Source organism: Lepisosteus platostomus, chromosome 11 (assembly GCF_059453375.1).
Source record: "Lepisosteus platostomus isolate fLepPlt1 chromosome 11, fLepPlt1.hap1, whole genome shotgun sequence".
Classification (NCBI taxonomy): Eukaryota; Metazoa; Chordata; class Actinopteri; order Semionotiformes; family Lepisosteidae; genus Lepisosteus; species Lepisosteus platostomus.
Genome location: NC_142621.1, coordinates 23,150,422 through 23,255,922, shown reverse-complemented (window position 1 = coordinate 23,255,922; position 105,501 = coordinate 23,150,422). Strand labels below are relative to the sequence as shown.

Sequence of the window (105,501 nt, the reverse complement as noted above, 5' to 3'; positions counted from 1 at the left end):
TACAAATGAAAATTCCTTGAATGTCAACATTGGAAAACACTGGTGATGAACAATGTAGGTGGTTGTCATTACTGCCCCTGAGTCCAATTCAAGAGGGTCAGTACACCACAATGACTATACACTGCCATAACTGAATATTAAAGTATGGCATTATCCATAAGACTGGTCTTGTCCAAAGTATTGAGAAAGGATCAGCACATGCTAACACTTGTGATTCCTGAGGAGTATATATTTGTATATCAGCCCTTTACTTCAGTTTGCTGTTCTATATGTAAGAAGGCTGAAATAAATTGTGTTTTTCCTGTTTTGCTAATATCAATGACAGGGCACTTTCTGCAATATATGCAATAATTAAGATTGATAGATATACATGATACATTCCTGGTCATCTTGAAATGGCCAGAGGGGCTATATACTGTAATTGCTTGCTATTGGACATACATTTTCAGGTGATACAGATTCTTGCTTCTTTTAAAAAGAAAAAGATGCCTGAGTAAATGGTGGCCATACAGTAGGTTGTTAAAGGAACTGTGGACAAAAAGGCTGGAGACATTAGAAAAAGATGGTTGGTAAAATGATATGACACACATCCAGCACCCACCTGCATCTGTTTCACATGGCAAGGCTCTCTGTCTCCAAATTCTGTTAACCCAATATCAGAGACTGGACAATGGCTCACCTGCAAAGGATACTGAGAGAACAGAAAGTCACGGAAGCAGCTTTTTGTTCTCATATTTGTCCCTTCCCCTACTCTTGTATTTAGGCCACACAACAATTTAAGAAGTAATAGCTTCCCTAAGATGTGATCTTAGATCAGTGGTATGGATTCAGGACTTGAATTTGGGAGACATGAAGAGGTCAAAGAAGGAAGGCTAAAAGATAGTACAAAGACAGATTTGCCAAGCTAATTAAATCCGCACAGCTGATGACAAACTTTAATATAGGCACTGCTCTTATATTTATCAATACTATACTGGCACCACTTATTGAAATCTGTGGCCCTTCTCAAGCATCTAGCTTAGACTGAGAAAAACAACTACTACTAAGGAATACACTTTTAAATAAATACCCTTAAATGCCTAAAATTTTAAACAATGTCTTTAAAAATGGCTTCTCAAGGAATTTACAGTAAGAACAAGAGCATAAAAGGAGGGGAGATAACAGAACCAACACAATTACAAGAAGGGTTTGGAATGCAGTAGAGATGTAAAGTGGAAGACACAGAATCAAATAAATAAAAGCTGTTCTAAAGAAAAAGTTTTGAAAGTGCCCAGCAAAGGTGACACTCTGATTTTCTTAGGGATAGAATTCCAGAACTAAGGGGCAAGAGAAGCACCTACTGTAGCAAGAGAAGGCCCTGTCTCCCATGGAATGTACAGTAGGTGGGCTTAGGAGACAGAAGATCAAAACTGGATGAACAAAGATTGTGAGGTGGGGAGTAAGAAATTAATAAACCAGAGAGCTACTGAGGTACCAAGTCATGTAGAGCCTTATAGGTCAGCATGGAGATATTGAAGCCAGCACAAAACATGATAGGAAACCACTGAAACAACTGGGTCAGGATTCTGGCTGCACTATTTTGGACATACTAAAATTTGTTCAATGTGGATCTAGACACCCTAGTGAATAGGTCATTACAGTAACCAATTCCAGAGAATAAAAAAGGTGATGACCAACTTTTTAGCTACATTCTGTGACAACATAGGATGCCTTCTGGCTGAGGTGGAAGAATTATGTTTTTACAATATTTTGTACACTTGGGTCGAATGTCAAGCCTGGATGAAATATCACCCCAAGTCAAATCAAGTTTTTCAATTTAGATTGAAATTTAAGTACACTGCAACCCACAGATAACATTACTGCAATGGCTTTACATAGTTGATGGGAGGTGCCTAGAAGTATGACTTCAGTCATTATTTAAATTAAGACGGGCATGTAAAAAACAGACAGCAGAGCAACAGTCTGCCTCTAACACTGAACAGAGACAGCCACTTCAAGATTTCAGATTTAGTAAAGACATAGATTTGAATATTAAAAGCATATAAATGATAGTTTTGACCATGTAATCTTAAAAGCTAGCGAAGTGGGAACATGTAAATGCTGAATAGTAGGGGCCCTTTATCGAGCACTGAGGAACTCTAGATTTAACAAACTCAACTTCAGAACTTAAACCTCCAGGAGAAACAAAGTGTTGGCTATCACTAAGGTAAGACTTGAATCATTTAAGAGCAATGTCAGAAACTCCAAAACAGACTCAGGAATAGAACGTAAGATGTCATGGTTAAAAGTGTCATAAGCATCAATGAGGTCTAGGAGAATAAGGATAGAAACATATCCAGAATCAGAAGCAATAAGAAAAATCTTTAGTGACTTTAAACAGAGCAGTTTTTCTCCTGTATGTCTGAAACCAGATTGGAAGAGTCTGAAGATGTTATTTGCTATGAGATAGTTATTTAACTGAATTATAACAGAACATTCCAAAATTTGCATGAAAAGACAGGTTAGATATGGGGCACATATTGTTTAGGTTGTCCAGAGCCAAATCCGATTTTTTTGGCACCAGGGTAACTGCAACTGCAACTGTTTTAAAGGCCATTGGTACCACTCCAGTGCTCAATGTTTGTTCATTGTGTAAAGGACAACAGGGCAGAGGGCAGAAAATCAGAACTGAAATAAAGCAGTGGGAATGAGATCTAATAAACAAGTGGTGGATTACATAAGTAATACCAATTATTAAGACACACATTGTCAAGTTGAGAGAAACTAGAAGGAAGGAAGGAAAATTAGACATGTAAAAGTAGAAGGAAGTAAAACTAGACATGCAGGGAGAAGGTATAGTAGTACTGTAGGCACAGTAACACTGCTCATAGAGGTAGGAAGAAAATAGTGTCCAGAATTGCAGTGGATGTATCTCTTAAGACGTATTGTCCCAATATCCCGGAAATAGTCATAGGTAGATTTTACAAGGAAATAATTCCATTTAAGATGCAGTAAGTTGTAATGAGGAATACCTTATAAACATTTCGGTGAAAGCTGGAATGACACAACAAAAGCTGGGAGAGAAATCCTAGATCAGGGGACAGTGGGTGGTTTTGAAGAGCCCTCAGTCTTCAAACCTGAGGGCAGTCAGCAATAGAATCCAAGTCAAGGTGGTAGTCCACTTGTAGAGAAATAGCAATAATAATACGACTGTAGTTGGCAGTGAATTTAAAGATATTATGGCAGCAAAACGAAGTGAAAAAAATATTAAGTATAACAAGTAAATCAAAATATCCCATATTGGTGCTGACCTCAAGGTGAGAGGAGTCTGAGCTAGATGCACATGTTCTCCCTCAACCAGAAACCAAAAGGGGGTAATGAAGTAATCAACTGAACTGAGATCAAACACTTGGATCAGGTCATGAAGATAAAGTCCAATCAAGAATTAGGTGAAGCAATGAATTTGGAAAGTCTATAAGCAATTGAAAAATGATAGGGACAGACAGGAAAAGCTACTGTACACTACTGATTATCATGCTAACAATTATTATTTTGTAAAATAAGTGCCAAAGGATAGGATCCAAACTAATAACTTCTATTATAAATCCATTTTCATAGTAAAGATAGATTCTCATAAATAGTACAGAGCGACACTGTCAGGGAACTGGCAGATAGTTTTCAGAGGATCCTGTGGGTAGCCATGAATTCTACAGGATGCAGAGGCAAACAATCTAAAATTGTAATCCAGAAGCAAGGTCGATAGGAGAGGCTAGAGATCAGTTAACCAGAAGGGGCCGAGACAAACTGAGAAGACAATCCAAAAGGGGAAATCCAAGAGAAAGATCAAAAAGGGAAAAGTTAAGTCCAAAAACCGGGAAATCCAACAAGACAAAAACGTGCACTAAAAAAACTCTAAAAGAGGCTTTTCAATAGTGAGTATGGTTTGCTGCATGAGGGAAATGTAAATACTAAAGGGAGAGGGATTTGGTTGAATAATTGATTCAGGAGTTAGAATCTATGGAATCTGGTGCCTGTGAGAATGTTATGGGTTCAGTTACAGATGCAGCCATTCAAAATGCGTGGGGTAATTATATTCATATACTGCAACACAGTAATACACGCTGTACATTGTCTGTTGATTCTGTATGTGTAGGGCTGTTTCACCTCTGCTCATGTGACCTTGCCGGTGGTGTGTTCAAATCCAGCCGGTGCCACAACTTTTTTTTAACAAACATTTCTTTGAAAAAATAGAATAACAATATTATGGACAATTAATTGACAATAAATATAGAAAAGCACATATTAAATTTGGGAAATAGTTTTAATATGTAAATAGTTCCCTGGTTCTGCACCCCTGGGTGTTTCTCTCTCTCTCGCTCATTCGCTCGTTCGACCCCCCCCCCCTCAATTCAATTCAAGGTGCTTTATTAGCATGACCGATGGGTACAATCAGTGTTGCCAAAGCAAATAAAATAATGACATTCACATGAAACAAAACAAAAAATAACGAATATAAAATCTACAGACATATTACAGACATTTACAACAATGACATATTATAGAATATTTACATATAATGTAGACAGAAGGAGCATTATTGGGAGATAGGCTCACTGTTCCTCTGCTGTGACAGGAGATCACATACTGGGATGCCAGTTCAACTGAGTTCCCTCCTCCCTCTCCCAGTAGGATTGGGACCCGTTGTGATTCTGGCAGGTGTGGGAACTCTGGTACTAGATTTCTGAGTTTAGGGAAGAATGTTTCTCTAATCCCATAGTATCTGTCACAGTGCAGTAGGAAGTGCACCTCTGTCTCAATTTCTCCCCTCTGGCAGTGTGAGCACAGTCTCTCTCTCTCTCTCGCCCTCCCCCACTCTCTCTCTCAATTCAATTCAATTCAAGGTGCTTTATTAGCAGGGCTCATCGTGTGTCTCTCTCTGGTCGAGGCACGGGAGAGCTCGCTGGCAGGTGGTGACGGAGAAGAAAATAAAGGCAGCTTTTAACTCCGCAAGTCACACACCAATACACACCAGTATTTCATTTCTCCCTAAACATTTTAAGCACCAAAGTCTTTCGTGTGGTTTTCATCACTCTCTGTGGGAGTGCTGGCTGTGACGAATTAAAAATTCACAGGTATTTTCAAGTGGTCGAGTCTTCACCGGGAGGGGGGAACAAGCTGCCCAGCCGTGTGGAATGCCACAGAACCCCAAACAGACAATACACACTAGCTAAATATTTGACCAAGATATCCAGACACAACTGTATGAGCTCCACCTATTTGCAACCGTCATTTTAAATGAAAAGACTTTATTTTTTCATCGACAAAAAGTAACACCCACCATAGCATTTCGTTGATCTAACTAACAAGGATGGGACATGAGCTAGCCAATATGATAAAGGAATAATTTACTTTTTTGTTTATTTCTACAGCACATGTATTTGAACATTTCCATTGATTGTACAAGCACTGAAAAACTGTTCAATCCCTAGTTCATTGGGCATTTTCTTTTACTATAACAGATATAAAAACTCCCTTGCTTTTAACAGAGCATTTCATAATTTCTAACAACGAGACGACGGCACCGGAATATTTTGGCATGCATAAAAAACAGCAATTCTGTCAGTTAGCCCTAAATGAATTAATAGCACACATGGTTTACATAAAATACATTTTTCCAAGAAACTTTAGCCTTTGTCACTAATGAAACCACTAAATAAAGACATAAATATAGAAATCATAAGATTTTTAAAATAAACTTTCAGCATAGCTTTCTCCCCTTTTAGATTTATTTTTCTTGGGATTTTGGGATCAAATGTGGAAAGATTAGATTGTAATCTTTTTTATTTTTTAAATACATTTTAGAAAAGTGTAATCTATACTAAAAAGCTGTATTTATTTAATACCATTCGATACTTATATTGATGGAGGAATCTAAGGAATAAGGAACCAGATATTGTTATGTCCATATCTTCACAAGGGAATCAGTGCAAATTGTAATACTAATTAAATGACCGCGGGCACTTTCCACCCCCTCTGACAGCAGGAACTCCTTATTCTTAGGAACTCCTATTCTTAGCTCAGCAGCTCATTACAATAGAGGGTGTTCAAACAGGGTTTTTTTACACAGTGACACAGCGTCGCGTTGTGAATCTGTTTTTCCGTGTTTACAAAGAAAGTGGAATACAGCTGCCTGGAGCGCTTAATGGCACCAATCGCGTCTGCATTTATAACTTAGTTTTTAAAATTAATCAAGCAATATGAAGCATCTCTTTTTACTTTTAAGTCCCTTAATTATCATTAAGCACAGCTTTCTCACCACTTAGACTACTTTTTGATACCATCCTTAGACAAAGCAGAAACTTGTTGTACTTTCTAATGACATTACAAACGGAAAGATTACAGATTTTAAAAATCTTTTTTTTGTTACGTTATACATTGTACAGCGTGTATTACTGTTTTGCAGTATATTAATATAATTATATCATTATTAATTTCTTTAGATACGCAATTCCATATTATATTTGCAGAAAAGCTTAAAACTACCACTTTTTATACACACTATTTCACATGTTAGTTAAAGACTTCGATGCTTAAAATGTTTAGGGAGAAATGGAATACTGGTGTGTATTTTTTCTTTAAAGTACCAAGACCAGCCATATACTGTAATACTGTATGTTTATGTTCCAAAATTAATATCGTCTATGGCCTTCACACGCGTTATGCTCCTATTCTTTTTATGCTCAGCTACTAAGATTTCCCTTCAGTGGTAAAATTCCATATAAATATTGAATACTAAAACGGGCACATTAAAGACATTTAAATCTTTCTACGACCGACCAACGCACCACGAGTGCCCCCGTCGGTCAACCAATCACGTACCGTGGTATTGTGCATCATCAGGACGTAGCCAATTACCAGCAGTACGTGTCTGTGCCGCGCACTTTGAGCGGCTGCATCTGTAGGAATGAGATCGTGAAACAGTGGGTTTGGGAATGTAATGGCATTTGCGAGGGATAGTGCGGGACGTGACAGTAATCACATTTAGGTTATTTGGCATAACTTGCCTAGCTGAGACAAATCCAGCCTGATGAGTGACTGACTCATCTCCAAAAATAGCTCCAAAACACAAATGCAGATTTATTAATGAGAGAGTTCATTATGCATGTGCTTTAGGTGAAAGTGTCAAAAGACTAGACAAACAGGCTGTATAAAATGCTGCACTGATTATGGAAGAGTAGTCAGAGAAGTGAGCAGCACTGAAACCAGCTTTAAGTAGCACACTGTGTGTGTGTGTGGGGGGGGGAATGTAAGAACCAATGCAGAATATCTACAAATGACATGGCTGAATGAACAAAGGGAATAGTAGTAATAGGAACCTGTTGGGACTGATAATGGAATTGAGCTTAAAATAGTATGAACAACTTAGCCTGATTTATCAGTCCATAAAAGATGTCTTAAAATCAACACTTTAATATATAAGTTTCTAAAGCATCATGGGAGATCTAACAGATTTTGAAAATGGACAAACAGTTGGTGCCAAAAATTCAAGTGCATCAGTCGCAGAAAAAATAACAAAATTATGTAATGTGTCAGTTGGAACAGTGTCAGAAATCATAAGGGAAAACACTGTCAAACAGGGAAAATAGCATCAGGAAAGAGGAACAGTGATTGCAAATTGAAGCTCAACTAAAGAGACAGATGTACAGTCAACAGGATAGTTGCTAAAAACCACAAAACAAAGAATTTAATCTACACCTCCATGACCCACTCTGAAGAAAAACTGTAGGTTGTGAGCTTCACAAATCTAAACTTTATGGACAGGTTGCCATTCAGAAACTGCTTGTAACCTGAGAAACTGTGCAGTGATGCTAAAGTATTGTAATGAGCAGAAAACAATGTCTTCTGTAGAGTGGAAGAAGGTAGTATAGTCTGGTGAATCATCTTTTACTATTTTTCCTTCATCTGGATTGGTATATGATCAGGGAAAGCCTTAGGAACCCTTGAACCCACACACTGCCTGTTCCCTAGTGTTTAACAAGGTGGTGGATCTTTTTTATGGTATGGGCAGCCAATTGTGTGAGTCAATTGTTCTTGTTATTACTTTGCCTAGTAGAATTACACCCAAGGAATACAAAGCCATTTTGTGTGACTATTTAAGTGCACTAAGCACAAATACTTTTTCCTGAGATGTTCTCATATTCCAAGACAATAGCACCCCCATAAACACTGCTAAATTCAACAGTGCTTTCATGAATACTAGGAGATTAGGAAGTTAAATGTCTTTTTTGCCCTCCCCAATCACCAGATCTAAACATCATGGAGCTTTATTGGAATGTTCTGTAATTAGAGTGTGGAGTAGATTTTCACCACATTCATTTCTGTAAGAATTGTAGGGTTCCTTAATGAATGGTCCAGTCCAACATCTCACTAGAAGTTTGAAACTTCTATAACAGTATTCCAAGAATGACTGAAGGCAAAACCTGGCACAACTCCTCATTAGTTAATAAACATTAACATATTGCTTGTTTTTTTCCATTATTTTGTCCATCCCATGTAGAGATAAAACGACAATCCAGTAGAATGATGCTCATAATGTAACTAAAATAGCCTACAAGAGAGAAAACTTACACCTATTCAAGGGGGAGAGCAGAAAGGCTGAGAGGATTTTAATTATGTGACCAAGGCTGGGCTTTGGTACTGTAAGCAACAAATCCTGTCCTCTCCACTTGTACTAGTCTGCCTAGAAATTTTACTAAAGCTTCCATCAGACCTTTAATTCCCTTTCCTTAATGCAAGTTATTATACATATCTGTGTTCAAATTCTTCTTTCACGAAAACAAAACATAAATCTTCTCAATCAAGGTATAAACATCTGTTCCCCAGTTCTACTACAAGCTCTTATTGGGGAATGTTGTTAGTGCATTTACAAATCAGTTTGCTCCTCAAAGCATCTGCAATCTATATCTATTATTATCTATTATATCTACTCACTGTGAAATGGCTAAATCTTGTCTTTTACAGTAAATGAGCCATTAAAACAGTTCTTATTGTGTCCAAATGGAGTCAAAAAGGGCATTTTTCTCTTGCTGACTGTTTCATTACCAAACATTTTTTAAGTGTGACTGCAGATTTTATTTCTAGGTTTATTTCTTTATTTCTTCACACATGCTGGATGTGTGAAAATAACAACAAGGAAATAGTTAAATAGTTTTAGTTAAGTATACCATAACCTTTAAAGTCATATGTCATTACATCAGATACTGTTTAGATAACCACCATTATATCTATTTATCTCATTGAGCGGTCATAATGTAATGTCATTCTGATCTCAGAGGGCAAGCAGTCTGTTTGTTGCCAGTTTTTGCTAATGTGTGATTTTCTGCTCAAGATTTTTTTATTGTGAAATATAAAATTTATAAATCCCTCTTGAAATGTTTCAAAACAGCACATTGTGTTTATGAACATCTAATACAGATTGCACAAATTATATGAATAAGTATGGAATTATCTTAACAAATGAAAAAGAGATAGAATTACCATTAAAATGCTCAACCTTTCCTTAATTTACAAGAAAGAGAACAACTGAAGAAATGATTTAGAACCATACACTGACACCTTCTGGTAGTTCTGAATTCACATCAGTAAAGTTTTAAGTTTCATTTAAATCCATACCGTAGTTGTGACCCTGGATCAGATAAAGCAGTTAAAATGAATGGATGGATGAGTAAAACTGCATGGAGGAATTCACAGTGTAAATATATAAAATATTTTCTTGCAGCAAGTATGCACTAACATACTAGCATATTAGCAGTATTTTCTTTCAGGCAGCATTTGTGTCATTTTTCCAACTTGCATTTTTAGAACTTTAAAAGTTATCAATGCCAATTATAGTTTATAAGATAGATATCAGGACAGTGGAATATAGAAAATCTTCAAATTTAATTACTGCATTCTAGTAGAGACAACTTAACTGATTTTCATCAGCCAAGCTTCACTTGGAACAATTAATACTCAGCAAACTGCCTCTAAACCAGCAACATAGCAGCTACAAAATGTACGTTTTCTGCTGCTTATATACAGTACTGCATATTTCATTTTTACCTGAATCCCTGAAATCCCTAAAAGCTGTATTTCCTTACATGGTTAAGGGAATAAGACCCATGTTTTGTAATCTTCCACCTGTTTTTGGAGTCTGTGTCTCACAATAGCCCCTCATTCTTTGTTGGCAAGTTATAGGTTTGTACCCCATAGCCCATTTTAACCCTCAACATCCAGCATCACGTCACCATCAACTTTTTTTTCTGTAGTTTATATTGAATAGGAATGCTTCAAATGGATGTTTGCCATTTAGCACTTGCTGAGTAACTTAAAGGTGGTTTTGTGGAAAGGTACTTTTAAAATGAAACACATTACAATTAAAAGTATATTGTGCAAGGGATAACATTTAAAAAATAAACACAGTAGCTTGTATATATTTACTAAATAAAGTGATAAAATGTTTTCCCACTACTTCTTATTTAGTTAAAAGAGTAATCCTTCAAGACGGTAATTGTAAAGGATTGCCAGGGCCAGTCTTACCTTTCTGTGGGCCCATGGCAAGATCCTGGAAAGGGGCCCCTTCAGATCATAATCTGCGCAGACACTACTATCATGAGCTCCCACCCCAGGCTTATTTTGCTATATAGGACAATTCTAAGGAAATGAATTATATTAATAGAAACCTTTTATTAACCAGTTTTGAAAAACACATAAATAATTTACAAACAAGAACAAGAAGCAGTATTTTAACATTGAAAGTTATAACATGAACCGTGAATCTGTTATCTTGTTCATGTGCTTCCTTTTTCCAGCACCCATAGGTACGTCCTTTTGGAGGAGGATATGTGTTTACCAGTTGCAGCTACATGATTTTTAATTTTAAACCATTACAATTGTCACTTGTAATGTTTCATTACATTAGATGGAATGAAAGATTGATAAAACCGATCTTCACAACATTTACTACTTTCCAAAATCAAGTGAACAGCATTTGAATCAGCTGCACTGATTTTGTCATTTTATGGTGCAGATGAGAATAAGTGAAATAAACGACTACACTTACTAATAATAAGTAATAAAAATAAAAAATAATAATTTCTAACATATATCATAACATATACTGTAATATGTATCATATATAATATCATATAACATATATCATAACAAATAATATAATTTATAACTAACAAATTTTATAAGACTAGATTAGCACTGCAGCAACTGACTCACTGTAGTACTGTAGTTTTTGTTTCAGAATTTGTGAACTTGTCTAGGGCCCACTGGTGGCCTCAGGGCCCTAGACAGACTCCTAGGTCACCTAAGCCAACTTCAAGCCCTGATGATTGCTTTTTGAAAGTGACTTTCTGCAACATTGCTTATAACAAAAAAATGAACATCTTTTTTTGTATAATAAATGTATAAAATCACAACTTTATGCCACATGTACTTTAATCAGTGTCCAAAATATTTCTGCAGAGATCAAGTGAAAACTTTGGTTTGAATGTATCAGCATTCATGGTAAAAGTAGAATTAAAAAGAATGGAAAAGAAAATACTCGATAGCTGACAGAAAGAAACTCCACATCTGCACTTCCAGAAAAACAAGTATTGGCAAATTGTTCTGAAGTACTTAGTGAGTAGTGAGGCCAATTGTTATATATATTTTTTCAAGGTCGTGAAAATGTCCAGATAGGAGTGTCTATAGTCTCACAACAATTACATTTCATATAAATAACAAAAATGAAGTATATTTCTGCCCGAATTATTGTTGCAGACAACATTATTAAATTCTGGTTGCATAACATGATTATTAAATAAATTCATATAATCCAAGTGTAGCAATATGTTTAACCTGCGAAATTTAAAAATTATTTTTACATTTTTAACACAGGAAGAAATATAATAAAAATAGCTTTTGTGTAAATAATTAAGAGTTAGGGAAGAAAAAAGTTAAGTTCTAAGTCAACATAACATTTTTTGGCTGGGTCAGTTTTAAACCGTGTTTATATGGAAGATTACCTGTTAACCATAGACCTTTGAATCTATTTGGAATACTGACAGAAATGTTACTCTTGAGTGGCTTGTTTTATGTACTACTCAAAAATAATTAATACTAATGTCACTGACCTACTAACCCCTCCCTCTCTATCCAAGGTTATCAGGTCTTATTTGTCACATCTTCATTGATATTTCTATATAAAGAAAACTATTCAGGGACTATTCAGTATTTTCTTCCACTTCAGCATGAGGGGGCTTGTATTGTTACTTTCTTTGGTCACAGTTGGTAAGTAACATTATATCTTGTAAAGGGCTCATGTTATATATGTGTTATGAATAAACGTTTATTTTTACAATTTTTTTAATTGTTGTTTCCTTTATATTTTAGGTTGTGACAAAAATACATATGGTAAGTTTTATTGCAATTATTATTATCACAACAATTTGTGTCTAGCTATTATATTATGATCATAATTATGCTGCTTAGCAGATACTGAGAAAATATGAATGTTTTGTGGCAGTGTTTCAATTTTGTCTTGTGGGCTTGCACCAGAAAACTAACCTTCTCCAAGAACAATGTCCATTTCTAAAAACTTTCTAGTCTGGAATTCTCAATTATACTTTGCAATTCAATGATTGTAAAAGTATATAAATAACAATTATTAAAGTTATGTCTCGACATTAAGTCATAGTTGAAATCCTTTGATTTATTGTTGATTCAGCTCTGTAGTTTACGTTTTAAATACCTTTTTAAAAATGCTTGCATTGAGTTAATGTGAACACTCATGTTATAATACACACAATAACAGATAAAGCAAAGAATACTGTATTTAATATTGTTACAAATGGAGGTTGAGAAAATGGAGAGTAAGCAGGAATTGACCAAGCAGATTAGTAAATAATAAAATAAATAATCATAACCACCTAACTTGTGATTTCTCCAAGAACATACCCTGGTGCTTGCTATAGTTAGTGGCACATGAATTCCTAGTTCCCTGGCACAGCTTTGGTGAAAAGAGTAAAAATTCAGACACACTTCATTAAACGAATATTTATTAACAATGACAATACTAACACTACTTCACAAATCACACAAACACACAAGTTACTATATTTACAAATTTACAAATAAGGGCATTCCATCCTAACATCCTAATCACCCAGAAAACCCCAGACTGCTACTAAGTATTGAACTCTTAAACAATGCCTACAGAGGCTAAAATAAGAGATAAACTCCTTTCTTAATAAATGCAAAACAATCTGCAGTTTGTCTACAAACACAGACACCACCAAATGAATGGGAACCTATTTTCGTATTTTACAAATGCACCACTAAGCAGGAAAGGTTGTCTTTAACTGAAGTATTATTTACTCAGGAAATAAAAGTTCCCTAAAAAGTTCCCTAAAAACACAGGAAGCCAGCTCTCCCTAGCAAGGTTCTAATACTTAGCTCTACTTGGGTTTTGTCTGGATGATCATGAAGTAAGGCTCTTGCCTGGTGCAAGCTTCAAGCTTCAACCTTCCAGTGCATTTGTGTTATTTTTCTCGGTTTCTAAAGTACAAGATGGAAAAAAACAACATTTGAACAAATTACTCCAAAATACTCTCTACACATTTAGTCACATTTGTTAGGATCTTATCAAACTACTGAAATTTATGTTTCCATCATATTTGTCAACGGTCAATTAAAACAGGAAAAGAATGTTTTTATGTTAATAATGCTTTTTAGATGTAAGTCTGAAAATTGTATTAAAGAAGTGAAAAATGCATGTAAATATTTGAAATCTTTCTGCATATTTGTGAACTATTTCTAAGATCTTTGATATATAAATATTCTTGAATGAGACTCTGACCAGTCTCTTGAATGGTTTAGTGTCAAATAAAAAAAAAACAGTTCCAATTTGGATGAAGTACAGAAATTACTTACACATCTAGCGAAAGACATGTTTCTTTTACCATATTGTTTAAACCCAGATTTTTCACCACAGATTTCATAGATTTCATATAATCTATACTGCCATCTTGTGTATTAGAATCGTCAGTGAAGCAGGTCTTCTATGTTATAGAAAAGGCTACATACTTTACAAGATAATTTTCTTGATTATTTTCCATATGTAGCCCAATTAGTAGGCTCTGTAGTTGCACTATATAGTGTTTCTCTAATAACACAATAATATTTTTTAACAGTTACAGTTCCATCACATTTAGTGGTCTGTATTATCACTATACTTAATTTCACTCCCATTTATCTTAATCTGCATTTAGTGACTTGCTATATTTTTACTTGTGCCTCTAGGTCTAGAATCTGAAATTCATGTCACAGTCCAGAGGTTTCACTGATACCATTAAAATTAATAAAGTATGTAATTAAGAATTACAATTAAGAAACTAATTCAATTAATTTTTAGGGACAGGAACAGAACAGCACAGTCCTGCTGAAATATTTTTATTTCTAACTATATTTTCCCATTGCTGAAGCACTGATCCCAGTTTTTTTTCTCAATAATTATGAAAATTAAAATTTATTTTAGACATTTTTTATTTTACCTGACATAGGCAAAAAGTAAGAAACAAATTTGGAAAGAGTGGTAGCCAACACAAAATGTCTGTACATATCCAAAATTTCTGAAAGCAATGAATCAGACAGGAAACTTATCTTCTTTCTAGTAAGACATTATAGCACACTATATGTTGCTTTACTTCCTTTACTAACTACAGATGCAGCCACTCAGAATGGGTAAGGTATAATGTGCTGTGTGCAAAGTTCATATACTGTAGCATCCCAATGCAATGTAACACCAAACACCTCTTATTTTTTCAAAAAAATACTTTGTAAAACCACCAAGTGGTGCAGTGAATGCTTAATCTGGCATGTCTAACATAATTTACAGTAAATATTACTTGAACAGTAAAAATTAAATGTGTATTAACCCATTTGTGCTTTCCAAAGCTAGTCATACTATACAATAACACTCCAAATTCATTTTTTTATGTTACAGTATACAGAATTATTAGTAAATGTATTTAAATTAAATTAAGTCATTAGTAAACAATTTTATTTTAGGTTTTGATTTTAAAATATATTATATATAATGTATTTTAAAACATTGTATTTAACAGCAAATATGTTAAAAAAGATGTCAGTAGTTCTAAATGACTCTAAGAATGTCTTGTGGCCACGTACTGTAAACTCATCAGTATTGGGCATTGGTGAATCAGTGGAAGAATTCTTGCCTGTCATGCAAAATGTCTGGGTTCGAATCCAGGCCAGTTCCAGTCCCATGGGTTTGTCCCATAATAACATTTAATTTATATACTATGTTAACATTTTTATAGATCACAGTAAGTTAAATATTTAATTAATATTAACAATAAACGTAGGGCTGTTACACAAAGCAAGATTACTCAGACAGATATAAAAAATAGTTTACTGTTATATGCCATTGAGAGTGCAACATTTTTTCATAATTATCCACATTAAAATAATCTATATTTGTCTTAATACTAATTTAAGGAAAAAGTAATTTTATTTTAGATTTCCATTATAAAATTATTTGCACATACTGTGCTGTTACAGTATGTATAGTACAGTATATTTATATACTAATTATATCACACTGCACTTGATTGCTACACAGTATGATATAATGTACAGTACTGTTCGGTCCAAAGACATAATGGGAACACTTCATTCTTTTCCTGACATTTATTTCATTATTTCATTTATTTCATTTCATTAATGACAGTTCTTTGGAACACTGTCTCTTCTCTGGAGCTGTGATCCAATAATAATGTTGTTAAAACAGCCAGAGCGTGCTGAATGTCTTAAAGATGGAACAGGCAGCTTATCCATGTCGATAGCAAGATTGTTCAGGACTGCCACAGCGACGGTGCTGATTCTTACTGGACTGGTACACAGCCCAAATGAAAACAAAAAGCTGTTCTAAAATTCTGAAGGCTCATAAGATTTGAAGATCAATGATAAACTGAAATCACTTGAAAATCTGTAAGAGAAGTATTTTATATACAAATATTTTTTTTTTTACTTTTACCAGCACCTTATATTAAAACTATTGCTGTTTAAAAATAAAATTGCTGATGCTATTGGACATTATCTGGTACTTTTTGTAAGGAATTACTGTAAGAATATGCAGTACATTCCTTTGTCAGTCAAGAATATGACTGCACCAATAAGAAAATATACTGCACTTATTCCACACCTCTCATGTCTCTTCACAGTGCTAGACTATATATATATTATGAACTATTCAATTTTATATTGAAATTCAATAAATCACCAGCTGTGCAATTATTATTAAAAAATGATATAATTTAAGAAAAAATAGCAAATACTACAAACATTAAAAAGCCTACTTTTTCAGAAATGTCATTTGTTACACATTAGAGTGAAACTATTGCTATGGTTATGATTTTTATTCAGAATAATTATTCCTGTGTCCTAATTATGATAAGAAAAGTGGTATTTTTTTCAAATTATTATTATTAATTAGAATTATGAATTATTTTTTAATTATGAAAATATTGTAAACATAGTGGCCTTAATAATTTTGTATTTTAAAAGTAAATTTACAGAAAAGAACAGATTAAAACAAAACATTTGAGTAGTCATTTGAATGTATTTGTTGTGTTCTGTAAACTGCCTTCCTTTAAGGTGAGCTAGTACCCAGAAGATGTACACACTTTCAGGAAGTTGCCCTGTGGTTTTTATGGGAATTAGAGTTCCTAAACTAAAGAGGCATCAGTGACTATTGTGAATGTGTATTGAAAATGGAGGGTGTAAATTAAAGCTTACTTCCAGTTTCCCTCCCCCGTACAGTGAGGGAAAAAGTGCATCACCAAGGCATGAAACACTCCCTTCAGTGCTACATCAGTAAAGTTAAACTGAAATACCTGTAGGTGCTACACATCACAAGTGCAACTGTGTTGTTCTCACGTATTTTTAACAACTATTTCTAACAAGTTTGATTAAGCAAAATTATTATAAAATCCAGAATTATGTGAACTCCCAAGAAGAAAAATGGTCCTGGTTTTGTGTAAAAACTAAAATGTCTAAAACATTAAAATTATTTTTAAAGTTTTCTTTTTAAAAATATACATTGTAAACATAAAATTTGTATTGAAAACTAAATGCTGTATATATGTAAAAAACTCTGTTTAAGGGCATCTTTAAACTTCCTTTCTCTTTCTGAGCCTCCAGGTGATTGTTGGTCTGGAGTTGTATTCAATTTATTGCCTTATTATTGACATATATGACACACTGTGATATATAAAATTAACAGAAATGTGAATATATATTATTTTATTATTAGAGGAAGTCTTTATTATGAGACAATTTGTTAAAAAGATAACTTGGTTATCTTTGGTAACACACTTGGTTTTTGATAGTGATAGTGGGATAGTGCAGATTTATACCACTGAGCTATCACTCTAATTCACATTTCATTTTCCATTACAACAAATGTAGTTAAAGGAGCATTTCATCACTTTTCTAAATATAACCACAAGTTACAGAGTGAAAGATATTGATATAGGAAATGTTACAATACTTTTGTGTACCTTATGTGTTGCTACCACTACCTCCTACACAGTATGTGTATTTTATTTTTCAATATTTACGATTAATAAAATAATATAATTAATGACATTCAGAGACATTATTATACTTTGATTTATTTTTATCTACTAAAATTCCCTTTAGTTATATGATTCTTTATTAATTTTCCATTAAGTGGATGTAAAAAAGTATGTTTTGAACAATAGCAATGACAGCAAGTATTCATAGAAAAGGTGAAAACCTTATAGCATTTTTTTAAAAGTATATAGACCTCATATAGTTAGAATAAGCACATCAAAACATTTTCATAATAACCATAGTAAGTGACTGAGTTAAAGATTTTGGTGTAGAAAATGTTCATGAAGAAGGTGGAATATTGATGTGTACTTTATTTTTTTTATTTTTAACTATCACTACCAGCTTTATTACATTCATAAATTAATGTAGTTTATAATGTCCAGAGATTTTATACTTCTGTTAGTTTTATTTTCAGCTACCAAGATTTCCCTTTAGTTACATAATTCCATATTAATATTCTATATTAAGTTGATTTAAAAAAGTACAGTAAGGAAACAGATTAAATGAAGCAATAATTTCACTAACATCTAACACATCACAAGTGCAACCTATTGATCATCTTTGGCCAGTAAACCACACAGTCTAAGTACACCGCACTGTGCTGCAGAGCCTGTACGTGTTCTGAGTGGCTGCATCTGTATGCCATTGCACTACCAAAAAAGTAAATAGGGCTTAGTCATTAGTTAATGGCAAGGAAGGGAAATTTAATTTTCTAATAATGAACTGTACAATCCTATATATCCTAAATACATTCATTCCAGCCACTGTCCAATGAGGGTGAGGGACATCATACTGCCCCTTCTCATGGGTTTGCTGTTAGCAATGCTGTCTTCCTGATGATGATGATGTTTAGAGGGAAGAAGTACCTCACATAACAGGATGTGATTGTCAATGATATATGTGACTAATCTAGTAAACTCTTATCTATACATTTTCTTCTAAATAAATCAGGTACTAATATATGTTTATCCTCTTTTTTATTTCAGAACCTGGATTCAGCTCCACAAAAACGTATGTGTACAATTATGAAGGCAGTCTCATGATAGGTCATCAAGAAAAGAACCTGTATGAATCTGGATTAAAAATCTCCAGCTCTGTTGAAATCAGCGGAGTGTCACAGCAAACATTTCTCCTAAAGGTATAAATTAATCAGAGGGTTTTGCAGACCCTGATTATCATTAATTCTGAACTACAGTGCCTCATTAGCAGTTAGGAACTACATAATTAACGTAGGAACAAGTAGCCATTAATTCCATGCAACTTGGAATTAAAAAGTAATTCCACTAATTCCACAGTTTCTACTAAAAAGTAGAAATAACAAAATAAATAAAAATCTGTACATTTTTCCTTTGCACCTCATACACTGAAAAATCTCCCCCACTCAACCTTTTAACATTAACTTAGATAAACAAGTCTTGGACTGTTAGTAATCAGTTTACAGGCCTAGCCTTTTAAGTTGAAATTGCTAAACTTGTATTTTCATCCCCTTTCATAGAATATAGAAAAGTCATGTTAAGGGATCAGAATAAATTATTGGGACATTTTTCAAAATAGCATACTAATAGCATGGGGTGGTACTGTACTTCTCCTACACAATTTGTATGACAGGTGTTACTACATACATGCACAATTAATACTATAATAACACCCAAAAACAATGATAAAATATGAATTTTCTTAAAAGTGTATTCATTACTGTAGTTGTAGAATATAATACTTAGTAATTAAAGAAACATGCTAGTCCATATTTAAGTTCCTTTATTTTTCAAATTTTGGTTTAAAATTATATTACATTTAAGTCATTTTAAATCCAGTATGTCATGCCTGCAATTCCACTGGTGTTTGCGATCGTAATACCTCCATCTCCAAGCACCCACCCACTCAGCCTGTTAATCCATCAGTTACCATAGTAACAAGATCGGAAGGGAGATAAATACCACTGGAACATAATAATTATTTATTTACTTTGTCCACCTGTGAATATTGTAGCCTCATGAAGATGGTACTCCTTCCTCTGCCATAGAGTTCCACTTTAGTCTTCGCATGTGGTACAGTCTCTCCTAGTTTGTTACTCCCTGAGTTTTGACTTCTTGCTTCATTCTTTAAATCTTAATTCACAGATAGTCACTTAGTTGCCAATTGCGTCTCTCTGTTAGACCCTGTTTGCTTGACTACTTTGAACTGTCTTGTCATGTTCTGAACCTGGCTTGCTACTCAGACAACTCTTGGAATTTCGTTGTGTTTTGTTCTCATGTACTTCACCAGCTCTACCCATGCCTGTTTACTTTTCTCCCAGACTATGTTTATGTTCCAGTTTGTCTGCTTGCCAACTGTTTGATTCAGCCCCTTGACTCTAGGCTGTTGCTTCTCTATTGAATACAATAGCATTAGATGGTGCTTTTAAAGATTTGTCTTGGTAAACTATTAAAATTTTAAATACATGAATAAATGCAATATTTGATTTTTTTGTCATCATGTAATGCCTTCTTAGAAACTGGCACTAGGGGGATATTTTTACATTTATAGATTTGTTTAAATCTTAACATTGAAAGAGAATGCTACATTTTGTCCATTTGCAATCTCTTACTGACACAAACTTCAGTAGATGACAGAGGTCTTTTGATGTAATTCTGAGGGGATTGAGTAAATATCCTGAATGGTGGGTCACATCCCTGTGACATTCCAGCAAAAGGAATATTATATCCACTTATATTATCATAGTAGTCAGTATCTTTAGCATCTCAGCTGACGAATCCCCTACCACACAATGTCACCATACTGGGGAATTATTACTTTTTCATATGGCCCAGCAGGAAGAATACTTAACGACACCACTTGCATGCTGGTTTTATCTTAAAGGTTTCCAAGGTAAAGGTATAGATACTGTCCTACACAGTGCTGACCAGGTCCAGCCCCGTCTAACTCCTGAGATCTCAAAATAAGTTATGAGGTGATTATGTTGCTGCTTACAACAACATTTTGTGGTCATAAATAATATTAACACATTGATTCAGATATATTTTAATCTTCAATCATTTATTTCAAGATTAATTCATTTCTCCTAGGTTATCAACCCACTGATTGAAGAGTTCCATGGTATCCCAGAAAAAGACAGATTAACATCATCACCAAAGCTGACGCAGAGAATAGCTGCACAGCTTAAACAGCCTATCAAGTTTGAGTACATTAAGGGCCGTATTGGGACCATATATGCACCAGACGAAGTCTCTAATACTGTTCTCAACATCCTGAAAGGTATTTTGAATTTTCTACAAATGACAATCAAGAACACGAAAAATGTTTACAATCTTCAAGAGGTGAGTATTATTCCTACTTACTTATTTTTTGTTTTCAAAACTGAAAAGTGTATTTGACTTTAGCAAAGACTACAGAACTAACGGCAAGGAATAAACATGACAGATTTATCATTAATACAAATAGCTTCATATCTTGATGCCAGAAAACCTACTTTCCCTAAGTTTAAATTATTAAACAAAATACAATATGTAAACAAACTGTGCCACAGACAAGAAGGAAAGATAGGAGGTTTTATAATCTGTGATCAGGAGGGTATTAAAATTACTGTAGCTGGGTTAGTAATTATTTTTACACTCATTTTACATTTTTACATTTACAAGATTTTCAGTTACAAACTCTACCCTGACGCACTGATGAATAACCACATCAACATGTTATTTTACATTGGAAGTACAATTTGCGCCTTGGATTCCAAGTCATAAATATCCAACCATTTTTTTTCTAACTCCTTCTTTGGATACAGGGTTGCAAGGGACCTGAAACCTATCCTGGCAAGAAACATGTGGAAGGCAGGATACACCCTGGACCAGTCCATCACAGAGCACACCCTGACACAAACACACACTCACACCAAGGCCAGTTTTCCCAGAAGCCAATTAACCTACCAGTACAGTATGTCTTTTGGACCAGAGCACCCAGAGTAAACAAATGCAAACACAGGAGGAACATACAAACACCATTCAAATATCACCCCAGGCCCCAACACTGTAAGGCAGCAATGTTAACCACCATGTCAATGCACCACCCAAGTCACAAATATCTAAATGAATATTGTCATTCATTTTAGCCTGGCATTCATGGCATCTGCTACACCAGCTATGTTCTTGAGGAAGACAAAAAAGCCAGTGAGATCTATGTTACTCGCTCTATAGACCTGCAAAATTGCCAGGAAAAGGCAATGAAAATTTTTGGCATGGCTTATGCACCAGCATGTGAGAACTGCAAAAAGGTAGGTTTTAATTTGAATTGTTGTAAATGTTAAAAAGATGTACTCTATAATCTTTAAAGAAGATTAATTATGTTCTGCGTGACAAATTATAATTAATTTCTTTCATATTGTTAAAGCTATTGGTGACTATGGAAGTGTCTCTAAGATGCTGGAGGTCCAGAATCAGTGATCAATTGTAAAGTTTACCTTGGTTTACCTTAGATAATTAAGTTCAGGATAAATTATTTTGTCTATCAACAGTCCAGGAAGACAGTATATAACTTTATATACATATATAACAGTATATAACAAACAGGCAGGTACAGGAGTGGACAAAAAGGGTGGAAAAGAAGATATTGAAGATGAGAGCTCTTTGTTCCAGATCCCCTGGAAAGACTAGACTTGAGCTAAGTATCTGAACCATATTAAGAGAGCTAGCAAGTCTGTAGTTTCTAGTGTACTCTGATTTCCTGGCTAAAGAATCCATCATGAAAGAAACTATCCTTGTAAGTGGGTGCATTTTTATAATAGGGTGATAGGTTCCCATTCATTTGGTGGGTTGTATTCTGGTTAGTTTAGAAAGCAGCTTATCTCTTATTTTTGGCCTTTGTACGCAATATATAGGCAATATATAGCTTGAATACAAGGCGTGGTTAGGACGTTAGGCCTCTGGGGTGCCTTATTTGTAAATTTGTACATGGTGTGATTTGTGTGTTGTGTGTTTATGTTGTGTGTATTGTCATTATTAATAAATATTTATTAAACTAACTGTGCCTAAATTATTAATAATTTTCACTAATCCTCTGTCAGAGAAAAAATAATTCATGTGTGTCTAACTATATCAGCCTCTTGAGTATATTCTTGGAAAAATAATTTACAATTTGGGGTTATGATTACGTATTTTACTTGATTCATCTGCTTGGTCAGTTCTTGATATTCACCACTTTCGTCACCTCCTATTAATTAATTATATCCATATCCAGTTAATTGGTTCATATGTGGAATACTGTATATGAAATGTAATTTTAAATATCTTTACTTAATTTTCAGAACTTCCAAATTACTTCATATGTTTTAATAATTTCCAAACACAATTCTGAAGGGCATATTTAAACAATTTAGGATGCGACCATACACCTGTCAGTTTGGTGGTCGCTGTTAGTTACTCTTTCTAAAAGGAACAAATCGCATCATAGAATATGACTTTGATCTGAAAATCCATTATAAAAAGATTATTATTAATTTAAAAAATATATTATTAATGGATTATTGAATATCCATTAGAGAAAGAAAAAAACGTATTTAAAACCAATCGTATTATCTCTATACAGTATATTGATATTCTGTTGTTGTTACTCATAAGATCATTTCCTTTGACGGGGGTCTCCAATCCTAGTCCTGGAGAGCCAGTTGGTTAGGTGATTTATGACAGCAGGTCATTCCCCAAAGCATCTGGGGAATGTGGTTAAGAGAAAAATTAATTGGATTATCAATTAATTGTTTGTGGCTTTGTTTTGATTGAGTCATTCATTTTGAGCATTCATTACTGAACAGGGTACAGGTGTGTGACTTGTGTGATTTTTGGATAAACATTAAATCACTTATTAGATTTGATTATGATGAAATTATTTACACTTTTGCATGTCAAACTTGGAAAATCAAGAAAAAAAACTGAAAAGATAAGTTCCACTTATCAAAAGAACAACAACTTCATGGCTTCGATAGGTTGAAGGATGAAGTACAGCATGTTGCCTCAGGTGAACTCACCTGTTCATGGACTACTAAAATACCAAGAAAAAGATTGTGAAGACCCTGGCGTGTTCTGTGTTTTCTTGTTTCTTGAATATGTTAGACCTAAAATATAATTATATCTAGATCTCCATGAAAGTCTTAATAAAATATGAAGATAATCTGATCAAACATATACCAGTGTAACATATACAGTACCATTTATTGTATACCTTAAAAAATGCAGTGTGTGCTTTTTGTCACACAAAACATTATTCATTGTGGCAAGTTCAATGTTCGGCTTGTTTGTCCACAGAACATTTCTGTGATCATATGAATCATCCAGGGCCTCTTTGACAGCTTTAAAATGGATAGCAATGTTCTTTTTAAGTTTTTCCTGGGCAATTTTCATGGGCTATCCTCCCATGAAAACCATTCATTTTAGTGATTTTCCTGATGGTTGAGGGAGGAACATTAACATTAGTCACAGTGAGAAAGGCCTTCAGATCCTTAAATGTTACTCTTGGGTTCTTTATGACTTCCTTAATGATTCTCTGGGTAGTCACTGTGGTCTTTCCATTTGTAGATTATCTGTCTCACAGTGGATGGATGTATCCCCAAATGTTTAGATATTGATTTGTAATATTCTTTATCTGAGGTACTCTCAAATCTCTTCAGTGTGCAGAATCATGTAATTTCACTAACCTGGACTTCTGACCAATAAATTGGACAGAGTTGTCCAAATTCAGTCCTTGTTTACTTGATACCCAATTATTTCACCACCTGATGCAATTTACGTCCATAATTATGTATGTAAACAACGTGTTTACTTATTGTTCACCTTTTCAATTATTCATTTTTTATTTCACATACCATTGCATACTTAAAATAATTGAAGTGGTAAGTATAATCCCTTCTAATTATTTAAGAATAGAACAGTTTAAACTAAACAAGGATAGGAAACAGTTATTACTATAAATATTTCATGGGTTTAAAAATGTGGCACTTGTTTTTAGACTTGTTAAACAACATTGATAAATAAGTATTAATCAGGGTAATTAATTATGATACATCTATTCAACAAAATGTCTATACACCTGCTACACAAATTATTGATCTTATTTCCCTGATAATAATTTTACTGTATACAAATAATAAATATATAAATAAAAATGTTGCATACTTCTAATGTCTTCATAAGAACATTTGTATCTGTACACAATATTTAAAAAAATACCTGATGGTTAATTTTTCAAATATTGAGAACAGATACAAGTTATTTTATGTTACTTTTAGGTGTGTGGCTGTACCATGTGTATTATTTATTTTCCATAGCTCTCAGTTTCTGCCTTGACAGTATTACAATTATTTACTTTATCTTGTTTTCTTCTCATAGAAGATTTTTTATACTTTAGAAATACATCTCAAGATCATTTAGATTAAACTGGGTAACTTTGTTTTTCCCCTTCCTAATTTTAGACAGGAAAAAATGCTGAGGGAATTGTCACCTACTCCTATATCATTAAACCTACAGAAGATGGATCTCTAATAACGAAAGCATATGCTCGGGAATTGCAACAGTTTGCGCCTGTCAATATTAAGGGTGGAACTTCTATGATAAAAATCAGGTAAAGTATATATATATGTTTATACAAAAGGAAAACATGTTTTTTTTAATTAGAAGGTCAAGAAACTAAACAGTTAAATATTAATTGGAGGTTAATTCCATTATGAAAGTGAAAGAGAAAGCCCAACATGCCTGGAAAATGTCAGTGTGAAATTGACCTCTTCTTGTTCTTTGCAGCTTTCCACTCTATTCATTTAAGGATTTATTCGCTAAATCCAAAAAGGTTTTTTCACAGAACATTGCAATACATGTACTGTATAACATCTCTGTCAGGCCTATTAAATGTCTTAATTGTCACTATAAAAAGAAATTATATATAAATTATAGAGATGCCTATATTTCTAGTAAATCTTTCTAGGTTATTTCTGGGATGGGCAATACCAGTACTTGTGTAAGTAAGTTTTGATGTCAGGCGGCATGCTGCAACAAGTGCCACAGTCCAGAGTCATGTTTGGCTTTTTTGGCACGGGGTAATAGCAGCAGTTTTGAGTACCGTTGGTACAATACCAGTGCTCAAGGATTCATTTATTATATTAAGGACAATGGGACAGAGTAGTGAAACAGGATGGAGGTAAAGTGTTGGGAATAGGATTTAATACGCAGGTGGTGGATTTCTGTCAAAACCAATTTATTGATGGATGCATAGTCAAGAAGAGAGAAGTTGGAGAGAAGGGAACCAGTAAAGTTGGGCAAGCAGGGAGGAGGTGTGGAAGTGACAAGCAAGAGAATGTGATGCTGGATGTTGTTGATCTTGGAGATAAAGAAATCTAAAAACATGTTGCAAAGTTGCAATGAGGCAGGTAATGTGGTGGGGCAGTTTGGCTTTAGCAGTCTGTTGATAGTAGCTCTACACTTGTAGTTTTACACTATGCAGGAACCATGTTATTGCTTAAACTTTTACATACCATAATATATAAAATTAATAAATATGTAAGTATTTATATATTATAACAAATCATATGCATACACACCACATCTATATGTTTTATAATAATATGTATTTTATATTGACATATTACTTATATATAATTTTAGGAAAAAAAAGTATTATCCCCAAGGGGCAATTTGGGGAGAAGTTGATCTTTTACTGGGAATAGAACCCATTCCTCCCATGTAGCAGGCAAGAATTCAACCACTGAATCTCTAATGCAGTGTACTGAATGGACTGATTGGACGAGCTAAATTAAATCCATTACATTGCAAAGACACATTATAAAATATATAAATGTCATTACCAACAATTAAAATTACTGATGTTATCATTGCTTGAAGATGAAGTGAAACCAACTTAACCCTGAAATGTTTTAAAATAAAACAATATGGATAAAAAAAGTTGAACGAAAGCTTACATGAAATGACCAAGGAACACACTAATAAACAGCATATTATACAGTATATCTAAAATATTTATAAATTATGATTACTTATATAACTCATGTTTGTTCAAATATATGTTGTTTATTGTTTATAATTTGAACCTTGCAAATGGCCATGGGAAATAAAATTAAAATAAGCATGTCAATTGTTTTTCCAAAATGACTACAGAAAGTGAAATACTTAAAGAATTTGTTTGGCACAAAATGTTTATCTAGAAGATGGAATAACGATAAAGAGTGGATTAAAAATGTTCTAAATATACTGTTTAATACAATGTATTTATAAATGATGAGAAACATTAAAATGTATATTGGTTCAAATACTCATTTGGGCTAATTGTGGCTAATTTCTGTCACTAACAATATATTGTATATTTATTGTCAATTCTCCATCAACAAACTGTACGGTAATAGTGCATTATCCATTGTTCGCTAAGACAGCTGTAAAATATTGACTTGTGGAAAGAAAACTGTAAAGCACACAGCCATATTAATCTTTTCCCATTTTTTAGCAAAAAACTAACTTTAGCTGCAGTGAGAGCAACTCCAATCAACCCACCCTCAGTTACTTTGCAGAGCAGAGGGACTCTGAAGTACAAATTTGGCAGTGAAATAAACCAAATTCCTGTGCTACTAATGAGAACCAAAAACACAGAAATACAGGTAATTTGTAAAATTTCAAAAGGCTTTTTATCATATCTCTTTGCAAGTGTACTTAGAGAACTATTTATTTGAAACATAAAATATGCTATATACTAATAAACCATACATTATAATAAGTTATAACTTTTCATGACAGAAAAAAACAAGGTTGAATTAAGCAACTATATTGTTATATAACATTTAAACTTACAATTTAATGTGTATTTTTTTAATAATGGACATAATGGACCAGTTGATGTTTTATTTTTAAATATTTTTTTTGCTTTATGTGAGATATATATAAATACTATACTTTGTTTTAAAATATACAAAACATAAATTAAATTCAAAATTAACTGTTCATTGGAAAGGAATACACATTTGAAATACACAAAAAAACACTTGACAAACTTTTTACATTTGAACTTTTTATAACTGAGAATAATATACATTACCCTTCAGTCAAAAGACTGAAAACAGCTGACAGCACTAATATGTACTGTACAAGAAAAATGAAAATACAGTAACAAATATGTAACAGACGGACATCTGTTAGGTTGGGCAATTAACTATTTGTTATTTTTAACAAGAAATTTTAAACAAATTAGAAGTGCTTTCTGTGCCTGAATTATCATGGCTAATGGCGATAGATAAAATATCATGGTTATACATGAGTAATTTGGAGGAGGAATTTCACGGGAAGCCAATGATTTGCATTATGCAGACCACAAACTAAGAGAAGACTATTTAGTCTCATGCCAATATTCCTGCATATTGGCAACCAAATTGCTGATGGTTTCAATTTCACCTCATGTTTCATAATATGAGAGGAAACAGTAAATAAATAAAGTAATATTTTGGCAGGAGTATGACTCAGAAAGTGTAACAATTGCCTGAAACAATTATTAAACTATAAGATTTTGTTAACATAAAAATATATGAGAGTGTTATATAATGGAGAAAGAATGTTTGAAGTTTCAGTATTCTAGGCAAAGGGTGTTATGTGGCACTAAAAGTACAATGCAGTGTAGTTTATGTAGTAGGTATTAACATAACGATTTATAAATGGTAAAGTTGTTTTATCAAAGCATGAAAAGTGCATTACACTGTATGTTTGTAAAGGAACAATATCACTTCATTCATCAGATATGTACAATAATGTCAGGAAAGGGATTGGCTTGTAAAGAATCTGTTTTCATCATGTCTATAACCAAACACAGAGCACTAGTGAATGAAGACGTATGAATATGTGCTAGGTCAATGTATACTTAATAGGGAAAGATATTTGAAAATAGATTATATAAGCAGTCTGAATAGAGCATGAGTAGCTATGTTTTAAAGAAAAGCTGGATATTTTAAAGATATTATATATATATAGTAAAATGCCAACACACTCTTAGTTGCATTTACTGTTCTAAAATGTTATGATTCTTTTACATTTTAGATTTCTGAGGTACTTCAACGCTTGGTACAGAATAATCAGCCACAGGTTGATACCCATTCCCCCACAGATTTTCTTCAGCTTGTTCAACTACTCCGTTTCACAACATTAGAAAATTTGGAGGCTCTTTGGAAGCAATTCTCTGGGAGGAATGACTACAGGTAAGTTAAAAGCACTGTTTTAGTTTAAATGGCATTATAGTGACAACTGCTATATGCCACATACATATACAGGTGTATATAACCATTACTTCAGAAAAGAAGACAGGCATAGCAGACAGGAATATACTGCATATACGTAAAGTACATGCCTCTCTGGTTTTGTAGGGTTTGGGAATATAGCTGATCTTTGGACAGAATAAATAAAACTAAAGAGCTATTTTATTGAGAAATAAAAGACAGTGTTATGTCCCAGTGTGTGGTCCATGTGTGTTTTTGTTGCTATGTTCCACACTTCCTGACTTTGATTGTTCTCCTACCCTCATTGGTCCATCATTACACCATTGTTTTCGTATTACATCATCTTCAATCAACTCTCGGCCAATCAGAATTCAGCTTATTCAGTATACAACTTGGAGGTTTACAGAACAAGGGGGCCTTTTGCTTGACTTCGGTTCTGCTTGGCTTAACTTCATTTTGCTTTCATTTTGCTTCGGCTTCGCTTCTCCATTTTTGTTTGTTTCTCTTCGTGTGTGTATTTTTATAAAGTTTCGGCTTTGTTGGTTTGTGTTTTTCTCCTTGTACTTTAGTTTATTTGTTTATCCTGTATATCGCCATTACCTTGCCCAAACTTGTTATATGTTATATGTTCAACCTCTGTGCTCTTTTGCTCTTTTGTACCCTATTCCTTGTGTCTACTCTCGTTTTCGCTTATTTGTATTTGTAGTTCACTTGTGTACTTGTGTGAACTTCTGTGAATAGGGTTAGTTTGCATAATTAGGACGCAATAACACACAAGGAAAGGGAACTAGAGCAGTGCCAAAGAAAAGAAAATAAACTTAATGGAGCTGGCTCATAAAGTGAGGGAAAGCTGACCTAACTACCAAAACAAAACCCAAAACACTCGGTCTTCGGCGTCTTCTAACGCCTTAGCTTACCTTCACTAACTACCCCAAAAACCATACAAGACAATAGGCACTCACCCGTCCTAAACTAGAGTTACTAATACAAAGATCAACAACCTGTGCAGAATGTACCCGACAACATAAACTCATCCTATACACAAAATTTCTCACAAATACACAAGTGAACTACGAATACAAATAAGGGAAAACGAGAGTAGACACACTATATACATACTGTATAAACCTAAAGAAAATGCCTCTCTGGTTTTGTAGTTTGGAAATTTAGCTGATCTTTGGACAGAATAATTAAAACAAAAAATATGTTTTATTGAGAAATGGAAGAACGTCTACATTGACAAAACAGATAAAAAAATGAAGCTAGGCAAATATAATAAAAGCCCCAAGCTTTGAAAGCTTTGAATAATAAATTGAAGCAGCTTAGATTTTTTAGATCCATTTTGTTTTTTCACTCATTTGCTCAGTTATTCCATCTTTACATGCATGTGTTTTGTTTTTTTGGATTTGGAAAGAAAAGGTATTTGCACAGACCAGTGGCACTTGTGGCTGATGAATGGACAATTTCTGTGTTTCCAAATTCAAATTATTTCTTTTTTTATATATTTGCATGGATGTGTTGAAACATTAAAACTTTCACTTCTCTGTGGTATCAAACATCAGTTCAATAATGGTGTAATGTTCGAGCAGGAAACAGGAAACACCAGGAAAGGTGAGGTTTAAATTTAATGAATTAATGTAGATGAAAAAACACTAAATACTTTTTATGCATTGTGTTTATGTATACATGCATATGAAATATCTAAGCAGCAAATTGGTCAGAAAGTACTTCTGCTATCCATGTAATGCAAAGGAAAACATTTTGAAGTAAGTTATAATACACAATACTTACTTTATCTCACATTACTCTACCCATTTAATCTGTTTGACATATGTTATTTTGTGCTGGACACTTATGTATTATAACTGAACAAAGATGAGAACTTTATACTATGCAAATGAACTCTTTATTGCCTCATTGCAAAATAATACTTGGAAGAAACTATTCTTTTCATGACTGTGGTGCTTTTTCGTTGACAGGAGATGGATACTAGATTCAGTTGTTACGATTCCAGGCACCAGTGTTATCAAATTCCTGAAAAATAGAATTGAGAATGAAGATATTACAGAAAAGGAAGCTGTTCAAGCAATTTTATTTGCATTCCATTTAATGACATCTGATTCTGAAGCAATTCAGCTGTCTGAGGTAAACTATATTTTTATAGATGTATAATGTTATCTTAATTTCTTTTTTATATGAATAAGAAAAAGAAAAGACGTAAGCCTAAAACACAACCATATGTAATAAAAAATTATTCTCAGCCTAATTAGAACTTCGTTCTAGTTTATTTTCCTGTTTTTCATATTGTCAATTCATGTATTTGCATACTGTACCTCACTTTGTATTCTTAAAAATCTTTCAAATACAAATAATTCCTACTTATTTACAGTACCATTTGTACGAGAGCTTACTTCATAACAAGACCCTTCGAGAAAGCAGCTTACTTGTTAGAGTGTGTGGCAACCCGGCACCTATTCAAGAAGCAGAGGTTCAGAGCACATGCCTGCTTTCATCCTGAATAGGATGCCAGACTATTATAGGGATATGGAGAAAGAAAACATTTAAAATAGCTAATCAGACATAAACTGTGCTTTGAGAGGTAGGAAGATGCTTTGACAAGTGTGAAGAATCCAGAGCATCTGAAGAAACTCTACATGAACAAAAAGAGAACATGAAGACTCCACACAAAACATATCCTAGACAGGAACAAAACCCAGGCCCCACGAACTAGCACTAACCACGATGTCACTGCACCACCCTCCACATAGTCAGATACAATAATTGTACTACTGTATATACAGTACTGTAAGAATAAATGTTTCATATCCAAAACTTTACACATAAAGTAAGAATGACTGTTCTGTACATCCTTTGTTCAGTTTAATCCCTTTTAGCTAATCTCTTTTCCAGTTACGTTTATGTAAAATCCCAGCTTGCAAATTACTTGTTGTTTTTTACATTAGCTTTCCCACAAGAATCATGTCCACCTGTTGGACTCTTTTGGTATTTTATACACTTTCAGCTACATTGTGCCTTACAGAAAGGTCTACTAGGGAGGAGGAGCACGTAGATTTGTTTTGGTCCATGAAAGTGTGACAGATCTTGACAATTTGAAAATCCTGGATAATAACGCAGTCTATTGACATCTGGGGCTATTTTGTACTTTAGTGTTTAAGTACCATTACTAACAAGTAAAAAGTTACTTAGGGTTCTACTGTACATCTTATTTCAAACTCCCTTTCAGCTTTTCAATGTCTTTATTCACTTATGTTTGCAGCTCTTGCATTTTAGGGTTTGTCCCTTTTAAATGTTCTATAGAGTGCTTTATTTTTGTAGACATTTTCAAGTGGTTTATAAACTACATTCTGGATACTTTTGAGTAAATTATTCATTTTAAACATTAACTTCAGTTCAAAATTTCCAGTATCAGAATTAATACATAACTCCACTCAGTAATTAACATACTTTTTGCAACTGCAAGGCAAAGTGACAATTAACACCAGCAAGTAGTTATTTTTTGTAAATAAATTGTGATCTTATAACAAATAGAAAAACATTACTGACCTGTAAACTGTCCATGTTGTAGCTATATAAACAGTATGTGTTAAAAATACTCATACTTTAATATAGGCCACAATATTATAAAACCTGTGATTAATTGAGTTCTGATACAAAATGAATGATATATAATGAAAACTGCTATTCATTAAGTAGTTAAAATGCATATAAATGCATAATATTTATGATACTGTTTATTAATTAATCATTGACTCCCAGCTATCTCTATTAAACCTTTTCTCAGGAATTTCTGAAATTCCCATTCATCCAGAAATCTACAATATTGTTGAGAACCATGACTCTAGTTTATGGCTCAATGGTTTATAGATACTGTGTTGACCGTGAGGAGTGTCCTCAAGAAGCTCTACAGGTATTACCTTACATTTTTATATGTACTTACCAAATTAATCACTCCCTAATTTTTTAAAATTATTTTTATAAAGTACGAAAAGGATAACAACAACCATGTTCCATCCTGTCAGTAATTCACAATCACTCATGACGTCATTTCCTCTCCTAAGACCCAATAAATACTGTATGTGATTCCATTTTCTCCCTCACATGTCTTTTTGAATGGACTGTACTGACTCCAGTGTTTCACTACATTTTTTCTCTACTTTTCTATGGTTATTCTATGGTTATTCCAGTTCGCTACTCCAGTGAATATTTTTTTTCATCTAGTTGAGTAAACACTCCATAATCCATTAAGTACATTTAATTATTGGGTGTGGTTATTTCTAGTTAATTTTCATGTATTTAGGTAAATCATTTGGCAGTTCATGATAAATGCTCACCTCAGGAAACTAGGTTGAAGGAACACCAGTTATTTCACTATCTAAAATGTAGTTTTGCACTCTTCTGACTTTCTGATAAATAATTAAGTGACAGATGATAAAATTTAAAGACAAATAAATGTTAGCATTCTTGGGAATCTATCCTGTTCTGATCTCCACAGCCGCTACGTGATCTTGCTGCAGAGGCCTCTAGCAAAGCTGACGAAGTGAAGATCATTCTGGCCCTGAAGGCTATTGGGAACGCAGGACAGCCTGAGTACATCAAGTCTATCATGAAATTCCTGCCAGGATTTGCATCGAGTGTTTCAGAGATTCCTCTTAGAGTGCAAAATGCAGCTGTTCTGGCTCTCAGGAACATTGCCATCAAAGATCCCAGGAGTGTGAGAGAATTCTTCTGGATTTCACTAACCCAGCTTTTTTTATGTTGAAATATATTTACTCATTCACTATTGTAACATCACTTTATTTAATAAAGCGATGCCAGTTACAGCACTAATCAAACTTACAGTTTTAATAATAATTATAGAGTATTTAATTTTTTTCAGAATCTAACCATAATGTTTTTTTAGTCTGTCCTGTTCTACTGTTTTAATAATATAGAAAGTTTCCTACACTACCCACCACTTACTTTATACAGGGATTTATGAAATGACCAAATAATTTCTTAAACATAATTATTAAACATGTGTGGCACATTTATTTGAATTTTACTAAGCAAGCAAAATCAATTAATACTTACTGATTTCCTACTACTACTTGAATATGTAACAAACCTTCAAAGTATTGAACTGTCTCTAAATACTTGACCATCAAACCAACCTGCAAAATTTGGAATCCTTTGGTACAATTAGTAAACCTGAAATATGGCATGCAGTAAACAAATGTGTGGAACATAAAATATATTATATAGTTTGCATTATTATCTATAGTGCAGTCTCTTCGATTTCAAATAGTCACCCTGATTCATTTGTTTAAAAACATAGTAAATTCTTCTAGTAATCAGTTTCTCACTTATAATTTGCCAAATTCCAGGTACAAGACATTGTACAGAAGATCCTCAAGGACCGTAGCTTGCATTCTGAAGTCCGAATGCATGCTTGTTTGGTTGTATTTGAAACAAGACCACCTTTGGCTCTTGTGTCAATGATAGCTGAATCTATGCTGACAGAAACCAACTTACAAGTGGCTAGTTTCTGCTACTCCCAGATGAAAACACTGACCAGATCCACCACTCCTGACAACAGAGAATTGTGAGTAGTCAGGAAATATTTCTGTTTTTATTAAAGTTGCCATTGATCGTTTCAGTTACAGTACCTGATAAAATCCACTATGTCTTTTTATTCAGGGCAGCTGCTTGCAATGTAGCTTTGAAGATACTCGGTCCAAAATTTGGCAAGTTGAGTTTTCGGTACAGCAAAGCATTTCATAATGATTACTTTACCGGTAAGTCTATAGTTTATTTCAGATGATGTATTCTAAGTTTCTAATCCTCTCAAATTAATTATATTAAAAATTGCCTACCAAAGTACTTTTTCTAAAAGATCAATCAAATTGGCTTCAAGAACATTTCCATTTTCCCCCTGAAACTTTTTTGTAAGATTGCTGCCTTCTGTTCAGAAATGGTCAACAATTTTGCTTAAGATGTTTAAGTCTTTTTTAAGTTGGGCTGTGACATCAAATGATGAAGAAACTTGCTATCCTTATAATAAACATATTCAAATATTTAAAGATTTTTTTCAAATTTACATTGAATTTATAGGGATTTGTACTAGGTGTTGATGCATAGGAAAATGATCTGATTAGAAGGGGAAATTCAGTGCCTGAGCTACCATTTTAGGTTCAAGCCTTCAGTCTATATTTTTTTACTTAGCTAAATAACCAAGGTTAAATTCTCCCATTTTGATTACAGTTGTCCCTTTCTGTATTTGTTTTTTTTATGTAATGATATCAATCTAACAATAATAACACAGGTACTACAGTTTTGCTGTAAATTAATTAGCCTCTACGACTGCAAATACTTCTTGGACATATGATATTTATGTGAAAAACAGTAGTCATATCAAATTTATTTAAAGTAAGTTTTTAAAAAACTGTTTTTCCTCCTTGTGTAGATGGCTTCCTCTCTGGTGTGGCTGCAGATTTCTATCTGATGAACAGTGCAGCGCGTTGCATGCCAACAACTGTAATGCACAGACTCAAGACCTACTTTATTGGAACTGTATCTGATCCTTGGGAGGTACATTAATAAAATATTACTTACATGCTTCATAATGTTCATTTCCTGCACAAATAATTTTTCAAGTATGCATACGTAAGAAATAAAGCGTGTTTTTTTTATACTTCAACATTGTATACTGTGTTTTGCAAACATCTCTACAGTTAGGTGTCCGGGTTGAAGGAATGGATGAGATTTTTAAGAAGAGTTCCTTTACAGAAAAGATTAAAGCAGCTATTGCAAAAGTCTTGAAAATGGTAAGTAGAATTAGACTGAACATTTTGTGTCTCTATTAAAATTTTAATAAAAAACCTCCACTGAGATACAGTAAATAGGTGTTTATTCTGTTTCAAAGATACAAAACAGATGGAGAGAATTTTTTTAACATAATCCAAAAATATTTTTTCAATTTAGGAGTGTTGTGTTTATTTTTTCGTTATTTAAAAAACAAAAGTATTCTTTTAAATAACTAGTTCACAGTTTCACATTTATTTTTTTTAAATTACATTTAAAATTAGCTAGTCTTAGTAATAATACAATTATTAAACAAGGTATTTGTTTATTTACATGAACAAAGAATATGTATTAATGAACATATTGTAATAGCATAGTTAGTATACTTACAGTAGTTACAATAATAAAGTATCTGTCTATCATCTATCTATATAACAATATATAACAAATCAATTTCTTATCTTGATTATTTAAGCTGTAAAACTGTGTATTGTATTTTGCCTATTTGCAGTTGAAATATACACCTGACAGACATGCTTTTGAAACTGTGTTATTACTGCCAGCATTTTCTACTTGCTATGAAAAGGGGGAGTATGAATGTTAAGTTCAGACAAATATGAATGTATATGTATATATTCCTTTATCTATGTTGTCAGCTCTCTAATAGTTTATCAGGATGGAAATCAACTCCAACAGAAAATGCCTTACTGTCTACTTATCTGAAGTTTTTTGGTCAAGAAGTGTTTTTTGCAGACATCAACAGAAATACTTTTCATAAAGCAATGGAGGTAAGATCATTGGAAACAAAAATGGACCTACTCAATACTGATATGTACAATATACTGTGGATCATCCCATTGTCATCTTCTCAAAAGAGAAATATTTGGAAAGTATTCTGGTTTTCACAGGATACTTCTGAGATGTAGCTTATCTGTTTGGGTTATCTTCAGAATAACTTGATAATTAATAGTTATTAATCCTGGAGGTGTCATTAAATTGTAATCCAGAACATTTAAATATTTTTACATTTGTTCATCTTTTGGTTTTGAGTAGTTAAATGTATTTCCTGCAAGGGTAACACTTCATTTGAAAGTTTCTGCATAATGAATTTATTGATTATTGAATATGATGGATCCTATAAAAAAGGCAAACTAAACCCAGTAACTGTTTTACATTGCTACACTTTTTAATGACATGCTTTCTTTACAGATGCTAAGCACAGTGGCAGGTGAACACACTTATCCATGGAAAATAATAGATTTGCTTCAAAGGGGGATTTTATTTCAGTGGACTCATGCCTATCTGGCATCTGAAATTCGTTACATAGAATCTACAAGTCTGGGTCTTCCAGTGGAAAATAGTCAGTACTATACAATCATGACTGGCATGACAGTTAATGGTGAGTTGTCACATGATGTAAACTAGCCTGACCTTTTGGGACACTGTCTATATTTTGTAATTCCTCAGAGTTTATCACAAATGTTCCTAACATTATGCTTTGTAAACCATTCAAAGTTTTATGTGAAGGCATTCATCTTACTTTTACAGAAGAACAGCCAGAAGTGTCTTGCCTCATATAAAATGCACACAAAGGTTGGTTACTGACAGAGTTTGATACTCTCAAGAAAGAGCTGTTCATGTGAACTATGCCCTGATCAAAAGAAATATCAGAGGACCTTAGAAGAAGAACTGTAGACATGCATAAATCTGGACTAGGCTACAAAAGCAGTTCTAAAGACCTGGGTGTTCATCAATCCACAGTAAAACAAATTGTCTAAAAATGGAGGAAATTCAGTACTGTTGCTACTGCAAAGATCACGGCAATAACGCAGTGTGCAATGCTGAAGAATTGAAAAAGAACCCTAGGTTAACATGTTAAAAGGACCTGCAGAAATCTCTTGAACTTGCCAAAGTCTCTGTTTGTATCCACTACAAGAAAAATACTGAACAAGAATGGTTTTAATGGAAGGACACCACAGAGGAAACCACTGGTCTCAAAAAACAAAATTGCTGCACGTCTCAAGTTTGACCACTTGAATGTTCCATAACACTTCTGGGACAATGTTCTGTGGATGGATGAGACAAAACTTGAACTCTTTGGCACAAAGGCACAACCCTGTTTGGAGGAACAAAAGCACTGCACACCAACACCAAAACCTCATCCCAGCCACGAAGTATGGTGGAAAGAGCATCATGGTTTGGGGCTGCTTTGCTTCCTCAGGGCCTGGACAGCTTGGTGTCATAGAGGTAACAATGAATTCAAAATTGTATCAGGAAATTTTACAGGAGAATGTCATGGTAGTGGTCCGTCACCTGAAGCTTAATAGGGTGATGCAACAAGATAATGACCCAAAACACAGGAGTAAATCAACAACAGAATGGCTTAAACAGAAGAAAATGTGTGTTCTGGAATGGCCAAGTAAGAGTCCAGACCTCAACCCAACTGAGATTCTGTGGCATGACCTGAAGAGATCTGTTATTTTGTAATGCGGAATGGTCTAAAATTCCTCCTAACTGTTGTGCAAGTCTCATCAGCAGCAGTTTGGGTGAAGTTATTGCTGCTAAAAGAGGTTCTACCAGTTACTAAATACAAGGGTTCACATACTTTTTTCAGCCTGGAATGTGAATGTTAAAAAGATGTGTTCAATATTGACAAGAAGTACAATTGTTTGTGTGTTATTAGTTTAAGCAGATGGTGTTTGTCTATTATTGTGACTTAGTTAATCAGACCACATTTTAATGAGTAATTAATGCAGAAATCCAGGTAATTCCAAAGAGTTCATAAACTTTTTCTTGCAACTAAATGCACTTTTTCTGCTTAATCATCTCTTTCTTTGTTTGGTAGCCAAAACACAAGTTCACCCGGCTCCAATAAGAGGCTTGGGAGTAGCCCAATTGCTGAATTCAGAAATTGAGACTCAAGTAGACTCTGTATTGAGGTAAACTTTTTTTTACACATTTAGTGTAGTCTGCCTTTAATTATGAATGTATGAATGTTTAAAAATCTGTTTTATTAAATGGAATTGTAATTAAGTTAAAATCTTTTATATATAATGGTAACTATTATTGCATTTTTATTTATATTAATGATCTAAATGCTGTTCTTTTTAACTTACTAGTTGTATTTGGGGCAGTAACAGCTGCCACTATATTTTCATCACATTTACAGAATATTTTTATAATTTAAAAAAAAATTAATATCTAGTTACAGAGATATGACTCAAGATTTGAATTTAATCTTTTCTTTGCAGCAATCTCCAAAACTTCATTTGTTTTCATGGGGTTAACACAGATCTCATACAGACTGGCTCAGAGTATCATGCTGATTTACAGATGGCAGTGCCACTGAAATTTGATCTCACAATGGATCTGAAAGAAGCAAGGTTTCGTGTGGAATTTCCATCTTGTCAGAAGGAGAATGAACTTTTGGAACTCAAGTAAGTTTTCTCTGAAAAGCTTTGTGAACTTAACAAAAAATATTTTACCATATATACAGAAATCCAAAAGATATCTACATTTAATAAAAAATCTAAAATAATTAATCACATATTTTACATATTGATTTGAAACAAAATAATGAAACATACACTCTTAAAAATATACTTTTGTAAAATTATTGTTCTGAAAGCCTTAAAATGTAAGATGTAATTTAAGGGAAAACTTTTGAATGTTGATGATCCCATCACAGCAACTTTTATTCTTAATTGTCTGTATTTATCAAAGTTCTTTACTTTTAACAGGTCTCAGACATTTTCTGTGCTACGAAATGCTGAAATTCTCCCTCTCCAAAAACATGATCTCATTCTGCCTGGATCTGCTTCAAAACACTCAAGAAAACACCATTTTGAACCCTCTAAAAAAGCAGAATTAAATTCAGCAGGAGTAATAGTATGTCATTAACTTTATTATTTAAAATAATGCTATGGCAGCAATTGTTAAATGGTGTTTCTTTTATTCTTGCTATTCAGCCTTTTGAAGAAACTTATTCCACTGCCTTATTTTGCAGAGGATGAAATTGTTTCCCATACATGACATTTCCTTTATGATCTGAAAATGTGCTTTCAAATATGCAAAAAAAAGAATTCAGTTGTATCAAAGTTGTGACAAATGTACTGAGAAGTGAATTTAATAACATGTAATATGCCAAATGTCTCCATTATCTAAAACATTATATGAGATGAGTGCTTAGCTAATCATAATTTAAAAGAATTGTGGTTATTTAGTGTCATTTTATTTACAAGTCATATCACTATGTACAGTATGTGCAGTTAAGATTCACCTATGTAATATGGTTGTTAATATTGGGATGCTTTAACATAGGACACTGTGGCCGCAGTGATACTCTTCAAGGAGATTTTTACATAGATTTTTTTGTAAACATTGTGTGCTTTATCCCACACAAACTAAGAATGACTTGTAAGAATTTAGATAGCTGCACCCTTTTTATTTTTATATTTGCAAAGGTTAACCCCTACAATTATGTTGTAGTAATTAGCTCAACTATTTACAAAAGACAATTTTTGCACCATATTATAAAAATGTTTCTTATGTTATGATGCATATTACATTGTACACTAGAAACCATTTCAATTCCATCTGCAATACTTAATACCACTTTTTTTCTTTATGCTCAGAAGGGAAGCATTTCTGCTGAGCTCCTATCGCAAGAGAACAGAAATGCTGGAGACCAGAACAAAGTTTCACCACAACTGCAGCATTTGTGTGCTAAATCACGTAACTTTGGAATTGAGGTCTGCATTGACACAAAAGTGGCAAATGCCATATTTCTCAGGGATTGTCCACTCTATCATTTTCTTGGGGATACTTATGCAAAACTTACTGTTAAGCCAGGTATTTGAACAATAAATTTAATCATTGTTTTTTTTGTGTTGAGGAGCAGTTGAAAAATTTCAAGCCCTTGAATACCTGGGTGATTTTTAGGGGTATTTTATGTTTGTTTTTTTAATACTATTATAATCACTGAGAGAAAATTTAAAATGGTCTGATGAATCTGATCTATTTCTCTATCAGTTCAAGAGAAGGCTCACTTTTTCAAAAGCTACATTAACTTGAATTAAAGGTCTAACCAAAGTAAAATGACAATTCATATTAAGTGAAAAATGCATCACTTTGATGGCTGTTTTGTTGTCTTTTTGATTTTATGAAAGCTATATTGTCAGTTGATACAAAATGCAACCTCTGCTATCTATTAAGAATAAACATACTGTTATGTATTCTTTATGTCTTAACTTACAATTCTTGTCTAATTCTTTCACAGCTCAAACAGCAGTAGATATTCAGAAAATAATATTCTCAATAAAAGCAGGATCTGAAAAAGACACTAAAGTTATGCATTTCATGCGGACTGAAGGATTTAAATATCATAAGGTATTTTACTGTGATTTGTATGCATTTTTTATCTTATTTTGTTTTTCAGAAAGTAATTAAGAGAACACAGCTAGTTTGTTATCATAAATTTACATTACGCAAAAATTGGATGCAGCACATTCGTTAAAGCTACTGTATATTAAAATAGTTTACTATTTTAGTTTAGTTTTACTATTTTTAAAACTAATTTTAATCCATTCAAATTATAATTCAAATGAATGGGACAATACTTTTGTCTTCACTAAATAGGTACAGTTCTATATTTTATAAACAAACATGTCTTCTTATCATGTTTTTGATTACCAGAAGGAATCAAATGCTACTTCAATCACGGGGTCGTCATCTAGCTCTTCTAGTGGCAGCACATCCAACGAAAAAGGACACCAGGGACACAGAAGAGTGCAATGGTCTAAAAGCAATCTCTCTGCATCCAGTTCATCCTCCACCTCTTCCTCATCCAGTTCTTCCTCCAATTCGAAGAGGAGACGTGGAAGAGGTAATCCAGACTGGAGAAGCAGCAGGGTCCTAGAAAGTCGCTGGAATAGCAATCAGTCCTCAAGCTCCTCCTCACAGGAACTGGTACGTTATTCTCTGGCCATTAAGTCATGTGTTTTGGTACCAATTGAGCTCTTCAGTACACCCATCAAACTCATGACCAACTTTTTCATTGTAGAGTATACCTGACGTCTTTGAAGACTTCCTCGGTGTATCCAAGTTTCAGAAGGTACTGTATATTATATGATCTAACATATGTTTAGATCTAAATTCTGCATAAATTCATTCTATTAAGTCATAGCATTCAAAGAAACAGTGAAGCTTTCAAACTTAAAATATTTATAATGATATGATAAAGCCACAGCATAATCTATATACTGTATATAGCATATGATAATGATATAATGCAATGTTTCAATGTAACTTATTTAAAAGTATACATTTTTATCATTTTGGACATATATATTTCCCCAAATAAAACATACAAATAATACATATTATTTATCTGATCTTCACAAAAACTGTGCACTGTACATGTCTAATACACATAACTGAAGCAAAGAGCATAGTAAATTTACTTATTAAAAACATGAGTAAAACTGAATTAGATTTTAAAAGCTATAGTTATAATATTTAAGTGAATTTTAAAAATAATATTTGCAAGATCTTTAATGGATTTGAGCAAACAGATTCAAAGATGTGGATCTATAAAACAGGAACCTCTATCAGCCACTGTGTGGAGCCTGGTCTTCAGTAGAGTAAAAAATATAAAATATAAAAAAATAATAATCAGATCTCAGATTATTCTTGTTCACACAATAAGCTTTTAACAAACTATTTAACACAATAGACAGTAAAAAAGATCATTTATTTGGTATATATTCATCAACAACATACTTTAAAACCTCCAACTTCTGTATTTTGTAAAACTGAGATTTAACATTAAGGTTCTGTCATGACTGCCAACCTCCCCAGACCAGCCCACAAAAGAACTATTCAGTGCCAGCAGCGGGGCAATAATTACAAGCGCTGCCGCACATGTTAACTCAGCACCACACGCCCTACCATGCGGCAGGCAGCAGTATTTAAGCCCCTTGAGTCTACTCTTTTAGAGCTCTACTTGGCATTTATTCTGAACTTCGCATTCTTCTGGATACTGGACTCCCCTTTTGCCTCTCGACCTTGGACCTCGGCTTGCAATTTGGATTGTTTGCCTCCATTTGTTCTTCCTGGATTTCAAACCACCTTTCTCCTTTTCAACCACAATCTCGCCTGACATTCCAGATTGTTCACCTGCCTCGACACCTACAGAACCTACTCCTGCATCTGCACAAGATCCACATATCTCTTCATTGAGGAATCCTTACAGGGTCCCCTGCTCGTATATTATGCATTGATCAGACTAGCTTCAAATTATCTTTGAGGACTGGCATTTCCTTGAGCACTGGCATTGTACCACCAGTCCTCAAAACTGATGCCATTACTCCCATGCCAAAAAAGCCTAACATGGCTCTCAACAATCTTAACAATTTTCACCCCATCTCCAACTTACCCTTTCTTGCAAAAATTCTAGAATCTGCTGTCACATTTTAAACCTTTTTGAACCCCTCCAATCTGGATTCTGTCTACTTCACAGCACAGAAACTGCCCTGATCAAAGTCACTAATGATCTTCTAATAGCTACTGAATCTGGTTCTCTTTCTATATTTATCCTTCTTGATCTCAGTGCTGCTTTTGACACTGTTGACCATGACATCTTACTTTCTCGTCTTAAGACTGTGTTTGGAGTTTCTTATACTGCTCTTACATCTTACATCACTGATCGCACTTTGTCTCTCTTAATGGGTATAAGTCTGAAATTGGTCTTGTTTAATCTGATGTTCCTCAGGGCTCAATACTGGCCCCCTTGCTCTTCAGTATTTACATGTTTCCACTTGGTCAGCTTTTAAGATCACATGGCCTCAGCTTTCATTTCTACACTGATGATACTCAAATATACACCAATACCAAACCTGACACTGATGTGGCTGTCTCTATTCTATCTAATTGCCTCTCTGACATAAAAAAATTTGGATGACTCAAAATTTCCTTCATCTTAACTGTGACAAGACATGCTTATTGGCACCCCCCATCAACTTTGTAAAGCCAATGCTGTAGATCCTATTTGTAGATGGTTCTGTACTTGAGCTTTAGTCTAAATTAAAAAACCTTGGGGTGATATTCGATCCTGGCTTAACATTCGACCCACATGTGCAGCATATTGTCAAAACATCTTTTTTGCACCTCAGAAATATCGCTAGGCTACGCCCTATGCTATCACTAACTGTGGCGAAAAGCTGATCAACACATTTGTGTTCTCTTGAATTGACTACTGTAATGCTCTACACGCTGGGGTATCTAAATCTACTTTGAACAAACTGCAGTTTGTCCAAAATTCAGCAGCCAGAATCCTGACCAGGTCTAGTGCAAGTGATCACATTACTCCTATCCTGGAGTCCTTGCACTGGCTTCTTGTCAGATTTTGTGTGGACTTGTCCTATCCTCATGCTCACCTATAAGGCTCTGCATGGCTTGGCACCTCAGTACCTGTCTGAACTATTATCACCTTACTCCCCACCTCACCTTGGTCTCCTTACTATCCCCCAAGCCCATCTACATTGTATGGGTGACAGGGCCTTCTCCTGTTATGCCCCCAAGCTCTGGAACTCTTTGCCCAAGGATATCAGAGAGTCACCTTCTATAAACTCTTTCAAATCTAGACTCAAAACCTTCGTCTTTAGAAGAGCTTTTACTTAACTGGTTCCATTCTTCACCCCTCTGCTTTTCCTAGTACCACCATCTAAGGTCTCCTCTCTGTATTGTAATTGTGTTTTATCTTGTGTATTCTTTTAATTTATTGTTGTTCTCATTCCATAAAGCACTTTGAGAAGCCATCTTTAAAGGTGCTATATAAAATAAAGTTTATTATTACTATTATGATCTTAAATAATATACGGTAATTTGTATATATAGTTCAGGTGGGTAGCTGCGTCAGAATGCGTAGGCTGCAAAGGAACAAGTAATAGGTTTACTATTATTCCATGCTGAAAAAAAGAAGAAAGAAAACACAAAGTTTCGGCCGTGGAGCCTTCTTCAGGTGTGAGAGAGACAAGGTAGTAGGCAAAGGTAATGTAGCGGGAGAACAAAGGCTGGGAGGGAGGAGGAGTGAGAGGCGGGAGCAGAGGACAGAAAGAGAGGCCAATCAAGAGGTGTGAAGTCAGAATAGGTGTAGAGAGGTGTGAAATGAAACTTCCAATGAATGGAGAAAATTTAGAAGAAGAGTAGTCTGTCGTTAAGAGAAGGGGGATGGTGTGATTTTAGCTGCAGGATAATTTTGGTTTCGGTAGTCTTTCTGATGTATGAGTTCGGAAAACCGTCTTTGAGAACACAGACAGAGAGATTAGAGTGGTCGTGTCTGTCAGAGGTGAAATGAGAAACATATGTATATATATACACTCTGTTTTATGGTTATTTCATGCTTAACTGCAGTTCAGTGGAATAGCAGGATACTTTTACACTTGTTAGGAATGTCAAGTCATGTAGTGCAGAAAATAGAAAAATTCAAAGAGGATTTTGATTTTTTTAACTAAAAATGTTAAAATTCATTATAAACACTTTTCTCTTTTTAAGGCCGGGCTAATAGACGACTCTGTGTCTCCTTTTGTGACTGCCATGGCTGAAGCAGTACGAAGTGATGGCAGGTCTCAAGGCTATGAAGCAACTGCATATCTATCCCCTACTACCCCAAAAAACATAATGCACCTGTTAGTGTCTGAAATTAATGAAGAAAGTAAATGGAAGATGTGTGTTGATGCTGGAGTGGAGAAATCGCATGAAAAAACAATGGTAATTTGTATAAGATCAATTATTTACATCAGCATCTCAAATTTAAAAAAAACCTTTCAGTTTTCATTTTAGTTTTATTCAGCTGGGATCTATTAGACTTAAATACTTTTTCTGTGATGTATAGTATATTGTTAAGGTTTCAACCACTGTACAAACGTCACACTGCCATTGATCGACCATGTATTCTATCACTGTAGAGATGCAGATTAAATTCAAATTTCTACTTGAATATGGAAGATTTTAATCCCAGTAATTTAGAAATAATACTAGGTGTCAATAGCTTAAAAGTCAATACTGGGTGCAGAGACAAAAATAACCAGGAGGATTAGGTCATGAACCCATAATTGGTGCTGAAAGATTACATGATTAGTTTAAGACATTGGTTTGGTTTAAACAACAATTGTATATACTGACAGTGTGTATATTTTCTGATAAAAACACGTGTCACAAAAACATCTATAATTAGTTCTAAATAAGAACATGAGAACAACTTTTGCAAATGATATGAACCCAAGTCGGCTGATTTAGCTCTTTCTTTGATTATTGAAATGAGCCAGGTTACAGGTTTCAACAGAAGAAGATTGAGCTGACTTTGTCAATACCTTTGAAAATTCAGAATAATTAAATAAGATTCCCTCATATTCTTCTTTTTTTTAGATTAAAATATTAATCTAAAAAATTTCCGTCAGATTAGGTCATTCATTTGGAAATCTTTCATCTTTTTGGAGAAAATGGGAATTTGATTAACTTGAATTGTAACAGCTTGAATTATAACAGATTCTTCTGTTCCATGAGCTGAAATGAAAGTAACAAATAAGTACATACATTTTTAAAGTAAGAAACATCCTGTCTTATGATCTCATGAATTATTACATTAAATGTTAGACTTTGTCTAAGCACTGAACATAAGGCATATGCTACATCAAGACTCAATCTGATCCATGTGCTGTATACTCTTACCAATTCAATCTCTAAAGTTGTGTCTAGACTCTGTCGTGTAACAGTGGAAACTCTAACACACCTACAGTTGTTATTAACTTTTTTTAAATAATCTAGATGGTGCTCAGTTGGGGAGAAGACTGTGAGAACTACAAGATTGCCACAAAGTCTGAAGTTCTGGATAAATCAGCTTCACACCTGGCCTTGCAGTTCAAGTTTCAATGGGGAAAGATACCAAGACACATGAAAAACAATTTAAAAAGGTAAAACTGTTTTAATGGCTTATACAATTGTTCAGACAGCAAAGAAATGCCATGCAGTTAATCTAATTGTTTTTTGGTCTATAAAATAGAACTTTTCTTTAAATCTGTGGGCTAAAATCAACCTGAAAATGTTCAAAGCTTTTGATTTACTGTATTACTATTTTTAATGCAAATATGTAATCAACATGTTATATTTTCTAAATGTAACCATATAATACATGAAAATATTGTGTATCCCTAATTGTATAGGTTTTTATATAAACTACTAACCTTCTAGTTCATGTTTTTTCTTTCACTTATTCAAATTGAAACATTACCTATTTAAAGTATGTATTTGCAGTCATAGATAAAAGGCACTGCCACTGTAATCTGCAATTCATTCCTAAACATAAATGCTATACAATCTTTATGAATGGTATAAGAAAAATAAAAACACACATTTGTGCTACATTGGCAGATTAAAGTTGTATTTATAATCAATGTATTGTACTTCTGTCGTTTTACATAAACAGGCTTGCTGAATATGTTCCAGGCATTGCCTTATATTTAGGATTTTTTGAGAAACATCAGCAAAATCCTCACCATCAAATTTCTATAACCATTAAAGCAACATCTTCAAGTACTATTGACACAATAATCAAGGCTCCAAAGGTAAATTCATTTTCAGCATAACCCCTTAAATGCTATGTATTAAGTGAATGATTGATTCATCATTAAATTAACTAAAGTAATTTAAACTTATGTAATTAATTTTTACTTTTAAAAACTTACAGTACATTTATTTTTTTAACTAGAGAACACTATAAAATGTTTCCTAAATTTATAAATTACAATCATTGTTAATATTTGTTGCATTTTATTGAATAAAATTACTGGAGATGGAGGATGTCAATACTTTTTAATACAAAAATTATTGCATTTTTCATTTTTTATAATAAATCTGCTTCTCTATGAAGATTAGCTGAAGGCTAAAAATTAAAAGCTTCTGTTTAGTTTTAAAGTGCAGAAAATGTTTAATTACAAGTAATTAGCATTATTGATTTGTGTTTTAAAAGAAACCAACTCCTCAATTTGTTTTCATACATAATTTATAAAACTTTTCTTCATTCTAGCTAACTCTTTATCAGCAAGGTATCCCAATTCCTGTGGATATACCTGTTAATGGTCTGTCAAATATGCAGAAGAATACTGTCCAAAGTGCTCTTAATGACCTGCCTTCTTTAATTTTGCACGGAATGAAAGGTAAAATATGGTTTCAGTAGTCTTTCTGATGCATGAGCTCGGAAAACCGTCTTTGAGAACACAGACGAAGAGATTAGAGTGGTCATGGCCATCAGAGGTGAAATGAGAAACAATGGGCTTGGAGAGATCTTTAATCTCTACAAGATCTTGTATCTCTACATATGCAATAACTACATGTAAACAGAGCTATGGGGAAGGCCACATGCTCATCCACTTCAGCCTACCTACATATAAATACCATGATTCTAGCTTTCCACTTGCATAATTCATTTTGTTTCATACCATCATGATCATTTAGTGGTATCACTCTTGCAAGAAACAGACCTTAACTTTCAAAATCTCTAAGGCTCCCTTCTTCTTCTGCCTGCTAAGAGTACACAACACCCGAGAGTTCCCATCAAGTCCAATCCAGCTTACTCAAACTCCAAAATTTCTCCTACAATCCATTTCTCCATCAGCACCCTTTCACCTAAACTCCAGAAAGACTGATGTAATCACTCTCTTACTCTCCATCTCCCAATGCCCACCAACCTTCTCTCAACTGAAATTTCAGTTGAAACACCAATTGAAATACTATATACAGCATGTGTGTGACAATTTGCAGGTATTTAAGCCAAATACATGACTTGGCAGTTTTACAAATGCTAGGTCCTTCCTAACTGTACAGCCTGTATGTACCCCTAGAGCATTAGTGAATTAACTAAAAACAACACATCATAGCCATCAGAATCCATTAAAAGGCTATTATATGCATAACTCAAGACAGGTATATGTAATATTTGAAGTTTCTATATTTGAAGATACTAATAGATACTAATAGACTAACAAATACCATAAGATATTACTATCTACTTCAAACAAAAGAACAATAGAACAAGAATTCACAAGGGACACACTAACAAAACACCATTATCACAAAAAAAAACCCTGACGAGCTCTCTTTGCAGGCTGCACAGTCCAGTCTCTGTTCCTGGTAATAAAAAAAAAGCCACTTTATATATAAAGTCCCAAAGAAAGCTTCAGGGTGATCATGGGAGGCAGGCAAACTTAACATTCTCGGTGCTATTGCAGAACCAACTGTATGCAGATTGCCGGGTCACAGTGCACAGTTCCTCATTCCACTTGTCTTTTCTTTTTATTCCCTCTGGTCCAGGTTCAACCCCAACATGCATAACACTCCGACACATCTATTGTGTTGTCTCTTACAGTATTGTATTGCCCCTCATAGTAATAGGCACCTTTGTGAACGGTGTGCCACTTAAATTGTGATGAGTGATGTCTGTAATAGTGTTTGTGCTAGAAAACACTTAGAGACACAAAACAAAAAACAACTCTTTATTGACATCAGGACCCACTGAATGGCCATTATATGCATAACTCAAGTAAATGATGCCCCCAAGACTGTTCTACTCACGCTTCTGTTACTCTATGACATATACAGTACACATATTTTTCCATATACTTTTACACTTTTTAAATAATGAACATGCTAATTCCTTTGCTTACTCTGAGGTGACTTCAAGTGTGAGATCTGAGTAAATTTTGATTTGAACACCTTAAACTTAATCTTAACCTTGTCCAAACGTTCTGAGTTGTTGATTATTCATGCAAATTCTCATTTCTAAGGTGCCAACTCAATAATATTTGATTTTTTTTCTGCAGCTCAATGTTCTGTTGCAGGAAGGAATTTTATAACATTTAACAATGTTAGGTTCACATCAGCATTGCCCAAAGCTTGTTACCATGTAGTAGCTCAGGACTGCACCAGTGAACTCAAGTTTGTGGTGCTGATGAAAGAAGAAGCATCCAACAAAAAAGAAGTTTACATTAGAACACCTCTTGGGTGAGTGAATATTACATTCATTGTCAGTATATTGAGGTTTTTATACATTGATCTAGCATTATAGATCTTGTAAAGAATTATTTCATTTTCATTTCAATCACTGTCTATAAAATAACAAACATACTGTGTACCACAATCTATTCAACTAAATATTGTAATAAATATGTTTAAAATTAACAAATAACAGTCTTGTGCTTTGGAGTCAACTTTTTATCCATGAAGAAGTATTATAATTCCACTTGCAGTATGAAAAACTATGATTGCTGCTGGAAGAGGTGTTAGTGAGGCCAGCAGGGGGTGCTCACCCTGCGGTCCATGTGGGTCCTAATGCCCCAGTATAGTGATGGGGACACTATACTTTAAACAGGCGCCGTCCTTCGGATGAGACGTAAAACCGAGGTCCTGACTCTCTGTGGTCATTAAAAATCCCAGGGCGTATCTCGAAAAGAGTAGGGGTGTAACCCCGGCGTCCTGGCCAAATTTCCCATTGGCCCTTACCAATCATGGCCTCCTAATAATCCCTCTCTATGAATTGGCTACAGTACTCTGCTCTCCTCCCCACTGATAGCTGATGTGTGGTGAGCGTTCTGGCGCACTATGGCTGCCGTCGCATCATCCAGGTGGATGCTGCACATTGGTGGTGGTGGAGGGGAGTCCCCATTACCTGTAAAGCGCTTTGAGTGGAGTGTCCAGAAAAGCGCTATATAAGTATAAGCAATTATTATTATTATTATTATTATTATTATTATTATTATTAATTATCTTATTTTATGTTGCTAGAGGTGTTAGAGTAGGATGATCTCTTAATTAAAATCCACGTAGAAAAGTTTAGTTAAAATCAATGATAAATCTTCTGAAGGGAACGTATAGTGCTAGAGAGTAGTTTAGATAACAGCATGAAACATTCAAATAACTGTGGTCAGGAATATCAAAGAATAATCAAAGCATAATTAACACGAACACAAAATTGATGTAAGTCTTTAACTTCTTCCCAAATTAAACGGATGTTTGTTTTTGTCTCAAAAGTTACAGGTGGTTATTTTGGTTGAAGTTTTTTCTGATTACTTACATCATAATCTTTCTTCCAGTAAGATTTGAATAATCTATCGTTTCAGCTTCAGACTACATATTCATCATTGCTCAAAATGTGTGGAACAAACTTGAACTGAAAACATTGAACATTCTATATTCAGATAACTAGACATAAAGCCACATTTTTCACATCACTGCTCTTTCTCATTTTATATTTAGGTCCTTATTTATAGTATACCATGCAGTATGTGCTGTAGACATATCATGTGTCTCTGTTAAGATATACTGTTCTTTGCCATTTTATATACACTTTTTACAATACAAATCAAAATTCTGAGACCACCAGAATTTTTTTTGAATTTCTGAAGACCTTGTAATGAATGGGAAATATAAAAATATGGAGCAGGGCAGCAGCTGAGTCAATCATCCCACTTGACATGTTATGGAATTAACATGACAAGAATCTGAAATACCAGAGTGCAAACAGAAGTAGTCACTTCAGTTACAGTATATGACATAATGCCTAAGGTATTATGCCGAACCTTTGCAGTAAAATGCCAACAAAAAAAAATTCTGCTATGTTTTGCAGTGGGTAATAATCTTACATTTGAATCATCAATGTATACTTTATTTCTTGATTCTATTTGAGTATGATTTCAAGATGGCCCCATAATTCTAGCTAAAACATGTATATTAATAAACACTATTATATGAAATGTTTATAAATATATACAGTATAGTATTTTTGCTCTATTTTACAAGGTACCCTTTTAAGTTACCATAAAATTCTTATGTAGTAACATTGTTATGTAGTATGCTGGCAGTTACACATTCATGCAATATGTTGGCAAAAAATGTTATTTTTTCTTTCAGGAATCTAATCATTCACCATGAAGCTGGTAGAGACCCTTTCCTAAGATTTAACAATGCTGGCCTGACACTTTCTAGCCTGCCATTTAAAGACCCCTCAGGTATATAAAAGATGGAATAATAAGAAGATTTCAATAAAACAATGACCAATAAAAAATCTGAATTTATATTATTACAGCTAAGCTGACACAATTGCCAGCCATGATCCTGCTTTTGTTATAAAAACGTAGAATCATAGGTGGAAAATGTGAGGAAATATTTAATATTTAATTCAGATGCATTAATTGCAGGTCATGTTGACAATCTGAATGATGACTTTTAATTAAAACATTTTACCATATGTGACAATTATATTTTATGTTATGAGAACATGTATAGGTTTAAATTGTATGAGTTAAAAATAATTCCTTAGCTTAGTTAAAATTTGTCTAATAAACCATACTTTTGATCAGCAGATAATGTTCTTAAAATATTAAGTTTCTATGTTCCACAATATCACAAGAAACATTTTCCATCAAAATAACAGATTCAACATAAAGTTAAGAGCCAGGAATATTACTGTGCTATTAACAAATATTTAAAAGGACTGTCTGAAATATTTTGAAATCAGTCTGAAATTTTCTTATCCACACAATATTAACCATCACGGTCTATAACCATAGTACTCATGAACTGGCAATCTGTTTTTTAAAGGAACATTACTTATCAACACCATTGAAGGTGATGTTCTGATAGAAGCACCAGAACTTGGACTTGACAGATTATATCTGAATGGGGAAATAATGAAGGTAAAATTTAATATATTTGGAGTCTTATTAAAACTAGTTTATTCCTTTTGTAATTTTAATGGAGTAATTTGTATATCTTTAAGTGGATCCACAACAAGTTTTATTCTTCTAAGAAAAGAAATAATCTGAATAAATTAAATGAGTCATTTGGATAGGTGACACCAGTTGTTTATAGTCAAAAGAGTATTTGCATTGGTGCTTTATGGTATTCTTCTCATTCAGGTTGTAATCGAATCCTGGATGAAAGGAAAAATGTGTGGCCTGTGCGGACAGGCAGATGGAGAGGATCGCACAGAATTTAGAATGCCAAATTTGTACACAGCAAAAAGTCCAAGCAGTTTTGTGCACTCTTGGATGCTTCATGAAGAACCCTGCTCAGGTGGTGAGACTTGGTTTTCTTGGACTTTTCCTGTTTTAAAAATGGATTAAGATAAAAAGCTGTTAACTTGTGTGCTAACTGCAGAACCATGATAAATAACACTTTTTACTTTGGTACAATAAACATGATGAACTAGTTAAAATTGTAAGGAGTGACGAATTGCTTCACACAGAAACTACAGTAAGGGACTTAGATAACTTGTGATTCTGTGATTCCACAAGCTACTCATGAAAGTAATTTAGGTTTTTATATACAGTATATACCGTTATATATACTAAAACGTCTATTTCTTCACCAAGGCAATATAAATTAGAAATACAAATATGTAGAACTGAGGGAAGATATGCAGAAGCTTCCCAACACATTATTAAGACTTCTAGTATATTGTACTTAGTTTAAATGACTACATCACAAGACATACAGTATAAAATAGTTTTAAAATAAGTTGAAAAAAGAGCACTCAGGCGATTGCCATATACAGATTAAAACTCTTCAGTCTAAAACAAAGGTAACTGTGAGGTGATTTTATAAAATGCTAAGGAGCATACAGTAGTTTGGGTTATCCAAGGGGGCAGTATTATTTTCAGTAATGAAACAAAGACACATAATCATAATTGGAACCTGAAGGGAAATTGACAAGGAGTTATGAGTATCTGGAACAGGCTTGCAAGTCAGGTGGTTCAGGTTCAAATTCCAGGCTTCTTCAAAGAAGTGACAGGACAAATTGTAGAATCATTAAGCTACTGGACTACCAAACAAGTAAGGTGGACTAAATTACCTCCTCCCTTTTGCAACAATTCCAATGTTCTTATGTGGTTTAGTATTATTGCTAAGCAGTTCTTGCTGTAGTCTATATGTTTTGTTGATTTGCCACCATCAATAAACAGCACTTTGCAAACTTAGAATCAGTCAGGCAAACATTATGCATCATTTTATAGATCTGTAAATGTCTTCCTGCAGCTTGTACCTTGCAACGGGAATTTGTGACATTGCAAAAGCATGTCAGTATAATGGGAGAGGAATCAAGCTGCCACTCGGTGGAGCCAATTCTCCACTGCAGATCAGACTGTTCTCCATTAGAAACAACACCTGTATCAGTTGGATTTAATTGTATACCAACAGGTAAGTAATGGAAGAGTACAACTTATACTCAGGGATCAAAATTTGGGAATACTAACTCAAAATTATGGGAAGCCTTGTGAGAGTTACTAAAATAAGTTTTAAAATAGAAACCTATACATTGTGCATATTCAGAATCCATACATTATCAAAAAGCAGCTTCTTCTAGGTAAACCTGAGGCCTAGAACCTGCAATGGAAGTATAGTGTACAAGTCAGGACTGCACCCTAAATGGGATGCATGTTTATTGTAACACAGATACACAAATACATCCAATTTTACCTTGCAAAATACTGAACATGTAAACAGCATGTGATCACACAGGAAGATCTCTGTTTAGAGTAACAGATGTTATGAACCTCCGTGTTGAAAGTAATTCCAGGAAAATACACAAGTTGCACATTTTGAGTTTAGTGTTCTTTAATTTGTTGATAAACTGTTCTTTAGTTTGTTGCGCAGCTTTATCTGTTTTTTTCATTTTAAAAATGTTGCACAAGGGTAATCAGATTCAAGAGAAAACATCCAGAAAACAGAGTAAAAGAAGCTAACGTAGACACATGAAGTAAAATCAATTGAAATACAAAACAAATGCCTGCATAAAATCATTTCAGGTTCAAATCTAATTTGAATAAATCTTTGATTTTACAGAGTCCACTTCCAGCAATGTGAAGAGTCAGTCTGGACTTTCAAGGAAAACTGAGAACACCCAAATCACAGTACAAGCTCACACTGCCTGTTTTTGCCCACTTACAACATGCAAATCAGATGGAATTTGATTAGTTTAAAATGAAAAATGGCTACTTGTCACAATCAAGCCCTCCATTTAATATCATTTAACAAATCATTTTTAAATCATTGTGAAAAAATAATTATTTAATAAAAATTATTTTACCACAGCATTTTTTCTTCTTTATATTCTTGAAATTCCCAGCCAATATACAGATACAGCCATTCAAAATGCGCGGGCGATACCGCATTATTTTCCGGTACGCTGTACGCAGTCTACCGCGAGTTACCGGTAAATACCGCTAGTTACCGGTAAATACCGCTAGCAAAATAATAGTATCTGGAATTTCCGCAAGGTGGAGCTAATAAAGCTCAACCTCTCATGTATGAGCTGTCGCCATCAAAGTCTTTAATGAAGATATTACTAATAGTATTAATAATGAATGACCTTGGACAAGCTGTAAGTGTAAACTCAAAGTATTGCCCTGGTCCACATTCCGTTTTTCATTGACCGTCTTTCTAAAAGTAACACCACAGCATTTCGCAATCACGCATTTTTTTCCAATCATGCAAAGTACAATAATTTTTGAGAATCGATTCACCATGCCTTTCACATGCTCATAAAAGAGATTGATTTAGGAACATAAACATATTACCGTATGCAAACTGTACTGTATACAGTATGTATATGTATATTTAATGTCTTAACTGTGCCCGTTTAAGTATTGAATATTCATATGGAATTTTACCACGCATTAGCATGTTAAAGCGATTTCATTGAGGAGTCTAGCTACTAGTTAACACTGTACTTCCTACTTTGAAAATACCTGTGAAACCGGTTTAATTCGTCACAGCCAGCACTCCGGCAGAGAGGGGGTTGTACTCGTTAATGTCCGATGACATACAAGTGGAAAGATTACAGATTTTAATCGTCTTTTTTCTGAACCAGGGAAAATCTGATCATGTTTCTCTATAACAATAATAAAAAACTTTATTTTACATTATTTTACATATCCCGCTTACACATCGCACGACTTTAATAAATCTATTCTTTATTAATACTAAATAAATAATACTAAAGATACTACAGCAAAGAGGTCACTTGATTTTTGGAATAATTCCAAATAGCACAATGATCCACTGGCATCCCTGAAGTCTGTTTAGTCCATAATCTTCCAAATACAATCACTAAGCAATTATGAGAATTACACCATCCTATTTCTTTGTGATGTCCTGTAGAAACTAAACCTATTTTTATAAGGCTCTTACTCAAAAGATTTCCAAACACACAAAGCATTTGTGAAGTACTATAGTATTTCTAAAGGTTACTGGTACAACATCAATCATTAAAGCTTAACAATAAAGTTTAGATTGCTGACTATGGACTAACTACATTAACTAACTGCAATGCAACAGTAGACATTATACAAGTAAGAATATCTGGTTGAATTATTGCATTTGTAGCCAATTTAATGAGAGAGATTTTAAGTTTTAACAGAAGAAAACTACGAATATGAACACAGCCATAGCAACAAAAAATACTGTGCAAATATCAAAAGGCTACTTCAGTAATGAAATAATGATCACAGTAGAAACCAGACACTGTTTACACCATATTGTTAAGAAAGACTCAAGACAGAAATGTTCATGTACAGCTGGAAAAAACAACTTCTAAAACAACAGTGAAGGCTGCAACATTACGCCCATGCTTTTCCACACTTGTAAGGATAACCTTAAAACTTAGGCTGTTGAGTCCAATCAATTAAAGCTGGAGTTCTGCAGGTTGTACAGGCTTAAAAGGTAGATCGGTAGTTTATCTGCAATATAGTCCAGTACTTTAGGTGTTTCTTGGTTTAATTTTCCTGCTTATTAATGCTTACTTTCCTACATTTCCAATGCAGTTCACTATCATTATACACAAAAGCCAAACCATAAACTTTGAAGCTAGCAGACTTCAAGAAAACACCTGTTGCTGTTAAATGGTGAGGTTTTATTATAATCTAAGGTATGAAAACAAACTAGCTACATTTTTAACACACCTTATAATACGCCACTTTTTTGTTGTATCCCACGTGATTTGAAGCATTTCTGTTTTAATTGAACTTCTAGAGTTATTTCTCCAATGTTTAGGAGGATATCGCCATAATAAGGGCATGCTTGTCATATGCTAAAAGAATAGCTTATAACGGGAAAGGCAAAGTCTGTTTTTTTTAAAAAGCTCCTTTAAAGCCTGTGCCCCAGAAGGTCCATTTATGTTGAGCTGTGAAAGTGCTTTACAGTAAAAACCTTGTGTAAATGGTTAAAAGCAATGATCCAGGGACCAAAGGTGATTCAGGAGCCTGGAACCAATATTTGTGTGCTCGGTGCAGTCGGATGTTGAAATTTGTTCCCCGTTTTTGAAAAAGTCCCACTGTATGCTGTTCCTTTTATTTACAATACGAAATCTAGGAACCTCTAGGAGACATCAACTGCAAAGTGACATGACTGAGAGCCTCTTGAGTCCTGCAGATACAGGGTACCTCATAATTTTAATGAAATCAAATGTGTACTGTACGTGTAAAACTGAAGCTGACCTAACAACCATCCCCTTTTCTGCAGAGTGTGTTTAATTGTACTGTTTCAGCACATCAGTTTTGCAGAAAAGGGGATGGTTGTTAGGTTCGCTTAAAACGCTATATAAAACAAAGTTTATTTAAAGATGAATGATAAGTGTCGCAGTTTAAATAATTTTCGTAGTAGGGCTTGGACAGATTCCAAGTGCATTTTTGCAATTTACGTTGCATTGTCCAATGTGCTGTTGTAATACAGTTTAGAATACAGTAAGTCTAAACTGTATCAGCTTTATTTATGGGTTGCAATTTAGAAAAAGTCAAAAAGTTGACTAGCATCCACATGGAGGTTAATTTATGTTCAGCAGCTATAAACAGATGTTGAGCAGCTTTACAGCAAGAGTAATTAACAGCAGGGATGTTTAATCTAGACTTAAACCACAGGGAATTAGTTTTCACAGGGAAACACTTATTTCTAATTTTCTTTTGTTCAAATTTATTTTTTCCCAGGGTCCCAAGTTGAGATTTTAAACCAGCCTATAGAACCTGATTTTTTTTCTACCTTAAGGGCTTGAATTTGCTTTGAGGAAGTCAATGTTAATGCATATAGACCTATCCACATAGCTGACATAGCTAACACAAGGAATCATTATACAAAAGATTCCTGTCTTCTTAACTTCAAAACCCATGTACAGTCAAGCCTTTTTGTCACCATAGAGTCTGTATACAAATATAAATGCAAAACGACCAATCAATTTTAATGTTCCCATCTGATTTTAATGTCAGCATAATTTAGTTGTTGTACATACATTAAATATGCAGTAAGGTATTAACATTAACTACTTAATTATTGGAAAATTAGCACATTAGCAACAATTTTATAGTACATTCCCTGAGATTCACTTTAATAATTAAACACAAAACAGTTATAAGTTAAGAAATATGTTGAATGTCAGCAAGAACCTGCAAAGATGTTCACAGAAAAAACATCACTGATGGCATAGGTATTCAGCCCCTGTGTTGATATAGCACCATTAATATTTTTGGACAGATCTCTACGCATTTTGCACAGTTAAATACTGAAGTATTGTCAATATTATCTGAAAAAAAACACTGCAGGTTTTTGGAGAAGATTTAATGATTTACAAATGTCAAGAGTCACCATTCATTTTCTTTTGGATGTCAGGATTTTCACTTGACTACTCAAGAACATTCACTGGCTTATTGCTAGACCTCTTCAGTCTTGCTTTGGCCTTGTTTCAGGTCATTGTCCCACTGAAAAGTCAATTTCCTACCCAGTTTATAATTCATGAGTAACTCATCCACACTCTCTTGTCTCTTTCCTGTAATGTGTACCATCCATTTTTCCCTACTAGTTTCTTACAACAAGCTTCCTTAAACCATGAAAATAAGAAATATTCCTACAACATGATGCTAAAACCTCCTTGCTCAGTAGTAAGGATGGAGTTAACATGGTGATGCACCAGATGTAATATCAAAATCTACAGATGCAGCCATTCAAAACGAGCGGGCGATACCGCATTATTTTGTGGTGCGCTTTACGCAGTCTACCGCGAGTTACCGTAAATTCTCCTATAATACCGCAAGCAAAATAATAGTATCCAGAATTTCCGCAAGGTGGAGCTAATAAAGCTCAACCTCTCATGTTTGAGCTGTCGCCATCAAAGTCTTTAACGAAGATATTACTAACAGTATTAATAATGAATGACCTTGGACAAGCTGTAAACTCAAAAGTATTGCTCTGGTCCACATTCTTTTTTTCATTGACCGTCTTTGTAAAAGTAACACCACAGCATTTCGCAATCACACATTTGTTTCCAATCATGCAAAGTACAGTAATTTTTGAGAATCGATTCACCATGCCTTTCACATGCTCATAAAAGAGATTGATTTAGGAACATTAGTAACGCGTGTGAAGGCCATAAACAATATTAATTTTGGAACTTAAACATACAGTATATAGCTGGTCTCGGTACTTTAAAGAAAACATACACACCAGTATTCCATTTCTCCCTAAACATTTTAAGCATCGAAGTCTTTAACTAACGTGATATCGGAGTCAACAAGCATACTTTTAGAATTTGATTGAAAGGGAATATAATATGGAATCGCGTATCTAAAGAAATTAATAACAATATAATTATATTCATGTACCGTAACACAGGAATAGTACATGCTGTACATTGTCTGTTGATAATGTTTTTGTAGTGCTTTTTCAGCACTCTGCATGTGACCTTGCCGGTGGCACTGTGGGTTAGGTTCCTGACTCCCACGTCACACGGTCTGTGATTGAATCCCGCTGGAGCCATGAATTTTTTTAACAAACATTTCTTTGAAAAAATGAAACGTTTCCCTGAGTCAGAGATTAAATAAAACCTCACTCGCACCAAACAAATTTATATTTCTAAATATCACAACATGATCGAATTTAAGTCATTTTAATAACAATGAATAGTCACCTATGCGTTACAATATAAACATTTATATTGATTTAAATCGCGTTTAAATCGCCTTTATTTAAAACCCATAAATAAAGCTGATACTGTTTAGACTTTTAATTATTTAAAACTGTATGACGGCAGCACAATGCACAATGCAACGTAAATGGCTATCTTTGTCATCTGTGTAATAATGTTCACCTCTCTGTCCAGCAAATTAACAATAGTAATAATAATGAACTTTATTGTATATGGCGCCTTTAAAGGTGGCTCCTCAAAGCGCTTTACAGGTTAAAAACAATAACAACAATACTGTTAGGCTGGGCAAACGATTTTTTTTTTAAGAAATACAAAATTAGATATAATGATGTGTTCCAGCTTAGACATTAACGAAGAGCATAACACGTGGCGGCGTAGCGGTCGGCTCTGTATTACCGATGCACTGCAAATACAACCCCCCTCTCTGCGGGAGTGCTGGCTGTGACGAATTAAACCGGTTTCACAGGTATTTTCAAAGTAGAAGGGGGCGAGATATCCAGCGAAAGACACCTCCCCCCTCCAAAACCCAGTAAGTACAGTACTTACTAGTTAAAGGCTAGGCTCCTCAATGAAATCGCTTTAACATGCTAATGCGTTGGTGTAACAGTCCGGGCGTGGCAAGCTTCTAATGTCAACTCGACTACGGTGAAAGGAACCCTTCTTTCACTGGAAGACAATGAACATATTCTAGACCTAAATGAATTAATAGCAAACATGGTTTACATAACAGACATTTTTCCAAGAAAGTTTATAATAATACAATCTACAGTTGAAATCTGAGCCTAAATAAAAAGAAAAAATATTTTCAGAGAGCAATTAAGCTGTGTTTATGTAGAATAAGTGATTAGGTTTATGAGCAATCTAATTACTTATTCGTTTAAAACGCTATATAAAATAAAGTTTATTATTAATTTGCTGAACAGAGCGGTGAACATTATTATGCATAAGACAAAAATACGCTGTAAGGTTTTTACTTTTTAAACTTTTAAAATACACAATTCGAATAGAAAGAAATCCTCTTCCTGGTACAGTATGTATAGCAAACCAGCAGGTCTTTTTTCTCCAATCAGAGGGGTGTCAGATGGTGTTAGCCAATCACCATTCTGAAGCCCTAACATAATCTCTGGTATGGGGAGACCCCAGAATTCTGTCCATAGTTTAGATAGATGATAGATACTTTTATTGATCCCGTGAGGGAAATAAAGTAAATCATTTTCATTTCAGGAAATTATTAAACGCTCGGTTAAAAGCAAAGGAGATTGTCTGTTATAGTGGACATAAAAACAAGAGTTCGCTGGCATTATATCCTAGAAGACACAGACCGGCGCCAGACCAGGAGAATGCCCGCAGCGTAAAAGAAAATGCCTGATGAACTAGGGATTGGACAGTTTCCAAGTGCTTGTACAATTGATGGAAATGTTCAAATAAATGTGCAAAAGAAATAAACAAAATAATCATTTATTTCTTTATCATATTGGCTAGCTAATGTCCTCTCTTTGCTAGTTAGTGGCTGTGTTTCTGCATTGGGTAGCAACGGGTGACTGTTCTCAGGCGGAAGATGTAAACAGCTTAATTTCAGTGTTAATTTTTTTGAAATTAAAATTCATTCTATACAGCAATCGCATATTTGGGTACCGTTTCATAAAACTTTCATGCTTAAAATGTTTAGGGAGAAATGGAAGACTGGTGTGTATTTTTTCTTTAAACTACCAAGACCAGCCATACACAGTACAGTTTACGTACATACAGTAATGTTTATGTTCCTAAATTAATATCGTTTATGACCTTCAGATGCTCCTCTTCTATGCTCAGCTACTAAAATTCCCTTTAGTGGTAAAATTCCATATAAATATTCAAAACTAAGCGGATTAAAATGTGCACAGTAAAGACATTAAATGATTAAATCTTTTCACTACCAACCAATGCACCACAAGTGCCCCTGTCGGTCATTTTGGCCAGCCAATCACTTACCGCGGTGCCCTGCAGTGGCTTGTGGGTAGTTTATCGTACCGCGGGTTTGTACCGCGCATTTTGAATGGCTGCATCTGTATGTCTCATCTAGCCATAAAATCTTCTGTCATATGCCTGAAGTATTTAAACTCCTTTTGATTTATGCCATTAATGGTTTTAACAAACATTTGGGATGAGGTAAAATTCTAATGTCACACTTCTGCTCCCCTACATATAAATACTGCTAAACGCCCACAACTGTGTTCTCATCTTTTTAGCACTAAAATTTTGGTATTGTTGGAAGCAGACGTGTCTCAAATTTGGAATTTCTAACACAAGCAGCACTTCCACAGAAAACAACAGACTTTGGCTCTCCCGGGGTGTCTGGTTTTTCATTCAGTTCCCGTTATCCCTTCCTGGACCTTTGGAACAACAGTTACTTTGTCTCTCTCCCTGCCTTCTCTTTTCTCCTGATCATGCTTGATCTGCCCACCCCCGTTTCTTCTTTATCTTTCTGATCAAGTACGCAATCCGCACTAGTCTCTAATTGTATAGTTTTGTTTCTCCCCTTTCCCCAATCCTCCTTTTTCTCTGTCCCTATAGGAGCCCATAGGGACATCACTGACTTTTGGCTAGTACTGTAATTTCCTCAGCCCAGTGAGTTAACACCAAAGCATGAAATATGCTTTCCCTTTATATTTGTTGGCTTGTTTCTTTGTTAGTGCAATTTCACCAAACTACAGAAGCACATTGTATACCTGATTTGTTTTGAAAGCTCCTTAGTCTTTCTGGTCAATTTGTCATATCACTACATGAGTTATGGTTTGAAATTGAATCTCTGTCCAAGGAAGGTTACAGAGACAGATAACTATAATCAAGTTAAAGAATTTGATTACACTGAGACAGAGAATATTTTTGTGACCTCACAAACTATGCTTTTGCACCCAAACAGTCTTAGGGCGCCATGCAAAGAGGATGAAAACTTATGCAATCGAGAAACATTTATTTTTCCAAATCTTATTTTATTCACACATTTTCAGCATTTTTTAATTTAGATTTGTTTGGTGTAGATTACAAATACCTTTCAAAATGCCATGATTAAAAATTTAGACAGCAAGAAATTTTACTTTACAGGAATAAAGTTTTACTGTAAGAAACTTTACAGGAATAAATGTGCAAGTTACCATATATAATATCAAAACTAATCTTATTTTTAACTAAATCACACCTCTACTTATATTTTAATTCTATTTTAGAAAGGCACAATAATGACAAATTCGTCAGTACAGTTAAAGGTTTGAATTCAGATTTTTCTTGAAGCATGTTTGATTTTTAGGTGTATCCCATTGAGTGAACGAAGAACCACCTGAGGAATCTTCTTTGGAGTCTTGTTTGGATCAACTGCCAGTTCAAAGCACTTCAGGGTCAATGCTACCGCAACTTTCATCTCATTCATGGCAAAGTTCTGTCCGATACAGTTCCTATTTAGAAGAGGAATTTAAAAATCACAACAATTTATTACAAATGAATACATCAATGTTATGAATTAATTTGTAATAAAAATAAATTAGTATAATTGAAGCACCATCTTAAAAACAATTCTACTGTTTTGCAAAAAGAAAGCTCAGTATCAAACAGGATTATAACTGTTATGGTCTGTTGAAAAGAGTTCAGGAGGGATAACAAAGTAGAGGCTTTGTGAATGTCTGGATTGTTTGGAAGGATAGGTTTGACTTAACTCGCTTGGTTAATGGGTACCTTCCTAGCTATAGGAGCAGGAGTCTCGAACCTCATTCAGAGAGGAGTTAACCAAGGGCTAGCTGCAAGGTGTAGATGTAGGATGAAGGAGGGATGCTTGAGACAAATGCAAAGGGAGGTGTTTATTTTCATTATATACAGTTCCATGATGATTGTGATTAGGATCTTCACAAACACCGTTAATAACTGTGTAAATTAACTTGCTATCAATTTTCCTCTTGAATTTCAGTTAATAACTCACATTTATAATCACATTGCATTTTTCTAGTTAAACCTGTTTGGCACAAAATGTTATAGTATTAAGATAACATATATAGTATTTGATATTTTATTAATGTAATGACAATATTTAGTTTTAATTACACTGATAAAACGTGCAATCGATACATCAGAATTTTATTCAGACATATTACACAAACAGGTACCAGAAGTTAATTTTGGAACATAAACATACAGTATATGGCTGGTCTCGGTAATTAAGTAATAACATAGTAAGTCACTTTTAATTTTCATTTTTTTGTCCACTACTTGTATGTTTGTTTCTTAAAAATATTAAGCTGAAGACATGTGATGTCATACAAATTGTGATTTTTTTTGTATTTCTTTTGCCTTTCTTTGAAACTAATCCAGAAGAGTTGAGTATACCAGGATAATGTTAGACTACAAAATGAAAAGATTGCAATGGTATGACATTAACAAAATAAAGGTTAATTAAGCTTTCGCCATGTTTTGCTAAAAGTCCATCTGTGGGACCAACTCAATAATGGTATCAAAAGAGACAACATGACCAACCAAACCTCATGAATTGTCCACACCTATACAGAAAGAGAGGCAGAAGATGCCCCAGAGTGTATGCAGACATTAATATGATCTATGTGTCCATGCTGCTGGGACTACATTAATGATCAGTGAAGTCATACTACATACTATCCTGTGTCCTAATTATGACAGTGTATCACTTCATATGTAAAATCACGATTATGTTTTCAGTCAGAAAATGTCTTCCAGATAGGACTTATTTTCCGGAACTTAAATGTTCAAACTTCTTTAAACTTAAAGATATTACATTAAAGATATTACATTTAGCTTTTTAAAAAACAGCCACACAAAAGCCAAATATACAGGCTACTATAGAATAATGTTTTTAGAATAACATTTATGTCCTTTTTTTGTCCTTTAACATCAGATGATTGAATTGATACCATAAATCTTATAATTCCTTAAATGGCACTACAATTTTGGATCAAGAACTGAGGTGTCCAACAACACAAAGTGAATCAGGTGAGCCACATTAGGAAACAATATATAAATGCCCTGGAAACACTCAGTGGTGTGGAAGGCAGTGAGGTGGATGTGACTTGGAGGAAGTAGTGGGAATACGGAAGAGGTTGAGCGGATTGGATTTACAAAATAACGGACTAGAAACAAAACAGACATCAGGATATGGATTGTGATTCGGATACGTCATTGTTTTTTTATGGTGACTGGATTTAGGAATAACGGACTGGAAAACAGAACAGAGATTGGAATATGGATTTGGCTTTAAGATATGGGGAAATCATAAACAGTCATCAGACAGAGGAGTGAGGGCGGAAGGGAACCGGGAAGTTTTAAAAGGAATATGCGTGGTGTGAGTTTTTCAGACAATTTCATCTCGTTTTGGATTATCTAATCCCCTGTGACACCACAGTAGGTGCTCACAGTTTTTCCGTGGCTTGCACAGTGTATGTATGGGTGAGTTTCCTTAAAAATATGTGTCTGAAAATGATAATTTAATTTAAAGAATATGTTCCTATAATATGTAAATAAAGAATAAAAAATAGAATGACTTTCTACAAGTTTCTCTTCTAATGTAAAAGATTGTTCTGACACAATGTTAAACTGAGACTAGAGACAGATGTTAATAATAATAGTGTTAAAGGACTGAGACAGATAATGGCATTTCACAAGTTCATCCATGCCATATTTTAACGCCATACACGTAAGTGGATGATACTCTGAGTGGAATATACAATGCTCCAGGAAGCTTTATGTGATAAGGTGTTCTTTAAAAATAATATTGTGAAATTGCATTAAACATTACCCAAGGAATTCTATATTCATTCACTTGGCATTTTTCTCGGCATGTTTAGGTATTATTCGGTTGAGAGGTTAGAAATGCTCGAATGGTGATACCTGAGGTAATAAATAGGTAAATCAGAGACTGCTTTTATTTCTGGAACTTTATATTTACAGAACAATACATTGACAACATGCGATCCCATAGTGCACACTATTGACTAGCACAAACCTTGGTCCTGCAGAGAATGGAACGAAAGCATAGGGATGTCGTTTGGCACAGTTTTCAGGTAAAAACCTCAGAGGATCAAATATCTACAATGCAAAGCAGAAAACAAAGAATTAAAGTTATAATCTTGTATTAGCCATTTCACAGTTCCATACCTTTATACAGATGCAGCCATTCAAAATGGGTGGGGTATTTCGCAGTATACCCCGGTGGGCGTGTCGTAGTATCACGGGGTAAATCGCATCATTTGACGTCATGCCGGAAAGTACCTGGCATCACCTTGTAAAACCGCCAGGAGGAGCCAATAAAGCTTAACCTCTCATGTACAGCATTTGAGCTTTTAAATTTAAACTGTGTATTATAGCATGTTAATCATCAGTCATTAAAAAGTTGGTATATTTTATGAAAGCAAGATTGCTCAGTTGGACACCTACCTTTATCAGAAATATTTATGCATCAAAGCCTTTACCGAATATATTACTAATAGTATTAATAATGAATGACTTTGGACAAGCTGTAAACTCAAAGTATAATTTCTTTAATTAATTAATTATATCGTTATTAATTTCTTTAGATACGCGATTCCATATTATATTCCCTTTTAATCAAATTCTAAAAGTATGCTTGTTGACTCCAGTATCACGTTAGGTAAAGACTTCGATGCTTAAAATGTTTAGGGAGAAATGGAATACTGGTGTGTATTTTTTCTTTAAAGTACCGAGACCAGCCATATACTGTATGTTTATGTTCCAAAGTTAATATCGTTTATGGCCTTCAGACGCGTTACAGTATGCTCCTATTCTTTTTATGCTCAGCTACTAAGATTTCCCTTCAGTGGTAAAATTCCATATAAATATTCAATACTAAAACGGGCACAGTAAAGACATTTACTGTAAATCTTTCTACGACCGACCAACGGACCACGAGTGCCCCTATCGGTCAACCAATCACGTACCGCGGTATTTTGCGTCAACGGGCGTCACGATGCGTGAGGCCGTAGCCAATTACCTCCGGTACGTGTCTGTACCACGCACTTTGAATGGCTGCATCTGTATATTAAATAATGCTTTACTGTACATTTATGAAGAAATGTTAAGGAAAGAACACTTCTTTGTAGTAGGCTGGACTTTCTTGAAAGTATTTGCTTATATCCAAAGTCACAATTAAGCAACAATGATTATTTTTAAGTCAAATCAAACTACATTATAATTGATTCTTTTTACATTTTAACAACTGGGAAAGAACCATTAGTCTTCATGACAAAAAACATATCTCTACACATACAATAGGCAAGCAATATGAATCTGGTGCATCAAAAAGAGTGATCTGTAGTAGAATTATTTCTTTAGTAGAAAAATGTCTTTAAACCTACCTCTGGATTTTCCCAAACACTAGAATTCCTATGAATGCTGTAGATGCTTATTCCTAAAAGAAAACCTTTAAGAAAGTGAAAAGGTAAATTTATTTAATAACAGATACAGGAATGCTAAATATTCATATTACACTGTCGTATTGCTTGTTACATTCCATATATAAATACAGTATACGATATATGATAGTATTGCTGACCCAATAATTTAGCTATGAAATACATTTCTAGAGATAATTGCATCCAATTTCCAAAGAACACGTAGTGTTAATACAACTCACTAAGGATGATTCAAAACAATTTAGTTTAATCATACTACAATTTCCCAGAAATGAAATATCCTAAAACTAAAAAAAAACTAAATTCAACTGTCTAAATAAATTAAAATAGTCTTATGTATACAACACATTATACATTCAATACATTTTTGGTATTGGGAAAGACACTTAAACCATATTTGAAATAGCTGCTTACAAGTGTTGCAGGGACTGCTTGGATTTCCACTGCATTTTCTCAGGTACAAATAACCTTTTAAGTAGTTGAGTTAATCAATGTTTAAGGTGAGATGGGGCTCTAACCACAGCATAAAATTTAATTGATTTGGTCATCCTTAACACAAAAACAGATATGCATGTCAATCAATCATTTTTAATGTTTAGATTATTAATTAATGTAAATATATTAAACATCACTCCAGTATGTAAGCAGTTTTTAGGTTCTGCATGGAACTTATTTATAAGTAAGTAATAACTTGTAAATAGAACCTGTTTCATAGTGTCTAGAAAAGCATTAAGGTCTAGAACACATACAATTGAATTGAAATGATGATATTTATCCCTGGATATGTTGGAGCCCCGAGTTGTATGGGACACATTTTCAAGGGTATTTAACTAATCCCACTTGGATTACTGAACTACTTGCATAGCAGAAAGCAAAGCAAGTTACTTGTAATGTTTATTATTTTGTTAACTACTTTGCACTCATGGAGGAACTGCTACAAGTCAACCCATATTCACACTTACATCATTCACATCAGTATTCTATATTTTGTAGTCTCCATTTACTGATGACTCAGTAATAGATCAAAGAGAGATCTTGTTAATATTTCATTTGTTAGTTTGAGAGTCTGCTGAATCAATTTTTATTGTTATTTAATATGTAATTTATCTTGTTTTGAAAAAATATTTTAGCTTACTTTAATTTACACACAAATAAATAATGGAAATAAAGCTAAACCTTCGGGAACTGTTCGTCCATCAAAGAATGTCATTGGTTTGGTGAGTTTCCGGGATATCTCTGGCACAGGGGGGTAAAGGCGGAGTGACTCCTTTATACACATTGTTGTGTATGGTATTTTGCTGAGATCATCCCTATAATAAAATAAAACATAAACTATAATATTAAAGTTGCAAGGTGCACACACAAAGAAAATTATTGTAAAACATATTTTAGTTTTTGAGAGTTGTGAAAAACACTCAAAGCTTATAATGTAAAATTCAGGAATATTCAGAAAATACAGACAACCTGCATTGAATGATGCGATTCTGAAAAAGGTACAGAGATCAACCATGCAAGCAAAAAATGGAATTTCACCAATACCATGGGGTTAAAACACCTATTCTTCTGAACAGTGCCATTGCATCTTTAATGGCCACTCATATAGAACTTTGGTTTAACATTTCATCCTAAGAACAGTACACTCTATAGTACATTGTCCCCTTTCACCAAAATAGGGCATTGCTTAAGAAATTTTGGTCCAGGGGCAAGAGTGCCTTAGTCACAGCAGTGGTGTGACTTTTTCTTAAAACATTTCCCATTTTAGATCTGACCAGGCTTAGCATTGCTTAGCCTCGGACATGATTAGGCTACATAACAGTATTGCCGCTGTGATATAAAAGCTTTGCCAATCACGTTCTCAGACCATTATTAATGTTTCATTTACTAAGATGGGAAAATACTGCAAAGTGATAAAAGGCACTGAACCTGTATGTCTATCATTCACACAAACTACATGGCCTTCTTTTTGATAATCTCAGGAGGTAATCAGTTCAAAAAGGTCTAATATTTCATACAAGCATATTCTTAAAAGCTCTTTAATTTCTTAAGTGTTTCAGTATTGTTTGCTTTCATATAATTCTGTAAAATGTGTTATTATTGGCAATGGCAACTCATTAGCAGTAAAAGATTAAAAAATAAATACTGGCTTGGATACTGGTAACATGCAGTATAATTGGCTGAAGTATGGAGTATTTTGTGGAAAAAAGAAGTTCAATCACATTACATAAAATTTTGTCTTCATTCTAAGAGAAACAGGTAGGTTTGCTAAGAGTTAAAGAGACTGAAAGCTTTGGCATCCTATTGGCTAAGTGTTATCAGAGTTGGGTCTCTGAGTTGGATATTCAGGCTACCACCTGTAGTAATCCTAGGGATTCCTTGCCATCTGCAAGCACATGTTGGGAATTCATCCATAATAATAAGATACCATAATAAATGAATTGGTTAAGGCTAACAAACCAGTCCATGGTGTCTTTCCCTTCTAAAGCCACGAGAACTTCCTCTCTGCATTTTTTCTGGTGTTCTGGATTTGATGCCAGGCTGTACAGGATCCAGGAAATCCCACTAGCAGTAGTGTCATGTCCCTCAAACATAAAAGTGTCTACCTCTGCCCGAATGTCTTCATCAGAAAGGCTGTTATTTTCTTCATCCTGCAGTTTAACACAATTATGTAGAGATTTAATTAGAATGATATTTATCTTTGATGGAAATACTAATGTATTTATTTATATAATGTAATGATGGAAATAACTAAGAAACTGTATTACTTTACAATATTCAGGAGGAAGTCTATTCTTGCACTTTTTCTCTACAATAAAGAAATACTTTTTGGCAGCCTGCAACATCTTTTTTAGCACTCAGCACTTCAGTCTTATTGTAGGTAGATGTCTGTCACACTATGTATTGCTATGACCTTACCTTTGTCTTGTTAACCAAGAATGGAGTAACTTTCTTCCTCTTCTTGAACAAGCAGCTCTTCAACTTCAAATTCTCCATGCAAAACTTTCAATTTCAATTCTCCTGATCATGTCAGCCCTCCCTGGATCTCCACACGATGGCACCCAACTTCATCTCTCTTTCCCCACCTTCTCTCTCCACCTAATCCTGCTCACTCTGTTCTTTTCCTACATCACCCACCCTTTTGTCAACAGTGTTGAGCATCCAATCTACTGCACAAATGCCCCAGCATTCAATTTTTAGTCTCTCTCCTTTCCTCAGTCCTCCTGTCCCAGTAGGTTGCTGATGCTCACTTCCCCTAAGGGTATGAGTGCATAGTATCAGTGTGCACTGGTTGTGGGCCTCCTCGTTTAAAGTCCTTGCCATCCCTGGTGCCTTCTCCCATGATGCGGCTCAGGTTCCTTTAATATGGGTCCTCCTATCACTTTACTCCCCTCTATGGGTATTCAATTGGTGCGGTGTTAAGTGACACATTAATGAATGTGTTCTGCTTCCCATCATGAGTTCCAATCTCAAGTACTATTACCTGAGTATTCTGACTTGCGTTCCATCACCTGAATCATGCATTCTTCTCTTTTAATTCATTCTCCCATCTGCATTCCTCCAAAACATTACATATGTCTGCTCAAAAAAAGAAAGCTCAAGCCTGTTTCCTTCATGTTTCTTCTTCATTTACTCCATGTTACAGTTCATATTCTCTGATCTTTTCCTGCAAAAGTTTGCAGTTGAACCCACTAACTTAATGTTAAAAGAAATCTGTATCAGAATTTTGGGGATTGTTTCGGGGGTTTTAATAGCACTGATCTTTGGCCAGCGCTACTGTTTCCTCATTGAGATGAGTTTTAAAGTATTAAATAGGTTATTCCTTTTAATTCGTCCTTTATACTCATTTTGTTACTGTAATTTGTCCAGAGCAAAGTTGGATGAACGAGTTGTATGGCATTTAATATTATGTATGATGTAATTTAGTAAACTGATTATTTTGGATATTGATGAAAACCTTGAATCTTTTATCTCATGCTGTTTATTACCCATCTATCCATTTTCTTATGGCTTCAGCCAATTCAGGGCTGCAGGGTAGCCAGAGCCTATCCCAGCAAGCAACGGATATAAGATGGTTTATGGATGGGATGCCAGTCCATGACAGGGCACACACAGACTCACACTCATACTAGGACCAGTTTTATCCAAAACCAATTAACCTACCACTCACTGTCAGGGCTGGATTTTGGTTTTCGTAGGCCCTGGGCACTTTCACTCAGAAATGTGCAAAAAGAGGGGTAAACGTCAATTGAATTATGTCGACTGACATGATGCACTTTAAATTATTCTAATGCTAAACCGTGTGATTGATGGAGCAATCATCACGTCGATACTTCTAGTTTCTAGAACAGCCGCTAAATAGCGTATGATTATTGATTTGGATGCCTAGAATCGATCGTAAACATGTTGTTTCAGCTCGTTTTTCGTTAGTCACTAGTGTTTCCCTCCTTCGGAGGCCCTAAATATTTCATAGCCTACAGTGCCTACGGTGCCTAATGGGAAATTCGGCACTGGTTATTGGACCTCCTTTGGACTGTGGGAGGAAACCAGAGTACTCAGATTAAACCCACACAAACACCAGAGGATAATAAAAACTCAAAACAGATTGCAACCCATGTCTGGAATTGAACCTAGGACACTAGTGCTGAGAGTAACGATGTTAATCACTGTGCCAACTGTGCTGCCCCTGTAGAAGTTGCCATATCCAGTGCCATACTCAAAATGTGCTGTGGTGATGCATCAGAATACATCAATAGAAATGTTTGTCTTTCTAGTACTAGAGGATGGCATCTTTTTGGCTCAGAAGACTATATTAAATGGACTGAGATTAGGAACTGGCAGAGAGGTGGACTGAGATTAGAAACTTAAAGAGAGGTATTTCAGAATTGCTTTGGAGTATAGAATTATTATAGACTAAAATAATGTATACTGCGGATTGGTATGGTTTATGTTTGATTATTGTTTTGTACTGGATTTCCTATCAACATTTTCATATATCCGTTATATAAGTTTCATATAACTTCTTTACTGAACAACTATATGTACTACAGGCTTTTTTTAACTTGCATTTTATATCATTTACAGAATCACTGGATAGTAGTAACTTACTCTTGCACAAAGTAGGATATCAAGAAAGTCTAAGTTTCTCTTCTTCTGAATCTTGTCAAGTTCTTTTTCATCCTTTAGGGCTTCCTTCCTTTGCTTTATCACTTCATCTGTAACGAGATCAGAAGGCATTGTGGAAAACAAAACACAAAGAAGCTAAATGTTCTTAGTTCTTGAGTTAGTGGGAACATTGCTAAGCACTGACTTTATCTATTATGGTAGTGAAGAACCACCTTTTTTTAGACAGCCATAAAACTTGCCATTAAAAAATAGTAATAATTCCTTACACTTATATAGCCCTTTTCTGGACACTTCACTCCACGTGCTTTTCAAGTATTGAAATGTGCGGCACCCATCTGGATGATGTGATGGCAGCCATAGTGTGCCAGTACACTCACCACACATCAGCTTTCAGTGGGCAGGAGAAGAGAGTAATGACACCAGTTCATAGATGTGGATAATTAGGAAGCCATTAGTGTTTAAGGCCAATGGGAAATTTAGCCAGTACACTGGGATAATACCCCTATTCTTTTCAAGAAACGCCATGGGACTTTTCATGACCACAGAGTCAGGACCTCGGTTTAATGTCTCATCTAAAGAATGGTGCCTTTTTACAGTATAGTGTTCCCATCACTACATTGGGGCATTAAGACCCACAAAGACCACAGGGTGAGTGCCCCATACTGGCCCCACTAACACCACTTCCAGCACCAATCTTAGTTTTTCTCAGGAGGCCTCCCATCCAGGTGACCAGGCTCACACCTTCAGTGGGTTGTCAGTTGTGAGTTGCAGGGTGATATGGCTGCTGGCCATATAATAAAAGAAAAAAATAGATTCTACAGTTAGCTTTAAACAGATTAAATGTACTCATATGAGAAAGGAAGCGATAAAATTTTAAATTGCTGCACAACAATATAACTGTGAACTCTTAAATTGTGAACTTCAGGTACAGATTTAAACTAACAAACACAAACACAAGATCGTTATTACAATACTGACAGTCATGAGATTTTCACAACTCCAATATAACCCTCAGTGCCAAAGTAAAAACACCTTACTCGGTTGCAATACAAGATGAATTAGTTTAACAGGGATGCTTTGTTGGCTGAAGTGGCATCTGTCAGTCAGCTTCGTAAAGGATTTTCAAAATAAAATGAAAGAGCCTGAGCCTCTGTGCACCTCAGATGTCATAAATCCTGTACTCTCCTGTGACGTAATGTGGTGACCAATCATGTTAGCCATTTTTGTAGACCTTTACATAAGCTTATCTCCAATAACACATAGGTTGATTCAACGTTTTTTGTCCTCCCATTCAATCACATGGTACTTAAGCACCACAATAAAGTGCTGTACATCAGAAAGCCAAAGCAGGTTCACCCCCAGTGGATCATTGTAGGAAAGCACAACACTGATATCTGCGGCCTGCAAAGTACAAAGCTGCATGTGAACATTTTTTTTCATTTTGCTTTAGGAGATGAGAGACCCAGTTCCATTTCAAATGCATTGTGAATCAGGGGCTTGCATAACAAAATAGGTCTAGAAACCACCTTACACCAAACTTAAACAAATTTAAAGAACATAAGAGTAGCTGCTTGATGTATGGGAGTCTCAGCTACATGTGAATGTCTATATTAGCTGAGTGCCACTGGAAGGTCTCCATCATTTATTACATCTCTGACTAATATTGTGTATTACTTAACTTAAACTTAACTGAACATTATTACTGAAGTAATAAGTGATGCATCTTATTCTAAAGAACACAGAATTGCAAATAGAATTCTGCATTCTTTAACACAGAATTGCTTGTGACTTATAAAAAAAATATTCCAAATGCATAAAAGACATGTAAAAAGCACCCGTGTTAATGTTGTTCCATTCATGATAATGAAGAAAAGATATCCTAGTTTTAAGGCACTAGGTGCTCACATTTTAGTTCTTAACAGCATTAAGCATTCCTCTCACATGAGGAAATAAATCCACTTTATATTAACTTCTCAAAACTTGTAATACCCCGGGATGGTTACTGATGATGAAATGCAAGCATGATTGTGTGAATTTTATATCTGTATCTTCTCCTCTTACACCCCCTTCAAATTAATTACTCCAATTCCGATTAAAACATTAAATAGAATAATTAGTTATAACAAACCTGTATGTTGGTGTGCTATCTTGCACGCTTTCCGAAACCTGTAGCCAAGATTGCTGATGTAAAAAAGAATTTCACTGTGATAAGGGAAGAACCAGAATCGGAGGTTTATTATGTTGCAAATCTCATAGACTGCCTTAATATACGTGTTTTTACCACTGAAAGAAAAGAGGACAGAAAAAGTATCATTAATTTACTATGCAAATACAATCACCTAAGCTTGGGATCTAACGGATGTACAACTACAGATCTAGCCATTCAAAATGAGCGAGGTACGCTGCGCTAAAATGTGATGGAAGTGGCGCAATATACCGCATCCTACCGCATGATTTTTTAAATAGGATAATAGTATCTGGAAGCACCTTGTAAAACTGCCAGGTGGAGCTAATAAAGTTTAATGTCTCATGTACAGCATTTGAGCTGTCGCCAGAAAACACCCGGTTTCGAATCCCGGTCACTGCTGAGGGACAATCTTTTTCCAATTAAGAATTTAAGTTGTAAACTCTTTAAACTTTTAATAATGTTAAACTGTGTATTACAGCATGTTAATCATTAAACATTAGAAAGACTGCATATTTGATAAAAGCAAGATTGCTCAGTTAGACAAAAGTACACAACCTTCCATTATGCATAAATATTGTATGCATCAGAGTCTTTAACTTGGTAACTTACAGTAGGTTTTGGTTTTAATGTGCTTGTTCTAACATTATTAAACTTATATTCTCTACTTCTTAAAAAGTTATAAAGTTGTATCCTTTTCTAAGAATACATAGTAAGAACAGCACTTGCTGTTATTGCAAAAAGATCAATGTTGTAGTGATTTAACATTTAAAACTTGATAGTTATATTAATATGCAATTATGTAACTAAGCAGTAACTAGTTACTCCTGTAACTAAGCAGCTAAATTCTCACAACTTGATGGTTTGGAAATATTTTTATTCATTCATTTCTTTTTTTTTTTTAATTGTCCTTGTAGTGGTAATGAGTACTGTAATGTAGCGAGCTGCACCCAGGCGGTTCAAAGTTCGATCAGAGCAATACTTTCGGTTTATTTCTCATATAGCCGAATGCATAAAAACAGGCCACTATTATAACTTATTGTGAACATCATGCGCCTCTTTCAGGTTTACATCCAAATTGAGAAACTCTATATTTTGTCTTAATCCAAATGTCAGCAGCCAGTAATCAGCCAACAATTTAACTTGGAATTAACAAAAAAAAGTTTAAACTGTACTAAATAGTAAAGTATAGTACTGGAATTGAACCTGGTCAGTCAGAGTCATTCAACAGGGAACCACCTGGATGAATTATTATACGTGATGGTTTTGTGTTTAAGGATTTCTTCACGGAAATCTTTAAATTAAACGAGGCAGGGTGAAAGGATTATTTTTTACAATTGGCAGTAAACGAGGAACAGTTTATCAACACGATGGGCAAACAATTTTTTTTATTTTTAAAAAATAAAAAATAAATAAAAATGATGTGTTCCTGCCTAACTCAAACAATGCATGACTTTAAAAGCTGTAAAAAACTGGATAGTTAAAAACCACTTTTTATGCGCGACAAACATTTTAGTTTTTTTTTAAATATGGCGCCTTCTAAAAAAAAGATAAATCATAGAGTAGATAGGATACAACGAAGCTACAGCTCATGGATTGTGTTGCCATGCATCAGTGATAGTCACACTATTTTGATTGTAAAAATACCCCACTGACGTGTTTACCCATCAAATAATTTATTTTTTAACATGGAACAATTAAAGGTTTATTCCATGCTGAAAGAAAAAGAGACACAATGTTTCGGCTGCGGAGCCTTCAGGTGTGAGGGAAAGAGGGAAACTGGCAGTTAATGAAGCATGGGAGAACAAAAGACAGGGTAGTTGAGAGGAGACAGGGATTAGGGGAGAAGGAGTATCAAGAGTCTGAGAGAACTGGAGAGAGGTGTGAAGTCAAAACATGCAAATGAATAGAGAGGATTGGAAGGAGATGAGTCTGTTGTTAAGGGAACGGGGAAGCTGTGATCCTAGTTTCAGGATAATTTTGGTTTCGGATGTCTTTCTGTAATAGGAGTTCCGAAACCCCTTTGTGAGGATGCAGACAGAGAGATCAGTGTGATCATGGCCATTAGAGCTGATATTGGAAACTATGGGTCTTTGACATTCCCTGTAAAGGTTTCCCAGTCTCCTTTCCGTCTCACCTCCCTGCACCTCTTGCAGAAAATGCTCAGCTATTTACATTGGTACCCCATGCTCCCCACACACTCTAAACTACCCTTTCCTCATTAATTGCTGGTTTTTCTCTTTCCCTCACACCTGAAGAAGGCTTCACAGCCATACACAGCCATACAATACTGTCTCTTCTCTTTTCCTTTCAGCACTGAATGAACCTTTACCTGTTCCTTTGCAGCCTGCACATGCTGACACAGCTACCTACTTGATAGTTTAACATGCTACAAGTTTTGCTACAAATTACAGCAAGTACAGCATCAACAGAAAGAGAGACACATCCCTCACTGACATTATCCTGAGGTTGCAGGCATCTAAGAAGTTGCTGAAGTCACTATTGCTATGGAACTTGAGAGAGCACTAGGAGGTAGAGTAGGTGCCATCCCTTTACAGATCAACATAGACTCCTGGCATTTTAGAGGTGTGACTCCTTATAATTCATTACTCCCTTCAGCTCCATTAAAATAGGTCAATGATTTACCAATGCTTTCTTCATGTATGTACAGTGCCTTGCGAAAGTATTCGGCCCCCTTGAACTTTTCAACCTTTTGCCACATTTCAGGCTTCAAACATAAAGATATAAATTTTTTATTTTATGTGAAGAATCACCAACAAGTGGGACACAATTGTGAAGTGGAACGAAATCTATTGGATTTTTGAAACTTTTTTAACTAATAAAAAAATGAAAAGTGGGGCGTGCAAAATTATTCGGCCCCTTTACTTTCAGTGCAGCAAACTCACTCCAGAAGTTCAGCGAGGATCTCTGAATGATCCAATGTTGTCCTAAATGACTGATGGTGATAAATAGAATCCACCTGTGTGTAATCAAGTCTCTGTATAAATGCACCTGCTCTGTGATAGTCTCAAGGTTCTGTTGAAAGTGCAGAGAGCATCATGAAGACCAAGGAACACACCAGGCAGGTCCGTAATACTGTTGTGGAGAAGTTTAAAGCCGGATTTGGATACAAAAAGATTTCCCAAGCTTCAAACATCCCAAGGAGCACTGTGCAAGCGATCATCTTGAAATGGAAGGAGTATCAGACCACTGCAAATCTACCAAGACCTGGCCGTCCCTCTAAACTTTCAGCTCAGACAAGGAGAAGACTGATCAGAGATGCAGCCAAGAGGCCCATGATCACTCTGGATGAACTGCAGAGAACTACAGCTGAGGTGGGAGAGTCTGTCCATAGGACAACAATCAGTCTTACACTGCACAAATCTGGCCTTTATGGAAGAGTGGCAAGAAGAAAGCCATTTCTCAAAGATATCCATAAAAAGTCTCGTCTAAAGTTTGCCACAAGCCACCTGGGAGACACCCCAAACATGTGGAAGAAAGTGCTCTGGTCAGATGAAACCAAAATCGAACTTTTTGGCCACAATGCAAAACGATATGTTTGGCGTAAAAGCAACACAGCTCATCACCCTCAACACACCATCCCCACTGTCAAACATGGTGGTGGCAGCATCATGGTTTGGGCCTGCTTTTCTTCAGCAGGGACAGGGAAGATGGTTAAAATTGAGGGGAAGATGGATGCAGCCAAATACAGGACCATTCTGGATGAAAACCTGTTGGAGTCTGCAAAAGACCTGAAACTGGGACGGAGATTTATCTTCCAACAAGACAATGATCCCAAACATACAGCAAAATCTACAAAGGAATGGTTCACAAATAAACGTATCCAGGTGTTTGAATGGCCAAGTCAAAGTCCAGACCTGAATCCAATCGAGAATCTGTGGAAAGAGCTGAAAACTGCTGTTCACAAACGCTCTCCATCCAACCTCACTGAGCTCGAGCTGTTTTGCAAGGAAGAATGGGCAAGAATTTCAGTCTCTCGATGTGCAAAACTGATAGAGACATACCCCAAGCGACTTGCAGCTGTAATCGCAGCAAAAGGTGGCTCTACAAAGTATTAACGCAAGGGGGCCGAATAATTTTGCACGCCCCACTTTTCATTTTTTTATTAGTTAAAAAAGTTTCAAAAATCCAATAGATTTCGTTCCACTTCACAATTGTGTCCCACTTGTTGGTGATTCTTCACATAAAATAAAAAATTTATATCTTTATGTTTGAAGCCTGAAATGTGGCAAAAGGTTGAAAAGTTCAAGGGGGCCGAATACTTTCGCAAGGCACTGTACATGGGTTTGATGGGTGAACATGTTTTTCTTAATCAGATCAAAATGTACAGTGCTCACACCTGAAGAAGGCTCCGCTGCCGAAACATTGTGTTTTCGTTCCCTTTTCAGCATGGAATAAACTTGTTACTTGTTCCTCTGCAGCCTATGCATGTTGATGCAGCTAACCACCTGAACTAAAATGTACTGTCGTTTGTTAGAAAAGAAAACTCCATCCTTGTTTCTATTACCAAAGAATGGTATTAAAAGTTTGTGGTTTAATAAAATATTTTTGCAACATTTATATAAGGTTTTCATATTCAGGTATACTGATGGAAAAAAGAAATGCAACACATCCTCCTCCATACTCTGGCCCTCCCATCTGCGTGGAACAGGCTGAAGAGTGACTCATCCATGAAAAGGACCTGATGCCACTGCTGACAAGTCCATCACAGCCTCTGTCTGGCCCAAGCCAGTTGGTGTGATGTCTAGGAGGTGTGAGCAGAGGGCCTCTGACAGGTTGCCTTGCTCTAAATCCAGCAGCGTGGAGCCTCACTGTCCCATCACTGATGCGAGCATTGTGTCTGTTGGCAGTTTCAGCAGCAGTACAGGTGGCAGATCTGAAACGATCTGCCAAATGGACCAGTCTGATGTGTCGGTCCTGCTCTGGTGTGGTCACTCGAGGGCAACAGGATCTTGGACGATCATCTGACTTGCCGGTTTGCTGAAACCTTCTCTGCAGTTGGGAGACAGTGGAGTGGCTTACTCCACAGTGTGTGGCAACGCTGACACATGACATGCCTGTCAATGGCCCTCTCCCTTGCTTCTGGTGACATTTGAGGCATTATGGAATGCACAGAAATCTCACTAAGTGTGGCCTTTTTCTTGCAGTGACCTAAGCTTTGAACTAAGGCCTTTTTAAAAATCAGATCACTTTTTTGACCACATACAATTTTTGTAATATACAATGTATTAGGAATTTGTCTTTTCGCATACCCCAACTTGCTCTCCATGAGACACACAGATGGGGAGAGAAGCTTGGGGTCAGAGCACAGGGTCAACCATTTATACAGGCACCCCTGGAGCAGTTGGGTTAAGGACTTGCTCAGGGGCCAAACAGAGTAGGATTCCTTTGCCGGCCATGGGATACGAACCAGCAACCATTCAGCCACAGGTGCAGATAGCAACAGAGCCACCGGCACCTGTGATAAAAGTGACCTGAGAAGGCATTGTTCCATCTGGACCTTGTTGGGTAAAAGTGCACACCTTTTGTGTGATTGGCAAATTGCAATGCCCCACTGCACAAGCTGTATTGCTGGCCACAGGGCTTAAAACAAAATGACAACCTTTTGTGAAAGTACATAAGCTATAACTATAGTATTCTCCTTCCAGAAAATGTTGCGTTTCTTTTTTACATCAGTATATTTTGACTCTTAATTGTGTCCCTTGAACATGCAGAGAAATAATTAAATAAATGTGTAAATACATTTATACCTCTACAATACTACAATACTGACCTCTCAGTCTGACAGTTGCTAGCGCAGCTGAATGCACTCTTCATAATACTGTCAAGCGTCATTAGGCTAGCATGCTGAAACACTTCAAAAGACTCCTCTTTTCCAGCATACATTTCCCATTTTTCCTGTATAAGATAAAAACTTAAATTAGCTGGTGCATTTCTAAATATATACTGCATGCAAAATAACCTTTTCATTCTATTTTAAAAGGTTTAATTCCTAAAAGAGTTGCATACTGTGTGTGTTGAATTGTATAATTGAAATAACCAAATTAACAGATGATAAACAATCTAGCTACTCTGATTTAACTAATTTAATCTTAGCAAATATAGGAGTTAAAACAGGTTGAGTCTAAAGACTGCTTGGGGACTTGCTTCAAATGAATGCAATGTTGGTACACCAGTAGTTTATATAATTCAATCTAGCACATTTTTTTCCAGAACTGTAAATGTTAATGGTAAAACAGAGTTTTAGAAACAACATACAACATGGTGCAGGACATTTAAATAACACATTTTGAAAGTTTAATACAATTTGAAATAATCAGATTCCACCTCTGATATTTGAGGTCAAATCATTTTAGTACAGTCAATACAGTTTCTTAATGTGTTGTGCTAGGAATTTATTTCTAATGTCCTGAAAAAATCCTAAACATTTGTTTTTAAGTATGAAAATAAATGTTTTAGAGCTAAAAATATGTTCATACCAGCATGATTTTTGTAGAATCAGCTACCAGTTTTACATATTGCTTTAAGACATCATAATGGAATCCAGGTGTCAAAAGTCTTCTGTGCCTAAACCATTTCTGTTTGTCTGTCACAAGCAAACCTTCCCCTGGAAAGCAAGAACATGACCAGCCATGATTAAACACTGTTTATCAGAAGTCATTATCCAGAACTGGCTATGAAATGACTAAACGTGACCTTGGTTACAGAAATTGATGTTTTATATCTTAAAATAAGTTAAAAAAATGAAATATTCATTTGTTTGAGGACATTCCAGACAAATAAAAATCTTTCTTCCGCTGGTTAGAAAGAAATGAAATAAAATTTAAATTATTTCATGTGTTTGTGCACTTTTTTATTATTATTTTGTCAGAAAACAACATGTCAAAGATGGTATTTTAAAAATCCACAGGTAACAATGTATGAAACATTACCTATCCATGGAATTAAGAATCTATATGAAATGTCATCCTTTGGTTCTGAAAAAAATACACACATATAATAATGATCTTTTCAGAATAGGCTAAAAAAAATTCAAAGTGATATTCTGCAAGGCAGAGCCTAAGATTCTACATAAAATTATTTTGATAATACTTGGCCTAGAATTGTATTCCGAAGCTAGTAATTTGACAACTGTAAAATAAAGTAGATATGCTTATTATATTATTTACAGTTATTCTGTGTAGACCTCAGGCATTCTTGAGTGGTTCCATGTTGCTAAGAACAGAGTTTATATATATATTGTACATTTCAGTCTTTATCAAAATAATATTAAGATGAGTTTTATCTCAACTCTTGCAAATATAAAATCATTCATCTTACTTAATCAAGAATTGTACAAATATCTGATATCAAACAAAGTGTGAATACCTCTTCATACATACATTTTTTCGACTATTCAAAATATCTGTATCATTTGGCATCTTTAGTAACTGGAAAAAAAATATGTTACTCAACTGGAGTTCATACCTGTACTTGAAAGGATAGTTTTTGCATATTCAGGGTGGTTTATGTTCAAGAATGGTACAAAAGGTCCAAACCATAATGGAAAAGCATATGGGTACTGGTCTGCCCATTTTGCAGTCTTGTCTAAATCATTCCCATCCTGTGGAAACTTTTGACAGAAAAAGAAAAAAAAACGGGAAAAGTAGCAAAGAAATAAGATCCAAGTACATTGCATGCAAATTTATGCTGACAGTCAATTTTTACAATTTTCACATTTGAAGTTTGCTTTAAAGTTTGAAGTCATACACTTTGAGTAGCAATTAACATTAGTTATATACAGTTCATAACCTGCTCTACAAAAAACAAGCACAAGAACAAGTAAATAGTTTGCAAATTTACAAATAAGTGATTGTACTGTTTAAACCCATTGCTGTTGCAAACCTTAATTAATATATTGTAGGAGTACAAATTGCCTTAAGTCACACAGTTGAGTGGCTAAATACATCTCTCTCTAGAAGATCCCTCAGTCAGGTAGTGAATTTCAAGCAAAGATTCCACCATGAAGATTACGGATAAAGTAATATAAAGGCAAAGATCAGGAAAAGGGTATAAAAACATTTCAAAGGCCCTTAATATCTCTTTAAACGTGGTGAAGTCAATCATTAACAAGTAGAAGGCACCCACATACTGCCTAGACCAGGAGTGGGCAAACTTTTATGTCCCAAGGGCCACATAAAATTTTGAAAGCTCATTTCACCCCAAACACACTAAAAACTCTCTCCCTGGCGGTTGTCACCAGCCAAGGCCTGAAGCGAGGTGTTTGAGTAAATGATGTAGCCAAGCAGCCAACTGACTGTGGGACAAAATTATAGATGGGGAGGCCCAAAGAGTTCTCCTGAACCTGTTGCAGGAAAAAGTTAAGAACTATGATGTCATTGTAACAGCTGGTTTGGGGGCACTACTGTCAAGCTGGCACTGCAACATCCCATCATTTTAGTTTTCTAATAAGGGTGTCTCCTGATGGTTCTTCTTGAACAACCAATAGTTAAAAATTCTCATGCTGAAAGACTCCTGTACCTTACCTTGGGTCGAGAAATCCCTTGACCACCTGGCTGAATCCTCGTGGTTCTCATTACAAGACCTCCACAGTGCCTACTGGCAGATGGATTTGACACAGGGGTCCCAACCCATACTGGTCTTCTAGACCGGTTGTGGACAGCAGCAATTCAGATTGACACACTTCAGCCTCTGCAACACCCCAGCCACTTTCAAAAGGCAAATGGAGAAGGTACTGGAGTCAGTGCTCCCCAACCAGTGCCTGGTATGCCGAGATGACTTAATCGTGCATGGCAGTTCTTTTGATAGCACTCTCCAAGTTTCTTCAGTGGTCTGTAAAAGGGCAGGCAGGTCTCAAGTTGCACCCAAAGAAGTGCCACAAGCTGCAGTAAGAGGTGTTGTTCCTGGGGCATCAAGTGAGCAGGATCAGGATCACCACCATGCAGCACAAGGTGAGTGCAGTTGGAAGATGGCCAACTCCTATCACCCTTTAACCGCCAAGAAGCTTCCCCAGACTTGCCTCCTATTACAAGTGCTTCATGGCAAGGATGGCCACCATCACCACCCTGCTATATGATCTGACATAGAAAGGCAAACCCTTCATGTGGATAAGAGGCAGAGAGCCTATGACACCCTCAAAGAGGTGCCCTACACTGTTCCAGTTCTTACCACATCAGACTTGTAGTTACTATTCATCTTGGTGACTACCCCCTGACCACAAACTGCTGGACTAGGCTGTCTTACCATGCACCATTTTGGGAGGATGGCCAGGAAGCCAATCTAGAACTCAAGGAGGCTTGACAGTGGGTGTGGGCTGGACAAATATGTGACTAGGGACAGGATGCCACTGACTAGTGCTGATGTTGTGATGCCTGCACTGCCAGGAAACGACCACTGGGCCTCTCGAGGGCTACTCCACAGCCATTGCTGGTGAGTGTGCTCATGGCGACAGCCATCCTGGACATCCTGAATTCTTTTCCCTCTAAGTCCTGGGGCAACAGATACATGCTGTTTGTGATGGACAACTTCACACCATGGGTTATGGCCTACCAGACGTGGAGGCAGAGACTGTGTATTGGGCCTTAATAGGGGGGTTCTTAAAACAGTTCGGGGTGTCTAAAGAACTCCACACTGAACAGGGCAGGAACTTCAAGTCCTGGATGTTCCAGGCCATGTGTAAGCGGCTGGGTATCCATAAGTCTATATCCATCCCCTATATCCCCAAGGGAGTGGCCTCCTTAACTGCAACTTGGAAACACACCTGTCCCTGGTAAATGAACAACACCAGAAGGACTGGGACATGCAGCTGCCCCTTGTGGTCCTAGATGTTTTTTCGCAGTGCATTCCACTGGTTGCACCCCTGCCCTCCTAAAGCTCAGTAGAGAGCTCCAGATGCCTAGAGAGGTGATCTTCAGGTGACACCCAGACCAAACCCTATGACAGTTGAGTCAAAATACAGTTCAAGACTCAGGTCTGGAGACAGCCCATGACTACATGGTCAGAGCTGCAAGACAGCAGTTTGGCTTTAGGTGTGAAGTCTGGCTGAGGAAGCAGCCTTTCTAGCCAAAGCAGTAGGTCTGGGTCTACAGATCCCACTGGATGCAAGGAGGAAGTCCCAAGCAGGACAAATTGGTGGCCAGTGCGCGGTTATGGAGCAGATAAGTGAAACCAGATAAAGAATGCGCATTTGCCTGTGGGACACTCTGGTGGTGCTCCATCAAGACTGGATGGACCCCTCATAGGAAAGAATGGTAACCCCCAGACGTTCTGCTCATTTCACCAGCCTAGTTCCTTCTGGGAAAAAAGAACTCTGGGCCCAGAGGATCCCACACATCTGAGGTATGTACCCTGCTGCTAGCCAGGCACTCAGGTCCACTAGACCAGAGTGACACTGACCCTGGTAAAACAAAAGACAGAAAACAGTCTGTCTCTTGGACTTCAAAGTTCCAAACCACATTCTGCATCAAAGTGGGTCAAAGCAGGATGAACCATATCAACTAGTAACATGGCACCAGGGGGCACAGTGGAATAACACTCAGTCAGTAGCCACAGTGGAGCAGTAGCAACAAGCACACTGAGGACAGTGGACTCCCCCGTGCAAGAATTCAAGGTAGGCAAGGTAAAATAACAGGACTGAAAAAAAGATTACAAGTAGACTTTAGGAATGGTAAAACTTACTGCAAGAAGGAATTAATAATAATAATTCCTTACACTTATATAGTGCATTTCTGGACACTCCACTCAAAGTGCTTTAGGCCAAGTCAAGGGGGATTGAGTGCAGGCACGAGCAGCTACAGGAAAGTCTGGAGTCAAGCGAAGGTCCTTGGGCCAAGGCCTAAAGCCAGGGGGTCCAAGTGAAAGCTGGACCTCATGAGTGCCACTGACCGCAAGACATAACTCAATGCAAGGCCCATTCGAGGCTTTTAGGACCAAATTCAAGAGGGCAACTCAACTAACGCATTAGTTAGGGGAAGAAGAGCTTGTGCACCAGTCGTTAAGTGTAGATAAGAAGGCCCAAGGAGTTCTCCTGGACCTGTTACAGGAAGTATTTGAGAACTATGACACCATTGTAACAGCCTGTGAGCACTGATTTGAGAGCCATGCTCCGAAGCCAGTGCTGCAAAAGCAGGTAGAGTACTGTGTGTGACAGCTTGGAGGGAAACTGAGAGTCTCTCCCAACCTGTTATTTCCCATTATGCCTACAAAAGAATGGTTTTACCACAAGACAAACTGCAGCATTATACGATAGCTTTGTTTTCTATTGTAATTACAGTTGCAAGTGCAAGCCTTCAGTAACCAAACTATATCCATAAGAAAAAAAACCCAAAACATAATGTTTTGTAAATGGCAGAGCTACTACACAAATAATTCCCGAAAGCTAACATAGGAGCAGTAGTGTATCTTACTTTATAACACTTAAAACTTTTACAACACATAATGTTCCACTTAGTCACGATAGCCACCTAACAGCACAGAAGTGTAATGCAGTAAAATATACAAGAATTGTAAAGTTATACTATAATCTTAATCCAAAACTGTTACTGAAATATCAATCTCCATGGATGCAGACTGACAAATTGAAAAAAAAATGTTATGTACTGTAACATAACCTAACAACTGTATTGTACAGCCAAGATGGGATGCGTGTCCTTTACTATAAAACTCAATGTTTTCTAACACGTATTCCGTCTCACTGCAAGCACGTTGTCAATAAAATACATTATAACCGAATTTTTCGGCAGATCCTACGGTCTTCTGACAATAACTGGTGCAAACATATAATAATGACCCTGTAGAAGTTAACGGCAAGTGTTCAAAACAAGGAACACAAAAAAAACACAACAACCACGTTCCAGAAATACTTCTTCTGCGATTACAAACGCAGGGATAAACTCGTGTACTGAATAACATCACATTCAGAAGCCAACATTACTCATGTGAGTATAATTAAACCAAATGTCTGTGTGTCTATTTTCCAGTTATTTGTGCACTTACGGCCTGTTAATGTAAAATACTGAAACATCAGATTAATAGATTGTCCTTTGCTTGCGTAACATTCAAGTAACATTGAATCCGCCCATTCTCATTCAGACTGGAAGTATTTACCTCATGTACGTGCCCGTAAAGCCAATGTGTTGGGGGTCCAGGGAAGCTTTCGAGGATCTTAAGCGCCTGTTTTCTATTATTAAACAGTTTCGATAATTTAAATGTTACCGTTACTAACAAAAATACTGCAATTAAATTATAAAGGCGACGTGGATCAAAAGACATTATCGAAATATTCCTTATTATTTCGAACAGCTCCATCGCTGTTTGCTGCAAATTCTGGGAGAGTGAAGCAGCTTCTCCTGTCAGTAACAAACAGAACAAAGTAACTGTAGGTTGAGCAAAGCAATATAATAACTTGACAACAAAAAATATGTTTGCACCCTAAAGCAGGGAGGAGTTACGTTATTGAATTACTGAACCATAGAAAGATTTAAAGTGACAGAGCATTCGATGTGGTCATGTGATTTTTTTTTTCATTTACACATATTTTTCTGAAAGAAACAAGTAATAGTTTTATTCCATGCTGAAAAGAGAAGAAAGAAAACACAACGTTTCGCCTGTGGAGCCTTCTACGGGTGTATAATTCTGAAATTATACTCCATGATCTCAAAACTATAAACTCAAAAGTCAAAATCCACACCCAACTGTGCAAACAGAAGCCTTTAACAAAATTAAACATTCTATTAAAAACATGTTATTTTTCATCTAAAACAAATTTTGTGTTCAATAGGCACACACAACCCATCAAATTAATAGGCCTTACAGAGTACATACTAAACACTGGTGAGATCAATGAAAAACACTATAATAGCATTAGGTGTTCCAGCATTATCTCTACAATCTCTTCAAATCTTGGACTTGCAACATTGTGATACATTGTGTATTGTGAAAATGGTGTTATGTAGCAAACACTGAAACAGATATTGTTATTTATTTTAATAACAAAAAATTGTATTTTATATAGCACCTTTAAAGCTTCTCAAAGTGCTTTACAGAATGACAACAACAATAAAAAAATACACAAGATATGCCCGATGAGAATACACAGTTACACAGTACATGATGGTACTAAATACAGCAGGAGCAGAGGGGTAAAGAACAGAACCAGTTAAGTAAAGGCTCTTCTAAAGAAGGTTTTGAGTCTGGATTTGAAGGAGTTTAGAGAAAGCGACTCTCTGATATCTTTGGGAATAGAGTTCCAGAACTTTGGGACATAACAGGAGAAGGCCCTGTCACCCATAGAGTGTAGATGGACTTTCAGTACAGATAGGAGACCAGAATTTGAAGAGTGAAGGTTGCAAGGTGGGGAGTAGGGCAATAATAACTCAGACAGGTACTGAAGTGCCAAGCCATGCAGAGCCATAGGTGAGAATGAGAACTTTGAAGTCTACACGAACTTTGACAGGAAGCCAGTGCAAGGACTCCATTTTATTTTGGGATTTGACCTGACAAATTAAAAAGTAGCACAAGTAGCCTAAGTACTGTACTACACAGTACACAAAATAATTGTATGGCAGTCTATACTGTAATAATTATACAGTAACAAACAAATAGAAAGTTTATTCTGCTAGTTTATTCTCAGCATCCCGCCTCTGACCTGGGTCAGGCCAGAGATTTTTGTTAACATCACAGACTATGTTTTCCCTTGCCAGGCATTGGCAAAAATAAGCCCTGGTACAGTATGTTTCAACCGACCTGGTCAATTCCTAGAAATAAGACATTGTTCTGAATGACTTGACTCTGTATCTCGGGTGGAATTGTTTACTAAAACCATGTTGAAAATGGCTGTTTATTGCTCTGCAGTAAATAGTTGTGGTCTATTATCCACCAGTCATCTCTCAATTCTGCCAAAAAAAGGTGATAGGGGGATTACAGTAGTCTACAGTGGTTTTACAGTACTACTGTATTCAAAATATACAGTAAAGTATGAAAACTCCCAAGATCATGTGATACATGTACTGTGACATATTGGCACTGTGTCCCTCTTACTCTACTGTAATGCACAGTACTCCACAGTACAGTGCTGTAATTACTGGTATGGTATCGATACTGCAAAGTAGAGAACAGGAGGTTGGAGAATACTGCATTGGTTGTACAATTACAGTACTGTAGATTGGAGAAGTACATTACAGTATTCAAATATTCCTGAAGATGGTGGTGACTTACCTGTTTCATTAATGAATGTCTGAATAATCGAGGCCACAGTGAAGCAGCTAAAATTTGTCTGGATTGCTCATCTTCCCTCATGGTCAAACACAGTTACATTTCACAGACAATTCTTCCTCTTCCTATGCCTCCTGTCATTCTTACCTATCCTCTCCCTCTACTTCTTTCAGCCTTCCATTGTTACAAAACACAGAAGTAACTTTAAGTCATGATAGGCTTCTGATTGGAGCCAGCAGCCATGTCACCCTGCAACTTACAATTGGCAACCTACTGAAGCTAAGCAGGTGTGAGCCTGGTCAGTACCTGGATGAGAGACCACCTGGGAAAAACTAAGGTTGCTGCTGGAAGAGGTGTTAGTGAGGCCAGCAGGGGGCGCTCACCCTGCGGTCCATGTGGGTCCTAATGCCCCAATATAGTGATGGGGACACTATACTGTGAACAAGCGCCGTCTTTCAGATGAGACGTAAAATCGAGGTCCTGACTCTCTGTGGTCATTAAAAATCCCAGGGTGTTTCTTGAAAAGAGTAGGGGTGTAACCCTGGCGTCCTGGGCAAATTTCCCATGCCTCCTAATAATCCCCATTACTTTGTTCTCCTCCCCCCACTTCTGATGGGGGGAGGAGATGGCAGGTGGAGCAACGCGCCAGTTGGAGTATTCTCACATTTAATGGCAACGTCAGCTCAAACCACCAAATGGAGACGGGCGTGCCGACAAAGTGGACGCTAGGATGAGAGAGAGGCTTCTGATTGGAGATTGAACATGTAGGCATCCTCTCACGAGGCACCAATAAATGTAGGGGTTTTGTGCATTTACTGGGACAATTATAAATTATTATTATTATTATTAATCTTTGATGGCTATTAGAAGACCAACCTTGTGGGATAACAGCAAGACACACACACGGATACTAATACATGACAATAGATTTATTAATACATAAAAATGTGCATATAAACATAACAGATCTTATAGTGAGGGTTAGCAGAAAACAAAAGGTATATATTCAATCACGAAGAGTCACAAACCAAGAGGGACATACATCCAGTATACCATTCATTTAGACCGTTTCGTAAATTAACTTGGATTACAACTTCTACACTAGATACTCAAAAGAAAGTACATCACTCATAGGAATTAAATTGATATCAGCTGGCGTTGAGGTAACAATTGAATTCTCGAGCTGTAATGCAAAAGGTTGAAAAAATTCAGATCTCCCGCGGACACAAAGGAACAGCGGCAGGCTTGTTGCTGTGTCCAATCAGTGTTCTCTGGCCCGGTGCCAGGCAGTGCTGGTTCGGCTTGAGAGAAGTGGGAGAGATTCCTGCTATGACGCTGGTAGTGGGCTCTCTGAAGACCCTCTCTGAAGACTAACCGGCTAGTTAGTTCTGGCTTTACTAGTGAGAGTTTGCACACAGAAAGTGACTGCAGGTCCAGGCAGGTCACACTCTTTAGACGGGAAGAAGACCGGTTCGTTCCCGATGTAGCGCTAGCCTTGAATCCTGAGATTCAGCTGTCCACAGTCCCAACCGTAGTTCACTTGCTGATCAGATGAGCTTTCGCGGTGGGTTCACGAGGCTTCCTGCTGGGCTAACCTCAGGTCAATCCTTTGGTTATGCGCTGGCGACCTCCGTTCTTGACTCTTAGAACAAAGTAAAGTCCTGGCACTCGGACACACTGGCCGTTACGTGGTTGTCCGAGATGAGTCTGAGAATGTCCAGGAGGGGTCCAGAGGAGCCCTGTGCTGCCTGTTTTACCTGGAGGAACTACAGTCATTCATTGGTTGAAAGTTCCATGGGCATTTGAGACCCACGTGGGGTTACCCTGCCCTAATAGTTCCTGATTGGATGATCTAGGTGGAGGATGAGTAACCATGCTCTCTGACATTAGGGTTGTAAACAACCTAGGATGCGACTCTCCCTTGGAATCTCCCAGACAGTAAGGCACCAGAGATGACCATTTATTGGGGTTGCTGGAGAATCTCAGCTTTGGGAGTTATTCCTTATCAGGACAGTCTATCAGCTAGAAAAACACCTTAAATGTGAACCAAATGGAATGGCCTCTCTGTATCCAGCACCACTGAGATGAGAGACAGAGGGACTGGGAAGGGAGCAGCAAACTTAATTCCTGTATTTTTAATAAGCCTTGCCGCTACAACTCCACCCTTTTTGAAGGTCATGAGGTCCTGAGATGTTGTTGTCTTATAACCAAAACACAGGGCTAAGTGATATCCCTTGTATCATTAAACATTAACCTTCAATGTCCACATTACGTCCCGAAAATTCATACAGGAACCAGCATTGAAAACAAACATGAGTAACATCTGCTAGTATAGATGACAAGTCAAACTCACATGAGAAGCTGACCATCACTTAGCTTATCATAATACCTGGAGTATGTATAAACAAGGTAGGAGACATTATCTCAGTCTAGGCTTTACACATCAGGAAGTTCACTGTCAATATCTGATACCTCTGTAGTAGGCAGATATTTGACATGCTACCTTTGACTCATTCATGCTACCTAGAGTACATCTTGATGTGAGAGTGTAGCATCCGGAGTACCCTGCCAGTCATGATCCAGCTACTCAGCAGCAGCGTTAGAATAACACCGGTTCCTGTTCCCAGCCCCCTGATAAACCACAACAATTGTGTTTGGTACCTAACAGAGTGGTTTGGAGGTTTGTTCCATTAAAAGCAAACTCAACTACCTGTACCTCTTCAAAGCTTACTGTTTCTTGGATTTTACTACCAAATTCAACAGTGTGGTACCTGAAGGCATCCACGACCTCAAGTTTGGTCTTATATTGTCTGGCTCTAGACAGTACAGTGTTAAGTCACCAAGATGCACTATGGCCTCCTCAGGAACTTGCAGGAAAACTGTTTGATTAGGCAGCTGCGTTGTAGTAGCTGTGTCATGCCTGTCATAAGTCATAGTGACAGTTAAATGTGGTGTGCTGACCAGCCATTTATTGGATCCATGCGGTTCATTAACCTCCCTCTGCTCGTAATAGTAGCTTTACACCCTTCATTGGTGGATCATTCAGACACAGCCAATGGATAGCTTTGGTAGCCATACCGATCTCAAGATTTGGAACCGAATTCAATCTTGCATCGCCTTCTGAGCTACGAGTGATGGGATGGTTAACGTCATGTGCCCCTCTACTGAGAAGAGTGGGATCAAGTGGGTTGGGATTTGTGCCATGGCTAGACTGGCTACAGTGGCACTAAGCTCCCTTAACAGGTCTTGCGTCAATATTCTGGCCTGTTGCACACAAGCGTGAACCCACTGTATAACACCGACAATCAAGCCCACTGGGTGGGGGATAAGATTTAACCCTGTTGCATAGAAAGTTACCTGTAGGGTTTTCCCTAGGCTTTCCAGTTTTTGCTGCTGTTGATACACCTTGTCACTACCCTCAGGCATCTCCTTCAGCATCTCTGACACCTGCCTTCGTGGGGCAGTCAGGGTGAGAGTGCCAGTAGAAAACAAACCTACCAAAAATAGCAAACGCACAACAGTGGCTGCAGCAATCATTCCTCCCAAAAGTCTTTTAGGATGGCTGATCCCCGTCATCTCTTCCTTTCTAAGCTGGCGGAGAATGTACATGGTGTCTTTCTCGGTATGCCATGTGGCATCCTGGGCACCAACATCCTGGAAATCTGGGGAGATCTGTCGCAGCTCCTGATGCTGCTCCTCCATTTCCAGGACATCTGCTTTTCTGATCTGTTCATGCCTGTGCTCTAGGAACCCCGATGGGGTTGGTGCAGCGGTGGAGCATATCTGACCCTCGGCTGAGCGGTCATCTGGAGCACCTGAGTGATCTGGGATTGTTACCCCATTCTCACTGTTCAGGTCCACCCTGGACACCTTCTGATTGAGGAATCCCTTTATCAGCATGTTTATGATCGTTCGCTGGGGGTAGGTGTGGTGCACCTGCTCGCTCCCCCCTTCCCTCGCTAAGGGTTCAGGGAGCTGCCCCAGTACTGGGATAGCTAGTTCACAGTCTTTGAAGTCGTTATCACTCACCAGGCCCATGTCAGTGCAGGCGGGGATTCTGACACCCCCCTTTGCCATGTTCTGCACTAACAAGCGGGTGGCTTGACCATCCAGCTCCAGTCTGATTGAACCAATGTTGGTCAGACTCAGACTGACAAGCTGAGCTGATGGCTGAAAGAAAACCTGCTTGGCTTTCATTCTCTATCCCTTCCTGGGGACTGGGTGTGTTGGAAACCCTGCCATCGAGGCTGGAACAATCAGGTCATTCTCACTCACTACCTGGCAGGCCTGAGGAATAATGTTACCTGACTGCAGGTTGCCTGGGTCACAGCAGAGGGGATTGGCATCTGGAATCAGGTGTGTCCACAGCACAGTCGTCCCAGCGTCCAGCTGGGCTCTCTGTTTAACCTGTGAATGTTGCACCAGGGGCACCTGGCAGTGGCTCTGTGACAGCTGCTCAAACAGATCCACACTAATAGAGGACTTCTCAGAGCTAAGGGTGAGGACTACATCACCAACCTGCTCTCCTGCCATCTGGATCCCTTCCACCACTGCGGGGTCCCACAATTTACCTTGCTGGTGATCCACCAAAGGTTCCACTCTGAGTCGCATGCCCTTTTCTTTTTCTACCTGTTTGAGCTTGCCATATAAACCTGATGACATCAAACACCTTTCAACCTCAGTGTCAATCAGTGCCACACTGTATAAGACATCTCCCTTGGCTGTGTGAGCCACTGGCCTAAGACGATTGATAGGTAGCACTTGTGGTGCGTTAGATGTTAGTGAATGATTGCTTCATTTAATCTATTTCCCAACTACTCACCTTTAAATCCACTTTATTATTAATATTAATATGGATATGGAATTAATATGGAATTATGTAACTAGAGGGGAATTTTGGTAGCTACAAATAAAAATAACTGACCTATAATAGCAACTCTGAATGTCATTAACAATATTGATTTATTATAAATATATTATAGATATTATATATAGCTGGTAGTGGTAGCTAAAAAAATAAAGTGCACAACAGTATTCCACCTTCTTCAGAAACATTTTCTGCATCAAAGTCTTTAACTCGGTCACTTGCTGTGGTTATTTTGGAAATGATCTAAAGTGCTCATTCTAACTATATGAAGTTTATATACTTTATGAAACTCTATCATGTTTTAACTTTTTCCATGAAAATGTCGTTTGGTTATTGTTGTAAAACACTTGAGTACTTGTCACATAGTCTATTTCCAATCTCAGAAGTCGAGTGTCACAACTGCACACTAGCAGTGTCCCCAAAGTTACAAGTGCTGAGGACTCAGATGTTGATTTTGGATGCTTAGAGAATGTGAATTCTCCATTTCTTCACCATTTAAAAAAATGTACCGTAAGAGGACCAGGGGAAGGGTCATTTATAACCGGTATTTCTGTAACGAAACACTGGATATACTAGATATAGACCTAGGCAAGATGGCCACCAAGGATAACCAGCTGACCTGCTATTGGAAAAGATCTATGCGGCAAAACAATAAGACATAGGTGAGCTGCGTCAGGAAACAGAATATAAATGCCCCAGAAGCAGTGAGCTGGCACGGAAGCCGATAAGGTGAAAGCGTTTTGGAGGAAGGAGAGGTTAAGGATTGTGCTGGAAAGAATTAAAGAATAAAGGACTATTGGATACGGTATACGACAAAGATTTACGGATTACGACTTAGATACGGTGAGGATTAGTGTGGGCTCAGAAATTTGGATCGTTTAAAGATACTGGCAACGGATTACGGAATGTACTTGGGAAACATACGGACGAAGGACAAAGTAGATCAGTGTGGTGTGAGTTACATCTCTTTTACATCTGTTTTCCCCTGGCGACACCACAGTACATTAAGGGAATGGCAGATATATACAGACAGGAGAACAAAGGGCCCAATACCTATTTTGGTTGAAAACTTTTTTTGAGGAAAAAACTTAAATATCCTGCCGTCCATCCAAAAATGGACAGACTAAATCAATTTCTGAGGTAAAGTTCAAAATGACTGTGTGGAAAAGTTAGGAACTCTTTACAAAGCACGTGAAAGAGAATTTTGTGATAGGATAAGACTGAATTTGTATAGAATAAGTAAGTCTCCTGTCCTTGCGGAAGAGGAGGAATGGAACAAGAAAAGAAAATTCCACAACATCTCAAGCATTCATTCCATAAAGCCCCTGCAGTAAGTCACTAAATGATTGTTTGATGGCTATTAGTACGCTGGGCATATGTTCCGAGGTCAAATTCTTCCAGCACGGGGGTACCTTTAAAGCGGAGACGCCGGCACCGAAATTTTTTGACGCGCCTTCTCTTTAAAGCCCTGGCCAAATATGAAGACAGTACGTACAGTTATAATTCAAACGGAATTAAAAACTACACATCCCAGTTACCATGGTGGTGCTTGTGATCATTGCGTTTAACCAACGAAACAGGGCGAGAAATCAGTCACATGACTTTGGGGCAGAGTTTCGAAAGCTTAACCTATCAGCAACAAAGCGAAATTTACACGATAGGCTACCTCAAACTGTCAGTTACACGACTGTGTATGTCGCTTAAGCCACTCCTATTTGGCATTTTAGTTATGGAGGCGAGAAGACGCCCCCCCCCCCCCCCTCTGGGTGCCTGATTTGCCGCCATCTTTAACCGCTTCGTGTCCAAATCGCAGTAGCTACGCGTACGAAATAAAGTTCATCCCAGCTACAAAACATATATATTTTTGTGGTAAGAGGGAGCAAAACATCAGTATTTACTGCTATTAATTAGTGTACGATTTATAGTTGAAATCTGAGCCCAAATATAAAGTTAAAATCTCGACAAAGCAATGTAGGAAATACAGAGAAAATAAATCCTTTCTGACATCTAAAATCAGTTTCGATCAAGGTCTCTAAAACGAACAAGAAAAAGAGGATTTTCAGAGGGCAATTACGCTGTGTTTATATAGAATAACTGATTTATGAGCAATCTAATTTCTTGTTCGTTTAAAACAGTGAAATGTCAGTTGCAAAAGATCGCACCAGAAACAGCACTCTCTCTGCCTGTCATAGACGTTCAGGAAAGGCTGAATGAAGTCATGTCAAGTACAATAATTCGGTGATCAATAATAACAGTTGTAGGACAAGAAACAAAAGATAGAGAAAACTTAAGCTTTTTAAGGCTAAAACTCAAATTCATTCTACAAATTAAGGCACATTAAAATTCAGGACGTTAAAGTGCTAGAGGTGTAAAAAAATACAAAAATGCACATGAGCAAAAAGTTTTAGAAATGGAGCAAAAAGAAAAAAAGCCATGCCTATAGTGCAGAAGAGGGATGCAGGAACACTTGCTTAGATATACAAAAAAAATCACAAAAAGGTGTATGTTACAAAAGAACATGCAAACACGTTCATCATGTACATCAATTTCCCTTCGCGATCAATAAAGTCTTATCTATAAACATGAAACAGAGTGAGGAATCAGAAATTAGCATGCATAAAAAACAGCAATTCTGTCAGTGAGCCCTAAATGAATTAATAGCAACTATGGTTTCATGGAGGGCTTCTCAGATAGTTGGGCATTCAGGTAAACTGCCAGGTGAAAGGATTTGTAAACATATTTTGTTAAAGCAAGTCAGTTTTTTCTGCAACACATAAAAGACATTTTTCCAAGAAAGTTTAGCCTTTGTCACTAATGAAACCACTAAATAAAGACATAAATATAGAAATCTTAAGATTTTTTAATTTAATGTTGGTAGCAGGATGAACTGTCAGGTTGAGCTAAGTGTATATTTTGTCGCAGAGTTGCTGCAAGATGTTAACAGTGAAAAAGGTATTTAGAAATGAGTTATTTCAAGATGAAAATTTTCAGAATAATTGCAAATCTAGCAGGATAGAGAAAGCACAGAAAACTGGCAGTTAGATTGATCAGATTAGTATGAAAAGTCATTTAGCAAAGGGAATGAGAAGAGTGACAAACTAGTTTACTTTAGATCTTTTTTTCTGAACCAGGGAAAATCTGATCATGTTTCTCTATAACAATAATAAAAAACTTTATTTTATATATCACCTTTAAAAGATAGCAATGCTAACCACTTCGCCACCATTATAAATGGATGGATATCTTAGTTATCTTTCTAGTTCACAGGTTTGCATGCATAATTTAATTTTGAAAGCCACTGAGACATCAGGTACTACTGTTGTATTTATGAAAAAGAAACAAAACAAAAAGCATACTAACAATTGTGCCATCCTACTCCTTAGTTAATACATTTTATTATTCATAAACAGTTAACATTGTTAGCAAAATATTTTGAATTATATTTAACCCTATTTTTTCTTTAGTTTTGTATTTAACTTATTATATGATAGTCAGATTTAATGTATATTTGAACAATGAAAATATATTTTTACAAGATGCGGGGGAAAGTGCAACAACTTATTACAGTGCTAAATTTAATATTATTGATTGCTAATAGTTTATGCTAACACCTAACTTTCTTAATTAGATGTATTTAAAACAGTGAACTTAGTGTAACATACCATTCAGAAATACAATCGAGAACAGTTTTGTGGCGTTTGTATGGATGAAACGTTTCTAAAATGTATAACGTAACAAAATTAAAGACGATTAAAATCTGTAATCTTTCCACTTGTAATGTCATTAGACAGAACAACAAGTTTCTGCTTTGTCTAAGGATGGTATCAAAAAGTAGTCTAAGTGGTGATAAGCTGTGCTTAATGATAATTAAGTGACTTAAAAGTAAAAAGAGATGCTTCATATTGCTTGATTAATTTTAAAAACTAAGTTATAAATGCAGACACAATCGCTGCCATAAGCGCTCCAGGCAGCAGAACGTTCGTTCTGTACTGCTGAGCTCCGCGCCTCCTCCCTCTCTCGGTGCCGCGCCCCTCTCTGATGGAGCGCAGTGGGCGGTACGCTATTTTCAGAGCCTCTGATTGGGAAAAAAAGACCTGCTGATGAGTTTCACACAACAGGAAGAGAAAAGAATGGGATTTTTTCTCTTCGAAACGTGTGTTGTCTTTATGAAATTCGTGTATTTTAAACGTTTAATTAAGAAGTAAAAACCTTACAATTTACACAAAGATTCTGAGCTGATCACGAGGAAGAAAAATCACAAATTTTTCGCTCATAAAAAGTGTTTTTTAACTCTCGAAACCTGTTTTTATATGTTTTAAAGTCGTGCAATGTCTAAGTTAAGCAGGAACACATCATTATATCTCATTTTTTATTTATTTTTTAAAAAATTTAAAAATCGTTTGCCCAGCCTACTATTAGAAAACCTACCTTGCGGGATAACTCAGCAACACACACACACAGATACTAATACACGACAAAACATTTATTAATACATAAAATGTGCATATAAAAATAACAGATCTTAAGAGTGAGGGTTAGCAGAATACAAAAGGCATATATTCAATAACGAAGAGTTACAAATATCAAGGTAGACATACATTCAGTATACCATTCATTTATACCGTTTCGTTAATGAACTTTGATTACAACTTCTACACTAGATACTCAAAAGCAAGTACATCACTCATAGGAATTAAATTGCTATCAACTGGGGTTAAGGTAACAATTGAATTCTCGAGCTGTAATGCAGAATGTTGAATACTCATCCAATCTGTGTAGATTCAGATCTCCCGCAGACACAAAGCGTCCTCTGGCATGGTGCCAGGCAGTCATGGTTCAGCGTGAGGTGGGGGAGAAGGAGGGAGAGATTCCTGCTGTGGCGTGCTGGCAGTTACTCTCTGAAGACCAGCTAGTTAATCCTGGCTTAACTAGAAGAGATTGTGTGCATGAAAAGTGACTGCGGGTTCGAGCAAGTCACACTCTTTAGACGGGAAGTAGACCGGTTCGTTCCCGATGTAGAGCTAATCCTGAATCCTGAGTTTCATCTGTCGTCAATTCCGACCGTAGTTCACTCGTTGATCAGGCGAGTGTTCACGGTGGGGTACCGGCAGTTCACGAGGTTTGCCGCTGGGCTAACCTTGGGCGAATCCTTTGGTTATGCACGGGCGACCTCCGGTCTCGACTCTTAAAACAAAGTAAAGTCCTGGCAGATGAGTCTGAAAATGTCCTGGAGGGGCACCTTCTGGGCCTTGTGCTGCCTCTTTTATCTGGAGAAACCACGGTCGTTCATTGGTTGAAAGTTTTGCGGGCATTCGAGCCCCACGTGGGGTTGTCCTGCCCTACCAGTTCCTGATTGGCTGATTGAGGTGGAGGATGAGTAAATGCACTGACCTTAGGGTTGTAAACCTTGGGATGAGACTCTCCCATGGAATCTTCCAGACAGTAAGGCACCAGAGATGACCATTTATTAGGGTGGATGGAGAATCTCAGCCTTTGGAGCTGTTCCTTATCATGAAACTCTATCAGCTAGAAAAAAACCTTAAATCTGAACCAAATGGAATGGCCTCTCTGTGTCCAGCAACACTGAGATGAAGGAGAGAGGGACTGGCAAGGGAGCAGCAAACTTAATACCTGTATTATCAATAAGCCTTTCTGCTACACCCCTATCAAGACAAGCAAACATTTTTAGTCTCAATGATAAATGCTAAATTTATGGTCATCCAAATTATCACAACGAGTTGGCGTGCACGGGAGTGCTGTCTGTCTGGTTGTGCCGAAATAAATAAAGCGCTGTTTTTCACTCCATGAAGTCTGAGTCACTGAATTACCCAACCTGAATTCGCTACATTGGTGTCAGAAGCGGGAGGATAAACAGTTAACAGCCGTTGAGGTCGGACTCAGAGAAGCATCGGTTCCCCCAGCAGCTGAGTGACCACCTTAAGCGCCTTTTGGGGGCGAGCAGCAGCCGCCAGGGGCCAGGACAGCCCCTCACTACCCAACGGTGGCCTTCTCAGCATAGGAGGGACCCTTTCCTGTGTCGCTGAGGCGGGAAGGAGACACCAGACAAGCAGGGTCCAGCCCGCCACCCCTGCACCAGCCAGCGCCGGTGCAACTGAGCTGATATAATGGGTAGGTTCCATGGCAACTTTTTGAGGCCCAGTTCCAGATGGCTGCCTGGGCAAACAGCTGGTCTCAGGTGGAAATGGCTGGCCACCTCGCCGCGGTCCTAGAGGGGAAGGCCTACCAGGCGCAGATGGATGTACGCGGGGACCAGCAATTCAACTACGCGACGTTGGCATCGGCCCTCTGAAGGCATTTCGGCGGGAGAGGGCAGGCACCGGGACTGTTGCGGGTGAGGTTGGCCCGACATCACCGCCTAGCGGGAGAGCCACTGGGCCAGTTTGCCACAGACGTGGCCTACTTAGCCCTCAAGGGTTACCCTACTTTCCCGGAGGAGGTCCACTGGGATATAGCGCTCCATGCGTTCCTCTGGGCCATTGCATTGGCTGAGGTGCAGCGCCACATGATGCTGGCCACTCCAGTCTCCTTGGAGCAGGCCCTTGCTCTGGCTGAGCAGGCTGATGGCATGTTCGAGGAGACCGGCAGGCACAACCGGAGGGGCGCTCCCTGCCGGGCAGCAGAGGGGGCACCAGGGAATCAGACGGGGTGGAGGAGGCGGCCAGAGCCTCACCGCTGTAAGGAGAGGGGGCATTCCGCCTGGAAGTGCCGGGCGCCGGAGACCCGGGGACTCTGAAGGCTGTCGGGAAACGGGAACAGGGCGGCCTAAAAGGGGGATGGCTACCCTTGAACGATGCTACCCCCTCTGCGGAGAACCAGAAGGAACATTTCACCCTGTCTGCTGCCATGGGAAGGTTTGGCCACAGCCAGGGTTTACTTCTTCCCTGCCTCATCGAGGGCAGACCCTGCCAGGCCCTGCTCGACCATCACCCTGCTGCAGCCTGGTGTCCTGCCGGGCACCGAGGCAGCCGAACCCCCAGGATGGGAAACCACAAACCCGCGTCTGAAGACGGTGACGGGGCAGTGCGCAGAGTTCCTCAGTGACTGGGGGTTCACCGTGGAGTTTGGGGCTACGAGGGTAAAACACTCCTTCTACCTTGCCCCAATCTGCAAGGACTGTATCCTGGGGTTGGACTGGTTGCAGCAGATGGGTAGTTGCCTTGACTTGGCCCGGCGAGAGTTGGTGGGACAGGGGGAATGAATCCATCTCACGGCGAGTGGGGTGGGAGGTGTCACGGGTGCACTGACTGACCGGAGTTGGAAGCGGAGGCGGCAGCTGCAGGCGTCGCCGGGGCCTGTTGGAGCCGGGGGTGTTGGGGCGAGCGTGCCAGAGGTGACTCCCGGGCAGGGCAGCCGCTGGGGTGAATGCGTGGGCCAAGCATGAGATAAGCAAGTTGTGGGGGAACTGCTGTGGCATAGCAGCAAGGGCCTCACTCGAGACCTGCAATGGCGGCTGCGGTCTCTCCTTGCCGAGAACGAAGAACCGTTCACGGCGAAGGATGAGGACTGCACCCGCACGGCTCTCACACAGCACGAGATCGACACTGGGGATGCGTGGCCCATTCGCTTTCCGCCCCAGCAGATGGCTTTGGTCAAGCAGGCGGTCGCGAAGCAGAAGGCTCGGGATATGGCTGCAGCGGGAGTGATCAAGCCTTCCATGAGTCCATGGTCTTCCCCGGTCTTTTTAGTCTGGAGGAAGGACAGCTTGTGGAGGTTTTGTGTAGACTACGAGAAGCTAAACGAGATCACCTGGAAGGACTCCTATCCACTGCCCCAGATGGATGATGTACTGGACTACATTTCCGGGTCGACCTGGTTCAGCTCACTCAATCTCCGCTGCAGTTACTAGCAGGTTCCGCTCGCCGTCGAGGCTCGCCTGAAGACGGCCTTCTCCATCGGCCAAGGGCTCTGGCAGTTCACAGTCACGCCTTTCGGACATTTGAGCGGTTGATAGAGGGAGTGCTGGCATCGGTTTTCCAGAGCAAGTGCGTGGTGTACTTGGACGATTTACTTGTGCATTCCCAGGATTTTGAACAGGTCCTTGCGAACCTCCAGCTGGTGTTGGGTTGCATCTGGCAGGCCGGGCTGAGGTTTGAAATAAATACAAAGTATAGAGTTGATGAGAGCACTCTCAAGTGGCTACACTTTCTCAATTTACTTAAAATTTAACTGTTATCATGGCAGTGTACGTAGAGATGCAGTTATAGTCAGATAAAGTTAATTGCATTAAAATAATGTAATGGTTAATCTAGGACAGAATATGCTTCCATCTTATTAACAGCATTATTTACAGTTCATTTTCTCTGGAATGTTAAATATTTTTAGAAGTCAAACAGGTGGGATTGTATTAAGTCAAGATCTTTTGAACTACTGAACATTTTTACAAATCATTTTGTATTTTGTACCCACAGGGTCAGCCATTGTATAGCGCCCCTGTTGGGGTTAAGGGCCTTGCTCAGGGGACCAACAGAGTAGGATTCCTCTGCCAGCCGCGGGATATGAATCGGCAACCTTCCAGCCACGGGTGCAGATCCTTAGCTATGGAGCCACCGCTCCGCCCAATAAGTGCCTGTCTGCTTTCTGTATAGGTTTACTGTAGGGAAGTCAGCTTCTGTTGGCCTAGGTGAGTCGCTTATTATGAATACGCATTGAGGTGTTGACAGAAGGAAAATTCAAACGAACGCGGGGTCTAAATGATGAGAAACCGCATAGGCTCTTCGTAGATGGAAAGGAAATCACTGCTATTATTGGATTGCCGGTGTTATCTAGATGGATGAGGGCCTGTGTTTGTAATTGTGACCCCAAAAGCAGCAATGGAAATTGTAGACTCTTGCACTTGATGTGCACAGTGATCAGAAGGAGAGATAGAGGTAGGAAATGCGGAGGCGTGTAAACCTTGTGGCAAGTGACACCTTTGCTATCCGATGATAAATTAAGTGTAAGGAGTTAACTGCTGGGACTCTTTATGACAGATCCACGTGGGCACTGTGGAGAGGAAAACAAAAACTCCTGTTAGGAGGAAATAAACCTCTGGGGGATCCGGCCCAATGGATGTCCCCCCTCCGGGCAGCTAGGCATTCTTGGGTAGCTCCAGACTCTGGCTGTGGTAGTATAGCTCAAGGAATTTACTTTACTGGATGTAAAGCCCTTGCTTTATCTCTTGCATTTCGATCGCCTTCGGACCTGTAACTTTTCTGCTCCGACGAAGAGCCTTCGGCACCACAGAAGATCCCCCTGCACTCCTCGACCAACCCATTTCTCCTGCTTCTCATTCCAGCACCCCGGCGCCTTCCCTGCCTTCCTATCTAGCAGCGCTAATCTCCGGCCAGCTCTCTCAAGATTCAACTCCTCGCTGAAGTCCACATTCTACAATTATCACCCGCTTCACCACAAATCCAGCTCTCCTTCCTCTGCAGCGAATTCTCCAAGCAGCCCCTGCCTCATACGTAAACGTTACCACCTCAGTCGCGCATATCCGCTCCTCCCTTTCCCCAGTTTCTCCCGCGATTACAGACCTGACGCTGTAATCCGAAGGCTTGCGACAGTCCAGTTAAAAGAAACGCTTCCAAATTTTACGGCGCCCTCTGGAAAATATGGAATGTATGGGAATTTTTAATTCAGATACATTTATTGCAAGTCATGCTGACAATCTGAATAATGACTTTTATTGAAAACATTTTACCATAGGTGACAATTGTATTTTATGTTATGAAAACATTTATATGTTTAAATCTTATGTGTTAAATATTATAATTCCTTAGCTTAGTTCATATTTGTCTTGTAAACCATACTTTTGATCAGCAGATAATGTTCTTAAAATATGAAGTTTCTATGTTCCACAATATCACAAGAAACATTTTCCATCACAATAACTTAAAGTTAAGAGCAAGGAATATTACCGTGCAATTAACAAATATCTAAAAGGACTGTCTGAAATGTTTTGAAATTATTATCCACACATTATTAACTATCACTGTCTAAAAATATAGTACTCGCGAACTGGCAATCTGTTTTTTAAGGGAACATTACTTATCAACACGATTGAAGGTGATGTTTTCATAGAAACAACAGAACTAGGAGCTGACAGATTATACTTCAATAGGGAAATAATGAAGGTAAAATGCAATATATTTGGAGTCTTATTAAAACTTGTCTATTCCTTTTGTAATTTTAATGGAGTAATTTGTATATGTTAAAGTGGATGCAACAAGTTCTTTTCTTTTAAGAAAATAAATAATCTGAATAAATTATATAATTTGGATAGGTGACACCAGATTGTTTATAGTCAAAAGAGTATTGGCAGTGGTGCTTTATGGTGCTTAGATGAAGACTTAGAAAACTTGTGATTCTGTGATTACACAAGCTACTCATGAAAGTAATTTAGGTTTTTATACTGTATATACTGTATACCGTAATATATACTATAAGGTCTATTTCTTCATCAAGGCAATGTAAATAAGCAATACAAATGTGTAAAAACTGAGGGAAGATATGCAGGAGCTTCCCAATGCATTATTAAGACTTCTAGAATATTTTACTTAGTTAAAATTACCAAATTACAAGACATACAGTATATAATAGTTTAAAAATAAGTTGCAAAAAGATTAAAACTCTTCAGTCTAAAACAAAGGTGACTGTGAGGTGATTTTATAAAATGGTAAAGAGCATACAGTAGTTTGGATTATCCAAGGGGACAGTATTATTTTTAGTAATGGAACAAAGATACTTATAATTGGAACCTGAAGGAAAAGGAGTTACGAGTTATCTGGAACAGGCTTGCAAGTCAGGTGGTTCAGGTCCAAATTCCAGGCTTCTTCAAAGAAGTGACGTGACAGGAAATTTTAGAATCATTTAGCTACTGGACTACCAAACAAGGTGGACTAAATAACCTCCTCCCTTTAGCAACAATTTTAATGTTCTTACGTGGTTAAGTATTATTGCTAAGCAGTTCTTGCTGTAGTATGTATCAGAAGCAACACCTGTATCAGTTGGATTTAGTTGTATACTAACAGGTAAGTACTCCTACTCAGGGATCAAAATTTAGGGAATATATAGATAATCCTTTATTGATCCTGTAGGGAAATTGATGTTACAGCAGTCCAGCCCAAGACAAGCAAAAACAGACATCAGAATAGACGAAAAGTTATACAAAATAAATTTAAAATAAATAAATGAAAATAAATACATAGGTATTTAAATATGTGCAAAATATGATGATCATAGTCAATGTAAAAACAATAAAATATGTGCAAAATGTGCATAGGTTTATACAGATTGATTGTCCAAAAAGTACAATGGAGCAACATGCTGTCCATAGATGAGCAAATGAAGGGCTAACAGTCCTAGCCTAGGGCAGCGTTATACACCCTGACAGCCGCCGGGAGGAAAGACCTGCGGAAACGTTCCCTTGAACACCGTAACTGGAGCAGTCTGTTGCTAAAAGTGCTCCGCTGCCCAGTAACAGTCCCATGAAGCGGATGAGAGGCATTGTTCATGATGGCCGTGAGCTTGGTCATCATTCTCTTCTCAGCCACCACCTCCAGGGGATCAAGGCTTAGCCCCAGCACAGAGCCAGCCTTTTTGATAAGTTTATTGAGCCTATTTGCATCTCTTGTCATGATGCTGCTGCCCAGGCACACATCAGAGTAGAAGATGGCCGCTGCCACCACTGATTCATAACAAATGTGTAGCAGTGTTCCACAACACCAAAGGACCTGAGCCTCCTAAGAAAATAGAGTCGTCTCTGACCTTTCTTGTACAGGACGTCAGTGTTACCAGACCACTCCAGCTTATCATCCAGGTGTACCCCTAAGTACTTGTAGGACTGCACCCCCTCTATGTCCTCACCCTGGATGGAAACAGGGTTCAGCGGAGACTTATTCCTTCGGAAGTCCAAGATAATTTCTTTAGTCTTACTGGTGTTAAGCTGGA

At 36.6% G+C, this 105,501-nt stretch overlaps 2 protein-coding genes across 6 annotated transcripts; one reads left to right on the top strand and one right to left on the bottom strand.

Annotated features, from left to right (window-relative positions):
• Positions 1-12,230: 12,230 nt before the first annotated feature.
• On the top strand, positions 12,231-54,849 carry LOC148652202 (vitellogenin-like). Of its 3 annotated transcripts, none has more exons than XM_088598891.1 (34): positions 12,231-12,300; positions 12,403-12,423; positions 18,654-18,805; positions 20,733-20,984; positions 21,773-21,934; positions 25,121-25,269; positions 27,157-27,307; positions 28,731-28,888; positions 30,886-31,051; positions 32,709-32,834; positions 33,420-33,638; positions 34,291-34,508; positions 34,604-34,701; positions 35,370-35,494; positions 35,638-35,730; positions 36,364-36,495; positions 36,917-37,106; positions 38,553-38,646; positions 38,959-39,144; positions 39,448-39,595; positions 40,342-40,558; positions 40,986-41,095; positions 41,405-41,674; positions 41,769-41,819; positions 45,260-45,475; positions 46,532-46,677; positions 47,190-47,328; positions 47,790-47,919; positions 49,582-49,762; positions 51,668-51,765; positions 52,358-52,452; positions 52,675-52,834; positions 53,792-53,953; positions 54,599-54,849. In XM_088598891.1, exons 1-34 carry the CDS (start codon positions 12,261-12,263, stop codon positions 54,724-54,726), a joined length of 4,983 nt encoding a protein of 1,660 aa, XP_088455017.1. In that variant the 5' UTR covers positions 12,231-12,260; the 3' UTR covers positions 54,727-54,849. The 3 variants fall into 3 exon arrangements, with proteins under 3 accessions (XP_088455017.1, XP_088455016.1, XP_088455015.1); XM_088598890.1 differs by having other exon boundaries at positions 41,402-41,674; positions 52,675-52,831; XM_088598889.1 differs by having other exon boundaries at positions 41,402-41,674.
• A 7,825-nt stretch (positions 54,850-62,674) lies between these two features.
• LOC148652201 (cytochrome P450 4B1-like) lies at positions 62,675-86,934 on the bottom strand. Of its 3 annotated transcripts, none has more exons than XM_088598887.1 (12): positions 86,580-86,934; positions 81,930-82,086; positions 81,407-81,451; positions 80,954-81,081; positions 80,248-80,372; positions 74,397-74,470; positions 72,251-72,357; positions 69,602-69,792; positions 68,324-68,457; positions 67,091-67,155; positions 65,722-65,804; positions 62,675-63,154 (listed from the first exon to the last, which is right to left on the bottom strand). In XM_088598887.1, exons 1-12 carry the CDS (start codon positions 86,778-86,780, stop codon positions 62,977-62,979), a joined length of 1,488 nt encoding a protein of 495 aa, XP_088455013.1. In that variant the 5' UTR covers positions 86,781-86,934; the 3' UTR covers positions 62,675-62,976. The 3 variants fall into 3 exon arrangements, with proteins under 3 accessions (XP_088455013.1, XP_088455011.1, XP_088455012.1); XM_088598885.1 differs by having other exon boundaries at positions 74,397-74,551; positions 86,580-86,932; XM_088598886.1 differs by having other exon boundaries at positions 74,397-74,551; positions 81,942-82,086; positions 86,580-86,931.
• Between the last annotated feature and the right edge of the window lie 18,567 nt (positions 86,935-105,501).

Excerpts from the sequence above, each read along its gene's own strand:
- LOC148652202 (XM_088598889.1), top strand. The coding sequence starts at position 12,261 with ATGAGGGGGCTTGTATTGTTACTTTCTTTGGTCACAGTTG. Across the intron at positions 40,559-40,985 it reads AAAACTTACTGTTAAGCCAG|CTCAAACAGCAGTAGATATT; the intron begins GTATTTGAACAA and ends ATTCTTTCACAG. Across the intron at positions 47,329-47,789 it reads CAATAATCAAGGCTCCAAAG|CTAACTCTTTATCAGCAAGG; the intron begins GTAAATTCATTT and ends TCTTCATTCTAG.
- LOC148652201 (XM_088598885.1), bottom strand. The coding sequence starts at position 86,780 with ATGGAGCTGTTCGAAATAATAAGGAATATTTCGATAATGTCTTTTGAT. Across the intron at positions 72,358-74,396 it reads GATAGCACACCAACATACAG|ATGAAGTGATAAAGCAAAGG; the intron begins GTTTGTTATAAC and ends ATCTCGTTACAG. Across the intron at positions 63,155-65,721 it reads CCATTCTCTGCAGGACCAAG|GAACTGTATCGGACAGAACT; the intron begins GTTTGTGCTAGT and ends TCTTCTAAATAG.